Source organism: Callorhinchus milii, unplaced genomic scaffold (assembly GCF_018977255.1).
Source record: "Callorhinchus milii isolate IMCB2004 unplaced genomic scaffold, IMCB_Cmil_1.0 Scaffold1, whole genome shotgun sequence".
NCBI lineage: Eukaryota > Metazoa > Chordata > Chondrichthyes > Chimaeriformes > Callorhinchidae > Callorhinchus > Callorhinchus milii.
Window position 1 is genome coordinate 13,056,348 of NW_024704742.1, and position 144,179 is coordinate 13,200,526.

General features: G+C 42.1%; 1 protein-coding gene and 1 non-coding gene across 3 annotated transcripts; both read right to left on the reverse strand.

Annotated features, from left to right (window-relative positions):
* Positions 1–20,517: 20,517 nt before the first annotated feature.
* LOC103185614 (5-hydroxytryptamine receptor 4-like) lies at positions 20,518–112,042 on the reverse strand. Of its 2 annotated transcripts, none has more exons than XM_007904214.2 (8): positions 111,951–112,042; positions 106,617–106,677; positions 105,707–105,791; positions 103,916–104,062; positions 101,374–101,574; positions 99,149–99,302; positions 95,175–95,728; positions 20,518–21,616 (listed from the first exon to the last, which is right to left on the reverse strand). In XM_007904214.2, exons 3-8 carry the CDS (start codon positions 105,742–105,744, stop codon positions 21,514–21,516), a joined length of 1,197 nt encoding a protein of 398 aa, XP_007902405.1. In that variant the 5' UTR covers positions 105,745–105,791; positions 106,617–106,677; positions 111,951–112,042; the 3' UTR covers positions 20,518–21,513. The 2 variants fall into 2 exon arrangements, with proteins under 2 accessions (XP_007902405.1, XP_007902406.1); XM_007904215.2 differs by lacking the exon at positions 20,518–21,616 and adding an exon at positions 90,297–90,354.
* Positions 112,043–121,481: 9,439 nt separating this feature from the next.
* trnat-ugu lies at positions 121,482–121,553 on the reverse strand. The gene has a single exon. It is a non-coding gene; the product is annotated as a tRNA-Thr (tRNA).
* Between the last annotated feature and the right edge of the window lie 22,626 nt (positions 121,554–144,179).

Below are 144,179 nucleotides of genomic sequence, written 5' to 3' on the forward strand. Positions count from 1 at the left end.
GATTGAGCTACCAAGTCTATATTGCCTCCTATCATTTTTCCTACCTAAGTGTATCACCTCACACTTATTCACATTGAAATCCATCTGCCACATGTCAGCCCACTCCATCTTCTGTGTGGTTACAGTCCTCCTCACTATTCACTGCCCTACCTAACTTTGTATCATCTGCAAACTTGGAAATAGTGCTCTCTATGCCCAAGTCCAGATCATTAATATAGATTAGAAAGAGCAGTGGCCCCAATACCGATCCCTGGGGGACACCGCTGCACATCTCCTTCCATTTTGGGCAACTCCCAATAACCACCACCCTCTGCTTTCTGTCACTCAGCCAGTTCTTAATCTGCCACTGTCCCCTTAATACCGTGGGCCTCTAATTTTTGTATTAATCGAATTCAAGATCCTCATCTTCACCTACAAGGCCATTCACGGCTTTGCTCCCTCCTACCTCTCTGACCTACTATCCCCCTACCTACCTGTACCCTCCGTTCCTCTGGCTCCGGTCTGCTCCACATCCCCTGCACCAACAACCCTACCATCGGTGGCCGGGCCTTCAGCCTCTCAGCCCCGAGGCTCTGGAACTCTATCCCCCAGTGCCTTCGCCGCCTCCTCCCTTTCCTCCTTCAAGGCCGGTCTCAAGACCTTTTGCCTTCAGCTCCCCTCTCGACTCTCTACCCCCTCCTCGCTCCCTCCCTTCCCTCACCCTGACCATTTCCCCCCAATGCTCAGGTCCTGACCCAACTGTACAGCGCCTTGGGACGTCCTCCCGACGTGAAAGGTGCTCTATAAATGGAATTTTGTTGTTGTAATAATCTCTTATGCAGTACTGTGTCAAAAGCCTTTTTGAAATCCATGTAAATAACATCCACCGCATTTCCCTCATCAACCCTTGCAGTCACCTCTTCAAAAAATTTATCAGATTTGCTAAAGGCAAGATTTGCCTTTAACAAATCCATGTTGGCTGTCTCTAATTACCTCATGTTCCTCTAAGTAGAGATTTATTCTGTCCCGGATTATGGTCTCCAGTAGTTTTCCTATTACCGAAGTTAGGCTGACTGGCCTGTAATTTCCGTGTTTGTCTTTCTGCCCCTTTTTGTAGAGGGGGTAACATTAGCCACTCTCCAGTCTCTTGGCACCACTCCTGTGTCCAATGAAGATTGAAATATAATGGCCAAAGCCTCCGCTATTTGAACCCATATCTCCCATAGCAACCTTGGGTGAAACCCATCTGGTCCTGGTGACTTATCAATTTTGAGCCCAGTCAATCTTTTCAGAACTTCCTTTCTGTCTATAGTAATTTGATCTATTTCCTCTACCCTCTCATCCAATACTGCGGCATTTGGTGCATCCATTTCCGTTGTGAAGACAGATGCAAAGTACTCGTTCAGCCATGCCCTCTGCCTGCACAACAAGATTGCCGTCATTGTCTTTGATTGGCCCCACCCTACCTTTAACTAACCTTTTTTCCTTTATGTGCTTGTAAAATATTTTAGGATTCCCCTTTATGTTACCCGCTAACCTCTTCTTATGCGATCTTTTAGCCTGTCTTATCACTTAAGATCACTCCTGCATTCTCTATAATGCGTTTTGCTATCCTCAGTATCTTGCGTCTTCCAATTTTCGTACGCCGTCTCTTCTTTTTCATCCTAGACAGAATATCCCTGGTCACCCAGGCTGGCTTGGTTGCCGTACATTTCCCTTTTGTGGGAATATATCTATTTTGACCTTGAGCTATCATATCTTTGAAGATCTCCCATTGCTCATGAGTCGTTTTACCTGCTAGTCTCACTTGCCAGTCCACCAACTCTAGGTCCCTTTTTAGCCCATCAAAATTAGTCCTTTTCCAGTCAAGCATTTTCATCCTTGACTGTACTTTGTCCCTGTTCATGAGTAATCTAAATCTAATAATATTATGATCACTGTTATCTAGATGCTCCCCTACCGAAACCTGTTCAACCTGACCTATTTCATTCCCCAGCAATGCTTCCTTCCTCGTAGGACTGGAGACATACTGCTCAAGAAAATTTTCCTGTACACAGTCTATGAATCTTTCTCCTGCCTTGACCTTAGCGCTGCTATCTTGCCAGTCTATATTGGGATAATTGAAATCCCCCATTATCACAACTCTGTTCGTCTTACATCTATCTACGATCTGGTTGCAGATCTGCTCCTCTATCTCCTTCCCATTGTCTGGTGGTCTATATTAAACCCCTATCAGTGTAACCACTCCTTTCTTATCTCTAACCAGATGGATTCTGTTGTCGGGCCCTCCAGAGCCTCGTTCCTTTCTACAGCTATAATTATATCCTTAACTAATATTGCCACCCCTTCTCCTTTTCTTCCTTCTCTATCCTTCCTGAACACATTATATCCTGAAATATTTAACTCCCATTCCTGTCCTGGCTTGAGCCATGTCTCAGTTACTGCCACCACATTGTATCTCCCTTTGGCCAATTGAACCTGCAGCTCATCAACCTTATTCCCTAAGCTACGTGCATTTAGGTACATGCATTTGAGGAAATTGTCCGCTTGTACCTGCTCTACACTTCCCTCTTGTCTTTTTCCTCTAATCTCTAATCCATTGTTTATCCTTGGATACCCATCCCCCTCGACACTTTTTTAAATCCGCCCCTACAGCATTTGATAAATCTTGGCAAGGAAGCTCAACCCTGCCTTGCTTAAGTGCCGCCCATCCTCAAGGTAAAGATCCCACCTCCCCCAGTAGTGTAGTGGTCCCAATTGTCCAGAAAACGGAAACCTTCTTTTCTGGACTATTTCTCCAGCCAATCGTTCATGCGCCTGATCCTTTCATTATGGTGCCTTGTTGCCCGAGGTACCGGGAGTAACCCAGAGATCACCACCTTGGATGTTCTGAACTTGAGTTTTCTCCCAAGCTTTTGATACTCGCCCTGGAGCATCATAGCCCTCTTCTTACCAATATCATAGGTCCCCACATGGACCACGACTTCTGGACATTCTCCTTCCCCCCGAAGAATCTTGTCCATGAAGTCTACTACCCTTGTACCAGGAAGGCAGCAAACCATCTTAGCTTACGATTCTGATTACAGAAGATCCTGTTACTGCCTCTTGCTGCTGAATCCCCTATCACAACTGTATTAGCCTTGTGAACCATGCCCTTGTTCTGTTGGACAGAATGTCCACTGCTATCCTCACGACAGGCTTCCATGCTCTTGATAGCTAATGTTGAGTATTGATTAGAGACTGGTACTCTGTTGGGGGTGCTCTACCTTGAACAAGCCCTCTTCTTGCCCCGTCGCACTGTCACCCAATCACTTTTAGCATGAATGAAGGGTGGCTGTGTGTTGGGCTCCTCTGGGAGTGGTCCTTTTCTTGAATTCTGACCTCTTGATAGTTCCAGTACCCCTCTCTCATGACTCCTCTACAGTGATGGGCTGCTATAACTGAGTCCTAGGGGAATGAGGGTCCTCTTCACCATGCTGTCCAGGAACCTCTCACTGTCCCTGATGGAGCATAGTGATTGCACCTGAGACTCTAGCTCAGCTATTCTAAGTCAGAGCTTGTTCAGTTGCAGACATTTGCTGCAGATGAAGTCACCTGGGTTCAGGTTGCCCTCCATCAACTCCCACATACCACATTCCTCGCACATCACCTGCCAGGCCATTATCTATCGCCTCTTACTTCCCCTTAGATATATAACCTGCACCTACTTCACCTAATTCCCACTCTCACCAAATTCCCTCACACTCTGGCCTCACTTCACTCCCAACATAGCTCACTCTGGGCTCTCTGCTCGAGTGAGGCTCTCGCAGCTATCTCCTATTTATACTCTTTGGGTACAACCAGTTTCTGATTGCTCAGCAGTAATTTGGAATTAACACCTAATCAAGTGATTAATCAATAAGTTACTTGTTATTGGCTAGGCCTAGTTAGCTACAGCTACTCCCTGTAGAGTTACCCCACAAGACCAATCTACCAACGGTATCAACAATTTTAACTGCCACAAGATTTAAACAACAATAACAACTACCACAAGACTTGAATAACAACACCTTGGTGTTGTCGCTACTCACGATAGCGGTTCTCACGATACTCACAGCAGCAATTTCCACTCTCACCAAATTCCTTCACACTCTGGCCTCGCCTCACTCTGGACGTAGCTCACTCTGGGCTCTCTGCTGTTCCTTGAACTTGCGCTGTGGCTCATTGGAACAGTGTAGGAGACCGTGGATGGAGAGGTCAGAGTGCGAGTGGGAGGGAGAATTGAATTGGCAAGAAACCGGAAGCTCAGGGTTGTGCTTGAGATCAGAACGGAGAATGGAATGGAGAACGGCAAATCAGTCACCCAATTGGCGGTCGTACACATACATCACTGTCTCATTTGAAATCTGTGTTTGGGGCCCTGGACAGTGGTATGGGAGGAGGTGAAAGGGCAGGTATTACATCTCCTGTGCTGGCATAGGAAAGTGCCACTGGGAGGAGAGCAACTGCTATAATAATAATAATTGTTGGTGGTGATGGGGGAACTAGGGAATCATGGAGGGAATGGTCCCTTCGGAATGCTGAGAGGGGAAGGGAAAGATACGTTTAGTGGTTGGATCATGGTGGAGGTGACGGAAATGGCGGAGAATTATTTGCTGGATGTTGAAGCTGGTGGTGTGGAAGGTGAGGACGAAGGGGACCCTATCAAGGTTCTGGGAAGAGGGGGAAGGGGTGAAGCCAGAGGTGCGGGAAATAGGGCAGACATGGTCAGGGACCCTGCCTACCACAGTGGATGGGAATCCTCGGTCGAGGAAAAAGGAAGACGTTTCAGCTGCTCTGGTGCGAAGGGTGGCATCATCAGAGCAGATGCGGCAGAGGAACTGGGAAAAGGGAATAGAGTCTTTACAGGAGGTGGGGTGGGAGGAGGTCTGGTCCAGGTAATTGTGGAAGTTGGTGGGCTTGTAAAAGATATCTATTGACAATCTATGCCCTGATATGGAAACGGTGAAGTCGACGAAGGGATGAGTCAGAGATGGACCATGTGAATGTTATGGAGGGGTGGAAGCGAAATGGGTGAATTTTTCCAGCTCGCATAATGATAGCGTTTGGTATAGCATATTATCACATCACCCAAACATGTGAACATACATGGAACTGCCACATATATATATTTAACCATGCGAGTGATGAGAAAGCAAATAGCCAGAATAAAACTGCAGGAATTGTAAGTAAATGAACTGACTTTTTTTTACAGATGTTTAATTAAGAGATAGACATACTGTATTAAGGAGCTTGGTAAAAAGACACAGCACTGAATCATTGTAAATAATCATAATAAAAAAGGACATAACACAAACCCTAACCCTTTCATTGTTTAGAAATATTTAAATACATAATAGAAATACATTTCAATGCGGAAAATTCCATTTGAGAGCAATTTCAAAAGTGAGTAACTTCCAATAGAGGGAGCTGTCAAACCAGCTTGACTGTAAGGAGACATCCCGCCTCCCAAAACAAACCATTATAACTGGTAATTATTCAAAGATCCATCCAACAGACTATATGAGTAACTGATTTCATAATGTAATTATATACAGTTGTAATGGGAAGCTTTTAAATCAATCAATGGATTCCTAATTTTAATGAAACTAATCACTTTATTTCCAGACTCAAAAACCTCTCTTCTGCTCCCAAATGTTTTTGGGTCTCCCATTAATACTTCAAAAAGCTTCCACTGGTTCATTAAGTTTTCACATCATCATTGTCCAATTGTTTTTTGTTTGTTCTTGCAATTCTTTACTGAGAGACTCTTTCCTTCCTGCAGTAAATTTGTGTCCTGCCTGCAGCTGCTCGTTTCAAGCTTTGTGTAGCAGATCTTTCAGTCAATAAGTGTACGTTGTTGGTACTGAAATTTCAGCCAGTATTTCAGTGAGTTTCATGGATATCCCAAAACACAGGAGAATTTGAGGTTTAAAAATTGGATTCAGGTGAAAATAGTTTCAATGGGAAAAAATCTATTCAGTGATCAATTGCTTTTTGAAAACAAACAATTCCACCTAGAGATTGGGAAGCTTTTCCTGATTTGTCAGACATTGGCTCAAAAAATAGATAGCCAGATACAAAAGCTGTTCCAGAGACAATTCTACATCCCTACATGTACATCCACAATATGGCTTGCTCCCCTTACAGAATGTACCGGGTGCCCTCTGTGTTCAATCCTCACTAATGAATGCAAATCCCTATAACTTGGTGTAACTTGACTAATGAGTTCTTCCATGATGAGAGGTACTACCAATTGGTATTTAAATTAAAGCAAATTGGGAAACTTCCATCATCAGCTTTTTATTCTAAATAGTTTGTATATTCCCTCCTTTGACTTATACAGATAGCTCGAAAAAGCACGGTCAAGTAAACTCAATGGAATTTTATTGTAGTTTCGATGAAACCCTCAGCATTAAATCTTAAACAACACAATAAATATCACTAAACACAACTATGAGATAACAAACATAAATCACATTTTAACTAAACACACTAGCAGGCATTTGTAATGTAAAGTGCACAAAAAAACCAATCCCTGACTAATCCTCATCAATAGTCAGGATACATACCTTTTGATATTATCAAGTAAAAAATTAGCACATGCAGCTTGTTCTTTTATAGGCATTGAGCCCCTCCCCAAATTAGGATACCCAATGGTAATTGTATTGCACCAATTCGGGGCGAGCATTCAGGACAGAGCGGAAGCGGAGGCTGTGCCTAGCGATCAGCATAAAAGGAACGGCTGAGGTAAACACTTGGTCATTTGGGGTGAGCAATCAGGACAGAGTGGAGGCTGAGGTAAAGCTAAAGTCAGAGCTACGAAAAAAGAAAAAGTGATGTTGGTGTGATGTCATTTTCAACAGCAGAACCATTGACAAACAAGGAACTTTCAGAAACTAAAACACTGATGGCAAATTAAAACAAAAAAACAAAAACTTTATATATTGAAAACACTGTATGAGAAGATGATGTGGCAAGTGAAATGCGAGGACTGTGACTTGTGGGAGTTAATGGAGGGCGCCTTGAGCCCGGGCAACTTCATCTGCAGCAAGTGTCTGCAACTCAGGAAGCTCCAGCTGAGAGTAGCTGAGCTGGAAGCCGAGGTGCAGACACTGCGCTCCATCAGGGACAGTGAGAGGTTCCTGGACAGTAGGATGGAGGAAACCATCACTCCCCTGAGGCTCAGGGAATGCTTGCATCTGATTAATGCTCAGGGACAGGATGGTTTTATAGTCCTGCAGATAATGGGACCCCTGTAAAAGAGGTGATGGAGCCTTGGGCTTCAAACTCTCTCTGGATTACTCTGTGTGCCTCGGGCAAATAAGTACCATAATGGCAGGATCAAGTATATGAATGCTTGGATGGAGAAATGGTCCAGAAAAGAAGGCTTCAGGTTTCTGGATCATTAGGACCAGTTCTGGAGCAGGTGGGACTTGTACCAGATGGATGGGTTGCACCTAAACAGGGCTGGGGCGAATGTGCTTGCAGGCAGGCTACCTAATGCTGTTGGGGAGGGGAGGGTTTAAACTGGTTTTGAGGTGGGAAGGGAATGAAAAAAACGAAGAGCTAGAAAATGGAGAAATAAAACAGGGGGGAAGTGCAGAACAGGTCAAATCAGTCTTGGAGTGCATGTGCCTAAATGCACAGAGTTTAGCAAACAAGATTGGTGAGCTGCAGGCTCAAGTGGTCATAGGGGGATACGATGTAATAGCAGTAACAGAGACTTGGCTCAAACAACGACAGAAATGGGAGCTGAATATTCCTGGCTATAATGTATTCAGGAGGGATAGGGAAGGAAAAAAAGAAGGGGGGGGGGGGCGTGGCAATATTAAGGATACGGTTATTGCCGTGGAAAAGGTCGAGGTGCTGGAGGTCCCCAAAACGGAATCTATCTGGTTAGAGTTAAGGAACAAAAAAGGAGCTGTTACGCTGGTAGGGGTATACTATAGACCACCAAATAGTGGGAAGCAAATAGATGAGCAGATCTGCAAGCAGATCTCAGACAGATGCAAGGCCAATAGAGTCGGGATAATGGGGCACTTTAATTATCCCAACATAGACTGGCAAAACAACAGCGCAACGGGCAAGGAGGGGGAAAGATTCCTAAAATGCGTACAGGAGACAGAATAAATACATTCCCACAAAATGGAAAAGTAGGGGATCCAAACCTCCCTGGATAATGAAGGTAATTGTATCTAGAATGAAGCAGAAAAAGGAGGCGTATGACAAATGTCAAACCCAAGACACAAAAGACAACCAAATAGAATATAAGAAGTGCAGAAAAGGTTTGAAAAAGGAAATAAGAGGGACAAAAAGATTATATGAAAAAAGGTTAGTGGGTAACATTAAAGGGAATTCTAAAATATTTTACAAACATATCAAGAAAAAAAGATTAGTCAAAGGTAGGGTGGGGCCAATTAAGAACCAAGGTGGAAATCTTATTGTGGAGGCAGAGGGCATGGCTGATGTACTGAATGAGTACTTTGCATCTGTCTTCACAAAATAAGTGGATGCACCAAATGCTGCAGTATCGGAGGAGAGGGTAGAGGAAATGGATAGGATAAGTATAAACATAAAGGAAGCACTGAAAAGGTTGACTGGCTGAAGGTAGATAAGTCACCCGGATGGGATGCAACCAAGGTTACTATGGGAGGCACGGGTACAAATAGCGGAGGCTTTAGCTACAATTTTTCAATCTTCATTGGACACAAGGGTGGTGCCAGAGGATTGGAAAGTGGCCAATGTGACTCCCCTATACAAAAAGGAACAGAAGGACAAACCTGAGAACTACAGGCCAGTCAGCCTAACATCCTGGAGACTATAATGCTAGACAGAATAAATCTTCACTTAGAAGAATATGGGTTAATTAGGGACAGCCAACACAGATTTGTTCAAGGCAGATCTTGTCTAACAAATCTAATAGAATTTTTCGATGAGGTAGCGGAGAGGGTGGACAAAGGTAGTGCAGTTGATGTAGTTTATATGGATTTTCAAAAGGCATTTGACAAAGTGCCACATGAAAGACTTGTAAGAAAGATAGAAGCCCATGGTATAAAAGAAACAGTGGCATCATGGATTCAGAACTGGATGGGAGACAGAAAGCAGAGAGTTGTGGTGAACGGCTGCTTTCCTGACTGAAGCGAAGTGTACAGTGGTGTCCCCCAGGGATCGGTATTAGGACCACTGCTCTTCTTAATATACATAAATGATCTGGACTTGGGTATAGCAAGTACCATTTCCAAGTTTGAGGATGGCACAAAGTTAGGTAGGATGGAAAACAGTGAAAAGGATAGGAGTCAACTGCAGGAAGACATAGACAGAATGGTAAAATGGGCAGACACATGGCAGATGAATTTCAATGTAGAGAAATGCAAAGTAATGCATTTTGGTAGAAAGAATGAGGGGAGGCAATATAGGCTGGTAATACAATCTTAAGGGGGGTAAAAGAACAGAGACCTGGGGGTGCAGATAAATGAATCCTTGAAGGCGGCAGGACAGGTAGATACAGTTGTAAAAACGGCATATGGGATACTAGGCTTTATAAATAGGGGCATAGAGTACAAGAGTCAGGAGGTTATGATTAACCTATATAAAATACTGGTTAGGCCTCAGTTAGAATACTGAATACTGCGCCCAGTTCTGGGCACCACACTATAGGAAGGATGTTAAGGCATTGGAAAGAGTGCAGAGGAGATTTACGAGGATGGTACCAGGAATGAGGGACCTTGATTATGAGGAAAGGCTGGAGAGGCTGGGATTGTTCTCACTGAAGCAGAGAAAGTTACGAGGAGACCTAATAGAGGTCTTCAAAATCATGAGGGGATTTGATAGGTTAGAAAGGGAAAACCTGTTTCCACTGGTGGGTGTGTCGGTGACTCGAGGTCACAGATTCAAAATGGTCTCTAAAAGAAGCAGAGGGGAGGTGAGAAGAAATTTCTTCACCCAGCGAGTTGTTCGAATCTGGAATGCATTGCCTTAAAGGGTGGTCGAGGCCGATTCGATAAGTACTTAAAAACGAGGTGGACGGGTATTTGAGGAGGACGGGTTTGCAGAGTTATGGGGAGTGGGATTGACATGACATTGCTCTTTTCAAAGAGCCGGCACAGACTCGATGGGCCGAATGGCCTCTTTTTGTGCTGTACGATTCTATGATTCAATGAATTACTAGATTTAATTGTTGCAATCAATGCTAGTCAGACTTCATGGCACCATAAGGATCAAAAACAATGTTAAATTTTAAAAAATGCTGTTCAATATATTTACAAAGCGAACGTTGTCACTTTCTAAGTTTCCCTGAGCGCAATCGGTAATTACTAACCAAACTCAGACTGGCTAATGCCTTTAGTGAACAAATAAATGTTACAGAACAACAGAGAGTCAGAGAAAATAAAGCGGTGACCATATCAAGTATAAACAAAAAATCCTACATTTTGTTAAGTGGAAAGCAAAGATGGATGAGTTTCCATTTCTCAAAATGGGTGAAGGAGAAGCCACTCTCATAGGTTGGGGTGGAGGGGCAGTCAGTCCAAAATGTGCCATTGAGAACTGGGGTTGAGAACGCACTTAACTGCAGTGTTAGTAACAAATTGTAGTAATAATAATCCTTGCATTTGATACAGCACCTTATTACATTGTTGAGATGTCTCAAAAGTGCTTCACAGAATATGCAGTAAAGTGAATTGACTGTTGTGGGCAAAACATGACAGCCAATTGCGCATAGCAGTGTCCCACAAACAGTTATGGATTGAGTGACCAATGTATTATCATTTTTTATTATTTTTTCATTTCTCCCACACAATATATACTTTATAGTATATTCTGTGAAGTGCTTTGAAATGTCTTGAAGACGTGATAAGGCGCTATATCAAATACAATTATTATTATTATTTGTAAGTTCATCAAGGTTCAGGAAAAGAAGAATTTCTGCCCAGACATCACAAAGTTAAAACTCATTCCTCTTAAACAAAGATTTCTGGATTCAATGCATTGAAAGTTCATGATTTCAAATTTATAAATTCACAAAATCCCATCACTGATACTTTTCACAGGATTTACTGCAAAGTGTACTGACTATATTTTTAGGCAAATGTGACAAACAATTTCCACACAGGAGTAGCCCTTTGATCTAGGAGTGAATGAACAGTTTCATCTGAAGCATTTTTGGCCAGGATACCAGAGATAAAATAATCAATTTTCTTTTCAGGGATCTTTAACATCATAATAATAACAATAATAATAACAACAATAAGAAGAATCCACCTGAACAGGCAGTTGAAGTCTTGTTTTTTTTAATGGCTCATCCAAAGGACCTCTGACAACTGGAGTATTAGCCTAGACTATGAATGTAAAGTCTTAACATTGGACTTGAACCCATAACCTTCTGACTTGTCGGCAAGAGTGCTACTACCTGAGCCACACTGATACCTGCATTTACCATGTAACAATATCAACTTGCATTTATTTAGCTCCCTTCATTGGGATAGCGCCCCAGAGAACCTAACATGTTCTCCCCTCACACTAACCGGATTAAGAGGCCGCCACCTTACCTTTAGGATCCTCATCCTCACCTACAAGGCCATTCACGGCCTTGCTCCCTCCTACCTCTCCGACCTACTATCCCCTTACTTACCTGCCCGTACACTCCGTTCCTCCGGCTCCGGTCTGCTCCACATCCCCCGCCCCAACCGCCCTACCATCAGTGGCCGGGCCTTCAGCCTCTCAGCCCCTAGGCTCTGGAACTCTATCCCCCAGTGCCTTCGCCGCCTCCTCCCTCTCCTCCTTCAAGGCCGGTCTCAAGACCTTTCTCTTTGACCGAGCCTTCAGCTCCCCTCTCGACCCTCTACCCCCTCCTCGCTCCCTCCCTTCCCTCCCCTCACCCTGACCATTTCCCCCCTCCTCGGGTCCCGACCCATCTGTCCAGCGCCTTGTGACATCCTCCCGACATGAAAGGCGCTCTATAATTGGAATCTTGTTGTTGTTGTTTAGAGATGGATAATAAAGTACTTTTCACTGAGCTATTTACGTATATAATTTAGAGTGACATGCAGTTTTACTAGCTATCAGGTACACTAAGGGTAAAAATGCTATTTGGGTCTAGATTTACTTTTCAAGGCTTTCCAAATTTGAGCATCCCAACTTCTTAAAGCAAGAATTTGATTCCCAGGCAGGTTGAAACCTGAGGCAAGTTTCCTTACTTCACACTCCTCTGTTTATCTAGCAATGAGTAGGAACCTGCTTGTTAGTTGATTGGCGGATCGCTTTCCAGGGCTAATAATCCCTCCCAAAAAATACTAATAATTTGGTCACTCAATCCACCACTGTTTGCGGGTCATAGCTTTACACAATTTGCTGCCACGTTTTGCTAACAAAACACACAATCACTCCCATTTTACAGTGTACCCTGTGAAGCACTTTGAGATGTCACAAAGACATGATCAGGCGCCATATCAAATGCAAGGATTATTATTTTTATTAAATACAGCCTTAATTTGAAAAACATTTTCTGTCAGGTATTTTTAAGTGCCACAGAAAAATTGTGACTGAGCTCAACGAACCTAGACATTAAAATATTACATGAGTAGAGTAAATCTAGCTGCAGGTGGAATGTCTCCCCATTAAACAGGAATAAAGGGTGCTCTTAAAGGGGTCCTGCATGAAGTCACATACATACCTGAATTTTTTATGTCTCATTTGTCTTTTGTTTTCGACCTATGTTAATCAAAATGGATACTAGTATTTAAATGATGCTAAATGAGAAGGCTTTTATGACCTTTCAGCTACTCCTGATTTTTTTTCTTCATTTGTAAAGATTGGGTATAAATTCACCGTGTTTTCAGTAGCTGCACAGTTCGATGTTAAGAATCTGTGACACGTGAAATTAAAATGAAGTGACTTGAAAAGCATATCAAGGTCAGAACTGACTAGTATATTTTTTTAACTTTGTAGTGCATTCAGCTGTAATTGATAGATCTGGAATGGTTCAAACTTGTCATTGTCTACATCCTGACCAATTCACGTCCCAGGGATAAAGTAATAGGATGAACCAAAGTCATGCCTGCCTGTAAGGTGGATGTTAAAGATCCCATGACACTATTTGAAAAGAGAAGGGAGCTTCTTCCAAATTGGTCACTCACTTCATGGGAAGTTTGTGGGACAAAGTGGCTCCTGCATTCACCTACAAAATACAGTGAGTCATCATACTTTACAGTACACAACACAGTGCACGGGTGTGTATTGGAGTGTCAGAATAGACCTGTGAGTTCCAAGTCCCAATGTGAGTTTGAACCAACTGTATATCCCGTGAAACACTTTGTGATGTTCTCTCAACGTGGAAGTTGCTGTATCAAATACAAGTATGAATTTTACTATTATTGTTATGGAAACATGTTGTAATATACTTCAGAACTCTTCCCAGATCAAGGGGAGCCCAGCCAACCATCCACATCACCTGAAGAGCCCTACTTGAAGCAAAGGCATTTCAGATGCACACACTGGGGAGACTTTACAGTGTATTCTGTGAAGCGCTTGGGACGTCCTCCCGACGTGAAAAGCACTATATCAAATGCAAGGATTATTATTATTATCTTAGTAATAATGAAGAAACACAGAATGAGCTACTGAATGTTGGTAAGAAAGTGGCAACAACGGAAAGGTTTGGAAAAGTCAGAGACCCAGCATGCTGCATGTCCACACTGATTTGTATGAGATAAAAACTTTAGTGACTCAATCAAATGGAGGTCACTGCAGATCAATGGCCATATTGAGAAGTTTCTAGTATCTTGGAATGTGATGATATTGTTTTTTACCAACCTATCATCATGCTGAAGTATCCAAACCAACTATTAAGTCTTAGAAATTATTGTTGCAGGTTGCCAAGCGCCAGGACTTGGAGAGTGCTGGAGTACTGCTGGAATAAAACAATCAGGTTCCTACTTACTGCTAGGTGAACAGAGGCGTGTGCAGTAAGGAAACTTGCCCAACGTTTTGGCCTGCCTGGGAATCAAACCAAGATTGCAAGGCGAGTGCTCTAGCCACTGAGCTACAGGACTCCACACTGACTGGTAAGCTTTCTGTTGTTTACTCAGCTAGGACCGCTTTACACATTAGGATTAACAACGGGAAGAGTCCTTGTCCCCATTGACTGGTTTGACCCTTGAGGACTTCAGATAATGGAAATGATGAAGGAATTATATATGTACCTGCAGGAGGAAAGTCACACTGCTGGGTTATGACATTTGCCTCATATATGCAGAATGTGAGCTGATCCTTTCACATAAGTGGCCTATAATATTCCACTGCAGTGAAAGGACGGTTTTGAGCAAAGAGATAGCACTGATATATTAAAATATCTTCTTCCCAAGAGGATCATTCATCTTCCACGATTTAAATCTTGACAGGCAGCATCATCAGCTCACTGAAGACAGAGAGGAATCTGTGTATACTGTATACCGTATTCAGGATCTACATTTAAACTCCTCTCAGCCAGAATAATGCTCCTGCATATTTCCCATATATGTTGCCACCAGTGGAATTCCAACAATTTACATGATTTAAGGCTGCTCCTCAAATAGAGTAATTACTCCTACAATTCATGTCCCAAGGAAAAATTATACTACTGATAACATCAATACCATTATACTACTGATAACATTATATTATACCACTGATAACATCAATACCAGTTGGGGAATGTATGCTGTTGAATTGACAGGGCAATGATACACATTATAAAACAAATTATCTGTGCCTTGTTGCAGTGATTTATATTTTAAAGCTACCAGAATTTATATCTATTTCTGTAATTTTGATAGCTATTTAAACATTGTATGCTTCTTATATAAGGTCTTTACCAATTTGATTGTACAGTAAAACTCGCATAAGGCTGATCTGCATAAATCGTATAATTGCCCAAGTCATACATCTGCCCAAATCCCATTCAAGAGTTTATATTCTATTCAAGTTTGTTGGTGAGCATTCTTGCCTCTGAGTCAGAAGCTTGTGGGTTCAAAACCCCACGTTGAGACTTGGAGATCATAGTTCAAGCTGACACAACCAGAGATCGTTGATGGTTGCGTGTTTTAAAAAAAGCAAATTACGTATTTAATTAAAGATAATAAAGTATGCGCATCAGACTAACGAACATCACATTCATTCTCTCATCAACATACAACAAAGTATGTAGGACCAGATGCAGAAGTATATTTATTCACTTTCCAAAGTGTCATGTAAAAGAGAAAACAACCCAATGACGCGGAAGAATCACGTTCAAGTTTATCTACTCCATTAACATTGTCGTAAGATGTTGTTTGAGTCGGCAGTAGTGACGCCAATTTTTCCTGTTCAAAAACAGGCGAGGAATAAACTGATCAATCAGAATGGGAATTGGAATATAAATGTCTACGTGCAGATAATGTGTGATCTCTAAGTGATTGTGGTAATGTTTTGTCAGATTTGTGAAAGAGGAAGAAAGAAGAATGCATTTACGAAAGTCTGCCAAGTTCTGCAGAAAACAACATTTAGGAAGTACCCATTTTTTGGATACCCATGCGTACACAGTATGCATTTTAAAACCCTAACGCGATCTCTGACTACAGTGCAATTGTTTTGAATAATTTGCTTAAGGTACAATGATTAACTAGGTATAAAACCAAGAACTGGATTCAAGACTGGTAGTAGCATGTGATTTCTTCACTATATACTGAGTCAGGTATTTATCAATAGTGCACTACATTCCAAGCCTCTAGATACCATGCATGTGAAAAACCATTATTTATAACACATCAAGTCGGATGGTACTGCAGTTTATCTCCCTAGTGCTGCAGTTGAACATTGACTGTGAAAAGAAAAGGCAAACACAGTCATGTTTGTGCTGGACCATCATGGTTGATGTACTGAAATTTTATGGCACCACAGAGAATAAAAATACATCCAGATTTTTAACTTTAGGAAGGAAAAATACCTGAAAATGAAGGGTGGATACTGGCTGCACTGACGATTCCTGAAAAGATAATATCATCTTTCTCCTACAAGCCATGTAGCTTCATAAACTACAAAGCTGGTATTCAACTTAAAGCGGCACTAACTTTAAGGGAAGATGCTTAGGGAATTTTTTTTATTTATAATAATCCTTGCATTTTATATCGCGCCAAAAAATGTCAAAGCATCTGAATTCACTTTATAGCGTCTTATCACATTGTCGAGACGTCTCAAACTGCTTTACAGAATATACTGTAAAGTGAATTGACTATATTTTGTGGGAGAAACTCAGCAACCATTTGACACAGCAGGTCCCACAAACAGTCATAGATTGAGTGACCCTATTATTACTTTTTTTTAAGAGAATATTACACCTGGAAAGCGATATGCCAATTGACCAGCAAATGGGTTAGGAACATAGGAACAGGAGTAGGCCATTCAGCCTTTCGAGCCTGTTCCGCCATTTAATTAGATCATGAATGATCTGTACTTCAAATAATCCTTTCAATTCCAATTTCCCGCTTTCTCCCCGTATCCCATAATACCCTGAAATACGAAAAATTTTCAATCAAGGGTTCCTACTTACTGCTAGGTAAACCGAGGCCTGTGCAGTAAGGAAATTTCCTTACTCCTCGGGGAGAGGGAGGGGGGAGAGGAGGGAGTCCCCCAAAATAAAACTCCCTTCTCTTTTCAAATTGTGTCACAGGATCTTTAACGACCAACTGAACAGAAGGGTAAGACCTTGATTAACATCTCATCAGAAGACGACATCTTCCACATTGCACAAAGAGCAAAGCTTCCGCAGCACTGAGTGTCAGCATGGGGTTTGAACCCACAATATTTTGGTCTGGAAGACTGTTCAGAGCAAATGTACTTTGGAAATTGGTTCTATCAGTTGGTGGCAATGAAATGTCCTCCCAATATGGAAAGTTATGCATTAATTGCAAAGAATATTACAATAAAATTTAAAAATTCAGTCTCAATTTGGAAACTGTTTTTCCACAGTCCTTAAAGAGAGCTGGATTTCAAATAATTGGAAAATTGATTTTGCACAGTTCTGTAAGTATGAAATTGTACGGCAAAAAGGTCTTGCAGGCTAAGACTAGGGGAACTTTGGGGCTTTCAGTTTGCTGCCAACCATTTCATTGTTTCAAGAGCGTATGATTGTGCTTATGTGTGATTGTTATGAGAACAGCATATGGTCATATTCTTCTACCTACTTAGTGACGGACAGTTCCGTTTAACGTGAGAAGTATGTTGGTCTTTATCTTGTGCTATTGGCCTACAGGCTGTAGCATTGTCAGCAAGTATGCAAATGCCTTTCGTACATGGATTTGAAATTGACATGACAGCGTATCTGGAAATCTGTTTGAACACTGGGACTAAGTCAATGGAGGCTATAATAAGATTGTATCTAGCCTCCCATGTTCCATGAGTCATGGACTTTGTGTATAATTATTTGTACAAATTCTATCCATTAAAATGACATTTGTAAATTATATAAATGGCATTTAGCCAAAATAGTGAGATGCAAATAGTCAGGTATAAATGCGTAATTGTAATGGGTGACTGGCTTGTATATAGTGAAAGGCCATCCTTTCATTATTGCCACTGTCAATGCAAAATGATGATATAATCTGTTTGAGAGAAACAATTAACTCTGGCTGGCTGGTGGTGGGGGTGTTTGTTAGTTTGTCAGGAGTACCCTGCAAGGTCTATTTCTGAGTAATAATGGTGTGAATCTATTGGTCTACTAATGCGTTTACTCTGAAGTAGTCATTATTTCAGAATAATAACAAAGTCAATTGTGGGACCAAATTTATCATGCAAGTGCTAGAGTAAAGGAGATTTTCAACCTACCTAGCAACCATGCTAATTTGCATTGCATTGCGGACGACAACAATAATTATATCAATCTTTACATTTGATATATCGCTTCTGTCTCCACACTATAGGAAGGATATAATAGTACAGCATAGGTTTACAATGATGATATCAGGGCTGGCAGGTACTGCTATCAGGTTTGACTGGATAGATTAGGTCTTTTTTCTTTGGAGAAGAGACACTTTAAAGGGGTCTAAGTGTTTAAAATTATAAAAAGATTTGATAAGGTTAACATAAACAGGCTGTTTCCACCGATTGGAGAGTCCGTAACCAGGGGACACAAATATGATAGTGACCAGAGGATCTAAAAATGAATTTAGGAGGAACTATTTCACACAGAGGGAAGTGACATTGTGGAACTGGCTGCCTGAAGTGTGGTTGAATCAGATAGAGTTAATGCATTTAAGAGGAAGCTAGACCTGCACATGAGGGTGAGGGGAATAGAAGGGTACAGGAGAGAGTAAGGAATGGGTGAAGACTTGTGTGGAGTATAAACACCGGCATGGACTGGTTGGATTGAATGGCCTGTGCTGTACATTCTTTGTAATATTTCATATCAGGAGGACATCTCAATAAGTTTGACCGGATTTATTGTGTATTTTCACAAATATACAGTCAATTCACTTTACAGTATATTCTGTGAAGCGCTTGAGATGTCTAGAAGACGTGAAAAGTGTTATATCAAATGCAAGGATTATTATTATTATTTTATAGGTGGTGGTAGGGGTTGGGAAATGATTGCAGAATAATAATCAATAGTAACTGTATTTGTAGGCATACTCGGCACTCAATTTGCATATAACAATGTTCATCCTACAAACAGCTATGAAGTGAATGACCATTTTTATGTAGCTGAAGGATTGTTCACCGGGGCAATCTCTCTTCTCTTTTCAAAGAGTACTGTGGGAGCTTTCACATCCAACTAAAGAAGGAGACAGGACCTCAGCTTACTACCATATCTGAAGGACATCACATCTGTCAAAATAGTGCTTCTCCAGCACTAAAGTGTCAGTGTAGATTGTAAGCTCAAAGTCCCAATGTGCGACTTGAACTCACAACCTGCCCCAGTTGTGATGGGGATTTTGTATTTCACAAAGCATTAACTGCTGCAATTTTTATCCAGTACTTTTAGTTTTGATTTCCAGCATCTGAAGGGTGTAAGTCAATTAGAACAGGTCTGAATTTGAGTGTTCATTCTAATATTTGCTTCCTGTGCTTGTAGGGGTAAATTGCAGGGGACAATATTTGCTTCCTTCACTCTGGGATGTTAAAGGCACTAAGTAATTACCGTTCCCACATGAAGGGTGCTATATAAATGCAAGTTGTTGTTTTTATAATGTGGAGGTGGGATGTATGGAATTCTCAGTTTGGTTTGGATACTTTTAAGCATGGTGATGGGTTTCTGCATGTGTCGGACACCTCTGACCAAAAAAAGTTGTGGTTATTTGTCTTAGTGTTTTATTGATGTTTTGCTCAACTTCCAGTCAGATGAAACTAGTGTTACACTGATGCTTCAACACTGACTGATAATCTTGTATGTGTCGTCCTCATGTGCTATAATGGAGTCATCATCCACAGCACAAAATCCATTGCTGCAGCAGAGTTGCTTGCAAGTCATGTCAAGTTATAAACTATTGTTAATTCCCTAACACAACCCAAGCAATGAGGTTTCCTTAATATGGAATGGAATCTTGCAGCTTTATCAGTTTAACAAGAATATTGATCTTTAAATGAAAATGAAATCTTAATGCTCTGATGTAGAGACTGTACATCGAAGGTCCTTCATCCAAACATATTTGTGATCTCGTGAGGAGAACTTACTATTTTTCAGGCTCTATTGAATAGACTGAATCATAAAGGAGAATAAAGGTCATGCCTGGGTGTCATTTACTTTTCATCTGTTGCTAATTCTAATACCCCCAAACATTTAGAACACAGTTCCAACCAAGACAGATAATTTTTTTTCTCAACATGAGGAATCCTGTAGCATATTGATTAGAGCATTCGCCTCTCAAGCGAGAGGACCTGGGTTTGATTGTTGGGCAGGGCAAAACATTGGGCAAGTTTGCTTACTCCACAGGTCTCTGTTTACCTGGGAGTCAATAGGAACAAGATTGTTAGTCGATTGGCGGATCGCTTTTCTGAAGCCAATGATCCCTTCAAAATAAATAAATAGATAATAATAATTTGGTCACTTCAATCCACGACTGTTTGTGGGACACTGCTGTGTGCAATTGGCTGCTGCATTTCGCCCACGAAATATACAGTCAATTCACTTCACAGTATATTCAGTGAAGCGCTTTGAGATGTCTCGAAGACATAAGACACTGTATCAAATGCAAGGATTATTATTTTTTCTTTATACAGATTACCAGGAAGGATGGTTGACTTTAGGACCTTGGACTCATTTGAGGAATGGCTTGCTGCTATAATTTGAAGATGGACAAATTGTTATTAAGGTTAAGATCAAGTGGGATGATTTCAGTGTTGAGATTTGTGCATGAGGTGAGAGTACAAAGCATTGCATTGTTTTCCGATTTTCTTCATGGTAAGTAACTTTTTTTTATTGAAGAGATTAAAAAATATTAAGATCTAAAAACAGCAAATTACAAAAAAAAGACACAATAAGAGAGTGCTTCCACTGCATTAAACTGGGGAAGCAAATAACACATGAGGGCGCAACGGGTCATTAAACCTCACCAACAATGTGAAAGAAAACTATTGAACCAGAAAGCAATAATTCATACAGATAAACATTATCAACCGTCATCAAGCTAATATTATCTGATACTCCATGGCACATAGTGACTGCTAACTGCGGTTGTATATTTTCAAGACAACATGTAAGCAGAGGTGCTCTCTCTGTGTGACCTTACATTTATACTGATACATTACTGTTTTGCACAGAACCACACAGAAGACCAAACCCAAAAAACAACATAGAATTGCCCCAAACGTAATTGTGTTCAATTCAAATATCATACAAGCTTTAGTGAGACATTTACTGCTTGGGTGCCATACACACTGTTCGGGTTCTAATATCTTTCCATGGATTCTCGCTGGGGTTATTCCAGACAGGAATGTAATGGTGCTGTGGGCAAAGGGGGTATTGGTGTTTGAGTTGTGATACAGTAGTGATGAGGTGAAAGTCTCAGGCAATATAAAAGTCTGGAATTGTGTTGGATGAAATTCACGATCTCTCTGGATATGTGATTTGTTTCTTCAGCACCAAATGGAATCTGAGTTATCACTATACTCGAGATATTGACAGTACTTGGCCATAAGGTACATTTATTCCATCTGCTTCACTATGATACCAGAGTCTCTCTACTTGCTTTTTGGCTCTAGTCTTGATGGCTGGACACTGTCATTCTTTGTCCATTTAACAGACAAGAGTCGCATTCTGAATTTAGACCTTCAATCTGCTACTCTCTCAAAGTGTGGCTCTAATTCTCTGAAACGTACACTATCACATTGCTTTAGCGTATGTGTTTAAACCAGTTACTAAAAACAAACAGCTGTCACATATCAACAGGAAGATTCTTATAAATGCTCCTTGCTTTAGAAGCTGAAAAGTGTGCACTTTAATAAATAAAATTCTACAAAACTCCAGCTGTCTCTTCATGTTCAGGATAGTTTGAAGCAGTTCTGAGCTTAATGGTCTATGTACTCAGTAGCAGATTCTTGCGATCCAGGGTCAATAGGTAGAAACTTTCTTCCATTCTCGTGCTGGTGTCCATTCCGAAGAAGAGCCAGGCTACAAAAGAGAGTTTTAAATTGTTAAACAAATAAATACACAACATCCTTTAAAATCATTTCCCTTGGTAAACCCAACACTTATTAACAAGTACTTACAGTTTTAGAATAAAGAAATGCATAATTTTAGGAAATGCATGTAGTCAGTCTATTCTACAACAACAACAAATTGTATTTATATAGCGTCTTTTACATCAAGAGGACATCTCAAGGTGTTGGACAGTGAAGGGTTTGCACACGAGTTGGGGGTTTGAATCAAGAGAGGTGGAGGTCAAAGGCGTGTGGGGTTGGGAAGGTGATTGAAAGCAAAGTTAAAGATGAAGTTCTTGAGGCGGGCCTTGAAGGAAGAAGAGCACTGAAGAGAGCCTGCGAGGTGGAGGGGCTCCAGGATGGAGTTCCAAAGGATGGGGCAGATTGGCTGAAAGCTGACCATTGATGGTGGAGTGGGCAGGGCAAGAGACGTGGAGCAGAGAGAACGGATAGGTTGGTAAAGGTTTAATGGGTCACAAACGTAGGGAGGGGCAAGAATGCAGAGGGCTTTAAAGAGGAGGATCGTGAACTTGATCCTCTGGTGGATGGGGAACCAGTGAAGCCGGGCCAGGGTCGGGATGATCGGGTCGCGGAGCCTAGTGTGGGAGAGGAGACGCCATTATTTTATTCACTCGGTTGTTTAGATCATAACTCAGGATTTTCACAGTGAAATAGAATAATGGCTTATCTGAACTGGCTCACTGTGAAACAGCACTCAAACGCCTGCTCTGGGTTAAAAAAGAATTGTATGGTGAAAAAATAGTTTGGAAAGAGTCTATGGACGAAATCACTGTGTCAAGGGAGGGGGGAGAATGAGAGTGAAGTGTTCACCCCAGACTTATCGTTACTTAAAGGCAGATTTAGATTGCACTTTGCAGCCTGCTGATAATCCAATAAGAAACTAGGGATTAGAAATTCCATTCCACCTGGATCTAGATTTATTTTATGTAGCATTTCAGATTGTCCAGAATTTGAAAATTCTCAAATCAACCTAAATTCCGAAACCGTTTACCTTAAATTTATTTTAAAAAACACAGAAAACCAGCCTCAGAGATATCACTGAATTTACTATTTTAGCAAATTCTGCACGCTCTATGTGCTAAGAAAAGAAATGGGGCTAGCTGGAATTTCTTTCCAGACATTTGTCAAGGAACAGAATGTGAATAGGAATATGACAATTTTCTCCTCTTTATTCCACCTTCTGTATATACCTATTATTTCCAAATCGTTTGGTTTACTTGCACTGAAGAAAAACACAATTAATGGGCAGATGGGTGAAAGAGATAGCCCACTTCTATAGGAAACAACAACAGAAGCAGATGATGTGCCATGTTTGTTCAGCTATTATGTTTGCATTCAACGCATTTCCCCAGGCCGAAACAGCAGAACGTTAAGTAAACTGATCGCTAAGTCCCAAACACTGCACAAGATCATTCATTAACACATATTAACTAGATAGCATTGGGGCTTTTGAATTATGATGACTACTGAATTATGTCCAAGAAGGAATTGGGAACTGCCACACTTTAAAAAGCTCACGGGAGATCAATAAAATATTGTAGTAATAAAAAGAGCAAACGAATGTACCATAAAACATTGAAAACATGGCATATGTTATCAAGTGGTCCATATTATTGATTTGTTCATGGACATTATCTATCACACTCCAAACAGGCTAGGCAGGTGGATGAATTGTATGTACAGGGCTCATTTGGCCGGCAGATTGTAATTAATTCTATTTGCTCTGAAGCTACGAGCTAACATTACTACAACAATTTTGTTGTAATTGTAACAAGAACCCAAGCCCATCATCATCATGATCATTTAAGGAGCAAAGAGCAAACTTGTAACACTATATGCCTCCCGTCACTGAGTTCCTGAAGGGGAAGGAACTTGGTTGTTTAAGGTGAAAAGACATGCTGGAGGGGGAGGGAGGAAGGAATTATGCTGATGTCATGTAGCAGGACTTGGACAGAGCAGTGTCAGAACTCACCTTTCACCTCTGGAACCATAGGGTGGCAATTTGGATCAGTGAAACATCTCTCTCTTTGACCCTGCTTCAAGCCAAATAAAATTGTCTGTTTGTAGGACATTGCTGTATATTTTGTGGGCTGCCGGGTTTCGCCCACAAAATACACAGTCAATCCACTTTACAGTATATCCTTTGAGATATCTCCACAACATGATAAGGTGCTACTATATACCAAATGAAAGGATCATTTAAATACAAGGATTAAATAGCACCTTTCACATTGGGTGAATATCTTAAAGTGCTTCCCAAAGAGTGGTTGGGAGATCAAACTGAGAGGGAACTGGAGGAGGGAAGATGGCTGAATCAAAGAGGTAGGTCTTTAGCTGGGATTTGAACAACAACAACTTGCACTTATAATAGCACCCACCATGCAGGACAGTGTCTCTGAGGGCTTAAATTTGAAAGCAGAGAGTTAAGCGATGAGGCAGTGGGATTTTGGGAGACAGTGGCAGAGGGAGGTGACAAAATAATTTAAGGCTATCCCACAAGGGGGGGTGGAGCATATAGAGGGCATAAAGCAGACTTACCAGGGCTGGATGAAAGGATTTGGGGATGCCAAGCCAGATCATGTTTGGGGTCCTTTTGTACTATGCATGCAACCGGACGGGGGGCTGGGTTGGGGGGTGGGTGCCATGGGCCATTAGTGGTGGCACCTTCCCACGCTCTCTACGCTGTCTTTCACGAGATTGTACAAGGTACAAGTGGCACAGAGAATTATGGGTTGTTGTTGAAGAGAGGTGGAGCGGGAGGTAAAGGCACCAACCATATCTGGGGACCCCTCAGACCTCGGAGCCCTTACCTGTTTTATTGGTTAATCTGGCCCTGAGGCCGGCATTATCTAAAATGCTTGATGAGTTGATTCCCAGGTTTTTTTTGGTCTTTATAGTGTCATTTTGTATTTCCAGAGAGAGGTACTTAAACTAGTGCATGCACTGGAATCTCTTCCCACCCTCAAATGTTACAGTTACACAATGACTTACTGATATGAGATAACTACAGGTGGAGAGCTCCCCTGCAGTTGGCAGCATGGAGCAGTAATAATAATAATAATAATAATAATCCTTGCATTTGATATAGCACTTTTCACATCTTCTCGACATCTGAAAGCACTTCACAGAATAGACTGTAAAGTGAATTGACCGTATATTTGTGGGCAAAATGCAGCAGCCAATTGCACACAGCAGTGTCCCATAAATTCGTGAATTGAGTGACCACATTATTATTATTATTTTTTTCTTAAGGGATTATTATCAGGCGTGTGGAGTAGGGATTTCAAGACTTTACCAGGAATTGAACCCAGGTCTCTCGCTTGCAAAGCGAGTACTCTAACCACTGAGCTACAGGACTTCACAGTACTGCCTCCAGCATTTGGTGCACCTTATAGCTCAACTGGGTCAGGTTCGGGACTGGGATCAGGGCTGGCATTGGGGTCAGGGCTGGGGTCAGGGTTGGGTTCAGGCGAGGCTGAGAACTGGGGGTGGGGTCAGGGCTGGGGCCGGCGCTGAAGCAGGGGAAGCATGAGATTGATGGGAGAAAACTCTTCTCTTTTCTAATATTGTCATGGGATCTTTAACATCTACCTGAAAAACAAGCAGACCTCTTTTAGTATTTCAAAATAAATGAGATGAAGATTCTACTTTGATGTAAATTATGCATTAAAAAATCACCAATTTTACTTGGGGCATTGTTGGCTAGAACACAAGGAGAGAGAAACTCCCTCCACTTTTTGAACAGTGCCATGCGATCTTTAACGTCCACCTGAATGGGCAGACAGGACCTCAGTTTAACATCTCAACTGAACGATGCAACAAATTCCCTTTTTAAATACTCCAATTCATTCTACGCCAACATTCACGCCTGCAAACCTATTGCATATTCCAATAGCTCTCTGAATTCCCTCTGAATCACTCACACATGCACATTGCATGGCTGAGTTACTGAAGGTTGACCCTTCTGCATACCTAGAGATAAGGCAAGGACTTTGAAGGAAAAAGTGACATCTTACCAGAGTTACTTCGTGGGACAGTCTTTCTTTAAGTATATAGCTTTTGGTTTAAGGGCAAATGTTCTAATAATAAATCCAGCTGGAGATGAACGAGGCTCATGAAAAGATCATCAGTAATGGAAAGGGTCAAAGCAGAGAGATCCATCAGAGCAGCATAATGAATTAATAATAACCATATTTCAAAATAACCTTGCCCTCGTTAACTTGAGAGTAACCCTGCATTTTGTTAACCCTGCCTTGTGTTCATTTTTTTTACTTTAACAGGAATCTTACAGCCTTGTTCCGTAATTGCTATAAAGAGATTGATAGCACTGAAGTGGAGTGTCAGTCTAGACCAGGGGGCTCCAAACGGTCAATCACCACTAGGTGGCTTAATAAAAACAAAAAGGAGCAATATTTACTGCAGTTTAAACACTAAAGTTCATATTTTTATTTTGAGATACATGTGTATCTGACTTCATTTTCAGTTGGACTCAATAACATCACAGTTTTATCCCTCCTCCTTCCTTTGATCATGAGTGAGAACTCTATTTATCGGTAATCGAACGATTGGAGACCCCTGAGCAAGATTATGAGCTCAAAGTTCCAACATGAATCCGCAACCTTCAGACCCTGAGGTGAGAATGCTACTGACTGTGTTAAACTGACACCTATGCAGGTGAAATGTGGAGTCTTGTAGCTCAGTGGTTAGAGCACTCACCTCGCAATTGAGAGAACTGGGTTCGATTCCCAGCAGGGCGAAATGTTGGGCAAGTTTCCTTACTCCACAATTCTCTGTTTACCTAGCAGTAAGTAGGAACCTGGTTGTTAGTCAATTGGCAGGTTGCTCTTCAGGGGATAATAATCCCTTCAAAATAAATAAATAATTTGTCACTCAATCCACCACTGTTTTTGGAACACTGCTGTGAGCAATTGGCTGCCACGTTTCGCCCACAAAATACAGTCAATCCACTTTACAGTGTATTCTGTGAAGCGCTTTGAGACGTCTCAAAGACGTGATGAGATGCATTATCAAATGCAAGGATTATTATTATTATCATTTTAGTTAGTGGGCTAACACGGCAGCCAATTACGCACAGCGGTGACCCACAAACAGTTGTGGATTGAGTGACCAAATTATTATATTTTTTGAAGGGATTATTACCCCTGGAAACATGAACCGCCAATCAACCAACAACCAGGTTCTTCCTTAATGTTGGTAAACAGAGGTGTGTGGAGCATCGAGCAATGTAGCCCAGCATCCTATTTGCTTTGTACATAGTGCGTAATGAGTCAACTAACACCCCTTGATCTCTTACACTTTCTCCTTCAGGTGCCTAGAAGTTATATAGTGCTCTGGTCATGCCACAGCTAGAGTATTGCAAAAACTGTAGTTCTAGTTGATGCAACATAAGGGGCTGCCCAGACCCTGGAGGCAGTGCAGGAGGAGGGCAATAGGACAATAATAATAATACTCCTTACATTTGATATAGCTCATTATCACATCTTCAAGATGTCTCAAAGCACGTCACAGAATATACTGTAAAGTGAATTGACTGTGTATTTTGCGCACAGCAGTGTCCCACAAACAGTCGTGGATCCATTGTAATAATAATATTATTCTTTTTTTTGAAAGAATTATTACCTCTGGAAAAGCAATCTTTTCCGATAGCCATACCCCGCTGTGATGTCTTACTCCAAGACTGAAGAACCCGAGCTTGTCTAAGTGTTGGTCACTGCTCATTCCTCTAACGCTGGGGATTGTTAGAGAGGGGAATCCTGAAGCTCAGTGGTTAGAGCACTCGCCTTGCAAGCGAGTGTTGAATCAGGCTGACGTCAGAAATGTACAGATCGGCAAATTTTCAAACACGCATGTGCGGCAACCACAGCAATACTGACGAGGACGTTAATTATAAATGAGTTTATCAAAGAAGCGGAAAGTGGACGCTGAAGGCAGAATATTCAACAAAGAATCGACGTCTAAATATTTTTTTACCAGTGTGGGTGGAAAATAAAACACATAAAATAAATAAAATAAAAATAAATTAAAAAATAAAATAAAGAAAATAAAAGCATATATCTGCTTACCCTTCTCAATGAAATGAACCTTGCTCCACAGTGTGTGGAGGAAGACTGCAGGATTGTTTAATAACCTGTCACCATCCTTAAATAAACAGCTTTACTAAACCAAGTTCTTCCAAAGCTTTCTAAGCAGGGATTCTGGGTATGTGTTGAAGGCGCTGGGAGTGAGAATGTGACCTAGTTACATGCATTTTGTATATTCTGCTCTTCGCCTATCAGTGTGTTTGAAATACCACAGAACATAATTAAACAATTATTGGCAAAGAAATATAATCAGGAAACAGATATGAAACAGATGTACAGTTGCACTGAATGCTGAATTAACACAGCACAAACTATATAGAGAAGGTAACTCTAGTTGTATATAATGTAGAACTGAGATAGAAATAGTGAGATAAAGAGAAAATAACAAACACAAAAGAAGGGACCGAGCATGCAAGTTACCAACAGAGAAAGAGAACAAGAAGTGCAAAAACATGTAAATGATATATAGGTGGTAAAATTGTGATATTCTTAATGCATTCCTGAAATTAGTCTTGGTGTTAAATTAACTTCATGGTAGGTGTCAGCCTGGCTCTTAACTTTGAATTGTTGGTTCAAACTCACATCAGGACTTTGAATTCACAGTCTAGTCTGACAGTCCAGTACAGAGCTAAGAGTGTCATCCTTCAGATGAGACATTAAACTGAGGTCTCGTCTGCCTTTCAGTTGGGTTAATTACCCATGCTACTACTCGAAAAGAGAAAGCAGTTTCTCCTGCTGTTTGAGTCAGCAATAAAAACTAATCTGTCGCTTCAAAATTATTGAGGCAACAGATTAGCTGGACTAGGAAAAGTCCAAGATGGCGATGGATCAATTTGAAAATTGGAGCCAGGATTTGGGAGAGGGGGAACATTGCATCCAGTGGACAATTTGGGTATTACAGCAGGCCACATGCTCATTTAAGGAAAAGGCAAAATACTGCAGATGCTGAAAATACTGCAGATGTCTGACGAAAGGTCATCAACCTGAAATGTTAACTCATTTTCCTCTTTCCATAGATGCTGCCTGATTTAATGTTTGTTCCCAGTGACTTCTGTTTTTAGCTCATTGAAGGAATGCATGAAGGACAATCTCAAATTTACCCCATATATGATGACAGATTTAATGAGAAACCGTGGAGTAATGAGACAGGGAAAAAAATACTGCAAGTGAGTGTGTGAGAGAGAGTGTGCATGTGTGCTTGTCTGTGTCTGTGCAAAGTCTCCCTTATTTGTGTTTGTTTTTATGTTGGAACCTTTGAGGCTGTGTTGAAGTTATTTCTAGCTTCCTTTGCAATCTTTAGTCAGACTACAGAGCGACTTCAGTTTGCTACTTGCTTCTCAAACTCCCTCTAGTCCACCATTACAATTCTGAGCCTTCAGCTACAAAACCTCTGACTTCTGGCAATTTGTTCCCAAAGCATTCTGACTCTTCTACCTTCTTTCAAATGTGTTTCAAAGATCTAACCCTTTGATTGTGCCTTCAGTCAACTCTAAATTCCCCCTGCTTATTGCCAAGTGTTCATCTCCCCTGTTGTTAAATAATTGAAAGGGTCTTTCACATGATAAAGACACAATATAAATGCTGGCTGCTGCACTAATCGAGTCCTCTGGGTTTACTTTTACATGAATGCTTTCAGCTAAAAATAGATTTTGATTTGTCTGCAGCCACATTGTGAAAACATGTAAAAGGATATCATACGCTTGAAATAACTCAATGGAAATTCTGCAATCTCAACTCTGAAGCAATAAGATTAACTCAGACCAATTCACTCCTCTTCCTGGAACAATGATCAGAGATTATTGTTATCTTTAAGCAAAGGTTTATTATTTCTTTTCCTGATCAGTAATGTGTTGCCTGACAGAACAAAGGACTCTTAACATCGGTGGAGCATAAAACCACTCAGAACATGTCAGGATAGTTCTTAATCTTAGACAGATGAGTGCATATTCCCTGCAAAGCACCCATAAATTGTAACAATTGATGACTTGTATTTTTACTGCACCTCTAGTTGATAACGAGGAGTAGAGATTGCCAAAGAGTGTGGGGTGTAAAGTGCAAAGGGGGAAACAGTTCAATGAAAGAGAGGTTCAGAAAGTGTGACTGGGGAAAAGGAAAGCTAAAAAAGGAGGTGAATCTGCCTCCGCGAGCAACATTGGCTCTGACTCCTTCTGAGCCTTTTTTTAATTGAGGTGACAATTGAGGGTCTGCCTGGGTCAGTTGTTAGCCCTCTTGCCTCCGAGTCAGAAGGTTGTATGTTCAAGACCCACTTTGGGACTTCAGACTCATATAATCTATGCTGATATGCCAATGCAGTGCTGGGGTTGTGTCGCGTTGTCCTCTGAACTTCTCTCCCTCTGGCCCTCATCCCTCACTGCCCCCTCTTCTGCTCTCACCCTCCTCCACAACACCCTCTCCTCCACTCGACAATCTCGCCCCCATCACCTCCCGTACTGTCTCTTACGCTCGCTCCTCCCCCTGGTTTACCACCCACCTCCGCTTACTGAAGAGCCAGGTGCGGGCCACTGAACGCACTTGCCTCAAATCTGGCCTAACGGTCCACCGACAAATCTGGCTGGACCTCCTCAAAACCTACTGCTCCACTCTAGCCTCGGCCAAGTCGTCCTTCTACTCCAGGATAATCCACTTTTAAAAGTCATACCACTTTTCAGCATATCCAGTAAAGCATATTATTATTATTATTATTATCTCTAGGAGTGGAGTCAGTCTGCAAATCTGCTCATGGTCATGACCCAACTGTGCAGCGCCTTGGGACATCCTCCTGACGTGAAAGGCGCTCTATAAATGGAATCTTGTTGTTGTTGTTGTTGTTGCTCAATGAGAGTGTTTGATACTACTGTTGCGCAAAAAAGTGTTCGATCTCAGCAATGATTTCAATAGACTTTTAATGGAAGCAATTTCACTCAGTTGGTAGGAGCTTGAGTTCAGACCATAAATATTGTGGATTCAAGTTCCATGTTGGATTTTGAAATCAGTGCTGGGAACAGAGCAGTTTTTTTTAACCGAATATTACCATTAAACACTCCCATATCAGGTACAACATGCCCAGCCTCAAACTTTCTTCTGTACTGATGATACTCTTTAACCCCTGCAGTGCCAGTGTAAGTTTCTCCATTTCCCTCATTTCGGCCAAATATCTTTGCTCCTGTGAATCTGATTATAATAATAATAATCGTTGTATGTGATATAGCACCTGATCACATCGTTGAGACATCACAAAGTGCTTCACAGAATATACTATAAAGTGAATTGACTGTATTATGTTTTCTGAAATTCCGCACGGCAGTGTCCCACAAACAGTCATGGATTGAGTGACCACATTTTTTGGGGGGAAGGGATTATTACACCTGGAAAGCGATCCGCCAATTGACTAACAACTGGTTCCTACTTACCTTTGGTAAACAGAGATGTGTGGAATAAGGAAACATGCCAAAAGTTTCATTGCATCCTATCGCTTGCCAGGCACACATGCTAACCACAATGCAACAGGACTCCACAAGTGAAGGATTAGTAAAGGATTCTGTCCGCCCTCTGTGAGATTTTATGCCCTTATTAGACCTTATTTTGTGCTGTAATAAAAATAATAATTATTATTATCCTTGCGTTTGATATTGTGCCTATAACGTTGAGAATGGCTCAAAGCCAAAGGCTCACAAGTGTTTCTGTCAAGTCTAGTGACTGTCTAGTGACTGGTCATGACTATGTAGGCAAACACAGCAGACAACAATCTGCACACAGCAACATCCCTGCATCCACTACTAACTAATTGAGTAGACTGACTTGGCCTAAATCATGTCATAAAGGACTCTTAGAAACAACAAGGAAGGATATTTTTAATCATAGAATCACAGAGTCATACAGCACAGAAAGAGGCCATTCGGCCCTTCATGTCTGTGCCAGCTCCGAAAAGAGCAATCCAACTCAATCCCACTGGCCCACTTACTCTCCATAGCCCTGCAATCCTGTCCTCCCCAAATACCCATCTACTTCTCTCTGTTATTGAATCAGCATCCACCTTCAGGTAATGTATTCCAGATCCGAACAACTCGTTCGGTGAATTTTTTTTTCCTAACCTCCCCTCTGTTTCTTTTAACAACTAACTTAATTCGGTTTCTCAGGTTTCTGACCCACATGTCAGTGGAAACAGTTTTTCCTGGTTCAACCTATCAAATCCTCTCATGATCTTGAAAATCTCTATTAAATCCCCTCTTAATCTTCTCTGTTCCAGGGAGAATAATCCTAGTTTCGCTAATCTCTCCTCATAACTAAGGTCCTTCATTCCCGGTACCATCCTGGTAAACCTCCTTTGCACTCTCCAATGCCCTAACATCTTTCCTAAAGTGCGATGCCCAGAACTGAATGCAGTACTCCAACTGAGGCCATACCAGCATTTTATAAATATTCAACATAACCTCCTGACATTTGAATTCTATGCCCCTATTTATAAAACCTAGTATCCCGTAGGCTTTTTTAACAGCTTTATCTACCTGTCTTGCCACCTTCAGAGATTTGCTTATGTGGACCCCCCGGTCACTCTGTTCATTTGCCCCCTTTAAGATTGTACCATCTAACTTATAACTGCCTCTCCTCATTCTTCCTACCAAAATGCAACACTTAGTATTTCTCCACATTAAATCTCATCTGCCACATTTTTGCCCATTTTACCAATCTGTCTAAGTCCTCTTGGAGTCTGGTGCTACCTTCCTCAACATTAACTACTTTTCCAAGCTTAGTATTGTTGGAAATTGTGCTCCCTATATCCAGGTCCAGATGCTTAATATAGATCAGAAAGAGCAGTGGCCCCAATACAGACCCCTGAGGGATACCACTACACACCTCCCTCCAGTCAGAAAAACAACCGTTTACTACCACTCTCTGCTTTCTGTCTCCTAGCCAGTTCTGCATCCATGTTGCCACAGTCCCTTTAATACCGTGGACTTCTACTTGTGGCTTGTGGCACTTTGTCAAATGCCTTTTGAAAATCTAGATAAACTACCTTCATCCACCCTCTCAGTCACTTCATCAATAAATTCTATAGGTTTGTCAGACACGATCTGCCTTTAACAAATCTGTGTTGACTGTCCTTTATTAAGCCATATTTTTCTAAGTGAGAATTTATATTGTCCCGGATTATAGTCTCCAGAAGTTTCCCTACTAATGATGTTAGGCTGATTGGCCTGTAGTTCTCAGGTTTGTCCTTCTGCCCCTTTTTGTACAGGGGAGTAACATTTGCAACCTTCCAGTCCTCTGGCACCACTCCAGTGTCCAAAGAGGATTGAAAGATTGTGGCCAGAGCTTCCGCTATTTCCACCTTTGCTTCCCTCAGTAGCCTAGGATGCATCCCGTCCAGACCAGGTGACTTATCTATGTTGAGCACCGACAGCCTTTTTAGTACCTCCTCTCTCTTGATTTTTATCATATCCAATTTCTGTTCACACGCCTGCGATATTGTGGCATTGGTTGCATCGTCTTCTTTTGTGAAGACAGTTGCAAAGTACTTATTTAGTACATCAGCCATACCCTCTGCCTCAACAAGACGATTTCCACTTGGGTCTCTAATTGGACCCACCCTACCTTTGACTAACCTTTTACTCTTGATGCATCTGTTTTGCTTGGATTTATGCCCAGGTCACTCACAGAAATTCAGGATAGTATAGAAACTCACTGAGGAGCTTCCCTTTACCCAAATTACCCTGTGTACGATTGGTTGCCAGCTGGTATGGAATCATCTTTATTTTTGATTGCAACTCTGTTTTGTATTTTCTTCATTTCCATCTCCTATTGCTTTGAGAATTAACTGTTAAGAAATCAAATTAGTGCAGAGTGTTGAGATGTCTGAGCATTTGTGTAGGGCATGGCAAGAATGTTTTTGGACTCCCACAGAAAAAGTTAGATTGAATCCTGTTTGTTATTTTTATTCTCTGTAGAATCTCAAAGTTTTTTTGATCTCGGGAAGAGACTTATTATTAAAATTGTATCCACTCTATTCACATAGGTCATTGTGCAGAGGCGCTGGCGTGAGCCAATCAGGAGGGCCTCAGTCTTGTTCACATTCAACTGTAGGAAATTTTCCCTCATCCAGGACTTGATGTCCGACAGGCAGTCTGTCAGCACAGCAGTGGTCCTGGAGTTGAGGGCGGAGGCAGAAAGATAGAGTTGGGTGTCATCCGCATACATGTGTAAGTTGACCCCATGTCTGCGGATGATGTCACCAAGGGGGAGCATGTAGACATTAAAGAGGAGAGGGCCAAGGACAGAACCCTGGGGGACGCCAGATGTGACAGTGCAGGGACTGGAGGAGAAACTGTTAGAGGCAACAAAGTGGAGACGGTGAGGAGATAGGAATTGAACCAGGCAAGGGCAGGTCCGCGAAGATTGAGTAAAGTGGAGAGGCGGTGTATGAGGATGGAGTGGTCAACAGTGTCGAAGGTGACAGAGAGGTCGAGGAGGACAAGGAGGCAGAGGGAGTCCTGATCACAGATGTTCAGAATGTCATTAGTGACTTCGACCAGGGCTGTTTCCGTGCTGTGGGCAGCGCGGAAACCGGATTGGAGGGGTTCAAAGAGGGAATGGCGAGAAAGAAAGGAGCGGAGCTGTGACACGATGACTCGTTCCAGGACCTTGGAGAGGAATGGGAGGTTAGAGATGGGGCAGTAGCTGGAGTGAAGGGATAGATCCAGGGAAGTTTTTTTCAAGATGGGTGTGATGATGGCTGTTTTTAGGGGGTTAGGAACTGAACTGGTGGACAACGAGAGGTTGATGATGTCAGACAGGACAGGGGCCAGAAGGTGGAGCTGGGTGATGAGTAGAGAGGTGGGGATGGGATCGAGGGAGCAGGTGGTGGATTTGAGTTTGCGGATAGTCGTGGTGAGGGAGGAGGGAGAGATAGGGTCAAAGGAGTATAGGGAGGGATGGATGGGGGGGTGAGTCATGATGGAGAGGTGACGTGGCTGTGGACGTGGCTGAGGTGGCTGAACGTATCCCCTTTATTTTGGATTCGAGGAAGTCCAGCATCTCCTCGCAGTTGGAGTTTGAGGAGAGGATGGGCGAGGCATGGGAAGGTGGATGGAGAAGACGGCTTGTGGTGGAAAAGAGAAGCCTGGGGAAAAGGAAGAGTTGGGGAGAGTTGGGAAGGCCATGAGGAGGGAGTTTCCGTAATCGAACCTTGATGTGACGAATGTGTGGGTGAGGGTTTTGGCAGCCTGAGGGGTGAGGCAGTGGCGGGGTCTGGCAATGTTGCGGAGGTGGTGGTAGGCAGTGCCGGTCATGGCGTGGATGTGGAGGAGAAAGGACAGTTCAGGGTCAAACAAGACACACAGGTTCCTGACTGGCTTAGTGAGGTTGAGTGTGCAGCTGTGGAGGCTGATGCTGCCAGCGCCTGAGGTGCGGAGGCGCTGGCGTGAGCCAATCAGGAGGGCCTCAGTCTTGCTGACGTTGAGTTGGAGAAAGTTGTCACTCGTCCAGGACTTGATGTCGGACAGGCAGTCGGTCAGGACGCCAGTAGTCCTGGAGTTGAGGGTGGAGGCAGAGAGGTAGAGTTGGGTGTCATCCCCATATATGTAGAAATTTACCCCATGTCTGCGGATGATGTCACCAAGGGGGAGCATGTAGAGGATAAAATGGGGGGACCGAGGACAGAGCCGAGGAACACCATGAAATGGTGCGTGGGCTGGAGGAGAAGCCGTTTGCTGCGACGAAGTGGAGGCAGTGCTAAAAAAAGATAAGAGTAAATCTAGATCCAGGTGGAATTTTTTCCCTTTGTCAGGAGGACGTGAACGATGTCATGGCATTATTTGAAAAGGGGAGTTTCTCCTGGTGTCCTGGTCAACCATTGCCAGATAATAATTGGTCATTCACTTAATGGCTTTTTGTGGAACATTGCCATGCGCGTTTGCCTACAAAATACATAGTTACTGCAGCTCACAACAACAATGTATTACATTTGTATAGCGCCTTTCACGTCAGGAGAACATCACAAGATGCTATAAGACACTACCACGTGTGAAGGGCCCTGAATAAATACAAGTTGGTGTGGATGTTGTAAAATTTTGTGAAGTGCTTTGCAATGTCTCAACGCCACTATACCAAATGCAAGGAATACAATATTGTTACAGCCAGTGGAATCAAATCTCAGTAAGATTTCGCTTACACTATCAAAGGGAAACAATTCAATAGAAATATTGCATGGTGTGGGGAAAAAGAAGATTAATGAGCTGGAAGCTTTGTTGGGGTTGTATGAGAGTGTGTAAGAGAGTGTATAGATGTGTAAGAGAATGCTCCTTGACCTCTCCTCCACCACCTCTCCTGTCACCTCAACCTTCATAGCTCTTTCCTTGAATGGTTCAGATCCTACCTCTCACATCGTCTCCACTTCATCTTCACAAACTCTAGCCCCCGCATCGTCCCGTGCGGCATTCATAAGAACATAAGAACATAAGAATTAGGAGCAGGAGTAGGCCATTCGGCCCCTCGAGCCTGCCCCACCATTCGATAAGATCATGGCTGATCTTCTGACCTAACTAATTACCTGCCCTATCCCGTCTATATTTTTAAAATAATAATAATAATCCTTGCATTTGGTATAGCTCTTTTCACGTCGGAAGGACATCCCAAAGTGCTTCACAGAACACACTGTAAAGTGAATTGACTGTATATTTGTGGGCGAACGCGGCAGCCAATTGCGCACAGCAATGTCCCACAAATAGTCATGGATTGAAAATGACCAATTTATTATTGTTTTTTTTGGAGGGATTGTTATTAGGCGTGTGGAGTAAGGAAACTTGCCCAAGGTTTCGCCCTGCCTGGAATCTATCAGTCTCAGCCTTGAAAGTGTTCAAGGACTGAACATCTACAACCTTCTGGGAATTCACTACCTCAGGGCTCTGTCCTTGGTCCCCTCCTCGTCAATGCAGTGACATCATCTGTAGACATGGGATCAACTTCCACATGTATACGGATGACACCCACCTCTACCTCTCTGCCTCCAACCTTGACTCCAGAACCACTGCAGTCCTGACAGAAGATCTGTTAGACGTCAAGACTTGGATGAGAGCCAACTTTCTACAATTAAACTCCAACAAGACCAAGGCCCTCCTGATTGAATCCCGTCAGCATCTCCACACCTCAGGCACTGACAGCATCACCATCCAAGGACGAACACCTCACGGAGCCAGTCCGGAACCTTGGCATCTTGTTTGACCCTCAACCGTCCTTTCTACCCCACATCCGTGCCATGACCAGCTTTGCATTCCCCCACCTCCGCAACATTGCTCAGCTCCACCACTATCTCACACCGCAGCCTGACGAGTCCCTCATACACGCATTCATAACATCGAGGTTCGACTATGCAAACCCCCTGCTTGTCAGCCTCCCCAACTCCTCCCTCCATAGATTGCAGATCATCCAGAACTCTGCAGCCCATGTTCTCTCTCGCACCAGGCTCCACGACCCTATCACCCCCATCCTCGCCCAACTCCATTGGCTTCCCATCACACAAAGGATACAGTTCAAGATTCTGGTCCTCACTTTCAAAGCCCTCCATAGCCTTGCTCCTCCCTACCTCAGCGACATCCTAACCCACCACCAACCTGCCCACTCAGCTTAGCGGGCTCCGGCCTGCTTCCGTTCCCCTGCCTCGCCTGCCCCACTATTGGCCATTAGCCACTCTGCCCTCTGGAACTCCATCCCGCAGTCTCTTTGCCTCCTTCAGGACATGTCTCAAGACCCTCCTCTTTGACTGTGCCTTCGGTCACCCTCCTTCCCCCCCTGCCCGCCACCCTCCTCGATTCCGACCCTCAGCTCAGGTCCGAAACACTGATTGTCCAGCACCTTGGCATGTCCTCCCGATGTGAAAGGCGCTAAACAAATGTCACTTTATTGTTGTTGTTGTATAGATGTGTAAGAGAGCGGACAACTTTTTGAATGTGTATGTTTGTACAGCGGGGAGCAAAGTTGTCCATCAATAGAGCAATGTGGAGCAAGGAACCTGGTTTATACTTCACCCTCTTTATCATGTTGCATTGGAGAAATATAAAAAACACACTTGGTTCTGCACTTAAGTGTTCACAGTGAGGATCACTCTGCTCTTGACTCCACCTCCTCTGGGTGATGTCAGACGCAGGGCTCCAATGCAATTCCTGCACGTTGAACCTCCATTTACACTGCAGGATTGACAGCTCTCGCCACAAAGCAAATCGTTTTGCTGAAAAAAACTTGCAGTGTAATCACAGAATTACTCTTTCAAGTCTTAACAATTTCTTACAGAGTTTATTGTGTCCTGTATAGTTCCACTTATAATGACATGTGCGTTTGCTACTCTTGGCATTCTAAGGTAAATACACTGGTGTTTCTTAGACCATAAAATGGTCTTAAAAAAAACTGCCTCTCTACATCCACCACTGGCTAGCCTTACTGCTACTTTTACCTGTTGTTGAGAGAGTTTATTTAAGTATAGTTGCCGCTAACAGCAGAATGTCATCTTGTGAACAAACTACATTGCAGCATGAGTGTGATCAATGATCTCCAATCCATTAATGAATGGTCAGCATGCGACTGAGAAAACTATTCTGAAATGTTGCAACAAAACCAAACACAGACCCAGAAATTTTTGGAAGTACCTTGCATCATTCCTCAGGAGCTCACAAATAATTGTTAGTTTCCTGTCTTGTTCCCTAATCCTTACATGCATGTTTAATCCTTATTGATTTCCCTTTTGTCACAACAAGTTCATTTGACAACAACAACTTGCATTTATATAGCTCCCCTCATGCAGGGCACCGTTACAGAACGTTGACAGTGGCAGAGAATGACACCAAGCTGGGGGGGAGGTGACCGTAGGCACAGTCGAAGAGGAAAGTAGGTCTTTAGGTGCAATCTGAAGATGGGGAAGGAAGCAGCAAGGCAGAGGAATAGAGGAAAAGTGTTCCAGACTTTCGGGGCATAGTGGCTGAATGCGAGGTCACCAATGGTGGAACGCAGTGCATGAGGGACATGCAGAAGGCCGGAGCCAGTCGAGTGGAGGTAGTTAGTTGTGGGTTGGAGAATAAGCAAGTTGGAGAGGTAAGGAGGTGCTAGGGCATGAAGGGATTTGGAAACATTTGTGAAGAACTTTAATCGATCTGTTCGGTGATAGGGAGCCATTGGAGCCTGTTTAGAACTGGTATGATGGGGGAACGGAGTTTAGTACGTGAGTATGCGGGCGGCGGAGCTTTGGATCAACTCGATTTTGGTGGATGGTGGAGCTGGGGAGACGGATGAGGAAGGCATCTGAATCACCATTTGACTTCGCTTTCAGTCACTTCCCTGCAAATCCACCCTACTCAGCTCCCCCGCCCCCCACCGAACCAGGCTGAGGTGCTTAGCGAACTGTGTAAAGTGCTTTGAGAGGCCTCCTGATATAAAAGATACTATGTAAACATAAATTATATCTGTGACAGGCTTCAGAGTTGTAATTTCTCTCTTCTGACCAATGTTAATAATCCTTGCATTAGATGTAGCACCTTATCATGTCTTTGAGACATCTCAAAGCGCTTCACAGAATATACTGTAAAGTGAACTGACTGTATATTTTGTGGGTGTTAATGATAAAGGTTACAAATAAAAGTTACAAATTAAAACTTTTTCCCATTGCTTTTCAATCAGCCATATCAGAAATGAAAGTTATCTCCCCATTATCACCAGGCTCCTTGCATTCCCAATGAATTAACTTTGAGATCCTTGCCCTCACTTTCAAATCCATTCACAATCTTATCCCTCCTTATCCCTTCCTCCCTCGATCAGCAACCAAGCTTATCGCCACTATGACTTGCTTTGTGGAACTCTCTCCCAAAATGCCTTCATCTTGCCCCTTCCCTTCCCTTTCAAGTAAGATATCAAAGCCAAGCAGCCACATCTCCTTACTTGCATTTGGATGAAAATCGTAAACCTTTTTTACAAATGGACTATATACAGTGGATCCATCTGGCCTTACATTGATTTAATGAACTCACATGTCGCTCGCCAGATCAGCTCTTGGGTGATGGCTAGTTAGTGCCCTTAAAAAAATGGCTGACTTCCAGGTCATAAGGTCACTTCACTTCCTGTTCATGAGCAGGAAGTGGCATCGGTGGTAACCTCATGGTGACCATCGATGGAAGTTGGCCAATGTTAGTGTATGGGGATTGTATGCACAGTGAATGGGGATCGGTGCACATTTTGTGTCACTTCACTTGTAGTGTCATAGCGTCAGGCTCTACCACTGTTAAGCACTCTGAGACCCTACCCTGAGTGGAAGGTGCTATATAAGTGCACGTTGATGTTGTTCTTGTTTTAGTACTTTGAGACATCTATTTGATATGCTAGGCTCCATATCAAATATAAGGAGTATTATTACTGTATCACCAGCTGCAATTTTGGGCCATATAAAAATAGCGTCCTGGCAAACAATCCCTTGGATAAAATTGGTCATGCACTTCATTGCTGTTTGTGGGGCAACGTTATGTGCAAATTGGCTGCTGTGTTCACCAACAAAATAGTCCGTACACTTTACAGTAAATCCTGTGAAGTGCTGTGAGATGTTTTGATGATGTGATAAGGTGCTATATCAAATGCAAGAATTTATTATTATTATCTGACTCTCTGGGTGTAATTCTTTGCTCCTGGCTTTCATTTCACTTTTTGTTAGTTTAATATCTGCTCTGTCCTGTGTTTGTTAATGTGAAACAAATTCCAACCCAATCTGCACTCGCATTGTCTCTGGATAGAAACTGCAGCCAGCAGCCAGAGTTCAAACTGAAAGAGATTAAAGGAGTCCGATATGAGATTTTCCTGCTGCACAGACCACTAGTAGCTGCGCAATCTCCTGATGGGATTCTGCAAGCTCAGCACTGAGCATGACACAAGAGACTCCCGGACTAGACTAAGAATTTGTCTGCTGGCGATAGCATTCCAAAAACAATGGAAAATCTATTAGGCTCAGAAAACCGAATCTGATACACTTAACGGCAAGAGGAAATGTCATCCCATTGTATCAAAGTCACTCGGTAGGAAACTCAGTTAAGAGAGAGAAAAAGAAAGTTGAATTACTCAGGAGCAATCTAAATCGGTTCCAATTGGTATGTCTGTATGTTGATGGGATTTAATCACAAGATCACGAGATTGGTTTGGAATGAGGAAGGCCCTTTGAGTCATTTGATCTCAACCTTTCAGAATACCCACCCTACCATCTTCCCATCACAGCATTGTGCTGTTTTTATGAATCAGCATATTGATTGCTTAAAACAGCAATCCTTTCTGCTAGCTCTACGTAATGAGACATCCCAGGATAAAGATTTAACAGAAAAGACTGCAAATTATTGAGACCAGTGCATGTTAAATCCCTGTGAATAGTATACCATAACAACAGCATAAACAACTTGCACTTGCTCTTTTCACGTAGCCTTGAAGACCTTGCAAAAAATAATCCTTCCAGGTAATTGCCTTTGTGTAATAACTGATTCTGTATGGAAATGGGGCAACTATTTAGGAATCGAATACCATATATAACAAACACTTGAATAGGCAAACGGAATGTTAGTTTAATGTCCCTAAAGGACTGTTTCCTTTTCTTTGAAGAATGAAACTGACAATCTCACTCAGAGATGCCACAAAGATGACAAGTGTGGATAAGGAGATGTCAGACTGTCTTCCAACTCAGAGACAAGAATGCAGAAGAAATGTGCTGAGCCTGGCGGTGAAGGGAGGTGGAGAGGTGAGGGAGGGTGTCAGGACAATGGACTATGAAAGCCATTTTATAGCAACACATTTGCTGTTGCTTGTTTTTTTAATTCCCTGTGTTGTTTTGGAACGGGAGTTGTAAGATTGCACTATGCATTGGCAAAGAGCGGTGTATTTACTATTGAGTGATCCATACTCTCCGTTTGTCAACATAGTTTGTGAAATAGTCCATAAACCAGTCATTAGGATTAAACTGTAAACTGACTGATTGTTTGCATTTCTTTGATGTGGACAAATTGTGGAAATTGGTGAGTAAATGTTGCTGTAAAATATTAGTCATTACATTTCAAACCTGAGTATTGCTTCAAGATTTGGCTACTAATGTTGACAAGATCATTGCCAACTCACTGTACACCTGTATTTGGCTCCATGGAAACTAATTGCAATGATGTGATTTGCCACACCTTATTGAATAGATTATACCAATTAACAAATAAAGGTTATGGCCTTCATGTATGTTAGCCGTCTGGCAGGTGTATCATTATGGAACACCTCCTCCCCCCCCACCCCACACACACACACAAAGACACACACCCAGAGCACAGTTACCAATCAGATTGCTGAAAAACCACAGGCCTTACCAACCCATCCTACCATCAGCACGTGGACTTTCTGCCATTCTCCTATTCTAATTCTCTCTGGAATTCCATCCTGGTGCCAGCCACGCTCTGTGAGATCAAAGTCCCGATGTGGAGCTTGAACCTACTGTCTTCCAACTCAGAGACAAGAATGCAAGCAACTGAGCCAAAGTGACATGCCATTATTGAGATCTGTAGTTTTCCATTGGGGCAGTACTGCATTGATCTTGCCGTCCTTCAGATGAGAAATTATACCAAAGTCTGTTCAGATCGACGTTAAAGATCCCATGGTACTTTTCTCCTGGTGTCTCCTGCAAACAATCCCTCAAATAAAATGAACTTCCTGGCTGAATGTGGGAACCAAGCTGAGAAATCCATGCAGTCCACCTCTGCATAGAAATTCCAGAGGTAGATTGTTGGAATGGAATGCGCACTCTCTCCCTGGAGGGACACATCCTGCTTACCTAATTCCAGAAACTATTAGGCTCAGGTTGGCAAGAGGCAAGGCTTGGGCGTCTGACACACTTGGGAAGAGGAGTGGAGAGGTCAGTGCTTCAGAGTAGTCCCACGCAACACTATTCCTGATCTCATTCCATTTATTTCATTATCTGTGTCTTTGCATCTAGTGCAGACATATTTGGAATAAAAGTGTGATTACTTCAGTAAGCCCAGGAATGACTGGAACTCGTCTATATTTTCCAGTTCAGTAACTTCTATGACAGCTTCTATCTTCTTCAGTGATTGATGTAAACCTTCTTTGACTAATACAAGTGCAAAATATTCTACTGGCAGCGCAATTAATTAGTTTAGCCTTATTCCACAACCCTCCAGACATTTCAGAACAGCAACAAGGTAATATAACTACTACTAATAATAATCCTTGTATTGGATAGAGCCTTATCCAATGTCATAAAGCAATTCACAGAATCTGTTGAAGGGAGTGGTTAACGCGCTTGTTTTGCAAGCGAGGTGACCCATTTCCAGGAAGGACGAAATCTGGGGCAAGTTTCCTTACTCCACATGCCTCTGTTTACTTAGCAGGAAGCAGGAACCCAGTTGTTAGTCATTTGGCGGATTGTTTTCTGTAGATAATAAACCGTTTTTTAAAAAAAAAATTTAGGTCACTCGATCCATGAGTATTTGTAGGACACTGCTGTGCGCAATTGGCTGCCTTGTTTCGCCCACAAAATAAACAGTCAATTCATTTTACAGTATATTCTGAAGTGCTTTAAGACATCTCAATGACATGATGAGGCAACTATATCAAATGCAAGGATTATCATTATTGGAATCTTACTGTAAAATATAGTGACTGAATTTGCAGGCAAAACAACAGCCAATTTGTACATAGCAATTTCCCACAAACAGCAGTGAAGTGAGTGATCAGTTTTATCTGGGCATGACCTCCGACAATGCAGCGCTCCCCCATCATTGCATTAGACTGTCACTGATGTGAGGCTTTATCCCACAACTGTCTGACTCAAGAGTGATAACAATTGAGACTGTCTGACACCTGAGGTTTAAAGAGCCAATGCAGTACCCTTTCCTTTTAAATTCAGGTTAGCTTTCAGCAGCGTTCCTTGGCTTGGTGCTGTGCATTCCTGACTGGCTTTGCCTGTCGGGCTAGCAGCGAGGGTGGGAATTCCTCAGGTGACACCCACTACATTGGGGCCAAGAACGCTGTGCAAAGCGCCGTTCGTCTTTTCTCTCCGAGGCCTGCTATGGCCGGTGAGACACAGCTGAAAGTTTACTTTCCCAATATAGGTTACTGGTAAGTGTTCTCGCACTGTATTAATAATTGCCCCACGTTTCATAAAGATAGTCTGCTCCCCAACAAACACAAGGCAATCTCAATATATTGGGCTAAAACTTCAGGGGAGCTGTCCTCAATTGATCAACCTTGGTAACCTGTCCAAATTCCCTGCTGCCAAACTTAACACTGCCACAATGTCATCTTAAACCTGTCACATAGCTTTTTTCCAGCTACCACTGTCCCAATTTAATGGTTTTCATTGCCTCAAAACCAACCTGACAAACTAAGAGATCAACAACAACAACAACAAAATTACACTTGTAAAGCGCCTTTCACGTCAAGAGGACGTCCCAAGACACTGGACAGACAGAGTTTTGGACCCGAGCTGGGGGTCGGGATTGGTGAGGGTGGAGGGCAGGGGGAGAAGCAGGGAAATAGAAAGCACAGTCGAAGAGGAGGGTCTTGAGATGGGTCTTAATAATAATAATCCTTGTATTTGATATAGCGCTTTTCACGTCTTCTAGACATCTCAAAGTGCTGAACAGAATATACTGTAAAGTGAATTGAAGTATATTTGTGGGCGAACGTGGCAGCCAATTGCGCACAGCAGTGTCCCACAAACAGTCATGGATTGAAAATGACCAATTTATTATTGCTTTTTTTTTGAGGGATTATTATCAGCCGTGTGGAGTAAGGAAGCTTGTCCAAGGTTTCGCCCTGCCAAGAATCGAACCCAGGTCTCTCGCTTGTGAGGCGAGTGCTCTAACCACTGAGCTACAGGACTCCACAATTTTGAAGGTGGCAAGGGAGGGGGCAAGGTGGAGGTACTGCTGGATGGAATTCCAGAGGGTGGGGGCAGAGTGGCGGAAGGCCCCACCCGCCAATAGTGGGGCGAGCGAGGAGGGAGACATGAAGTAGGCTGGAGCCCGCTGAGCAGAGGGAGCGAGTAGGATGGTAGGGAGTTAGGAGGTCGCAGAGGTAGATGGGTAGGTATGTAGGTACCTGGGTAGGTGGGTGGGTGGGTGGGTAGGTAGAGATCAATGCTTGACAGGATTCTTTAGAGAGGAAGAAAAGAGACAATGAGTGGATAAACCCATTTTTGGCTCCTGAGGCCCAGCATCATTCTAGACAAGCAAAACTCTCTTCAGTGCTAAATATTAGGGTGAGTTTGTGTGTAAACACATAAAATCTCTCATCAGGCGAGTTATACAATGTCTTCACAAAGTCCTGTTACCCCCCTTTTTTAGTTTCATGAGATACTGGTTTAGCTCAATCCCAGGTTTGGGAACAAGCTTCTTGGGCACTCCTAAAAAAAACAAGATGGTGCAAGAAATCATAGAACCCACCTCGGACCTAACTACTGGAGGGAAGGGGCCAGTTTTATAGTCTCCATCAGTCTTTATTAATAAATGGGAGAAAGTGATGTTTCTTTAACAGATTTGATAATGTTCAACAATCATTGAATTTGTTCTGAAATATTGTATTCCTTACAATGAGATAATAATCTTTGCATTTGATATAGAGCCTTATCACGTCTTTGAGATGCCCCAAAGCGCTTCACAGATTATACTGTAAAATGAATTGACTGTGTATTTTGTGGGCGAAACTCTGCTGACCTCAGACAGACTATCCAAGGAAGGAAGAGAGAGGAGCTTGGGCAGGTTCCCATAGTGCCCACATTTATTTTTCACAGAGAAATTATTTCCTTTGTTTTTAAATAAATGCTTTTTTTACCCCACTCTGTGGCAACCATACAACTGAGAAGGCAAGGTGAGCTGTTTGCCAGCCTGGCACTCTGCATCCATGCACTCAGAGATGTGTGGAGGCAGCTCAGGGTGCATCCTCTGTCTTTGTCTCCTCTTCTCACTGCACCTTAAACCATAGAATCATAGAAATTCACAGAAGAAGGCTATTCAGCCTATCGTGTCTGTGCAGACTCTTTTAAAGAGGGATCCTTTCAGTCGCACTTACCTGCCCTTTCTCCACAGAGCCCCAGGCTAGCAGGGTCCAGCCTCTCACCCCAGGCATTCTGCAGAAGATTTTAAATAGCAGCGATATATAAAGCCTGTTACATACACTAGCTTGTTTTAAAACAGTAAGTTTCATTTGTTTCAAAAACAGAAGTCGCGGGGAACGCTCAGCAGGTCAGGCAGCATCTATGGAGAAAGGAAAGTGAGTCAACGTTTTGGGTCCACGACCCTTCGTCAGAACCTTCGTCAAAACTCAGTTCTGACGAAGGATCGTGGACCCGAAATATTGACTCACTTTGCTTTCTCCATCGATGCTGCCTGACCTGCTGAGCGTCCCCAGCGACTTCTGTATTTGTTTCAGATTTCCAGCATCTGCAGTATTTTGCGGTTTAGTTACGTTTGTTTGTTTGTCTTAACGGCATGTATGCGATGGCTGCATCTCAGCAAAGGATAACAATGGGTTAAGGCAGAGACGATGAAGCACTAGGCAATGAAGTAACATTGCCTAGTGCTCCAAAGTGCAAAGGCCGTTAGACATTTCAGATTAGTGTTAAACTGAACAACAGTCTATGAACATGCAGGTGTGAGCAAGCAGAGAGCGAGAACTAAACTTACAGCCAAAGGGATGCTGAGCCTTTACAGGGCTGGGACGAGAGCTGAAATGCACCAGCAGCTTGGAGAAGCCTGCACAGCTGATCGAGTGTCTTCCAGATAGAGAGGGCAAGACAGGTCATGCACACACACACACACACAAAGAGAAATAACACAAGTAATTAAAGTCAGTACAGTTATACACAACAATTCATCAGAGTTCAACACAGAGATTAACAGATGTTAATTACTCAGTGATACACTTCACCTCACATTTGAAATAACACCCTGGGAAATACACATTAAAAGGCCAGAGGCCTGAAATTTCTCCCAGTCTTACCCTTAAGCTCATTGTTTTTAAACAATAACGATTTATATTTGTGAAGTGGCTTTCACATTGGGTGGACATCTCCGAGTACTTCACACAGCTGGACAACCATCCAAGCTGGGGAGGGGGTAGAAGGAGGTGACACAAAGCAGAATTCCAAACATAGGTCTTAAGGTAGGTTTTAAAGATGGAGAGAGAGGGACAAAGCAGAGGGACTCCGGGATGGAATTCAGAGAGCAAGCAGGGATAAAATGGTTGAAAGCCGTCAATGGTGGGGTGGATCTTGGGGAACAGAGGGGGGTTGATGTCTACCATGAAGTAGTCCGCTGTTGGCTGAATGGAAGGAGTGGCCAGATCAGTAGGGCTTGAGGAGGTCCAAAAATAGGGTGGGGTGAGACCTTGGAGGGAATGGAACATGAGGAGAGCTGGAATAATCAAGCCTGGATGAGTTGAACACATGATAATATTGTGGAGCAATGTTGTGGTCGTGAGGGAAAGCTGAGCGAGTGAGAGTCTCGAATCTGGAAGGACAATAGATAGCGAGCCTCCATGAGTTGAAGTGAGGATCCAATGTGGTCACTGCCTGCGGTCAGAAGGCACCGACTGGAGCTAAGCAGGAGAGCCTCAGCCTTTTGTTAACATTGAGCTGTAGAAAGTAGACCTCAAACAGGCATTGGGTACCTAGCAACACACCCAGTGTTGACATTGCTATGCTACATCCTTCACTGCAGTGACACAAAATGCTGCTCGATTTGTTTATTCAATTGAAAGGATAATAGAAAATTGGTCAATATTTCCCAGGCAAATGTTTCCCAGTGGTAAATTAATCTTTAAACATTTGTCTGTAACTTACAGTATTTCTGTATCATTTTGTAGAAAGGTTAAAATCTATTGGCATAATCTTGACAGTTTATCCTGTGAAGCGTTTTGAGACGTCCTCCCAATGTGAAAGAGGCTATATCAAATGTAAGTTTTTTTTATTATTATAAATTAGTGTTTGTGAAAATTTGGCAATGAATTTATCAACTATCTGATAATTCTAAGATCTGTCAGGAATACTAATAATCAATACCAATAAGCATTTGATACTTCCACATTCGATTGACATTTTTTTGGAAAACGTATGTTGATTTGCTTGAGGGTTGACCAAATTTAAACCAGATTAACTAACCTAACCAAATAAAATTGGTTATTCACTTCATGGCTGTTTGTGGGACATTGATGTGCTGTGCTCAAACTGACTAAAGTATTCTGCCCACAAAATACTCAGTCAAACCAATTTACAGTATATCCTGTGAAGCGATTTAGGAGGCCTCAATGATGTGATAAGGAGCTATATCAAATGCAAAGATTATTATCATAAATCAAACCCAAGCGCTCGACTGATGGCCCACTTAAGTGAATTTATTCAGTGAGTTGCTGAGCAATACAGACTGATGAGCAAACTGATCCAGCTAAGGGAATACTATAAGGGTGTTACAGTGGCCACAACACCCTGGATACGAGGGAGGGAAAACTGGTCAAAGATCACACTCCTGATTACTCCAACAGACTCTATAAGAATAGTTGGGTGCATACATGAACTTGTGGGTGTGGGACAGGTTTTGTCTGCGATACTCTTCCAAAAACAGACATGGATTCACATCTTGAAATGGGTTTGCAATCTGTGCCTAAAACCTAATTTAGAACCTAAACTTGCTCTGAGTAAAATAAAACCAAAGTTGGGCCATTAAAATCTCTCTGATCCACTGTAGGAGTTTAAATCTTGTGCAGATTAAGTTGAAATATCCAGATCACATGGTGTAAAAGAACGCAAAAATGCACAGTTGCAAGGCTGGGAATTTCTTTCTCCTTGGGATTAACTGGATTGCAAGTCAGAAATTCCTGAGGGCACATTTACCTTCTAAATTCTGCATTACCCAACAGACTGGCTGAAGCAATCTTCTTCTGATGTCTGCCTGAGGAATTGCTCTGCTTATTTCTGATTAAGAAGATTCCATCAAAAGTGCGGTCACAGTATTTTAAAGTGGAATCACTAGTTTTCATAAACTACAGTTGTTTGGACCAGCCCTGAGAGACCACCTGATACAAAACCATTGTAAGACTCAGCTCTGAGTTAGCTGATCTCTGCTCAGGTTGTTACTCTGCAACAAGTGTAAGGTGTGTGTGTATGTGTATGTGGCGGGGGTGGCAGGGGGGATCCCAAAGAGAGGGCAGGGCTAGGGAACAAGGTGAAGGGCCATCTTTATTTTACATTTCCTGCCTTCTTCCCTAGTTACGCTCACTGAACCCAATTTGATTGTTGTCCATCCCACACCCTTTACCTAGCCATTTGTTGTGCTTCAGTGAATTTTACCTCATTCTCATTATTCCCATTCTGGTCCAAACCAATGGTATTGCCCTCAGTTTCTCTTGTACTGATCCCTTCTTCGGCTTCCCTCAAGCCCACTCTCCCACAGGCCTCTCTGCCTTCCTAGCCCTACTTGTCTGAGGTTTGTCTCTCCCTGGTTCCTTCTCTAATTCTGCATTACTGTCCAGCGCTCCAAGACACTACACTGCGTGAAGGACGCTATGTAAATGCTATAGATGTTGTCCTATAGTTATCCAACAGTTGCCATGACTCAGTAATTTTCTTTGGTGCCTTAGCCCTGGCCAGTACTGGTTGTGTGGATGAAAATCCAACTGGTGTCAATTTTCAGCTCAGTGGGGAGTGTGGGTGTGTGTGGAGAAAGTTACAATTTGCCAAAGTAATCCTAGGCCAGGAAAAGGAAAATTAATCAGATGTGTGCCCAATCTGCCCAGGGACCCCTAATGGAAAGCGTGGTGATTAAGAGGGATGGGCTTGGCTGGAAGTTCTTTAAAATGCTGAGGAGAGGATGATTTTGAATGCTACACATCAGCCCCATCTGTTAGGAAATTCCTCAAACAAACAACATGCCGCTCAGGGAAGCAGGTCTTACAAATTATTGATGATGATTTCCCAGTGCTTCAGGGGATGTGAAGTGGAATGTGCAAATGAAGTATGAGCGTTGGCTAGTGTAAAGGTCCAGACACTGCCAATAGCATTCTGCTTATTAAAAGGAGTCATCCCATTGGGAGAACTGTCACTCTGCAGCCAACATTATACATACAAATATGACATGCTCAAAATCAAAAATCAAAATGCATCATTAAACTGCTATGAAACAGCAGTGAGTTGGTACCAAGGGAGAAAAAATGACTCCTAATTCACTAAACTCAGTGACCTTAGTAAAGATATCACCGAATTACAAAACAAACAAATTAGGGGGTCTTATGTTTGCACGTTTAATTACTTTTCTGTTGCCCCACATTATTGAATTCCACATCAACAGGACTCTTGGGCGATATTATAAAACCATTTCTCAAAACAATTTTACTTATTATAGTATTATAAATGCAACACAACAAGAATTGTATGCCATATCTCGCCTCTGCTCAGTCTGACTTTCTCAAGCGGCTCTTTAACTCCCTATATATAATCTCCCCATTGTAAATGTAATTGCACTCGTATCTTATCCCACCATCAAATCCAGTGGAAAATAAATGTGGCTTTATCGACTATCTGATCGTGCCTGGAGTGGTTTTGCTGAGCAATGTTCTTTGGTTCACTATAATTTTCGATTGAGAAGAGTCCTCCATCCCGCTCATTTCTGCTACTTTGTGTCAGGCATAGTCTTGGAGCACATGCTGCTGAATCCTTTCAATGCCATGAACAATAGTTTGCACAGAACATTTTGTTCTGTCCTATATTTGTGTTACTCATATCAGTTATTAATGCTATAAATTCATAAGATCAATTTAAAATCTTGAAAATACTGTATGTATCACAACTCTATTATGGCCACTTCATGCCCAGAGTTCTCAGCACTGAATATACGAGAGGATCAGAGTTTATAGGCAAAATAAATACATTTCCTGTGAGATGGTTTTCATTGTTTCTGTGTTTCAAGGGATTAGAACATTCTCCATTTCTTACTGATCCCACTTTATGCAGCGGATGCTATATCTAAGATGTCAACCTAGTTCAGTTCTCTTGCCTCTGAGTCGGAAGAGTGGATTCAAGCCCTCATAGTACAAACTGACACTCCAGTGTAATGTAATGCTGTCTTTTACGTGAAATATCTTTTGCATGAGACTTTAAACCAAGGTCCTATCAGTCTGTTCAGATAGATATTAAAGATCCCACGACACTAATCCAAGAGAGAAGAATGTTTCTCCCAGTCTCTGAACAACAATCCCCCATATACAATTGATGGTTGCCTTCATGGTTGTTTGTGTAACATTGCTGGGTGCAAATTGGCAGCCACATTTTCAACAAAATACACAGTCACTCCATTTTACAGTAAATCCTGTGAAACATTTTGAGACCTCTCGATGATATGATAGGCGCTGTATCAAACGTAAGGATTATCATAATTTTTTTTACTGATTTTCCCAGATAAATACTTTTTTTGGATGAAAGGCAATCAGCAAAACTAATTTGCACCTGAATTTAATTTTTAGAAGCTGAACAATTTTTTGGTTTCACAATGGCATGTGTGTGTGTATCCCGAGACCCATCTCTCTGTAGTATTGTGAAGGATGTTTAAAAATAATTTTCAAAATCAGTAAAATTACACTATTATTACTGCATTAAACCGACCACCCTCAATGTTCGTAAAAGTAACTTCCAGAAGGTTTTCGGACTTGGTGTATTCTGTAAAGTTCTCATTAAATTCAGAAAATTGTTGTTCAGAAATTAATATCAATAACAACTTGTATCTATATAATACTAAATAATAATAATCCTTGCATTTGATATAGCACCTTATCACATCCTTGAAACTTCTCAAAGCGCTTCACAGAATAAACTATAAAGTGAATTACTATATTTTGTGGGCGCCCATCATACGGGGTGGGGGGGGGGGGGTACAGCCAACGTCTCAGACGTCGAACTGGGAAAAAAGGGGGAGATGGGCGTAGGCAGGATTGAAAGTCTTTAGGTGTGATCTGAAGATGGGCAAAAAGGGGTCAGGGCGGTGGGCTTGAAAACATCAATCTCTGTAAAGGAAGTATTCTTGTCTTTGGCAATTCTATTGTCTATTCTGATTTCTTTGGCTCATCTTTATGTTTTTTCCATTTCTGTCACTGATATCAATCATTAGAGCATTCAGTAACATGGACTCACTGAGGTGTGTAGGTGAGGTACCTCCTCTCAAAGTCACCATCAGCTCAACCCATTCATAGCACCTGTCCTCGTGTCACCTGTCTTGTGTCAGAAACACACCGCCATGGAAAGGACAACCCATGTTGTGAATGCTTGGATCAAGCTGAAAGACATAGTTAGCTCTGACTTTAGTTTGTCTCCAGAAACAACTTGTCAAATACAAATGAAAGGAGGCATCTCAGAGCAGACCTCAACAACAACAAACAACAACAACAACCACCTCATAGAGATAAAGATTTTAAATGGGATTGAGAAATTCAACTTTTAGGCAAAGTTTTGGATGCACTGAGGCACACACAAGCGAATGTAGGAAGGAGGTACGGAGACACTCATGTGGACAATGAATAAACACTAGCTGGATTCCATGGCCTGGTACAGTCTATTTAATTCTAGGTATTTCTTTGAAATGGTAGAAACAAGAGTTAGGGTTGCAAAAAGCAAATTCACAACAAACATTAGGAAGTGTTTCTTCACCCAGAAGGAAACAGGAGACCACAAAGGGTGGTTGGGCCAGCATACTCAACTCATTTAATAAACAGCTTAATGCTGTGATGAATGAATAGTACTGTGGTTGTTCTGGAAGGTTGACATAAAATGGGCCAAAGGACCTTTTTTATCCAAACCTCTTTGTTTTCACAGCACTTCATGCCATAAAAATGCCTTATTTACAGATAAGAAGACATGATATGGCACTATAACAAATGCAAGAATTATTATTATTATAGGCAGAATTATGCTTAATGTAGGGTAGCCGATTTAAGAGCGATAAATGATATAAATTTCCCAGGGAAGCAAAGCTTACACATAAAGTAATTGTTACACAAATATAATTGTAGAGCAATTGAAAATAAACTGAGATTGTTTACCGAAACATAAATGAGGGAGGCAAGTTCGATAGTACAAATATCAGAGAACATCAACAATTCAGCATCCTTGCCAGGTTTATTCAGATTTCAAAACTCCAGATTTATTCCGGGTTAAGGCGGATTTAGCTGCGTGAGTGAAGTCTTATCTATTGGCCAAAAAAAGGTCATAACAAAACAGAATTTAGTTTTCTAATAATAATAAATCTTGCATTTGATTCAGCACCTTTCACGCTAGGAAGACGTCTCAAAGCACATCACAAGTTTTACTGTAAAGTGAGGTGACTGTGTCTTTTATAGATGAACGCAGCAGACAATTTCAGCACAGCATTGTCCCACAAATAGCCATGAAGCGAGTGACCAATTATATCTGGAGGATTGCTGGCCATGACACTGGGAGAAACTCCTTTCTCTTTTTGAACAGGCACTTACTTGCCTGAACAGCAAGACGAGACCTCAATATGTTTTATCTGAAGCACGGCACCTCCAACAATGCAGTACACCCTCAGCTATTCAAGCAGTATAAGTAATCGTACAGGATAATAACTAATGTTTAACCAAGCTTTCATTACCTCCTGTCTCGATGTCTCCAATGCCCTCCTCACTGGTCTCCTCAGCTCTACCATTCTCAAAGTTATCTGATTAAGAACTCCCCTATCTCATATCCTCACTCATGCCAAACTCTAATTCCCCCATTACCCAAATACTTGCCAGTGTCCTTTGGCTCTTTGTTGCCGAATTGATCGATTTCAAGATCATCCTCTCATCTACAAATCACTTCATGCCCTAGTACCTCTCTTTCTCTACCTGGTCTATCTGGTCACACATAACCCCCCACCCCAGCCCCCAGATGCCTCCTTTGCTTTGCTCGGCTGGCTTGACCTTCTGCTTGTGCCCCAACCCCTTCACTTTACTCATGACTTCAGCCACCATTCTCTGAACTACTGGAATGCCCTGCCTCAGTCCTTGCTTGCCCTTCTTTCTTTCTTTCTTTCTTTGGAGGGAAGATGACCAAAAGTACGATTGAAAAGAAAGATCTTGAGACAGGCCTTGAAGGAGACAAGGAAGGGGGCAAGGTGGCGGGGCTCCGGGATGAAGTTCCAGAAGGTGGGAGCAGAAAGGCTGAAGGCCCAACCACTGATAGCGGAGCAGGCAGGGCCGGGTGACTTGGAGCAGGCTAGTGCCTGCAGAGTGGAGGGAGCAGACAGGTTGGTCATTTTTAATAGATCACAGAGATAGGGAGGAGCAAGATGCGGGGGGCATTAAAGGTGAAAAGTGCTACATTTGCTGATTGAATGCACATCAATCTATCTGCCCAACACATCAATGACTTTGTTTAAGGCCACAGCTGCTTGGCTCTCTCAGTAGTCCCATCATTGACCTTGAAACTCTAGGTACACAAGCTGTGTTTTGTGCTTCACATTATGGTAAAAGGTCTTTCTGAGATACTAATATCAATTTTATTTTCCAAGGGTTGGATATGTCACAGGTACAGGAAAATAGAACAGTCCTTTATTTCTGAAATATGCCTATACATCTAGTCTGGACGGACAGATAAGTAGAAAGTTGTTTCTCTTATACGATGTGTATGGATCATGGGATTCCCCATTTTAAGCTCACATCATGAGCAAAGATTAGACAAGTTCAGACTTGAAAAGAGACATCAAAGTAGGAACATTATGAAGGTATTTAAGATTTTAAATGGAATTGCCAAACTAAACTCAGAATAATATGTTTGGATGCACTGAGGCAGCGGAATAAGCAGATATAGATTTAGGGTTGTAAATGACAATTTCAGAACACTTTCAGAGTATTTCTTTACTCAGAGAGTAAATAACAAGTGGGCCTCCCCCCTCACATTGGACCCTTTCTCCTGCCTTCAGAAGTCCCATTCCACTTGGACCCCACCACCAGGCCCCCTACCCACCCTGGGCCTGTTCATTGAGAACTGCCAGCATGACATTGGCTGTGTCCGTTTCGCCACTCCCCTTTCCCACTCAAATCTTTCTACTTCAGAACGCGCTGCACTCCACTCACTCAGGATCAATCCTGCCATCATTGTCAAACCCGCTGACAAGGGAGGCGCTGTCGTCGTCTGGCAAAAGGACCTCTAACTGGCAGAGGCTGACTGCCAACTCTCTGACGAATCCTCCTACCTCCTCCTGGATCATGACCCCACAACTGAACATCAAGCCATCATCACCGACAGTAAATTACCTCATCTTCAATGGGGAGCTTCCTTCCATAGCCTCCAATGTCATAGCCTCCCAACCACGCACAACCCGTCTCTACCTCCTCCTCAAGATCCACAACAGGATGGATATTCTTTCAGCCTGTTTCTGCCCCATCGAATTGATCTCCTCATATCGGACTCCACTTTTGCTCCTCTTGTCCAGGCCCTACCAACCTACATCCGTGACTGACACTCTCCGCCACTTCAACAATTTTCAGTTCACTGGCCCTGGCCGTCTCCTATTCACAATGGATGTTCAGTCCCTCTACACCTCTGTTCCCCACAAGGATGGCCTGTAGGCCCTTCGCTTCCACCTGGAATAGTAGCCAAACTAGTCTCCATCCACCTCCACCCTCCTCCGTCTGGCTGAACTTGTTCTGACATTGAACAACTTCACCTTCAACGCCAACCACTTCCTCCAAGTAAAAGGTGTCACTATGGGAACCCTCATGGATCCCAGCTATGCCTGCCTGTTTGTGGGCCACCTGTAACACTCTTTATTCTGGGCCTACTCAGGTCTGCTCCCTGACCTGTTTCTCAGATATATTGATGACTGTGTTGGGGTTGCTTCCTGCTCTTGCAGTGAGCTGAAAAAATTCACCAATTTCGCTTCCACCTTCCACCCCACCATAACATTCACATGGTCCATCCCTGACTCTTCCCTTCCTCGACTTCACCATTTCCATCTCGGGGCATAGATTGTCAATAGATATCTTTTACAAGCCCACCAACTCCCACAGTTACCTGGACCAGACCTGCTCCCACTCCACTTCCTGTGAAGACTCTATTCCCTTTTCTCAGTTCCTCTGCCTCTGCTGCATCTGCTCTGACGATGCCACCCTTCACATCAGAGCAGCTGAAACGTCTTCCTTTTTCATCGACCGAGGATTCCCATCCACTGTGGCCCCTGAACCTGTCCGCCCTATTTCCCACACCTCTGGCCTCACCCCTTACCCCTCTTCCCTCACCTTCCACACCACCAGCCTCAACATCCAGCAAGTAATTCTCTGCCATTTCCGGCACCTCCACCGTGATCCAACTAAACATATCTTTCCCTTCCCCTCTCAGCATTCTGAAGGGACCATTCCCTCCGTGATTCTCTGGTTCATTCCTCCATCACCACCAACAGTTGCTCTCCTCCCCCGAGTAGCTTCCCATGCAATACATGTCCTTTCACCTCCTCCCATACAGGGCCCCAAACACAGATTTCAAATGAGACAGTGATTTACGAGTACGACCGCCAATGTAATTTACCGCATTCGCTGATCACGATGTGGTCTCTTCTACATTGGGAAGACGAAACCCAGATTGGGTCACCTCTGTTCTGTCCACAAGCACAACCCTGAGCTTCCGGTTTCTTGCCACTTCAACTCTCCCTCCCACTCAATATCTGACCTCTCCATCCACGGTCTCCTACACTGTTCCGATGAGCCACAGTGCAAGCTTGAGGAACAGCACCTCATTTCCTAATAAGAACACAATGATTACCAGTGTTAATGTGTTAACATGATAAGAAAAATCACAATGGACACTATGGTGTCCCCAAGTCTTGCCACTTGCCAAACTGCACCTAATACTCTCCAAATACGGGAATTTCCACATATAAGCAGCATACATATGTGGAGCTCTCAGCCTGGTTTGGATATTATTAAGCATGGTGATTAATTGAGCTTCTGCATTGCTTCAGACACCCTGCAGAGAAAAAACTGAAGTGTTGATTTCTTCTTTAGCTTGATCTATTCCAACAAAATCTCATTCATTCTTGTGTGATGCCGCATTGGCTTGTGCAGTAATAAAGGTAAAGTGTATTACTGGTATGCACGTGGCTGGGTCAGTGAGTTGGCTGTGCTAAAACAGTTCAGTCAGGAACTCAATTTTAGAGTAAATCCAGATGGCATGTAGATCCTACAACTGCTTCCAACAATGTTTCAGATGAGAGGTACTGATATAGGTTGATTAATGATTTTAAACCTATCCCCCTTTTCATCTTATTGAAAGTGGAGTCCATCTCAGCACTATTCACGTTAAATGTCATCACTCTTGGTTCAAGGTTTAACTCAGGCAAAATTCCACGTTTATGGCAAATTGTTTTCAAACCAGTTTGGAATTTTATGGTATTGCTTCCAAAGAACGGGAGAATAATTTTTTTGTTTGTTTTTTACACCATAATCTGTAAAAATATACAGCTTTCTCTTCTCTATTTATAGATTTCTGAAATGAATGGACTATGCAAATTCTGTGCTGTGCAAATTCCTAATCCCTTGGCTTTCTAGCCCCTTAATAACAACCAATGATGAGAGATTACAGTTCCGCCAAATAGCACAAAGTTGGAACAAAGCTAAATTGCTCAAACATCTCAAGACCTTGTATAGTGCTGTGTGATATACATTTTTGAAAAGCAAATCAAGTTGGATTGAGTCACGGGTTAAGCATGATATGCTTCTAGAAATAAAACTTATAAACGCAAGGTACTTTGGTTACCAGGACATCACCTAAAAAACATGAAACCCTCACTTACAGATAGTTATAATCCTTGCATTTGATATAGCACTTTTCACGTCTTCTCGACATCTCAAAACGCTTCACAGAATAGACTGTAAGGTGAATTGACCGTATATTTGTGGGCGAAACAAACAGTTGCTCAAAACAAACAGGTATATTGTTTGGGTCACAACATGTCAAGCGACTGTCAGGATGGTGTAAAGCGACCTAGATGGACCTTGGTCCTCTTTCACCTAGCAAATTCTTATGTTCTTAAATCAGAATCTTAAATCTATTAACTGAGAGGAATACAAATGCATGGAATAATAATCCTTGCATTTGATATAGGGAGTTTGATATTGGCCATGCATCGAAACCTCAGCGCTGTATTAATGTCAGCCAAGACTACGTGAGTTCAAAGTCCCAAATTGAGGTTTAAACTCACAACTTTCTGATTCAGAGTTGAGAGTGCTACCAACTTAGCAAGATCATACTCCCATATAATGCAGCAAACCCAGGTCCTTCCACAGACCACACATACTTACCCTGTTGTATGGGGTCCTCCAGTCTATTCAACCTGCTAGAGAAACGTTCCATACGCACACTTCACTGAGTGCCTTCTGAAGCAAATCAGATTCCTGGGATAAGCCTCAATCAATAGTTTAGTTACTGCCTCAAAAGAACGCTTCTCATTCCATACTGACTAACCACACAGAGTTTGTGTCTCAATTATCTTAGTCAACTCAGCAAAAACTGGGATCTTAACCTGCAAAACCTTCTCATCTGAATAACGTGCTGCTGCATCTCATCCACTATGCCAATTGCACAGCTCACACCTCAAAACTTAAAAAAAAGTACAGTACATATTTAAATCCTACAGAATAATGATAATCTTTACATTTGACATAGCAATTTTCATGTCAGGAGTACATCTCAAAGTGCTTCACGGGATAAACTGCAAAGTGCAGTGACTGTGTATTTTGTAGGCAAATGTCTATCCCTTCCATTGTTGAGCCCTTTGAAATGCTCTTTTATACGAATGGTACATTATATGCAGTCAGACAGAGAGTACATTATAGGTGGCAGGATAGAATGTATAGGAGACAAGAATTTAACTTTTTTTTCAATAACAGGAGACAGGAAGCAGAGGAGGAAGAGAGCAAAATGATAGGAGATGGGCGACTGCCTGCAGAATTTGTTTAGTGATCCTCACAGATACTAGAAAATGTACAAAACGTATATAGTACAGCAGGGAGCGCTTGGGTTCTGGATTCCTGAGGCTCAGTGGTTTGAGCACTCGCCTCTCAAGCGAGAGACCTGGGTTCGATTCTCGGGCAGGGTGAAATGTTGGGCAAGTTTCCTTACTGCACACACTTCTGTTTATCTACCAGAAAGTAGGAACCCGGTTGTTAGTCGATTGGCAGATCTTTTTTCCAGGAGTAATAATCGCTCAAGAAAATAATAATAATAATAATTTGGTCACTCAATCCACGACTGTTTGTGGGACACTGCTATGTGCAATTGGCTGCTGCATTTGCCCACAAATATACAGTCAATTCACTTTACAGTATATTCTGTGAAGCGTTTTGAGACGTCTCGAAGACGTAATAAGGGGCAAGGATTATTATGGGTTGAGGCATGTAACTCGGACAACCTGGAAAAGAGCTGTGAACTGTATTTAACCTGTGAATGCTTGAAATGGAACAGCTTGTTACTGACTTTTGATACAACCCAATGAAAAGGTCCATTGCTCAGAATTATCATTCCTCATATTAGTATTAGTGAACCAAAAACTGGATGGAGATGGAATGCTACGGGAGATCAGGTCATACTCGGTTCGGTGCTCTGTACCATTGAAACACTTTCAGCATTGGCATGGGCTAGTATAGGCTGAATCATATCAGCATGGAAGGTGCAGTCTTATAATGTTACTTAATACAATACAAAATTAAATTTACAAAATTACATTTGTATAGCGCCTTTCACATCGGGAGGCGTGATTATTATCATTATGATATATAATCATAATAATATAATTATCATTGCAATAATAATGGTAATCCTTGCATTTGATATAGTGCCTTATCACATCATTGAGACGTTTCAAAGTGCTTCACAGGATATACTGGCAAGTGAATTGACTGTATTTTGTGGGTGAAATACAATTTATTACTTTAATAAACGAACAATAATTTAATAAATTAGTTCCAACTATTTTCCTGTTAATAACATACAATAGAATGAAGTGAGAGAAGGCTATTCGGCTCATCAAGATGCTCCTTCCATAATCATCCAGGACCTAACCTCTCATAACTGACTTCAGTTACTCTATTTCCTGGGGAAGGTTTTGTCTTATAATCAGAACCAAGAGAGTTAGAACTGATGTCAAGAACCATTACTTCACATAGAAGGGTATCAAGATGTGGAATGCTCTGCCCCCGGAAAGCTATAGAGGCAAAATCAATAATGATGTTTAAAAGTAAGCTAGACAGAGACTTGGGTAATAGAGATAAGGTTGAGGCATTGGGATTAAAAGATTGACAAGATCTAATAAATTTGTGGAATAGGCTTGATAGGCTCAATGGCCTCCTCCTAATCCTATTTTCCTATGTTCCTAAATTTAATTGTAAGTACTTTTCCTGAATACCAGCAAAAACTTTGGAATATTAATTAATTCCTACAATCAGCATTATTCAGGGTTTGAAAACATTTAACAGAGAAGGAATTAGCACTCAGTTCAGTACTCTGTACCATTGTTATGCTTTCAGCATTGACACATGCTATTCTTTCTCAAAAAACAACTCCACAACACCAAATTCAAAGAAAGCTATGCTAATTGTCATGATGTATCTATTGAAGTAGCCATTAGGGGTTGTCCTGACTCCCTTCTTTCCACTGACACCATTCCCTTTGCCCCACACCAATCTCATAATAATCCTTGCATTTGATATAGCACCTTATCATGTCATTGAGACGTTTAAAAGCTCACAGAATATACTATAAAATGAATTATCTGTATATTTTGTAAATGAAACGCAGTAGCCAATTGCACACAGCGTTGTCCCACAGACAGCAATGGATTCAGTGACCAAGTTCTTTTTGAAGTGATTATTACCCTGGAAAAGGATCTGCCAATTGACTAACAACCAGGTTCCTATTCACTGCAATGTAAACAAAGACGTGTGGGAAAAGGAAACTTGCCTAAGGTTTCACCCCGCCCGGGAATCAAATCTAGGTCCTCTTGCTTGCGGGACGAGTGCTCTAACCAATATGCTACAGGACTCCACTCTTCAATCTCAGGTTCATAAGAACAAAAATCTCTATGTTATTATTATATATATTATTATTTTTTGTCTGCTTCACTGATGCTACAGATCTACCTGTGCCAAATGCCCTCCATCAATTCGCTAAGTGGCCACCTGCAGGAGTGCCCCTTGACAGGGAGTGTTTGCAGGCTGTTCAGTCTTGGGAGCATCATAGTCCCTGTTTTCAACTGAGATATGATAAACAGGTATTTTGCCCCGTTTATTTTACCTCTTTTAATATCATTCACACCCACTGTCTGGATTCATAGCTCTAACAGGGCAAGTACCCTCATTTATGTTATTGTTTTTCGGAAAAAATCTTTTAAAAAGCTTACAGAAGTGGACACAAACAAAAGTTCACATCTGTGTAGGGGTTTTATTCATGAAGGCAGAGCTCACACGGGACATCCACTTTAAGGAGCCTGGTTTGTTCAAGGCACTTTAACTTTGGGAATGATTCACATGCTGCATCTAAAATATCTCTTAGTTCCAGTTGGTGGTACACAACAATTTATAAGTAAAGGAAATTCATTCCTCCACTGGGACTTCAATCATATTGCTCCATTGAGTAGAAGCACTTAACTCTCTCTCTTGCACAGTACTGTTTGCATGCTACAAAGAAATAGACCGACAGTTGCTATCACACATTGATCAGGAGGAATGAGATTCACAAATAGCAAATATGAAAACTCTGTATGGCTACTTTCGACTGATATCTCATGGCAGTGTGCGTTGTTATAGCAGAGACCTATTTCAGAGTCTCCATTTGGCACATTTGGACTAAAAATTAGTCTGCTATGAAACGCTGGAGGAAAAATACCAGAAATGGGTAATTGTGAGATGATGGTGATAGCTCAATAAACAATGCTCCAAGGTTCTTGTTATAACCAATGTGTTTCAGACTCCAGTCATCTCTAATGGGTAAAAAAATTTGGCAGAAAACATATTTAGATTTTTNCCAAGTGTGGAGTACAACAACAACAAGATTACATTTGTATAGCGCCTTTCATGTCGGGAGGACGTCCCAAGGCGCTGGGTAGATGGATTAGAGAAGATAGCCCAATATCTTGATTGATGGGGATTGAACCCTACTGATAATGGACACAAGGTTATCAGATCATCTCACAAATACATTGTAATGTAATACATATGTAGTACATACACACTGAGGTTTGTCTAAAAACGCAAATATTCTTACTGTCACATTACCTTTGGACCGTTATCTTCTTTCAGATCTGCTCATCTTATCCTGCACATAATGTTCATTGTATCGGTAACCCTCAAGTTTGGGTTCTCACACATTCCTTTGCCCCTCATGACTCTTCCTCTGACTCCAAATCTCCTTGTCCCAGTTTCCCTGTCCTGGCCTTGAAATTGTTTTCTGACTTGTTTCTTTGTTTTGGAAAATGTAACTTTGTCTAACTTCTTTGATAGGCCTAAACCAGTTTGTACCAGCCTGCTGACCGCTAGGTTCCATTTTACTGCTTACTTAAGGGTTTCATAGGTCATTCAATTGCCCATTCTCCTTATTAAACAGCGAGTACATTACACATAATCATACAAATCAAAAACTCATGGAGTCCTGTAGCTCAGTAGTTAGAGCACTCGCCTTGCAAGCGAGACACCTGGGTTCAATTCCAGGCAGGGCGAAACCTTGGGCAAGTTTCCTTACTCCACACACCTAATAATAATCCCTCCAAAACAAAACAATAATACATTGGTCATTTTCAATCCACGACTGTTTGTGGGACACTGCTGTGCACAATTGGCTGCTGCATTTCGCCCACAAATATACAGCCAATTCACTTTACAGTCTATCCTGTGAAGCGCTTTGAGACGTCTAGAGGATGAAAAGTGCTATATCAAATGCAAAGAAGAAAGATGATCATGATGAAATATGCTTAAACCCCAGGAAGTATATCTTTTCACAGAGCACAATTGACAGCTAGAACAGGTTATCAGGAAGAACATTAAGATTACTCTTTACTCATTTACTAAACAGCTTGATGTTAAAGTCGGAAGGTGATAAGATTGGTATGGAAGGATGTGGTGGATCGAGGGGCCTTTTTCATCCGTATCACTTGTGATTTTTTTTCATTATTTAATTCTTATTCCTTATTCGTACTGTTTAATTCAGATGTTAAAGGTTTCTTCAGCAGCTTGTTTATTCTTTTAGAGCCCTACATAGAAGCAGCTCAGAGGGAGGACTTGTGACACTGGTAAGTACAGTAGTAAAAGCAATTCACTCAGACAAGGATAAAATAATGCATGACACTCCCATTCAGTTTTTTGATATTCTAACATTTATACCAGTGGCTGTGGGAACATTTGTCGCAGGAAAGTACATTTAATTGGTGATGATAAAGAAGATTAAACCAGTTTTTATTTCATTGACTTTGGGGTTCACAAAGCCTCTATACAGAACTTGAATCATGTAGCCTAAGCTGACACTCCAATGCGGCTCGGGGGACATTGGTGGAGATGCCATCCTTTGAATGAGTTGTTAAATTGAGTTCCTGTCTGCCTGTTCAGATGGACGTTAAAGATCCCATAATAGCTATTCGAAAAGTGGAGTTTCTCCTGGGGCCCATTGCCAACAATCCCCCAAATAAAATTGGTCATAGCTGTTTGTGGAACATTGTTGTGCACAAACAGGTTGCTGCATTTCGCTCACAAAATACAGTCAAAAAACACTTTACAGTAAATCCTGTGAAGCGCTTTGAAATGTCTCGACAACGTGAAAGGATTATTATTAATATTAATTATCATTCTTTAGCTTTAAGAATTTGCAGAATTGTGGAGATCTCTGTGATCTCCCATGGTCCTCCTCCTCCACCCATCAACTCAGGCCTGCTTCATGTTATCCCCAACACTGCCTCCTCCACCCCACTATCCCTTGGGGAGCTTTCAGCCATTTTACTCCCAATCTTTGAAACTTTCACCATAAATCCATCTGCTTCTACTTCTCCCTTTCTCTCTCTCTGCTTTCAAAACCCATCCGAAAATCCATCTCTTTGACTGCAAGTTTGACCACTTCCTGCCTATACCACTTTCCCCCACATCCATCTTCTTCCCAACTCGGCCTCAAATCTATCTCTATAATGTGCTTTTGAGACATTCACCTACGTGAAAGGCAAATTATTGCTAATTTGCTTGATGGTTTTCCATAGTTCTTAAAAAGGAACAGCTTCCAAATTAAGATGAATTATCGAATCATAGGATGTTTCACATAGGAGGAGACCATTTGGCCTGTCGCGCCTGCACTGGCTCTCAGACTAAACAACAACAGCAACAACAAATTCCACTTATATAGCTCCCCTCACATCGGAAAGACATCCCAGGGCGCTGGACAATTAGGGGTTTTGGACCCGAGCTGGGAGTTGGGGTCAGAAGGGGTCCCCAGAAGGAGTTGGGGTCCCCTTCTGACCCCAACTCCCAGCTCAGGTCCAAAACCCCTGACTGTCCAGGGCATGGGACGTCCTTCCAACATGAAAGGCACTATACAAATGTAATTTTGTTGTTGTTCATTCAACCTCATTGCCCCATTTAATTCCCATACCACTTCAAACCTCTATCATTCAGACACCAATCAATTTCTCTCTTGAAATCACAGTGGACTCTACAATTTAAGAATTATCCTCATGACTTAAAATTTTAAGACATAATGGACTTGCAGATGAAGATAGGTGGATTTTCAGGCCATAAGAGACGAAACAAATGAAGTAAACTCCTTGGGGAAATGCGAGCAATCTAAAAGGGTGCAGAAGGGCACCAATATGTTTTTCACAGGGCGACTGAGCCAAAGGATTTATGAATACCGCTAAGACATTATGTAGAAAATTGTATTTTGATGGAATGCTCATGGCAGGAAATTACATTGGCCTCATTTAAGACTTCTATTTGTGTTGTGAAAGCAAAAATTTTAAAAAGAATTAAGATCAAAGTCTCGGGTCTGGATATTGCTTCAATGGGAATGCTGCTTCTATAAATAAATTCAGCTTTTGATCAATGCCAACACTAAGAAAGTAGTATCTAGAGAAATAGACAGGGGAGAACTGAATTCTCTATACCGCTGAGATAATCTCCAGCCAAACAGCAATTACAGAGATGGGGTGAGGAGAGAGGCAGATAGGGAGTTTCAAAATAAACAGCAATGAGTGAAGAACAGGTCAATTTCCAGATGGACTCTTCTCCACCATCACTAAAAATGGAAAAATGGCTAACAGACCTCAGCTTCAGCAACCTTTACAGTTATAGTGCAGATGGCTCCAGCTGGAGATTGACCCATTCTCCACTTAGTTACTCATTGGCAGGAGAAATTACCATTTCTCTTCCTTCTCAATCCTTTCAGGTTCAGCAGTAGTGTTGCGCCACCAGTACAGAGTGCATTTTAGGGTTTCATTGATCAGCCGGGTGTCTGACACATGTGGAAAGCCATCACCATACTCAAGCGTCTCCAAAGCAGGCTGCAAGTTCCACATATGTAAGCCACAGGAGATTATTAAGCAAAGGTTGGTAGGTCTTGGAGACCCCAAAGTGAGGATCGGAATAACACTAGCACTTGCATACAAATGTATAGAGGTTATTTAGGGAGAGTGGGGGGGTGGGAGAGGACAGAGGTAGATATGCTTCAGTGCTTGGCTGAAAGTTATTCAGAACTCAATGTAAGCACAGACTCTTAATTTCACACAAGAGTCACTAAAACTAACAACAACAATTTGCATTTACACAGTGCTTTTCACACAGGACAGTGTCTCAGAGCACTGCACAGTGGTGACTCGGCACTGAGCAAGGTAGAAGGGATGGGGGGGGGAACATGGCTATAGGTGTGGTCAAAGAGGTAGGTCTTCAGATGGGATATAAAGACAAAGAAAGGATGAGGCAGAGGGATTGAACCAGGGAGTTCCAGAGATTAGAGATGTAGTGGCTGAAGACATAAAGTGTCACATTCCGTGACATTACTTTAAATGTTTTCAGATGAGACGTTAAATCAAGGTCCCATCTCATCTGTCTGTTCAGGTGTATGTTAAAGATACCAAGGTACTATTCAAAAAGAGAAGGGAGTTTCTCCCGGTGTCCTGGCTAACAATCACCCAAAAAATTTGGTCACTCTCTCCATGGTTGTCTATGCAACATTGCTGTGCGCAACTGGCTACCATGTTTCGCCCACAAAATACATAATCCAAATCACTTCACAGTAAATCCTGTGAAGTGCTTTGAGGTGTCTCTAAGACCTAATAAGGTGCTACGCCAAATGCAAGGATTATTAGCATTTATTCCTGCAATGGCCCAAACCTTGAACTTTTGGAATGTTCTCAAAGCAATGGCAGTTCCATTATAATGGACGATTTAATGATGTCATTATTTGTAATAAGTGGGTCTGAGTTCCGAGCCGAGCCGCCTTCTGTTAATCAGAGGTATTTCACGCTGATCGGTGGGAACTCTGCTCTGACGCTATCTACTTCTAGAGTGAAGTGTTCACAAGGTCAACAGGAATTCTAAAGGGATTTTTTTTAAAGAAATCTCATTACGAATAATCCCTCCCGACGTGAAAAGCGCTATATCAAATGCAAGGATTATTATTATTATAATTGGCTGCCACCTTTCGCCCACAAAATATACAGTCAATTCACTTTACAGTTTATTCAGTAAAGGACTTTAAGACGTCTAGAAGACGTGATAAGACGCAATATCAATTGCAAGCTTTATTATTAAATTATATAAGCTTGGAAGCAGAGAAACCAAGTGTAGCTGAAATCAATAGTGACCAAGAAAGAAAGCTACTGAGGATGTTACAGAGAGATAAATAAGCCAGAATCAAAATAAACTCTCAGCAATAATAAAAATAAATAACAATAATTCTTCCATTTGATATAGCACTTTTTACGTCTTCAAGATGTCTCAAAGCGCTTCACAGAACACACTGTAAAGTGAATTGACTGTATATTTGTGGGCGAACGCAGCAGCCAATTGCGCACAGCAGTGTCCCACACACAGTCGTGGATTGAGTAACCAATTATTTATTTATTTTCTTGAAGGAATTATTCCCCCCAGAAAAGCGATCCACCAATCGACTAACAACCGGGTTCCTAATTAATGATAGGTAAGCAGAGGCATGTGAGTAAGGAAACTTGTCCAATGTTTCACCCTGCCGGGAATCAAACCCAAGTCTCTCCCTATTGCTCTAACCACTGAGCTACAGGACTCAACAGAGCATATTCTGTAACATGCACTCAAACCACACAAGCCCAGACTAACCCGAGCTGTCAACAAAGCACTGGGAAATCGCTCTTTTTTGAGGTGCAAGAAATAAACAAACAGATAGTCAGATATCCTCTCTCTCTATTGACCTATCTGACCTCCTTGTTCTGGATCAAAATCTACCCAGATAAGTTTTTCGCATACCTTTGATCGTAACAAACTATTTGTTGAGTATCAGTTTGGGGCTTCAAAGGACTTACAATATAATACAATATTACATTTGTATAGCGCCTTTCACGTCGGGTGGACTTATTCAATTTCAGGAGTGAAAGAACTCAGCCATTTTCTTTTGTTAACACAAATTGTCCTAGTTACATTGTGGAAACGTCTGTCCCATCAATAAATTAAGATACTGACTGACTCACAAATATTTAGCCCCCTCTGCCCTCACACACAATACCATAATAATAATAATCATCCTTGCATTTGATATAGCGCTTTTCACGTCTTCTAGACGTCTCAAAGTGCTTCACAGAATATACTGTAAAGTGAATTGACTGTATATTTGTGGGCGAACGCGGCAGCCAATTGCGCACAGCAGTGCCCCACAAACAGCTGTAGTTTGAAAATGACCAATTTTATCTGGGAGATTATTGGATTTCTTCATGTGGAGACAATGGTTCTGACTCAGAGTCAGATCCAAAGCTGGAGGAAAAACAATGATTTGACCATACAGTAGTGATAATAATAATCCTTGCATTTGATATAGCGCGTTATCACATCTTCGAGACATCTCAAAGCTGGTTATTTTGTCTGCGAAACACGGCAGCCAATTGCACACAGCAGCGTTCCACAAACAGTTGTGTATTGAGTGACCAAATTCTTATTTTTTTGAAAGATTATCCCGGAAACGTGATCCACCAATCAACTAACAACCTACTTACTAGGTAAACAGAAACATCTGGAGTAAGGAAACTTGACCAACATTTTGCCCTGCCAGGAATCAAATCCAGATCCTCTCGCTTGTGAGACGAGTGCTCTAACCACTGAGCTACAGGACTCCAGTTGGACGTTAGCCTCTTCAATAATAGTAGTGTAGTTGGCTGTTGGTTGCCTCTTGGGACAAACTAGAGATGTAAAAGCAGTCCAAATAGTCAGCTGGATATTAGCCATAGAGCTCAAAATAATAATAATAATCCTTGCATTTGATATAGCGCTTTTCACGTCTTCTAGACGTCCCAAAGCGCTTCACAGAATATACTGTAAAGTGAATTGACTGTATATTTGTGGACGAATGCGGCAGCCAATTGCACACAGCAATGTCCCACAAACAGTCGTGGATTGAAAATGACCAATTTATTATTGTTTTTGTTTTTGGAGGGATTATTATTAGGTGTGTGGAGTAAGGAAACTTGGCCAAGGTTTCGCCCTCTGCCTGGAATTGAACTCAGGTCTCTCACTTGCAAAGCGAGTGCTCTAACCACTGAGCTACAGGACTCCAAAGTGTCTCAGTAAAGCATTCTCATTATCAACATTGTAGCATTGTTTTTGTTTAGATGGTTCCAGAAACGTCTGCTTCCTGTCTTCTGGTCTCTGGGGCGCTGCTCCTTTCCACTGTGCATCCCAGCATCTTTAATTCTCATTTGTTATCTGATGGAACAACGTCAGAGCAGCTGCCGAAAGCTGCTTGATATCATGTACACTATATTACATACCGAATAAAAGCTGGGGTTTCCTCTATGCATTACCACATGTTCCTGGTTTGGATTTGTACAGGAAACAGACACACTGGATAGTGAAATGGACTGCAATATCACTCAGCTGCTAACCTACCTGAGACTCAGGATAAGTGGGTCAACTAATCAAATAGCAAGTCCCATCTAACCACATAGCTCCAGTGATGTGAAGTGAAGGGTGGGAATCAGATAAGCCTGTTGATTGTGCAAACATGTTATGAGTTCTGCGCTCCACCACGGTTCAGCGTATTACAATATTGTATCATTATTCACTTGTAATGTGGCTACAGAATCAATTCATAAAGATCAAAAGGTGCAATAATGCTGCATGAGATGCATTTTGTATACCTAAATATATTCAGTGCCTTGTAAATAGGTGCTGAAATGGCACACAAACTGCAATATTTATTAAGGGGGGTCTTTTCAACTGTTCGAGGGCTGCTGCTCTTCGCCAAATGCATTGAAATATGTCAATTCACAACATGGGTAGTGATAATTGGCTTGGTGTCGCCGGGTTAGCAAGGGGAAAATCAATTGCTGGAGATCATAGTGCCCCCTGCTGGAAGTCCATAGTTGTGTTTAGCAGGTGATATTGGTGTGAACCTTTCAAAGTTATCAATACAGTGTTGTGCTGCCGATTTGACAAACTCGTGCTGGAGGACTCACTTATTCTGAGTGTTAGCAGCTGGTTGATATCGCAGCCAATTTCACTATCCATTGTGGAGGTCTCCTCTACAAATCCCAAACCAAGAGCATTTGGTAATATTAATAATCCTTGCATTTGATATAGCGCTTTATCACATCTTCAAGACATCTCAAAGTGCTTCACAGAATATACTGTAAAGTGAATTGACTGTATATTTTGTGGGCGAAACATTGCAAACAGAAAACCTCAATTTTTATTCAGTATGCAATACAGAATAACATGATCAAATCAGCCTGCCTACTTCAATGATATCAGCTAGTTACACAATGTGTACACAAACCTTATGATCTCCTGCACTTTAAGACTTGCCCAAATTCCCAAAACAGGTCAGAAAAAAATGACAGCTTGCATTTATATAGTGCTCTTCACACAGGATAACGTCTCGTAGCACTGAAAGGATGAAAGCAGTCACAAGGAGTCCAAAGCTTCCTGTTTATTGTTCAGCAAATAAAATGGATACTATTATACTATATCATTCATATGATGTTTTACAAACAATACAAGGAACATTTGCAGCATTGGAAGTAAATGCCACTGGATCAGTGTCAATCTGGGCTGACACTCCAGTCCAGTGCTGGGGAGGCATTGCATTGTTGGAGGTGAGACATTAATCCAAGGTCCATCTGCATGTTCAGCTGGACATTAGTAACAATACTTACATTTGGTATAACGCCTTTCACATCAGGAGGACATCCCAAAGCATTTCACAAAATATACTGTTGAGGTGTTTTGCAAATATGGCAGCTAATTTGCACACAACAATGGTCCAGAAACAGCTGTGAAGGTAATGACCAATTTTACTTGGGAAATTGGCAAAGAACCAGGAGAAACTCGCTTCTGGATGTCAATGGGCCAAATGGTTCCATTTCTCACTGGACAATGGTTTCACTAACTGAGACCATAGAATCATAGAATTGTACAGCATAAAAAAGAGGCCATTCGGCCCATCGAGTCTGTGCCGGCTCTTTGAAAAGAGCAATGTAATGTCAATCCCACTCCCCAGCCCTTTCCCCATAACCCTGCAAACCCATGCTCCTCAAATACCCGTCCACCGTTTTTAAAAGTAGTTATCGAATTGGCCTCCACCACCCTCTCAGGCAATGCGTTCCAGATTCGAGTAACTCGCTGCGTGAAAAAATTTCTTCTCACCTCCCCTCTGCTTCTTTTAGAAACTATTTTGAATCTGTGACCTCGAGTCACCGACACACCCACCAGTGGAAACAGGTTTTCCCTTTCTAACCTATCAAATCCCCTCATGATTTTGAAGACCTCTATTAGGTCTCCTCGTAACCTTCTCCGCTCCAATGAGAACAATCCCAGCCTCTCCAGCCTTTCCTCATAATCAAGGTCCCTCATTCCTGGTACATCCTCGTAAATCTCCTCTGCACTCTTTCCAATGCCTTAACATCCTTCCTATAGTGTGGTGCCCAGAACTGGGCGCAGTGTTCTAACTGAGGCCTAACCAGTGTTTTATATAGGTTAATCATAACCTCCTGACTCTTGTACTCTATGCCCCTATTTATAAAGCCTGGTATCCCATATGCTCTTTTTACAGCTTTATCTACCTGTCCTGCCAACTTCAAGGATTCATTTATCTGCACCCCCAGGTCTCTCTGTTCTTTTACCCCCCTTAAGATTGTATTACCAGCCTATATTGCCTCCCCTCATTCTTTCTACCAAAATGCATTACCTCGCATTTCTCCACATTGAAATTCATCTGCCATTGTCTGCCCATTTTACCATTCTGTCTATGTCTTCCTGCAGTTGGCTCCTATCCTTCTCACTGTTTACCACCCTACCTAAGTTGAGTCCTGTAGCTCAGTGGTTAGAGTGCTCGCTTTGCAAGCGAGAGACCTGAGTTCAATTCTAGGCAGGGCGAAACCTTGGGCAAGTTTCTTTACTCCACACGCCTAATAATAATCCATCCAAAAAAAAAAAACAATAATAAATTGGTCATTTTTAAACTACGACTGTTTGTGGGACACTGATGTGCGCAATTGGCTGCCGCGTTCGCCCACAAATATACAGTCAATTCACTTTACAGTATATTCTGTGAAGCGCTTTGGGACGTCTAGAAGACGTGAAAAGCGCTATATCAAATGCAAGGATTATTATTATTATTACCTAACTTTGTGCCGTCCGCAAACTTGGAAATGGTACTTGCTATACCCAAGTCCAGATCATTTATGTATATTAAGAAGAGCAGTGGTCCTAATACCGATCCCTGGGGGATGCCAATGTACACTTCGCTTCAGTCAGAAAAGCAGCCGTTCACCACAATTCCCTGCTTTCTGTCTCCCATCCAGTTCTGGATCCATGATGCCACTGTTTCTTTTATACCATGGGCTTCTATCTTTCTTACAAGTCTTTCATGTGGCACTTTGTCAAATGCCTTTTGGAAGTCCATATAAACTACATCAACTGCACTATCTTTGTCCACCCTCTCTGCTACCTCATCGAAAAATTCTATTAGATTTGTTAGACAAGATCTGCCTTGAACAAATCTGTGTTGGCTGTCCCTAATTAACCCATATTATTCTAAGTGAAGATTTATTCTGTCCCGGATTATAGTCTCCAGGAGTTTCCCCACTACTGATGTTAGGCTGACTGGCCTGTAGTTCCCAGGTTTGTCCTTCTGTCCCTTTTTGTATAGGGAGTCACATTGGCCATTCTCCAGTCCTTTGGCACCACCCCTGTGTCCAACGAAGATTGAAAAATTGTAGCCAAAGCCTCCGCTATTTGTACCCGTGCCTCCTATTGTAATCTTGGTTGCATCCCAGTAACCTTGGTTGCATCAAAGTCTTACTGTTTTCCATAGCCGTGAAGAACGGGCATTTGGGAAGGTATCAGAGGGCTGTCGTCTCCTGTGCAAGCATATGAGTACCTCAGGGTTAGAGGCAGGGGAAAAGATATTTTTGGTGATAAGATTTACTGCCATCAATGAGTTTGCTTCCCTCAACCTCTATCAAAAGTTCTCAGAACTCTCTGGGGACCTCAAAACAGGGTCAATAAGAAGCATTTTCCCTGGGAACTCAGCAATATGGACTGTCACCACAGGCTGGAAGCTACGCAGATCCCTTTTGTTTATTTCATTTATTAATATCCTACTTGGGGATGATTTTACAAAGTTTGGAAACCGCACTCTTTGCATTAACTGGGGCTTCTGTTTTTGAAGATTTGACAATCAAAATGTCAGGTTGTGAATCCCGATTGCTGGTAATGTCTGGCTTCTGTTTTGGATTTTGATGGCTGTCAAATTAAATGTTATTTGCAAAACTGAGGTTGCGATTAACCCGAATATCGCAAAATTAACCCACTAGTGAGAACAATTTCAACTCTCTAAGTGTTCGGACTATAACGACAACAACAACAAGATTCTATTTGTAGAGCGCCTTTCACGTCAGGAGGATGTCCCAAAGCGCTGGACAGTTGGGTCAGGACCCGAGCAGGGGGGAAATGGTCAGGGTGAGGGGAGGGGAGGGAGGGAGTGAGGAGGGGGGGAATGTTCAGGGTGAGGGGAGAGAAGGGAGGGAGCGAGGAGGGGGTAGAGAGTTCAGAGGGGAGCTGAAGGCACAGTCAAAGAGAAAGGTCTTGAGACCGGCCTTGAAGGAGGAAAGGGAGGAATCAAGGCGAAGACATCCAGCTGACCAAATAACCTCAGTTCCAATGTGCATTAAATATTAAATGATCAAACTTGTATGTTTTGTGCACTATTCCCAGGTTCTAAAGCTTTGATTCACATTTTGTGTGAAAGAAAAGTGCAGATAATGGAACAATCTCACTGCTGCAGAAAAAGAAAACACTTCTCTCTGCTCAAGGCTAAGGTTCTTTGGGGAAGAAATTCTGCCTGGTGCATACTTACTCTATTTTCTTAGCATTTTAGAGGATCCAGAATTTGGCAAGATTTTTAAATACAATCTTACATTTGAAGTTGTTTTTCTGTAATTCCTTGTAAAAATGACAGAAAACTGGCTTCAAAGTATTACTGAATGTAATGTTTTTTGTTTGGTCAGCTGGATGTCTGATACATGTGGAAACCCATCACTGTGCTCAAGAGTATCCAAACCAAGCTGAGATTTCCATGCATCCCACCTACACATGGAAATCCCAGAGGTAGATTGTTGGAATGGAATTCCCTTTTCAAATAGTACCACGGGATCTGGGATCTTTAATGTTCACCTGAGAAACGTCATACTTAATTTCTGGGTGAACATTTTGTCATCAAATATTCATTCAGCAGACTTCAGGGTTATCTGATCACTAACAACAATTGATCATATTTGTTCCTGATTACATTATATATATTACCTTATTGTGAGTACCTGCTTTTAGCTGAAAAACACTCACACAAAGCAACAGCTGCTTCCCACCACACAAAGCAAAGTGGACAAAGGTTATTTGTCTGAGAGAGCAAATGGAAGGGTCGTCATGTTTTGCAGTGGTGTCAATGAGTTTAATACAACCATCTGTGGTGTGCATTTGCTTTGATTTGGGGCTGGATAAAGTATCACTTTTATGGCCCTTTGTTTCAAGTTATTAAAAGAGTGCAGGTTATATGGAGAAAAACAAGAAGTCCTCGGCTAACTTCAAGATTCATGGAAGGGGGCGGGAGAATGCAACTTATGATGACATAATTATCACAAGGACAGAAAGTGTGGTTAAAACCTATCCTTAAAACTTGTCTTAAACAAGAGTTTCGAGACAGGATTGAGACTTAACAACGCCTCAAATTTGGGAAAAATAGCTTCCTCCAGATGATTGACTAGAAAGGTGATTTTGCTAATCAGTAGCAGGCAACCATTAACCAGCAGGTACTGACTGTGTTTTATTTTGAATAATAATACTTACATTTGGTATAGTGCCTTTCACGTTAGGATGGCTTCCGAAAGTGCTCCCCATGGTATACTGTAAAGTGTTGTGACTATATGTATTTTGTGTCTGTGTGTTAGTCTGAGTCAAAAAGTAAATAATAATAATAATAAATTGGTCACTGAATCCACTACTATTTGTGGGACACTGCAGTGCGCAATTGGCTGCCGCGTTTTGCCTACAAATACAGTCAATTCACTTTACATCACATTTTATGAAGCGCTTTGAGACGTCTCGAAGCTGTGATAAGGCGTTATATAATAATAATAATCCTTGCATTTGATATAGTGCTTTTTACATCTTCTAGACGTCTCAAAGCACTTCACAGAATATACTGTGAAGTGAATTGACTGCATATTTTGTGGGCGAAATGCGTTTCGTAGAGTATTCATAATACTGTGTATTTATAACTCATAAGGATAGTAGGTCGCTATTAGAATATGTAAAATTCAGAAATGCATTTGTAATATAACTGATATTATATTTAAGAAATGCACATTCATAATCCACAATTAAATTAGTAATGTACAGTAATTACAAGTCACAAATGATTATCAATGTATTTGTAGTTCATATGTATTGGTAAACAATAGTGGAACCTTGCTATAATTTGCTTTGTTCTAACAATGGTTTACATAGATTATGGTTGCTCTATGGACCCGTGGATAGCTTCCTGTGCCCCAACATCACTTCCTGCATGCTACACATGCGCAGGAAGTCAATGCACAACCTAACCTAACTTACTCAGAGTCAGAAAGTTAAGGGGTCAAGCCCTACACTGAGACATTTACTTTACAGTCGAGGCTTGTGCTCCAGTGCAGTGCTGGAGGAGCGCTATATTTACAGAGATATCCTCAACAACAACAGTAACTTGCATGTATATAGCGTCCCTCACACATGATAACTTCCCTGAGTGTCCCAGAGCCCTCCATTGGATGAGACATGAAACAAAGATCCTATCTGGCTGTTCAGGTGGACTTTAAAGGGACCATGGCACGATTTGAAGAGAAGCGAGTTTCTCCCTGTGTTGTGGCCAACAATCTTCCAAAACGCCTGTTTGAAGGATATTGCTATGCAAATATTGGCTGCTGCATTCACTTACAAAATACACAGTCGCTACATTTTACTCTGAATCCTGTGAAGCGTTTTGAGCTGCATCTTAAGGTAGGCTGCTAAATATTAGTAACTTGGAAAGGAATTCAAATCTTTTCAAAGTTCTCAGTTGATTTTTCAGGGAGCATGCACTGTCATCTCACATTAAGTGCTGTGGCAGTGAAGCAACAAGTTTGTGCAATACAATAATCTTCCTGTTTGATTCAGATGGTTAAATCTGAACAACATGCATTGCACCAATCAGAGAGAAAAAAAAGCTTCCCAAAAATAACAAAATCAGAGATTGAACCTGTTTCGGGTTTAACCGGTTTAGCATTTTTATTGAGCTGGTGGCAAAGTCAGTCATAATTGTAGAGGCATTTTGATCCGACGTGGAAAGGTCAATCAGAATGATGTGCGGCCAAGAGTTGGTGAATAAGACCATAAATCTACCATCAGGTTTACAGCAAACGTGCTTCAGCAGCATTCCCCCAAGTTTGAGAATTCCATCAAAGGTCGCTCTGTTATTTATGACTAATATTCCAAATTGAGACATGTACGAGGGAGGAGGGAAGGGTGGAGGGGGTGGGGGTGGGGGGAGAAGAATTTGTTATATAGCGGGATTTCTATGCAACTCTGTAAAACTCCATCCATAAAAAGATTTCCAAAAAATAACAAAGTCAGATATTAATTTTGCTCTTGACAATGTACAGAGAAAGGAATTGGATGAATGTGGTCCAATGTTCCTACAATGTGTTTCATCTTCAAATTCTGAGCATCATAAACCAAGAAACATATGTGCTTGTGTCAGTGCCTCTCAGTCATGCCACGTTACCCAGTTTTATGCTTCAAAATGACTGAGTAGAGACATTTTGTGCACTATTTATCCACCTCTGACATCATGAGCATAGAATATGGCCTTTTGTCCCCAACTGTGATGTCACTATATAATGATGTCACAGGAAGAGGGATACTATCCAAAACAGCTTTACAACAATAATAACAACCCTTGCATTTGATATAGAGCCTATCACGTCAAAACATGCCTCACATGTAATTGCTAATATACAATGATTAGATAACACAATACAATTTACATTTATACAGTGCCTTTCACGTCGGGGGAGTGTCTCAAAGTACTTTAGGAGGGGAGGAGGACGGACTAGTTGCTCAGGTGTGTAGGGGAAGATAAAGATTACTGAAAGCGTGGTCAAAGAGGTACGTATTGAGGCAGGCTTTGAAAGTGGTGTGGGACAGGCAAGTTAGATGGAGTTCCAGAGAGGGGAGTGCTCTCTGATGGACTAATTATACATTTATAGGCAAATGTAAGAGCAAATTTGCACCCTAATAATGTCTTATGAAGAGTCATGAAGTGAACGATCAATTTATCAGATGCTTGACCAGGACACTGAGAAAAACTTATTTTCAAATAGTATCACAGTCCATTCTGCCTGTTTAATCTGAACAGCCAGACTGAACCTCATTTTAACATCTCATCCAAAGGGCTTCTGAGAATGCACCAGTCCCTTAGTATTCAGGGTTCCAATGTGGGGCTTGAACCCAAATCTTCTGACCTAGAGGTGAGAGTGTAAGGCGGAAGCAGAATAGTTGAAAGCTTGCCCACTGATGGTGGAGTCGATTGGGTGAAAACATGAAGCAGGCCAGTGTTCGTTAAGGGTCTGGGTTCCAGGAGGTCGCAGAGGTAAAGGCAAGGTTGTGAAGGGATTTCAAAGTGAGGATGGAGTATCCTGAATTCAATCCACTGGGGGATGAGGTGAGCTAAGCGAGAATAGGGGTGATAGGCTCACAAAGTCTGGTGTGGGAGAGGACACAGGTTGTACAGTTGCGGGTGGTCTGCAGCTTGTAGGGAGGAGCTGGGGAGTCCGGCGAGAGAGGAGTTGAAATAATCAAGCCTGAACGTGATGGAGGGGTGAGAGTCTCCGAGCATATGAAGAGTTAGCAAACGCTGCATTTTCAACCTTTATTTTTTCATACATTTGATTTGTAGAAAGAATGCAGAAAGTTGACTGAATGCGTAGTGACACCTAATAAAGAGCTGTGCTATAATCAAAGCTAGGCCAACAGGACCTCTGTTACAGCCTCAGCAAATGTTTTATTAATAGGAGTGTTTCCTTGCTGAGACTTCCTCGCCTCTAAAGCCTTCTAAAAGTTTTAGCAACACTTTCACAAGCCTGAGCTCAGCCAAAAGTTTGGACTGGAGATGACCAGGTTTAACAAGCAGTTTCAGAATGGACTCTGATCCCCCCTCCCCCCATACGCTTGTCTTTTCCAATTATATTTTATCAAACTTCGTTCCCAGAGAACACTATGAGTTCAGCACTTGTTTTCCTACAGCTGATGTATCAGAAACAATTCCTGCCGCAAAACAATGAAAGAGTCAAGGCCAATGGGTTTTGACTTTGGAACTGCAGGAAAATCAGAATCTTAAAGGGACACCTTGCTGGGAAATTCTAATCTCCTGGAATAGCCCAAAACAGACTGCTCCAAAAATGTTAACTTCCCTCCCATTTTGATTTAAAGAAGGAGAATTTTTTTTAACAGAATGTTGATAAACATGTTCTTCATTCCTACAGCTTTTTGGGAGAACCATGATTTTGTTAGTATTATCCAGTAACCAAAGTAACCAGCAGTGTCCCACAAACAGTCATGGATTTAGTGACTGATTTTTTTTTAAGGAATTATTACCCCTGGAAAAGCAATCTGCCAATCGACTAAGAAACCAGGTTCCTATTTACTGCTATGCAATCACAAGCATGATTCCTGATAGCTGAGTGCCTTTAAATAGGATTAGTAAAAAAAATCAATGATGTGATAAGGCACACAGTATTAAAAAAATCAATTATTAATACATGTGTTGTAAATGGTGGGGTGGTGTCAATGATGGCGGGAGAAGTGACCTTGAAGTGCCAAATGTTTTGTTTATATTTTTAAGCTAAAGTGGTTTCCCACTATCTGACTGTGGAACACCAAATTCTACATATTTATGGGTAGAATAGCAGGAAATACTTCCTGGTTTTCTAATTCCTTTAGGGACAAGATTTGGTGTTTGCCCACAAAATATACAGACAATTCACTTTGCAGTATATTCTGTGATGCGCCTTGAGATGTCTCAACAATGTGGAAAGGCGCTATATCAAATGCAAGAATTATTATTACTATTCAACCATTAACCTGCAGTAGTGGCACTTTGTACAGTGAATTGGCCAAGAAAGGAAAGAGGAATATAATAAATAATATTAATAACTTTTGCAATTTCAGCTGATCAAATCTTCGAGACTCCTGAAAGATTTAATGTAGAGTGAGCGTAGTAACTATGTATTTTGTAGGCAAGTATTGCAACAGGACAAATCAGAATCGCAACTGTCAGGTCCTAAACCGTCATGAAAGATGGAGATTATAATCAAATCACATCACGGGCACCATCCCTACAAACCATTATCTTGAAGATACCATTGGCTTGTTATGAGCTGTGAATAATAATAATATTAATCTTTACATTTGATACAGCACCTTATCATGCCTTCCAGTACCATTACAATAAATTACATTTGTATAGCGTCTTTCATGTCAGGAGTGATTTTCCCTAGGCGTTGGCGTCTCAAAGCGCTTCACAGAATATATTGTAAAGTGAATTAGCTGTATGTTTTGTGGGCAAAACGTAGCAGCCAATTGTGCACAGCAGTCCTACAGTCGTGGATTAAGTGACCAAATTTTTCAATATATTTGAAAGAGGACCCAAGCAAGAGACCTGGGTTTGATTCCCGCCAGGGCGAAACCTTGGGCAAGTTTCCTTACTTCACATGCCTGATAATAATTCCTCACAAAAAAATAATAATAATTTGGTCACTCAATCCACAAATGTTTGTGAGACACTGCTGTGCTCAATTGGCTGCCGCGTTTCCCCCATAAATATACAGTCAATTCACTTTACATGTGAAGCTCAAGGCGGCAGGGACTGCAGCTAGCACAGGGCTGTGGGGTGTGGGGGCGGAGCGGGGGAACCCCTGATGTCATAGTTTAGTTTTCAGGAGTGTGCGCGCGCAACAAAAAAAAACAATAAAAAAAATAAAAAAAACCTCTGCGCCCCCCACACCCGGGGCTCACATCAGGGCCCACCATGGTCCTGTTGGGTTGGCTGCCCCAGCCCCAACCTATGGGCTAATGCCATCCACCTGACCGCTCGCTCCCGGTCCCCGCGTGCGCACTATGGCTGCCGCTTTGACCCGAGCCCCCTCAGCCCCTCCCTCCCTCCCCCCTCCTCTCTCCCCCCAAACCCCCCCCCCTCTGCATCTCTCGCTCTGTCCTCTCTCTCCGTCCCTCTCGCCTTCTATCCCCACTTGACCCTCCCACAACCTCCCTCTGCTCCAGCCTGGGAATCCTCCGCCGGGCTCACCGTGGCACTCAGCGTTGGCTGTTCAGCAGCAGCCACACCGACTGCCCCATTCCCCACTACACTCGCCAGCCACCCCGGACACAGACCCGGGGAGTCAACCTCTCCTCCCTCATCCCCATTCCCCCCACCCCTGCCTCACAACCTGGACCTCCAGCCCCTCCCCCAGACCCACCACCATCTTCTACCGCCCCTGGAAGAAGTTACCCCCACAATCCCTAACCGCTGCCTTGGAGTCCTCTGAATTCCTCTCCCTCTGGTCATCAACCCTCACTGACCCCTCTTCACCTCTCACCCTCCTCCACAACACCCTCTCCTCCACACTCGACACTTTTGCCCCCATCACCTCCCGTACTGCCTCCTCCTCTCGCTCCTCCCTCTGGTTCACCACCCACCTCCGCTCACTGAAGAGCCAGGTGCGGGCCGCTGAACGCACCTGCCTGAAATCTGGCCTAACGGTCCACTGACAAATCTGTCTGGACCTCCTCAAAATCTACTGCTCCACTTTAGCCTCGGCCAAGTCGTTCTTCTACTCCAGGATAATCCTGGAGGCAAAGAACAACTCCAGGTTTCTGTTTTCTACCACATCCCGACTCCTCCGTCCCCCCCGCCACCCCGCGCAGGTCATCTCCTCCAACCTTCACTGTGAGGAGATGCTGGATTTCCTTGAGTCCAAAATCAAGGGAATCCGCTCCGCGGTCACTTCCCCTCCAACCTTCACCCACCCCCTCTCTCCCACACTCCGACTCCTACCCATCCTCCTTTGCACACCTTCAAACCCGTTTCCCCACCCTCTGTCATCAAACTCATCCTATCCCTGAAACCCACCACCTGCTCCCATGACCCCATCCCCACTCCACTCCTTATCTCCCAGCTCCACCTCCTTGCCCCACATATCACAGACATCGTCAACCTGTCCCTCTCCTCTGGCTCTGTTCCCATTCCTTAAAAACTGCCACCATCACTCCCACCTTGAAAAAACCCTCCCTTGATGCGTCGCAGCTATCAAGCTACCGGCCCATCTCCAACCTCCCCTTCCTGTCCAAGGTCCTGGAACGAGTTGTCGCCTCCCAGCTGCGCTCTTTCCTCTCCACCCATTCATTATTCGAACCCCTTCAGTCGGGTTTCCGTGCTGCCCATAGCACAGAAACTGCCCTGGTCAAGGTCACCAATGACATCCTGACCATCTGCGACCAGGGCTCCCTCTGCCTCCTCGTCCTCCTCGACCTATCGGCAGCATTCGATACGGTCGACCACACTATCCTCCTCCACCGCTTGTCCTCCCACCTCAACCTTCAAGGCCCTGTCCTTGAGTGGTTTAGGTCGTACCTCTCCCACCGTCTTCACTTTGTTTCCACGAACGGCTTTTCCTCCACCCCCCGCACTGTCTCGTGCGGTGTCCCTCAGGGCTCTGTCCTCGGTCCCCTCCTCTTCACCCTCTATATGCTCCCCCTTGGTGACATCATCCGCAGACATGGGGTTAACTTCCACATGTATGCGGATGACACCCAACTCTACCTTTCCTCCTCTACCCTCAGCTCCACGACCACCGATGTCCTGACATCCTGCCTGTCCGACATCGAGTCCTGGACGAGAGACAACTTTCTTCAGCTCAACGTGCGTAAAACTGAGGCCCTCCTGATTGGCTCACGTCAGCGCCTCCGCACCTCAGGCGCTGACACCATCAGCATCCAAGGCTGCACTCTCCACCTCTCAAAGCCAGTCAGGAACCTCGGGTTCTGTTCGACCCTGAGCTGTCCTTTCTCCCTCATATCCGCACCACAACTGGCACCGCCTTCCATCACCTCCGGAACATCGCCAGACTACGGCACTACCTCACCCCTCACGCTGCTGAAACTCTGGTCCACGCCTTTGTCACCTCAAGGCTGGACTATGGGAACTCTCTCCTCGCCGGCCTTCCTGGCACCTCCCTCCACAAGCTGCAGGTCATTCAGAACTCTGCAGCTCGTGTACTGTCCCGCGCTTCGGGACCACATCACTCCCACCCTCGATCGCCTCCACTGGCTTCCCATCCCCCAGAGGATCGATTTCAAGATCCTCACCTACAAGGCCATTCACGGCCTTCCTCCCTCCTACCTCTCCGACCTACTATCCCCCTACTTACCTGCCCGTACCCTCCATTCCTCTGACTCCGGTCTGCTCCACATCCCCCGCCCCAACTGCCCTACCATCGGTGGCCGGGCCTTCAGCCTCTCAGCCCCTAGGCTCTGGAACTCTATCCACCAGTGCCTTCGCCTTGCTTCCTCCCTTTCCTCCTTCAAGGCCGGTCTCAAGACCTTTCTCTTTGACAGTGCCTTCAGCTCCTCTCTCGACTCTCTACCCCCTCCTCACTCCCTCCCTTTCCTCCCCTCACCCTGACCATTTCCCTCCGATGCTCGGGTCCTGACCCAACTGTACAGCGCCTTGGGACGTCCTCCCGATGTGAAAGGTGCTCTATAAATGGAATCTTGTTGTTGTTGTTGTTGAAGCGATTTGAGATGTCTCGAAGATGTGGAAAGCACTATATCAAATACAAGAATTATTATTATTATTTCTTCGGTGTATAATTAAACCAAAATGACTTTCACTAATTAGTTTGATGACGAATATTTCTGGTGATAAAGTAGACAATATGATGTGCACTGATGGGAAATAATTTTTCTCCTAATTTCACCTAATTCAGCACTTGCATTTTTACATTATAAACCAAGCGCTAAATGAGCAGATCTCTGCTTGTCCGCAGCTGCTCCTGAGATGTGAATTATGTGTGGATAGCAGACAAAAGCGCTGACACTTATATTTCCCCTCTTAAAGATATGGAAAAATGTACATTCACATCATGGCCTAAAAATAGTGTGGAGCTATCTGTTTAATAATGAATTGGACTTGCTGAAGGGAGGCACAGGACATGAGAAGGAGGCAATGTATGGAGTAGATAATACTTTCAGACTTGCTGAACCTTTCTTGTTGGTTTATCACTGCCTTATGTACTCTCAGAAGGTGTGATTAAGACGGGCCTCTGTTTATGATGTGTCTGCAACCTCAGTATGTGGTTTATACTGATCAACATGTTTCTGTTCTTTTAAAAGCAATAATTTAAGTTGTCATTCCACAAGAATGTGCATCTTGCCCGACAATGGGAAAATCTGACTCTGGCCGCTGGGACTGATCAATCGTTCTGAGTATCTTACTCAATCACTTGACAGTTTTCAAGTCTAACAAATTTCATTGTGAAGGAGCCTGAGTATTTTAATGTGACTTTACTGACTGGTTGCTGACATATCCTTTCTACAAGCACATATTACGGGCAACTTTCTCCACTTACAGTTACTGCAGACTCACAGAAGCAACATGTCTATTTGAGTGCTCTCGGTTCTATCATTTCTCTGATCCCCTGGGGCATACCCACCACCTTTCCACCTCCAGCCTTTGCCCTTTCTGAAGTCCCTGAATCCCCGCTTCCCCATGCCTACTGCTGCCTCGATCCCCTCCCCACCCAGCAGCTAGTCGCTCAACTCCGACTCCTTTGCCCACTGCTGGCAGACACCATAAACCAGTCCCTTTCCTCAGGCGCAGTCCCACTCGGCCTCAAAACAACTGTCATCACTCCCTTACTTAAAAAAACTAGTCTCAATCCCTCCAACCTCACGCACTACCGTCCCATTTCAACCTGCCCTTCCTGGCCAAAGTCCTGCAACACGTTGTTGCCAACCAATTTTGCTGACACCTTGCCCTCCACTCCCTACACAAAGCCCTCCACTCCAGTTTATGCCCAGCCCATAGCACAGAGCCAGCGCTCGTCAAAGGAACAAATGACGTCCTCTCTCTATGATGAAGGCTCCCTCTGCCTCCTCATCCTCCTGGACCTCTCCGCTGTGTTTGACACAGTCGACCACACCATCCTCTGACACAGTTGACCACGCCATCCGCCTCCACCGCCTCTCCTCCCTCATCCACCTCCTCTACTCCCTCATCCACCTTAGTAGGACCGCACTTGTATGGTTCAAGTCCTACTTAACCAACCACCAGCACTTCATTTCGGCCAATGGTTTTTCCTCTTGCCCCCACCAAGTCACCTACGGGGTACCCCAAGACTCCAGCCTTGGCCCCCTTCTTTTCCTCATCTACATGCTCCCTCTTGGCAATGTCATCTGCAGACATGGGGTCAACTTCCACATGTAAGTGGATGACACCCAAATCTACTTCTCCTACTCCAACTGCAACTCCCAGTCTGTTGATGTCCTATCAGACATCAAGGCCTGGATAAGCGCAAATTTTTGCAGCTGAATGTCAGCAAGACGGAAGCCATACTCTTTGGCTCCTGTCAACATCTTCTCTCCTGCATATCTGAACTCCTCAACGTCCCTGGGCTCTCCCTCAAACTCACCGAACTCGTGCCAACTTAGACATCAGGTTCGATCCCCGGCTTTCCTGTCTAGCACACATCCGTTCCCTGACCAGCAATGCTTTTTCCCACCTCCGCCACATTGCCCACCTCCATCTTACCTCAAAACAGATGCAGCTGGAACCCTTGTCCATGCCTTGGTCATTTCCTGGCTGGAATATTCTAAAGCCCTCCTCGATGGTCTACCCAGCTCCACCATGCACAAAATCCAATTAATTCAAAACTCCGCTGCCCGAATAATCACCTGCACAAAACTCCTTGCCCCCATCACACCAGTCCTTGCCAGACTCCACTGGCTCCCAATTGGAGAACAGATTGATTTCAAGATCCTCTCACTCATTTCCAAATCCCTTTATGCCCTTGGATCTCCCTACCTATTTGACCTGCTTACCCCCCACTCCACCACCCGCTGCCTCTGCTCAGCTGGCTCCGGCCTCCTGTTTGTCCCTCGTGCCCTCTGCTCCACCATCAGTGGCCATGCCTTCAGCCACTGTGCCCTGAAACTCTGGAACGCTCTCCCTCAATCTCTCCACCTTGCCCCCTCCCTCCCACCTTCAAATTCCGCCTAAAGACCTTTTTGATTGTGCTTACGGCCACCTCCCCCACTCCCTCTCCCCCTGGCTAGTTGTCAGACTCCGCCACTGTGAAGAGCTCCGGGATGCTACTCAGCATGAAGGGTGCTATATAAATGCAAGTTGTTCTTGATGTTGTTGAGAACGCAAGGGTGCGTTAGCAGAAGCCAACCTATAAGAGATCAAAGTGTAAATTGGGGTATTGCTGGAAGCTTTTCACTGCTTCTCCAGTTTAGACCAACCTACTCTTCAGGGCACTGCGGAGGAGCAGGAGCCAAGTGGCAACAATGCTGCCTGGAGTGTTAAGTCTATTCCTCCAACAACAACAAAAATTACATTTGTATAGCACCTTTCACATTGGGAGGACGTCCTAAGGCGCTCCAAATCTGACTGATAAGACAGGCGGACTGATCGAACACCAGCTACGCCCTGGAGTACCGTCCATCTGATGCAGGTGTTGAAATACTGAGACTAACATAAAGAGTTGGCTGAGCTCTGCTCTCCTTCTGCCAAATGTGTCACCATGGAGTCTGCTTTGACTCCCGTAGAGATACATGGAGACATCAGTAATGCAAATGTCAGCAGGTGACTTGTCTTATAAGACTGTGTGGAGAAACAAAATGCTGATGGGTGTTGGTTAAACATTAGCAAGCCCCAAGTAAGATTAGAGATCTGCACAAGTTTTCTCTCAGCAGAGTACTGTACATCAAGGACAGACTCCCAAAAAAACAGTTGATAGATTAACCGTTTAATGCTGCACTTAAGTGCTGATCTCGGGCTCCAGAGTGAGGAGTCAGTTGTGGGAAGCACTAGGAGACTTTCTCAACAACAACAGCAACAACATGCATTTATACAGCACCATTCATACGGGTAGTGTCTCAGATGCTGACGTGATGCTGAGCCAGAAAGGGGGATGAGCTGACCGATGGCACGGTGGAAGAGGAAAGTCTTCAAGTGTGATTTGAAGACAGAAAAGAGGAAGCAAGACTGAGTGATTGAGGCGAGGACTTCCAGAGATGAACGGAATAGTGGCTGCCATTTGTGGAGCAGAGGGGACAAGGGATATGCAGAAAACCCGAGTCAGCTGAGCGAAGCGGTGGGTCGATGAGTAGGGTGTGAGCAGACTGGAGAGGTGGGGAGGTGCCAAAGTGAGAAGACATTTGAAAATGAGAATGAGGATCTTGAAATTGTTCTATTCCGCAACATGGAGCCTGGCAAGAACTTGGGTGATGGGGGTGCAGAGCCTGGTACAGATGAAGAAACCGGGGCAGCGTTTTGAAACATTTCAACTTTGTTAATAGTGGAGCTGGGGAGACCAGGAGGGTAACATTGGAAATGTCAAGGTGAGAGGTAGCGAAAGCATGAATGAAAATTTTAGCAGCATTTAAAGCAATCTTAGGGATTGATACATTTACAACTCCTACTTCTAATTTTGTGACTGAAAGACTGGAGATTGCCAAGGACACACTTATGATGTATGTCTGACTTTCTGGAGTCATCTATACTTTTATTGGATCTACCTGTGAAGGCCAGTTTGAAGCCAATGGAAATCAATAAAATAATATACAGTATAATAATCCTTGCATTTGATAAAATGCCTTTTATGTCATGTCAGGAAGATGTCTCAAAGCATTTCATAGGATTTTTACTGTAAACTGCAGTAACGTGTATTTTGTGGATTAGCGCAGCAATCAATTTGCACAATGTCCCACAAACAGCAACAACAACAAATTACATTAGTATAGTGCCTTTCACATCAGGAGGCACTAACAGCCAATCAGTAAATGACCAGTTTTATCTGGAGAATTGTTGGCCAGGACACCAGGTAAAACGTCCTTCTCTTTTCAAATAGTGTCATGGGATCATCCATTTGAACACTTGAACAGGCAGGAACTCGGTTTAATGTCTCACCCAAAGGATGGCACCTCCAACAATGAAGTGCTCCGCCACCACTGCATTGAATTGTCAGCTTAGACTGTGAGTTCAAAGTCCCAACATGAGGCTTGAACCCAAGACCTTCTGACTCAGAGGAAAAAGTGCAAACAACTGAGCCAGGTTGACTGCTAATATTTTAATAATATTAATCCCACCTTCCAAAGATACTGAAGAAAGAGAGAACTTGTAAAGTAGAAAATTGCTTAAGAATACAATTTAGGAGCTGAAAATGGGGCTTAATTTACATAATTTATTAAAAGATTTCTGAATGCATTCTTCAACGTGGTTAAAGTTATAAATATAAAGAAGTAAAGAACTCGCATTTTTAAAGCACTTTACACATCAAAATGTCTGTTTAAAGATATTACTTTTGTGTGCGCCGACTATTTTGGCTGTCAAAATTCAAATTTGTTGAATTTTTTAAAAATGTGTTTAAATTTTTCTACTAAATGTGTTTAGATACACCACAACACCTAATTACCACAAATTATGTAGTGCCACCTAATTTGTGGTAATTAGGTGCTGTGAATTGGCACCCAATTACCACAGATTAGGTGCTGATACACAGGACCAGTTTGCCCTCAGAGATAGAAATCTCCGCCAACCTGAATGCAGGTTATCCCCATCAAAACAGTTTGGGGACCATTTTGGAGGTTATACAGATATAGATTGAGATCACAAGATTAGTTCAGATGTAGACACTTCAGCCCATTTGATCTCATCTTTCCAGACTACCCACTTTACCATTTCCCCCGTTCCCTATCACAGCACCCTATAGGCTAAAGCCCTGATGGCTAGGATGGTCCTAATTGGACAAGCAGCGGGAAAGCTTGCCAGACAGTGTTTTCACTGGCAAACAATTCATTTTTAAGCTGGTTAGGCTCCAGCAGATACTCTGGGGTTCCAGAATTAGGTAAACAGGATGCGTCCCTCCACATGCGTCTATGCATTCCATTTCAATAAATATCTTGGAAATTTCCATGTGTAGGAGGGTTGCAAGGAACTCTCGGTTTGGTTTGAATACTCAAGAATGTTGATGGGTTTCAGACACCCAACTGAAAAGAAAAAAGGTGTTGCTTAACCAGTGAGTAGGGAACTAACTGAGGTGGTGTCTCTGGAGAGTATTGAGACAGGGTTGAACAGCAGAAAACTATAACTAAATACCTCCATAGTCTTGCCTCACCTTACCTTTGCGACCTCCTCAAACCCTAATGACCCACCCACTCCCTTCACTCAGTATTGATTGGCCTGCTTCATTTTTGCACCCTACCCGTTCCACCTTTCAGCCTATCTGCCCCCCTTATTCTAAAACTCCATCTCGTAGCCCCTTCTTATGCCTCCCTCCCATTGCTCAAGGTCTATCTCAAAATCTATCTCTTTGATTTTTTTTGCACTTTTGGTCATTTTGAGCAGCGCCTTGGGAAGTTCTCCTGACGTGAAAGGTGCTTTATAAATGTAATTTTGTTCTTGTTTGTTGTTTCCCACTCCTCTCCCCTCTCAGCTCCCTCCTCCAGCTCAGATGCCAAGCCAGGATTGTACAGTGCCTCCGAACATGAAAGGTCTCACATGAAGGTAATTTTGTAAGGTGTATTGTAAACTAGGTCAGGGATACATGTTTCGGTGTTAAGATCTAAGATCTAATGCACAGGAAATTAAAATGGAGGTGAATCTTAAGAACTAAAATCATGAAACAAGATGTAAAATGATTTCCTGCAGCTTTTCTCAAGGATTCGGATGGTAGAGTCCCACTCGGCTCTTTTAGCTAAAAGCATGAGCTGCTATACATCAATACCAATAAAATATCTACTGCCGCAGACAATGTGATTTACAGAGTACTCCAGATAAATTAGTCACACTGTTTCTGTGACCTTGTTACATGAAACGTGGCTGTCATATCTGCTTTCACAAACAGTCCCTAAACAGTCACTATTACCTCAGAAACAGCATTCTGAAGTTGCCATTCCCTTGTAATAAGTTGTTATGGGTTTCTGCATGAGTATGCTGACCAAAAATAAATGAGCAGCACACAATAATAATAATTCTTCCATTTGATATAGTATCTTATCACATCATTGAGACATCTCAAAGCGCTTCAAAGAATATATTTTAAATATATTTATTTATATATTTACACATATATTATACTCAATAGTATTTAGCCACAAGACCAAAGAAAGTACTCTTGGTTACTCCTCTCTATTCAATCAAATCTATCTATAAATATATATATTAATACATTCACAGAATAGATTACAAAATATATACGATGGTCCCGTCAGAAGGGGATGTCATTCTAAAATGTCTCAGGCCAAAATATGTCTGTCTATCTTTGATGCGCTTTGCCATGTGTCTACACATGACTACTATAACAATGCAAGCTCTTTCTTTCTGCAACAGGAGGCAGACACTGAACAGAATAGGAAGCTGGTCATTTCTGGGAGATGCAAGAAGTATTGGGGGTGTCTGGGGCTTCATTTTGTGCTCCTGCAATGTAAAAACAAACTTAACGGCATTTATCCACAATGTACTCTTGGTTATGCCTCTCCCATTCAATCCAATCCATCTCCTTTTTAATATAGAAACAGCAGCCCAGGAGAGGAAACAGCTGCAGCACTTGATGTCTCTCCAGAATTTATACACATTAAGGTGAGAGCACTCCAGGAGGAGCAGGCTTGACAGGTTGAATGGTTTAGCTTTAAGTCACAGGTTCCTATCAATGTAAATTGGTGAAGAAACATCAGGGTCGCTTCACCCAAGTTAAATGGTACCTTTATGTACCGTGTGGAATAAATAGTGAATGCCTTTAAGCAATATGTGGTATAATGCAATGGCATGGTACTTTAAACAAGAAGAGGATTCTGTCCATATTGTACATTTTTATTCGAAACCTTTAGTTGGCAATTTGCTCCGCTCAGCATAACATATAACTACTGTATTTATTTTGACCCATATTTAAATAGAAATAAAGAATACTTTATGTAACAGTTAAGGTCCTGATTCTTCAACCTGCTTTTAATCAATTCCCCATCACAGGGCACAGTATTCATCGTTACATTTGATATTGCAACTTTTATCGATGGGAGAATGTTTCAAAGAGCTTCACAGGATTTTTACTGCAAAGTGGACTGACTGTATTTGTAGACGAACGTGGCAGCCCAATTGCACGCAGCAATATCACACAAACAGCCGTGAAATGAATGACAAATTTCACCTGGCAGGACACCGAGAGAAACTCTCTTCTATTCCGGACAGTGCCATGGCATTCTTAACGTCCACCTGAACACCTGGACGGAACCTCGGTTTAAATGTCTCATCAGAAGGACAGCACCTCCGACAATGCAACACACCCCGAGGACTGCTTTGAAGTGTCAGTTTAGATGAGACACAGCCATTCTGTTCTGCTTAAAACAGTCAGGTCATTTCCAATAATTGCCTATTAAGTAGGATCGATCACTATTAAAAAAAGATTTTGTAATCTACAAAACAAATTGCAAGGCTGCTTGTGTTCGTCAGTTTGTTCTGCCTTCTGAAATGATAAACACGAGCCGGTAGTTGGCAGATCTGCAATGAAAAATGGGGAATGGAAAGACCCAGACACAATGATATGAAAACTGTCAAATATACGCAGAGCATGGTTGTATTTATACTCAAACCCTAAGACCCAGGTCTCTGATATATCTGCAATCCTGTCTGCACTTCCAAGCTTAAATGTACATTAGTCCCAGGAGGGGTTCCCTTCCTTGGCAGAGAATTAGCTCCAGATCCCATAGCTTGCCATTACTATGTCTGCAGCACAGCACATTTATGATTAAAAATTACCTTGCAAAATAGAGTTTAAATCTCAGGACAACTCATCCCCTTATAGCGTGTTTCATCAAAAAGACTGAAAGGGAATCACAAAATCAGACAGGCAGTAGTTATGGCCCACAATCTCAGCTCAACATCCCGCAATGATAGAAGGAATGAGAGAATGGAAATAATCTCCGCTGCTTTTGGACTGTAACCTAACTGACAGAGCAATATTTTCTTATCGACTCTGGTCCTGTGTGGAACTGAGGGTGAAGAAAGACTGTGTTGATGTGCACAATGCAGAGGACAGAGTTTGTGATGTTGCTGATTGTATACCATAAATAAGTATTAGAGGAGAGAGCACAAGAGGTAGGATTCCTCTGTCTCCTAACACAAGTCCTGAGGAAACAGGTCCAACACACTTGCTAAATGTAAGAAATCCTCACAACAACTGTATAATATAATAATAACTTGCATTTATATAATAATAACCCTTGAATTTGCTATTGTGTCTTTTCACGTCGAGAAGACGTTTCAAAGAGCTTCACAAGATATACTGCAAAGTGTAGTGACTGTGTATTTTTAGGCAATTGTATTAGCCAATTTTCACACAGAAATATCCGACAAACAGCCATGAAGTGAATGACCAATTTTTATTTGAGGGGTTGTTGGCCCTTCTCTTTTCAAATCATGTTCATCTGAACAGGCTTGGTTTAACGTCTCATCTGAAGAATGGCACCTGCAATAATGCAGCACACACCCAGAAGTGTATTTGAGTAACAGCCTAGATTATGAGTTCAAAGTCCCAACATGGGGCTTGAACCCACAACCTTTTAACTCAGGGACAAGAGTGCTACCAACCGAGCCAGAGTGACACATCCACATAAATTGTAACAGATGGAACTTGTAAATTAATATCATAAGCAAAGAAAGGGTTGGTTATTGGAAATAGGTAATAACATTCCAGATAATATAATATATATATAAAACTTTTTTTAAAAATTACTCCCTTACAATTTTTCCCAGTTTATTTGCACATTTCGTTAAAGAAAAGCTCCTTACAAAGTTATGTTTGTGGTACATTGTGTTTGGAAGCTCCAATACATAGAAGCTTTATTGCTACAAAGTCAATTGTCAGATCTTAGGTAGCAGCCTAATATGATGGCTTCAAATAACTTATTACTTTTTTGAGAGTCATCAAGATGACTTTCCATTTTGCTTATAGTTATGTGGCGTGCCCTTGCACTACCTAACCTCTGCTCTTTGCCTCCTGAGGCACATTTAGTTACAGGGAAGGTCCCAGAGGCAAACAGTGAAACTGAAACCTGGTGTTCACTTGTTTTTTTTGGGTGATTTACTAAGTGAAACTTCTGTATTTTATGTACCTATTAAAGATATAGTACATAATGTACTTATTGGCAGTACTTCCAAGAACACAATATCATTGAGGAATTCTGGGCTTTCAAGATGTGTTCTTTTAAGGTGGTTCTTTTAGTGATTCTCAGTGTCTGACACATGCAGTCACCAAAGACTATGCTGAAGACTATCCAAACAGACTGGGAGTTCCACATATGTACTGCACTGTGTTCGGAACACATCCAGCTTGCCTAATTCTAGAGAGCATTAAACACAAGTTGCCAAGAGCCAAGGCTTGGGAAGCCCACTGTGTGTGTTGGGGTACTCCTGGAGTCTAACCAGCTAAACCACATAGTTAATCATTGAGAATACCTTCCAGCTGTTTGTCAAGCTTGAACCACCCTACCCATCAGGGATTTGGTTTAATTTCAGACTGAAAAACTTCCAGATATTAATTACCCTCTGTGTTACAAAATTGTTCCAGGGTCTGTTCTGAAATTGCCCTTTCGGAACCCTAAATCTTGATCTCTGTGCTACCTTTGACACTGTTGACTACTCTATTCTTCTCTCAGCTCTACCTTTGTGGCTCTGTCCTTGCCTGGTTACGTTCTTATCTTTCCCATCATCTCCACTTTGTTTCCACCAATAGACTCTCCTCTAGTCCTCCCACCATCACGTGTAGTGTTCCACAAGACTCGGTACTTGGTGCTTTCCTTTTTAATATTTACCTGCTCCTGTTCAGGGATATCATCCGCAGACATACGGTTAACATCCACATGTATGCAGATGATACCCAAATATCTCTCTACCTCCACCCTCGACTCCAGGACCACTGCTGTCCTAATGAATTGTCTGTCAGACTCAAATCCGACAGTTGAATGTCGTCAAGACTCTCTCCTGCTTGGCTCCCGTCAGCACCTCCACACTTCAAGCACTGACAGCATTGCCTCCTTCAAGGTCTGCTTCTTTCTTCCTTCTCGACCGTGACTTCGGTCATCTTCCCTCCACCAATCCCCTTGTCCTCCACTCCTCTCTGATCCCAACCTGCAGCTCGGGTGCAAACACCTCATTGTCTAGCTCCTTCGGTCATCCTCCCGACGTGAAAGGCATAAAATAAATACAATTTGTTGTTGTTGCTAAATCTTTGGCCTCTTGTTCTGTTTCAGTACTTCTGAAAGTAGTGTTCTGGGTTTATTATTAATAATAATAATCCTTATTACTATATTTGATATTTCATGCAGGGAGACAAACAAATGTGTTTCATAGTATATTTTGTAAAGTGTAGTGACTGTATTTTTTCTGTGGTAAATGTTTACTTTCAGCCCAAAATACACAGTCAAAACCACTTTACAGTATATCTTGTGGAGCGTTTCGACAACAACAACAAAATTACATTTGTGTAGCGCCTTTTACGTTGGGAGGATGTTCCAAGGCACTGGACAATCAGTGTTTCAGTCCCGAGCTCCCCACACACCGCCCCGCACAACATACATACAGCCTCCCACCAGCCGCACCCCCCCCTCAGCCCCGTTGACATATCTCAACGATGTGATGAGGTGCGATATCAAATGAAAGGCTTATTATTATTTGCAAACCCAAAATAAAATCTTATATAGTTGCATAAAATTCCCTCTAAGGCATCTCCTTTCAAAGCTAAAGCTAAGAAGCTTGTCCGCTCTCTCCTTATTGCTTATTATTCGAACACTGGGGAATGAACAATTCCAAACCGAGCAGTAAAACAGATTGTGGGTGGCATTAGATAATAGGCAGAATGCTAACATTTCTTGAAGTAAGTACCTCCAGTAGGTACCTACAGATAGCAGAGAAAGGTAAGCACCACTTTCAGGTGCTAAAATACTTTTCTCTACAGATTGCCTGTGTCCTTCGATTCTCAAGAAGTAAGTTTACTTGTACTTTTTATTGCAATTAAACTATTATTGGTGTTATTGATGCGGGAGTTTAATTCTAAACTTGTTCCTCTCACCTTAAGCAAATATCCATCAAACAACATACACATGAAATGTTAAAAATTCCCTGTACCTTTGAGCTCCATCTGATCTCCAGCTACTGGAAACATTGGACAGATTTATTTGCTAAAACTACAATTGCTGTTCATATAAAATCTTACAAATCACAGTGGGGCCAGCTGTACCAAGCAAGTGTTTCAAGTTCATATCCACCGACCCACCTCTGTGAAAAATGCAGCAGATTGTAACTAAAAAGATGGGTTTATTGTGCAATGGCTGGATCTGTCATCACAGAACCACAATTTTACATTCAACCCATCCTGACAAGTGGATCTTTAGTCTTTAGATCTTTAGTCTGACTCCAGTATTCTCTCCAACAGTGCTCTTGCCTCATCACTTGTGCTGAGATAGGGTTTCACAGTGACCAAGTGTAACCCATTGAGTATCACAGCTACACCCTATCCTCACAGACATCATTCCAGCCGGGATTGTGATCAGAAGGAACTTAAACTGACAATTCACTTTTCCTTTGCCTTTGGGGGGATGGTTGTTGAGGAAGGAAATGGGACTGAAGCTACGATCACATCTCCAATGTCACCCTGGTTGAGATCAGCTAGTACAGCACAGATGTGGGACTTTCACTGTATGTGTGGCTCAGTTACACACGGGCAAACTCTTCACCAACTTAACCTGATTATTTGATGGAATGGTTTAAGTTTGAATATCTTTTCCGGGCAGAGAGATTTGGGCCAGTCTTGTCCAGTGCAATTGTACAACCACAATGTGCTGGAGCAATCATACCGGTTTCTTGTTTAGCAAATGTCAATGAAGGGAGCAGCGCGCTGTAATTAAAATCATTAACACTTCAGCAATCAGGTGTCCAGAACTCCCCTTGAACAAGCCATGGTGAAAATATTTTTTTAGCTGAGAGTTTTGGTTTGCAGTATTGATTTTAATAACGCCCCATTTAGTGGGGTTAAGACCAGCATTTCAGAATTGGAACTCTTTGAGGTGAGACCGGGTTAGCCAGCAATGCATTTGGATCAGCAAGGATCCTGGATTTGTTATTAAGAACTAATAAACAATGACTGTGAGAAAGGAACGAATGCCATTCTTGGGAAAATGAGAAACAGTCCTATTGTACAGCACCTTGCTTAAGCGACTGAAGCTCCCTAGATAAACAATTCACAGTACATCAAACAAGCTGAAATGGCCAATCCTTAGCGCCAAGGGAAGGCACGGGGCCGCTTATAAATTAATAGGCCTTACCTCAGTATTACTGTTGTCCTGTTCACGGATGTTGTGTAAGTTGCTCCGTAGCCTGCTCCTCGTCCATACCTGTGGTCCCCACAGCACAGAATGATCAGAAAGGCACGTCTGAACGACTTGTTCAAGAAAGCATATAGAAAGGGGTTCAACCCTGAGTTAATGTATCCCAGCCAGAGGCAAGCGTTCCACAGCTGCATTGGTGTACTGTATTCGATGAAGGGGTCAACGATGTTGGTGATAAAAAAAGGTGCCCAGCAGAGACAAAAACATCCCATGATAATGCCCAGTGTCTTTGCTGCTTTGGTTTCCCTTTTCATCACACTGGAGCCCTGGTGTTCAGTGCTGTCGGTATCTGTGGCAGCTCCTGCCCGCTGCAGATTCCCTATACGTCGGGCGTGCTCCATCGCGGTGACGTATATCCTCTGGTAAGCCAGCACCATGAGGATTAGGGGAATGTAGAATGCCACGGCTGAGCATGTGATGGCGTATGTTTTGTTCACCATAAATACACAGTACGTTTCATTTATGGCTCGGTTGAATTTCCTTTCCTCTATCTGCGAAACAGGAAATACAACAGTAGAAAAGAAAAGCCGTTCAAAGTAACCAGAGTACGCAGCCTCTGCACTGAAAGAGAACCCTTGGATTGTGTCAAAAAGATTGTTTGTGAATAGAAGTGGGGAGCAGTCTTAATAATAATAATCTTTACATTTGATATAGTGCTTTTTACGTCTTCTAGACGTCTCAAAGTGCTTCACAGAATATACTGCAAGGTGAATTGACTGTGTATTTGTTGTGGGAGAAATGCGGAGGCCAATTGCGCACAGCAGTATCCCACAAACACTCGTGGATTTAGTTAATTATTTAACACAGTAGATTACATCCCGATACTGTTCTATTCCATCTACTGCTTTTCACTCTCTAAACACAATATGACGGATTCGTCAACAACAACAAAGTTTTCACATTTTACACTTTTCACATTGGAAGGACAGAATCGATATCAACCAAATCAGTCTGCAGGAAATTTTAGCCAATTAAACAAAAAAATTGTTTCAAAGCTGAATTGACTTCAGGTAATGCAGCCCTGCGTTGCATAAGTTTATCTGTAACTTATATAGTCTTCTAGAGTTATTCAGTCAAGAACTGTTGCCTTAAAACCAATTTGACTTTTGCTTAAACGACTTCATGATTCAGGAGTGTTGGCAAGCCAGTTGAATAGGTGATTTGAAACATGTGCGAAGATGTCTGAACTGTGGAGGATAAATCTTTAATGTCAGCAAACAGCATTGGCAAAATTAGTTTTGTTCCCAATCTGTCAGTGGATGGAGTGGAATAAAATATGACTGCAGCTGCAGGGAGGAAGGAAGAGAGGAGAGTGGAGGATGAGAAATTCCACCTGGGCCTATATTCACTCTTTTTTCTTAGCATTTCAGAACATGCAGAATTGAGTAAATTGTTCAATACAGTCTGATCTTTAAAGCTGGTTTCTGTAGTTCTTTAAAACAAATTATAGAAACCCAGCACAAACATTTTGTCAGAATAATATTTTCTCTATAACATACAAATGAACAAGATTGAACTAATGCTCACTGTCTTATGTTTCCCACCTTACTCTCATTTCAAATGCAAGGATTATTATTATTATTATTGAGCGGACATCTTTCTGGCTACATTTTGACTCTCTGCTTGCAACCATCCTAATTCTTGGACTAGGTTTCAATATGCTGCCTGGCTTTGACTGCCTCCTATCGTTTATTAGCCTTGATGAGCAATACCTTTCTTTCCAATGCATACCTCTGCCATCTGGTTTCAAAATGGATGGGGACAGAATACCTGATCCAGTCAATCCCTACTCACATTTGCTATGAGACCAGACATTAAAGATAAGCTACTGAAAGTGACTCAGGAGAGTTGGGTAATTTCAAGCTGGTGATTTAAAACAGATGGTTTAGGAAGTGGGTTCCCCCCACCAGTAGGGAATGGATAGGTGCCTGATCACATAGCGTCACTCTGAGGGGAACTGTTGATGCCAAACCCAAACCCAAGCTTTCCGTGATGGAATTACCTTCCATTCACTTTTCTCTGAATAAATGAAACAGAATGTCCAGATAGATGCTTAATATCACAAGCTACTGACTCCTAGCTGTTCTGTGTCTAGAGTATTCACAGTATAATTAAAGGGAAATTGGCTTCTTCCAAATGATTGAATTGTAAAATCTTGTAAAAGGAAATATTTGCATTTGCCATGTGGCTCAGTAGCTTCTATCACTATGGTTTATACTGTAAGTTTCTGCTCTGAGACAGTCTGGAAGTAGATCTGCTAGATCTCGCTCCTGTTCTTATATACCAGGAACATCAAAATTTAAAGTTACAAAGGGCAGTTTCAGGACAGTCACCAGGAGTTATTCTTTACCCAGTAAATAATTAACAATTGGAACAGTTTGCCCAGGATGGTGACTGAGACTAGGATACTGAATATATTGAAAAGATATTGAAAAATATGTTTGATACTATGAAAGGATGGTAGGATGAGTGTTTTGCAAGGATGAGATCAAATGGGTCAAAAGGACTAATCTTGTGATCCTGTGATCATGTTCTCTCAGTAATTCAAGGTTGTCTACTCTACAAATTCCTGGTCTTGATGTCACCAGATTCAAAATGTTCTAATGGGATGTGGATTTCTTTAAGGAATAAGTAGATTGGTTGTGATTTGTGGTAACTTTATTGACTTGTAACTTTATTAGCTGATATTAGTCTTTGCTCTCATCAGTTATGTTCTTACTAAATGCATTAGTAAGGAATCGATTCACTGCCTTTCTCCGGCCCGTAAATGTGACTCATGATCAATTTAGCAATCGATTGAGATGGTCAGTTGCAAACCATGAAGTTTCAGATGTGCAATTTCATTTCAGACCCTGCAGAAAATATAGGGTGCACAATAATAAAGCAATTACAGTAATTTCAATATGGAATTATTGCCAATACAGGCAACTCCGTTATAAGGCGTCCCAGTTTAGAGCCTGTGTCTGTAGTGGACACATACTATACCAGAAGGGCAGGATTGTTTGACTTCCTGCATGAAAAACTGTTTGCCTTCCAGGTGTTCAAGTCATCAATTACATCATTTCCTGCACTTTATTCATGCTCACTATGCTTAAGAAAGGTTTCATCAGTAAAGTTTCCTGCTCAAAGGACACATGTAAAGCTGCAGGAAGTGACGTCAGCAATGCTGCCTGCACGTAGCATCCATGCCCACAACATGCAGGTGATCCAACAACCTTGAAGGCAGCATTTTTTATTTGCTTTGTTTTAACAAGGAGCTCTAAGTTTATGAACCCAAACCACTGTAATTTAATAGCCATCCCGAATTGCTGAAAAGTTGCTCCAACCGATTATCTTTTTGAAACCAGTGATCGAAACATATTGCAATAAATAAAATTTAACTTTCACTTTATCATCCTACAATGATAATGATCTGTGGATCCTCACAAGACCACAGAAAAATCAGAAATGAGCACAGGGCTTCTCAGCTCAATGAGGCTCATCCCCTCAATGCAGTTACAGTCCAGTTATCCCCATCACATCTACCCCTTAGTCTTTGGTCAATCACAGTGTCACAGGCCTGGGAGCAACAAAATGTCTGCTCTCGGTTGCTGAAGTCTGGTAAAGCCTTTTGTGTTCCAGCACCTCCATATCTCCACACGCATTGTAGGTGATTCAACTGTGACAGGGTAAGGTCATTCCATACTTTGTAACTCCATCCACAGTCCCTTTGCCTCACTCCCTCCCTTGCATCCTTCAAGGCACATCTCAAGACCCTCCTCTTTGACCATATGTTCGGCCACCTTCCTACCTCCCCACCCTTGCTTGGGACACATCCTTGACTGTCCAGCACCTTGGGACGTCCTCCCGACATGAAAGACACTATACAAATGTAATGTTGTGCTGTATTCCACAATTCCAGAAATACTCACAGTCTCCGTAATTCCAATGGTGTTCCAGCCTTGCAGGATAGGAAGAAAAGATATAAAGCATGGAATTACCCAGCATCCACCCAGCATAAGAGCCACTCGCCAGGGAGTCATCTTGTTCCTGTAGACCAAGGGTTTGCAACAAATTGCATAATATCTGAAAATAAATGAACAAAGAAGCTATCGCAGGTTGTTGAGGATCAAGTGCCGAAGACAACTTCCCAAGATATTACTGGGTGGTTTTGGTAAATGCTTCTCTGTGGGCTACAATAAGTGACAGGAAACAAACCAGGAAATTGGGGTTGAAGGACTGAGCATGTTACAGGAATTCTGTAGTGTTATTTGAGACCATAATTTACAACATCATTATAAAATTATTCACTTTTTAAAAAAATTATTTTGCAGCAAAACACTCAGACTGGACTCAAAGTTAGCAGAGAAGGAAACAGGTTTGTTAGCGACAAGTCCTTACCCATAGTTTATCTTGATACGCATTTCCCTCTCCTCAAATATCCCTCCTCCTTGCCCAAGACAGACATTCAGGATAGAGTACAGTGTCATACTTCTCAGCAGTGTCTTGCCCAAGTCATCATCCTTCATGTATGAGCCCAAGCAGTAAATGCCAGTGGGTGATTCAACTGTGACAGGGCAAGGTCATTCCAGCAGACCCCAATCCTATCCTCACCAGGAACTGACATTGCTCATGGGCTTCGCCTTGAGGCCATTGTCTTAAAATTGAAGGTGGTGCCAGACGAATTTTGAAATATTCCTTAATTCAGTCTTGGTTTGGAAGCCGCAGTCCACAAAACACTTCCAAATTAAGCATGACTTTAAGAATTTTCCAAAATTCTGCATCACAATCAATTTAAAGACAATTGGCTAAAACCATGAGAAATATTGAGCCTCTGAGGTCCACACACACTGTCCACAAGATAATGATAAAGAGCAGTAAAGGTGTTGATTTATTTCTCTCTAGCCAAGGCACTGTGGTGTCAATTATAGTGCATCACCTTCCTCCTCCCCCCTGAGAATGACCACTTCAGCAACAGACCAAAGATACAACTTGTGATCTGGTTTGTAAGGTTCAGTAATATACCAAACAATACATTTATACACTGGGCCTTCGGAGAGACACGTGTGTTCCTTTCATTCTTTTCTTAATAACTTCCTATTTAGAGTTTTTTTCTGAGCCTTCCTGACCCTCATTTTATTTAATGATTACTACTAGTTACTAGTTAAGACTAACCTTAACCTTAGGGTCACTGATAGATTGAGGGGAGAAAGAGCATGAGAATGGAATAAAAATAGGTAGTTCCAGTTAACACTAGCGAGGATGATTTCCTGCTGTGCTGTCACCTTTCCATGATTCAATGTTAATAGCAGTCCTGGAAAAGGTGACTGTATAAGATGTTCTTTGAAGGTATAATCTGAAAAAGGAAAGTAAATACTTAAGAGTAGCGGCTGAAATTATTTTTATCTAAAAAGAACTGGACAGAAATGCTTTGAGATTTTCATTTTTTAATCATTATATAGAACCATTGACAGAGATTTGCTCAAGGAGGTGAAGCTGCGTGATGAGATAACTGGTTCACAGCCTTCCCTTTGGATCCCCTTTCCTGTGACCTTTCTGATCATGTGAATGAAGCTGGAACTATAACTGAAATGAGAGTGACAAGACGTTGTGCAATATATGGTATTCTAGCTGAGAAGAAACTGAACAAGTCTTTAGTATCAGTAACTATCTAATACAACCTCTGTTTTTTCTACCATGTCTGCTTTTAAAATGAGAGTTCTTTAACTCTTTCATATTTCATCCTTGCCCACATACGTCTACTCACCCACACACTATTTGCTCGCTCCCTCCCTTCCCTCCCCTCACCCTGACCATTTCCCCCTGCTCGGGTCATGACCCAACTATGCAGCGCCTTGGGACGTCCTCCTGACGTGAAAGGCGCTTTATAAATGGAATCTTGTTGTTGTTGTTGTTGTTGCTGGATGAGAGAATAGGCAGAAAGTTTGCTTTGTATCAATGAGGAATAAATTAACATCACGGTTAATAGTTAGTAATGAGCAGACATGCCAACAAGTTCCAAGACTTATGTAAAATGCTGTTATTTTTGGTGGTAAGCTTTCACCCTGCAAAAGTCACTCAGTGAGAATTTGTTGAGTCTCCAAAGACAGATCTCATTGTATATTATGTGGAGTGTAATGTAATGCACATTACTTACCTGTCTAATGCAATGCAACACAAATGAAGAATGGATGCTGTTGTGAGTAGAACATCCAAGGATGTTCGAACAAGACAGAAGGTTTCTCCATAGGTCCAATGCTCTTGTACTGTCTCAATTGTACCAAAGGGCATCACCAAAATGGCTACAAGCAGATCGGTAAAAGCCAGAGAAACTATGAAGTAGTTGGTCTTTATTTTTCTGCAAGAAAAACATAAAATGTATAATTTATAGCACTAGAAATTTCCGATTTTGACACAGAAGACTGAGATATACCTTGAAGATCAATTGAGATTTGTAAATCAAACCAATGCCATGCAGGCATTGGGGGCTAGGCAGAAGTGGAACTCGTTGCCAGAAGCTGTGATTGAAGCAGAATCTATCAGTGGATTTAAGAGGAAACTTGATGCAAACAATTCAACAATAAAATACAAATTTATATTTATACAACGCCTTGCATGTCGGGAGGATGTCCCAAGGCACCTGATAGTCATGGTTTGGCACCTGAGGTAGGGATGGGAACCAATGGGGCTGGGGCTAGGGGAAAGATTGAAGGTGCGGTCAAAGAGGAAGGTCTTGAGACAGACTGAGGAAGGGGCGAGTTAGAGGGATGAAGCTCCAGAGGATGGGGACAGATAAGCTGAAAGCCCACTTAACAGTGGAGGAGTGGGCAGGGAAGGAGACATAAAACTGTCTGAGTACCGGCTGAGTGAAGGGAGGAGCTGGGTTGATAAGATAAATGAGGAATAAAGGCATAGAGGGGTATAGGAATGGCACAAGCTAATTGGTCTGAATGCCCCGTTTCTGGACTGTATCATTCTGTGCAATTCTAAGTCCTCGTAAAGTGGTTTGGAGATCAGAAGACTCTTTGACATACCTCTTAAGAACAGATTGCAGAATAACTCTGGGAGAGAGACTTGGGAGCAAGTCACCTGCCTCTCTTCTTGGCTGGGGATCAATGTCCAAAAGAAGAAAAAGGGAAAACAATATTTTGCAAACAAGGAAAGAGAATGAATCAGACCTTCAAGGATTATGTAGGGTAAATAGTAATGCATTATTTCCGTTGCTCAACACATCAATAATGAGACTGCATATATTTAAGGTAATTGCAAAAAAACCAATTAAAGAGAGGACAGAAATTCTTTACAAAAAGAAGGTTTACAATGTGGAATTCACTGCTTGATACTGCAATGAATGCAGTTTTTTTTAAATGGAATGACAATCCTGTAGCTTGGAGTCCTTGGAGCTTGGTTAGAACACTCGACTCACAAGCGAGAGACTTGGGTTTGATTCCCGGCAGAGCGAAATGTTGGGCAAGATTCCTTACTACACGCACCTCTGTTTACCTAACAATAAGTAGGAACCCATTTGTTAGAACCCAGGTGGATCGCTTTTCCAGGGATAATAATCCGTCAAGAAAAAAAATTGTTACTCAATCCACAACTGTTTGTGGGACACTGCTGTGTGCAACTGGCTGCTGTGTTTCGCCCACAAATATACAGTCAATTAACTTTACAGTATATTTTGTGAAGAGCTTTGAAGCGTCTAGAAGACGTAAAAAGCACCATATCAAATGTAAAGATTATTATTATTAATGAAGCAGATGTTTGACATAGAGGAATATTATACGGAGTAAAAGAAATTAAGCAGAGGAGTGGGTTAGATTAGACAGCTCGTGTGGGGTAAATCACCTGTATAGACTTAATGTTTATGCTCTGCAAAATGCAGTGTGAAAATGCAACATCTGGTGTGTTAACCATCAGCAGTACTAATTATCATATCACTGAAGCTTTCTACTTTAGTAATTGGCTTCGCTCCCAGTGAAGAGATGGTGAGTGGGAAGCACTTTGAAATGTCCTCTGATCTCCACCCAATTTTACAGGGACATAGAATTCAGCCCAACTCGTCTGTGACAGTGTGTTATACTTGAAATGAACCTAAAAACCCACACAAGGTTTTGCAGCTTTGTGCTCAGTGAGAATACTGATACTCATTTGTTATTATAATCTCAATAGAGTTAAAAAAAAAGGTTTGAATGTAATACAATAGAGTTCAATTTGCACCAACCACATTTATATTGTGAGTTCCTCAAACCACTTCCCCAGATTCGGTAAGGCCTACAGAACTGCCTGTACCTCACAGTAATGTCTGGGTCCTTGCTTAAACTATATACGTGACGGCGAATCACTACTAAAATCAAATCACTGCCAAAAGTGCAGTGTGAACCTGGCATGAATGTCTGATACTGTATTACAGTATAAATCCTTTTTTTTTATCCTTTCCAGATAGTGGTTACAACAGTAGCAATCAAGAGTAGCAGAACAGAACTCAAACGTCACCTGTAATCATCAATGAAAAAAAAGCTTCTCAAATATATAGGTAATCCAGTCATACAAGCACATGAATCAACAATGACAAAAAAAGTAACACTATAGAATGAGGCTTAATCTGGAAAGTTGTCTCTCTGTAGAAAGATTACCAAGGCAAAACATCTTTGTGAGAAAGAGTGAGAGAGCAAGAGAAAGAACAAATGACTTCTCACCTCAGTTGTTTATCCATGCAGAGGGCCACCATAACCAGGAGATTGCCCAGAATAGTCATCATTATTATAATGGTGAAAAATAGGGTGAGGATAGTTCCTTCCACTATCGTCAGCCTGTAGCCTGACTCTGGCTGGCCAGCACTGGAACTGCCGGAAACAGAACATTTAATCAGTTGGGATCAGAATTTGCAACCAATTCGGTGTTTGGAGTTACAGAAAAGATTCTGTCATTTTCCTGCTATTGTCTATCCTTTGAAGAACAGAATCTAAGACAGTGATGATGTGTTGTAAATTTTAAATTAAAAATTTTAATTAAAAATTGGAAATTTGTAAAATAAATCTGGTTATTCAATCCACCGTTTGTAAAAACTGCTGTGTGCAATTGACTGCTGTGTTTCGGCCACAAAATTCAGTCATCCACTTCACAATATATTCTTGAAGGGCTTTGAGACGTCTCAACTGTGTGATAAGTCGTGATATCAAAATGCAAGGATTATTATTATTGTTATTATTATTAATATCAAAACCAAAGTAAACAGACACGCTTTGGGGATCTTTTGACAATTTATAATTAGGATTCATGCAGCTTTCAGGTTTACAGGTTTATGGGTTCTGTCCCTCAAACAGCTGTTTGACGAATCTTAACATTGATTTTAGAACAAGATATTCACTTGTTTGGCAACAGCTCTTTTCTGTGTAGCACTGCAATGGGTCAATATCTCACAAATCATGGAGCAAAGTATTAGCCTGGCTTGGTTGGAAGCACTCTCGTCTGTGAGTCAAAGGATTGTGGGTTCAAGCCCTGCTTTGGGACTCTGAACTCACAGCCTAGATTGACCCTCCCATGCAGTGCTGGGTGTATGCTACATTGTTGAAGGTGTTGTCCCTTTGGATTAGACGAAAACCCAAGGTGCCGTCGGCCCGGTCAGGAGGGCGTTAAAGATCCCTTGGCACTGCTCGAAAAGGGAAGGGAACTTCTCCCAGTGTCCCCAACCAGCCAATCGATCAATGAGTGGGTCGTTGAGCAATCCCCAGCTTTGATTGGCAGTCAGATGTCAATCAGGGTCAGGCGGTGGGATGAGGGGTGTGATTGGCGGACTGGGCTGCCAGTCAGTCAGTGGGCAGGCGATAGACGGTTCATGAAATAGTGTGGGTAAGTGAATCAGTTGTGACTGACTTCTTGCCAACTTTGGCTGACCTCAAAGTGATTGAACCCCACTCACCACCCCACCACTGAAGCTCAAAGTGCCAATGTGGGACTTGAACCCTTCTAAATTACAGGTAGGAGTGCTCCCCACTGAAGCAGGCTGATGCATGTTGATGATAATGGAAAGTGACAAGGAGCAGTAAAATACCATAAGTTCATTAAATTTGGCGCCCACATTTTTCATGGAACAGGCCTTCAAAAGGTTGACCATTTCATTAAAGCAAAGGTAAGGTTTAATTAATTTATTTATTACAACACATTTAAATTCCCTCAAAAACTTCCAAGCAGGAAATATAATAAATTTAAGCGCACCACAAAAAATACTGGTGTAGAGTACACATAACCCCAATAGCTTTGAAAAGAGGTAGGCACATGCGACAAAAGGGAAAAATAAGCATTTAATGGCCTGATTCTGATTTTCAGTTTCAAGGACATGTCACCCATGCCCTTGTGATGTTGCACAGAAGCAATATGTGAGCGGTACAGCAATAACATTACCCAATATTGGAATTTTCATTGATAATATTACTGATTTATTGTGTGTCTGCTTACCACATAGCTCTCGTGAGATCCAATATACCTACTAGTTTTTCGTTGTGTCAGTTTCTCCGGTCATCTGCATGGGTGTTGCTGGGTTTAAGCCCCTTCTTGTGAGAAATCCATGACACTCTGAAAAAGAGAACGAGACATAGGACACCAGCCCATAGAGGCACGATGGTCGATCTTCAGATCAAAGCCTAAAAAATAAACTTTACAATAAATTGTGCGAAGGGCTTTGAGACATCCATCTGCTGTGAAAGGAGATACATCAAATGCAAGGATTATAAAGCACCTTTTAATTAATTTAGCTAAAATGTGATGCGCTTTGAGACCTCCTCCAGACGTAAAAAGCCCCTTATAAATTCTCAGCAAAAACGGTCTTTTACGTTTTGGCTGTTGCAAAAGCTGGTCGTCAACCAAGCTCTGAATAAGTACAAAATCTTAAACTATTTGGGAACTGGGAGACATAAGAAAGGTGATAGTTTTGAAAAGGAAACAAAAGGTAGAATCGGTGACACCTAATCACTTCTTTGTAATTTATCTTTATCTTTGATGCAATTTTCAATTTTGGCAGTTTTGTTTTGGTCAGCCGGATGCCTAACACTTGCAAGTGTTAGCAAGTGAAACCCATCACCATGCTTAAGAGTATCCAAACCAGACTGAGAGTTCCAAACATATATATGTCATCTGGAAATTTCTCTATGTCTTGAATGGAATTCTTGAGTTCTCTTGCTCACTCACTCTCTGGAGGAAATATGCTCTTTCGCACACTCTCCAAAGGGAAGCACTCTGTTCACCTACTGCTGGAGTCTAACCAGCTAAAGCTGTGAAGCTTGTGGTAATGGTGGTGTGCCTTTCTATGGGCCTTAAAGATTCAGTTTTAAAAAAATGCTGGCCCTCCCAACAGTTAACCAATAATCGGGATGATAATATAGAACTTGAAACATCACTTACCAGAATCAGAGGACTGACTGAGTGAGTGCGGTCTCCCTCTTCATAATGTGAGCTTTTCTTTCTGTGATACAATAGAAAACAATGTTCTCAGTCATCCTTTTGCACTTTGCTTTTGCTTTGCAGCACTTTCTTACATCCATCTATACTCTTTAAATGTAGTGCTATACTTACAGTAACAATATGCCGAACAATTAAAATATGAGATGGTAAATGTTTGCTGTAGGAAGAGATCAAAGACTTTACACAAGTGGTATATCAAGTTCCATGGCAAATTACCAAGTTAGTAAACAGAAGTACAAAGTGCAGTGAAACTGAAATGTGATGCCAGCACACCACTTACTCATCTGGGGAACAATTTCATTGATTATAATTTTATCGTTTTAATTCCTCATCCATTTCTAAAACAGTTTGTTGCTGTATTCTACATGTCTCTCCACCTGGTACTTTGAAAAAGAGTAATGAAATTTCACAAATCTTTTCTTTTTCAAATACAGGGTGACTAAAAAGTGGTGATACCATTACAATATCTTAAAGAAATTATGATTTTTTTTAGATAATAGGGCAGTTATCATGAGGTTTTGTTCACCCTGTAGTACCACAGGATCATCCACCTGAGAAGTGCACAACTGCAGTATATAAAATAAAAACTGGCATCACTATTCTAAAACTCAGAGATCCAGCTATTCAATTTATTCTAAGCTATTTCCTTACTTTTCAAGAATGCCATTCTCAATTTCCTTCAGTGGGTTTGTGGGTAAAGGCAGCATAGGCATAGCAGAGGATAAGTTCCACCTGGGTCCAGCTTATTATAAAACACATTATTTAAAACCAGGAAAATAAGTGAAAAGACAAAGCTATTCTAACTTGTTGTAGCTATTATAACTACTGTACTGTACATGATATTTGCATGGAGACTGAATACAATAATAATCCTCGCATTTGATATAGCACCTTATCATGTCTTCAAGACGTCCTAAAGCGCTTCACAGAAAATAATGTAAAGAATTGACTGTATATTTTGTGAGCAAAAAGCAGCAGCCAATTGCACACAACAATGTCCCATAAACAGTCGTGGATTGAGTGACTAAATTATTTTTATTTATTTTGAAGGAATTATTACTCCCGGAAAGCTAGGTAAACAGAGGCGTGTGGAGTAAGTTAAGTTGCCTCACATTTTGCCCTGCCATGAATTGAACCCAGGTCATCTCATTTGCGAGGCAAGTGGTCTAACCACTAAGCTATAGGACTCCTGTACTGTGTACTGTGTACAATGTACTGAATCCTTAATTGTAACTCTATTAAAGGTTTGCTCAACTACATGTTTCATTATTAGGACTTCTGGGTTTATTTTGTTTAGCAATTTTTAGCAATATGTAGATGTCCAAATATTGGGGGGTTTATACTGTAAGATTACAATCACATCTGCGCGTACGGAAGGGAGCGATTCTCTTCTCTGTGCGCTCAGGCAAGTCTGGTGAAGAATTTGTATGTGAAAGAAGGAGGTACTGCATGTGCGTGAGGGCACCTCTCTCCCCTCCATGTGCCCAGGCAGGTCTGGTGAAGGCTCTGTATGTGAGACAAGCATCTCATGCAGCGTCACACTCTTCTCACATACCCTTCACCAGACAAGCCCGCGCACACAGAAGGAGAAGCTGAGAACAAATGTATTGCACAGAGCCAAGAGCGAGAGAGAGACAGAGAGAGAACCTCACCACAAAGTTAAGTCAGGGCAGGTCACCATTTCTGGTGTATCATTTTTTTTTGTCAGTTGGGTGGCTGGCACATGGGGAAGCCCATCATACTGTGTCTTGGGGTTAACGCTAACCATCTAAAGCCGCATAGCTTGTGATTATGAGCACTGCTTAGCAACTCCCTGATGCTTGTCCAGCTAGGACCACCATACCTGTTAGAGCTTTGGTTTTCAGGGTTAACAGAGCAGAGTAGATGATCAGTCTGCCCCTCCACTGAATGGGTTGGCTGATCTGTCATCAGCAATGCCCTGGAACTGCTGTGCTCAGGAGCCAGACTAGCGAGGCAACCAGAGAGGGTTTACTCCATTCCAATCTTCCATTGCCAGACACATCACATTGTAGCAAGCTCAACCTCAGGAAGACCCCACTAAACTTCCCCCAAGGAGGATGGTCATTAATCGGTTATTAGACATCTAGACATTGTGGAGTCTTGTAGCTCAATGGTTAGAGCACTCGCCTCGCAAGCGATTCTCGGGCAGGGAGAAACGTTGGGCAAGTTTCCTTACTCCACACGCCTCTGTTTACCAGCAATAAATAGAAACCCAATTGTTAGTTGATTGGCGGATCGCTTTCTGGGTGTAATAATCTCTCCAAAAAAAAATTGGGGCACCCAATTCACGATTGTATGTGGGACACTGCTGTATGCACCTGGCTGCCATGTTTCACCTATAAAATATTCAGTCAATTCACTTTACAGTTATTCTGTAAAGCGCTTTGAGACGTCTCGAAATGTGCAAGGATTATTAATAATATTATTATCTGACAAGCGCAGGTTTAAGTGCTTGCTAGATCTGACTGTAGTATAATTAACTGATACCGTAACAAAACTAATAAAAGTGTAATCTCACACCCTCCGCTTTCAAATTGTATTTTCTGTATTATCATTCCCGTGTTTCATGATGTTATATAAAAGTTATAAAACAATGTTTTTCAAACTTTGAGCAAATGGGGGAAGGTGCAGATATGTCAGACTGGTGGAATATAAACACAGAAACAGACTGGTTGGGCCAAGTGGCCTGTACATTCTTTATAACTACAATGTTTAACTGCACAGGGAGTACAGCCAACGGAAGCAATATATCACTGTTAACCAGCAATGGGAGCCTTTGATCCAACACTTTGATACTTTGATTATTTCACTGCCAGTTGGAAGGTTTGAAGAGCCCTGGTCAATGAGATGGAAAAGCGTGAGTGGCGCCTTTTACTTCTTAAAATAATAATAATAATTCTTGCATTTGTCACATCATCGAGACATCTCAAAGCACTTCTCAATAAAGTGCAGTGACTATTTATTTTGTGGGCGAAATTCAGCAGCAAGTTGCACACAGCAATGTCCCACAAACAGCAATGGAGTGAATGACCAATTTTATTTGGGGGATTGTTGGCCACAAATTGTTAATGTAACACAACCATGTGCAGTGGTTGCCCAGATATGTGAAGTGGAACCAATTTCCAGTTAGCTCCTTAGGAATCAGACAAAGCAGCAAACCAACCCTTCCTTCGTTATGGTCAGTAATGCCCACAGAACATTATCCGTGTATACCCTGCACCCTCCCACTCTCCATCAATTGTTGCTTGCAAATTGCTTGCTTGACCACTGTCCAGCACCTCGGGACATCCTTCTGATGTAAAAGGCGCTATGCAAATGTAATTTTGTATTGTATTGTGTATCTGTTCAGAAAAAGAGCTGCAATGCTGCTGGAGTCTCTGAATACAGTCAGGCGATCCTAGTTTCACTTGAAACCCCAGCGATGACCATTTAGAGTTCCCTCTTGGATCCTGATAAATTGCAGATCTGAGTCTCCCCAAGGGTTTTATAATAATAATCCTTGCATTTGATATAGTGCTTTTCACGTCTTCTCGATGTCTCAAAGAGCTTCACAAAATATGCTGTAAAGTGAATTGATTGTATATTTGTGGGCGAAATGCGGCAGCCAATTACGCATAGCAGTGTCCCACAAACAGTCGTGGATTGAAAATGACCAATTTATTATTGTTTTGTTTTGGAGGGATTATTATTACTTTTTATAGATGTGGAGCTATATTAGTGAACACATACAGCATGCAGCACCAGATACGGCCATGGCTGGGGATAAATAAGCTGGTGGGAGCGATCCATCACTTTGATTCACCTTGAGGCTGTGAGAACCTGACTATTTATTCAACCCGTTTTTTTTCCCCCCGTAAATCCATAAATGAAAATAATTCACAAATAATAAATAAAAATAATAAATAAAATAATTGGTTTACTCCCCATCTTCCACCCCGGCAGAGAAATGATCCCGCCAAAAATAAAAAATACATCACTTACCTCTGCCTCTTAAATGGGGGTATAAATGGTTCAACTAAATGAGTAGCAGATCTCTAACCCCAGGCAACAACAACAAATTACATTTGTATAGCACTTTTCATATCGGGAGGACGTCCCAAGGCGCTGGTGACAGAGAGGTAGCAAATCAGTACTCGCTCCCCATTACCTAGAGAGCAATCAAATGCTGTGATCCCTGGATAATAATAATAAAGTAATAATAATCCTTGCATTTCATATAAAGCCTTATCACATCTTTGAGACATCTCAAAACGCTTCACAGAATATACTGTAAAGTGAATTGACTGTATATTTTGTGAGCGAAACATGGCAGCCAATTGTGCACAGCAGCGTCCCACAAACAGTCGTGGATGGAGTGACCAAATTATTATTATTTTGGAAGAGATTATTACTCCTGGAAAAGCGATCCACCAATTGACTAACATCCAGGTTCCTAGTTACTGCTCGGTGAACAGAGGCGAGAGGAGTAAGGAAACTTGCCCAACGTTTACTGAGCTCCAGAATCACACCCAGGTCCTCTCCCTTGCGAGGTGAGTGCTCTAACCACTAAAGCACAGGACTCCATGGTTGCCTGAATAACCTGCTAAAATGTGGTAAAGTGTGACATGTCGACTTACTCCTTTAAGCTTGTGAAAAGGTGCAAGATTTGATGCCGCGTCGCCAGTGTGGCTGCGGACCTCTCCACTGGTGCTGTTGTTACTGTCACAAAGAGGTTTAAGGCAAAATTTGCGACATCTATTCTGCGCTTTCACTGAACCCAGTCAGAGCTGTGTGAACAGAGAAACAATAACATGAAAGGAAAGTCTAACTGGGAGGTGGTAATCTCGTCTCTAGGATTAGATTCCTGGGTTACCCCCTAACCATACTGTTTTTTGGTGAGTTATTTACCTGTATATTGGGGTGGAACCCACCTTCACCAAAGAGCAATGGCAACATACATTATGAAATCTGTCTCTCCCAAAACGAAATTGACTTCATTGCACTCTCTCCACAACCATCATAAAAAACGAATGCCGGGCACTGTGCTCTTAAAGAGCAAAGTTATCCACTTGAAACATTAAAACCAAGAAAGACTGCGGTGTAACAGCTGCTGCTGACCTGACTGACACCTCTCACTCTGTGCCATTGCGCGGTGTACCTGACAGTCCGCGGGTTTGCTGTCACCTCCCACTCCGCTTTATGCCACATTCCCGGGATCGCTGAATCATCTCAAACTATTGAAAGCAACATTTCCTTACTCAGGTCCTACCTTACCGGGATCAGCAAAGCTTCTCCTGGGATCAGGGGAGATGAGAGGTGGCAAACTATCATCCCACGGCTTCTCATAGTCCGGCAAAGCACCAGCGCCCAACAGGTCTGCCCGAGGCTGCGGGACAGCGGCAGCGGGTCAGACCGCACACACACACACACACACACACAGTGGGTAACGTAGAGAATAAACTCTGCTGTAGAGACATAGCCAACTCTTTAGCTCAATGAGCGCCCTCTTGTGCAAGTACTATACATCCTCCAGATACACACACACTTAAATCACTCACATAGACACACTCTACAAAGGCAGTGCTGGACCGTTAAGAGAGAGAACCGCCGACCACACCGTCCTCTACAATTCTAAACTGGTATTCACAGGCACTGTGTAAGTTTCAAATAGTTGTTTTTAAATAAGGAGAAAAATACTCATCACATAATTTAACAGTGAAGTTGAGGTTTTGTTTTACCTTTTCTTTTACTATTCCTTTTCTTGTTTAGATTCTAAAGTTTAGAACCAGTGACAATCTGGAAATGTAAATGGCTAAGATACTGTATATATACATACAGTATATGAATTCAAGGTCAGCCCTGCTGCTGACATGCAGCCAACCTACTATCAAATATAGACCGCACAAATAGCTGGTGAGAGGGTGGGTAAGAGATATTTGTGAAAAAAAATTAATCCACAAAATATGTAGTCAATTAATTCACTTTACAGTTTCTGTGAAACACTTTGGGATGTCTCAACGATTTGATAAGGCTTTACATCAAATGCAAGGATTATTATTAATAAGTGGTATTGGATGACTGCTAGAATATTTCTAAACATTTATCAGGAGTTTCCAAAGTGTCTTTATACCCAAGAAACAACTTTGTACCCAAGAACCAAGAAGGAAAAAAAGCAGAATAATGTGATACCTTTAAGGCTTGCAACCAATTGGTCCTACCAGAGATTTAATGGTGTTTATATATACAGTACATATACTGTATTTCATCGCTTTTATTAACTTTTTATACTGCCATCAAGCATGTGAGTAGGCTTGGAAAGGCTAGAGCTTTATGAAGCCTCCACATTGGTTTTAGTGTTTAATCATGCGTGATCACATCAAGTGTGTCTGTAAACAATGCCTGACCAGAACATTATTCAATAACAACAGCAATTTGCATTTATATAGCTCCCTTCCTGCAGAATATTTTCTCAGAGCACTTTATAGTGGCGGGGATGGATGCCAAGTCACGGGTTGTGGGGGAGGTGACCACAGATGTGGTCAAAAAGGTAGATGAGACTTGATGATTGATGGAGAGGAAGCAAGATGGAAGGGTCGAGGAAGGGATTCCAGAGATTGAGGGGAACATAATCAGAGAGATTGGACACCAAAAATGGCGGGGAACTTTGAGTAAACCCCAGTTAATATTTGTACTCACTGGTAGAGAATACATATTCTCATTTTTTTTAAAAAACTGCACATTTCAGTTTACAGTTGACTTACTCTAGCATATTTATAAATACAGATATTGAATAAATATAATTTTAACATTTGTCTGGGAATGAATTGCAAAGATGCATGGTGCATCTCCCTGACTTCAGGAACTGATTCATGGCCGGGAATATCATTTTCACTTGTGATAATATTTGAAACTGTTATTTACTGATATTTGAAACCCTGTAAATGCATTGCAGCTGTCCATGGATTGCACAGCTCCACAAGCTACTCATTTCCCTCATATAAAGATCACCGCAGAATTTCACCTCCAAATTAAATATATACGCTACCTTTCAGGTCAGGAGATTATCTCAAGCCACTTCAAACAACAGACTGGGGGGGTGGGAGGAGATAAAGTAGCTGAGAAGGGTAGGAGAAAGGTAGCTAAAAGCACAGTTAAAAAAATATGTCTTCAAATTGGTTTATAAGGCAGGGAGGGAGGGAGGAGGGGTAAAATGGAGAGACACCACGATGGAGTAGCAGAAAGCCCGGCAGTGGAATTGAAGGTTTATCTTTCAATATTGTGGCAGTTCAAGGGGTGACATGAAGTAGGCCAGTATTTGTTGAGCGGAGGGAGCATGACGGTAGGATTGAAGAGGTAGTGTGGTGGGAGGTCATGAGACCTATTCAAAGTGAGAACAAAGACCTTGAATTTGATCCATTGGGGGATGGGGAGTCAATGGAACCAAGGAAGGATTGGATGGTGATGGACACAGGCTAGAGAGGTTAACCAAACATTGGGCAAGTTTCCTTACTCCACATGCTTTATCCTTGCCAGTTGCACATTGCCTGATATATCAGATTCCTCAGTGAGGCTACAGCTTTGTGAAATGATCTGTAAATGATTTGTAAACCAGATTTAATATTTACTTTGCATGAAGCTATTTAGTTGATGACATTATTTGAGATTGCACCTTTAAGTGAGTATGAAGCAAAGTTGAAGCTGTAGCATGTGTAACAGGTGGGATTGGGATATGACTGTGAAAATCAATTGGATTCTGTGGGCCATTGTCGGTATTTTCACAGTTGCTGGTGAAATTTCACACCAGCAAAAGTAAAAACAATATTACAAATGTGTGAAATATCATTAAACGGCCCGATGGTTTGCTGATGCTTTTCCAAATCTAAATGGGGCTGGTTTGCTCAAGGTCCTGGAAACAGCATGATTGTTACCCAGTAATGGGTGGGTGAAAGAGGGATCATTATATGTTCCTGTAGGAAGGGACAAACGCAACATTTGGAAATCCTTCCTTCAGATATTGCTTGGTTAAATGTAAAGTGTTAACTCCATCAGATGCATATAATAATAATAATAATAATAATAATAATAATAATCCTTGCTTTTGGTATAGCGCTTTTCACGTCTGGAGGACGTCCCAAAGCACTTCACAGATTTTTGTCTGTGAAGTAGAGTGACTATGTATTTGTGGTGAAACGAATATGACAAGAATCAAATAAAAACTATAACTATAAAAACTATGAATCTTTGCATTTGATGTAGCACCTTTTACATCCTCCTTTGCTTATGTCAATGTCTTCTCACCTGTGGCTCAGACTTCCTGAACCTCCTCGGCCTATCCCACAGTGTGCGCAACCTCGGTGTCAGATTCAACCACCAGCTGTCCTACATCCAGTCCTTGACCAAGATTGCTTTCCTCCACTCCGCCAGTCTCCGTCCATACTTCACACCCAATGCAGCCCAAACAATAACAACAATAAATTACATTTGTAGAGCGTCTTTCATGTCAGGAGGACATCCCACTGTGCTGGTCAGTCAGGAATCTGCACCAGGCTGGTGGTTGGGACAGGAGGGTGGGGAGGATAGGTGTAAGAGGGTGATCGAAGACAAGGTCGAAGAGAAGGGTTTTAAGATGGGTCCTGAAGGAGGCAAGGGAGGAGACTAGGCAGAGGGCCTGTGGGATGGAGTTCTAGAGGGTGAAGGCCTGCCCGCCAATGGTGGGTGAGGCAAAGCGGGGGACATGAAGCAGGCCGGAGCCCCTTGAGCGGAGAGAGCGGACAGGTTGGTAGGGGCTTAGGGGGTCACAGAGGTAGGGAGGAGGAAGGCTGTGGAGGGCTTTGAAGGTGAGGAACAGGATCTTGAACTGTATCTTCTGTGTGATGGGAAACCAGTGGAACTGGGTGAGGGTGGGGGCAATAGGGTCTCGGAGCCATTCACATATTTGTCACCTCACGCTTCCTTTTTTTCAATGCCCTCCTTGCTCTTGCAAAATCTATTGCTTGGATTTTCACCTATGCCAAACTCCGCACTCCCATCACCCAGTCCTTGCCAGGCTCCACTGACTCCCTATTGCAAGATCCTCACACTTATTTACAAATCAATTCATGTCCCAGCTCCTCTCTACTGCTACAACCTGCTTACACTCCACTCCTCCACCTGCCCTCTTCCAGCTGGCTCTGACTTTCTACACATTGCTCGTCCCCTCCGCTCCATCATCGGTGGTCGTGTTTTCAGCCACTACTCTCACAAACTCTAGAACTCTCTGCCTCAATCCCTCCACCTTGCGCCATCCTTACCCATCTTCAGATCGCATCTGAAGATCTTCTTCTTCGACCATATCTATAGTCAACCTCCACCACCTCCCCCACCCCCACTTCCGTCAAACTCCGCCATTGTTAAGCATTCTGTGACACTAACTGTATAAATGGTACTTTATAAATGCAAACTGTTGTTATTGTTACATCAAAATGTCTCAAACACTTTCTGTAAAGTATAGTGGCGGTGTATTTGAAGACGTACACAAAAGCCAATTTATGCACAGCAATGTCCCACTTATTGTTGACCAAACCCCCAGGAGAAACTTCCTTTTCTTTTCGAATGGTGTCATGTCATGTGATCTTTAACATCCATCTAAAAGGCAGTCTAATTTAATTTAATTAAATTAAATCAGTTTAATTCTCATCCGAAAGAAAGCACCTCTGCCAATACAGAACTGTCCACCAGTATAAGCCTTGACTAACAGCTCAAGTAGAAAGCTTATAAGAAGTAAAATATTTCAGATCCATGTTTGAAATCAGACAGTGACAAAATCAAGAGGGAATCATCATCTTAAAGCCAGTAAGCGATTTTGGGGTCGCTGTGACTATCTGTGGCTACCTATGGGGAAAGGCAACAGTTTAATTAACATCCTATAGCTTGTGATGAAGTATTAATGGAATCTCTAATTCCATCTTAATAGTGGGTTGGAGATGACCAGATTACTTTTTGTGAGCTGGCTTTGGTCCTGAGGAGAAAGTCAGTTTGCACATGCAATGCGCTGATATTTTACACAAGATCGTTACAACATTAAAACCAAATATTTAAAAAATGTTTTAAAAACAAAGCCTTTAAAACATTAAAGGTGCAGCTCATTGGAATGGGATCAGCCCTGATTCTTCATATTTGTGTAAATAAATATGGTGATATTGGCATTCATACGAGAGTGTCAATTGATTGCGTCTGTTAAATGAAGCAATAGGGAAGTTTTTAAAACTGTAGTACCCTGTAATAGTTGTGAGGATGGAAACTCACATCTCTTTGGTTTTAGACTTTGCAGAGGTTTGTGCCCAAGTAAAGTAAAAGTAGTTTATTAAAAAACGTTTGGTTGCCGTCACCAAGTCACGCAGCTTTCTGAGATCATACTTGACAAAGCGCAAAGATAGACCTGCTTTAGGGAGCTAAATATGAGCAAGGCTTACATCAAATAAAGCAACTAAAACCTAACCTTTTGCACACAGTAACATTAGGATCTTTTCTGTGTGTCAATGCATCTGGTAGCAATACACAGAAACAGGGTCACCTATGGAATAGGACTGGGAAAACTTGAAAAAATGGGAATGGGATACAGAGGTGGCATTCGGTGACTAATATAATGTGATAATTGTCACACTGAATCTGTGTGAAATGTTAGAGATCTCACCTCACGCTGGGGATTAGGATAATGTTCAGGAGATAGGGTAGTTTGGGAAATAAGTGGGCTTTACTCTTAAGACACAAATATAAAAAGGCAACATTAAATGCATGCTGATAATAATATAATGCAATTTACACTTATATAGTGCCTTTCACGTCAGGAGAATGTCCCGAAGCACTTGACAATGCGGGCTGGGTACTGGAGCTGAGGGTGCACAAATAGTGTAACTTTAGACAGAGATATATCAATGCTCAATTGATATTATTGCCTCTGTCAGAAAGGCAATTACTGTAGCATCTTTGTACTGTGCACTGTGCCAGGCAGAGAGAGTGAGACTGAAAGCAAGGAGAGAAACAGGTGGCATTTATTGCCAATTGTTTGCTGGTTTACAAATTTTTTATGCTGAGTTATGTTATATCTGTTCCAGTTTAAGCAAGCATTATTCCCTCAGAGCTATGGTCAACATTTGAAAGTAAGTAGTTCCACTTTTTCGTAAAGCAAATGTTGGTCTGCTTTCTAACTAAGATTTGTGTGAAAATGTCCAGTCACCCAGAAGATACAGTGAGATGTATTGTAAGTCATGTGTAAACTATGTCCACACCATGTTGAAGTACAGAAGAGAATTAAGGTGCCCTTAATTATGTAACAACAATCAATGAAAAGATTGGTCACTAATTTCATAATGAATACATGTTTCCATTGGTTGATTAGGTGAAGGCACCTCTGTTTCACTCTGTGCACCTGTTTGCACATGGTTTACACAAGATGGATGCATGGTGCACAATGTATAGCTCACTACCAGGAGAATAATTCTTCAAAGCTCTTTCATTAAAAATTATAGCCACAAATTATTTCATGTGGGAATGCTCAGAATTTATATGTAGGAGCTCTCTCATATGTCTACCAGACTGAGCTCCAATAATAATAATCCTTGCATTTGAAGTCTTCGAGACGTCTCAAAGCGCTTCACAGAATATACTGTAAAGTGACTATTATTATTTATTTATTAAATATTACATTTTGTGGGCGAAACGTGGCAACCAATTGTGCATAGCAGTATCCCACAAACAGTCATGGTTTGAAGTGGCCAATTTATTTATTTTTTAAAAGAATTATTACCCTCGGAAACGCAATCTGCCAATCGACTAACAACTGGGTTCCTATAGATAAACAGAAGCATGTGGAGTAAGGAAACTTGGCCAGCATTTTGCGCTGCCGGAAAATGAACCCAGGTCTCTTGCTTGCAAGGCGAGTGCTCTGACCAGGATAGGTTAGAATCGCAAGCTCAAGCAGTTTGTAGAAGTCACCTGAACTGCAAGGTTTGTAAGTGTTTGTTAGTTACTCAGCAGTTATTGGAATAGTAACAAAGGAAAATGTGTGACTTCTACAAAATGTAGATGGGAGACCACCAAGAACCTGTGTCATGAGGCAAAGCTAAGTGTTGAAGTGTTCACAAGCCATGACAGTTGTACATATTTTTTTTCATTCTTAGATTATATGGATTTTGTCTTTTTTTAAATAAAATAATTTTGATTCCAGTTGTTGGGTTTGGCTCTCTGGGCCTCACGGCTCTGAGGAAAGTTGCTCAGACGTTTTCTGCTTCTCTCAGGGAGATACAAGGTTATTTATTGTGTTGCGTGCATTGTAGTAATGAGACTGTTATATCCTGTGCTGGGTAATGTCCTCAAATGATAACTGATTATAATAGTAGGGTTCTTTTGTCAACTGAACTATTCTGAACATAATTACTGCTAGTCTGCATTGAATTAAGATTAACCACATAGTATTAACGCATGCAGACCACATAGCAGTTACATTAATTATTGGGAAGTGGACTTGACTACAATAAGTCAAACCACATTTTCCTCACACTGTGATTTGTGCTTTAAACATTTATTGCTGGAGAGACTGTGCTTAAAAAGCATGGTAAAGACAGAATCTATAGTTTTGATATATTTTTCTGCCCAATATAAGCCTACTGCGATTTGTACATTAATTTGTTATCAAGCATTATAATGCAACCACAAAAGAACATTAGCCACCACCACCAATAACAACAACAAATTACATTTGTGTAGCGCCTTTCACATCAGGAGGACGTCCCAAGGTGCTGGGAACAGAGAACTTTGTAACTTCGGAAGTTCACTTTATTAATATTGATTGCTGCTGGGTTAACGTGTGTTTGTGTGTGTGTGTGGAAAGGGAGACTGTACATGAACCAATAGAAGACATATTTAAAAAAAAAGATATAGATACTTATAGTAAGGGTATCAAGTGATATGGAGAAAAGGCAGGGAATGGGATCAAAAGATCTGTCGTGATCAAATAAAATAGTGCAATGGTCTCAACTGGTTGAATAGCCTCCTCCTCTTCCTATGTTCCATCTGCAAAGCTTTGATAGTGGGTTGGTGTTGGACGCTGCTATGAGTTTAATATTACTAAAGAGCCAGGAATGACACCAGCTTTTTCAATGATACTACAAATGGTCGATTAAATCTCCTTGAGTTGTCTGTTGAATTGTTGACAAAATGCCTGTGTCATACTGTAAATGTGGCCTCACCAGGGGATTCCAGTGAAAATTACTGTGCAATTAGTGGGGAAGAAATTTGAACTGAATCCACAGAAATTTGACCTGAATCCACATTGATTACTTATTTAGCTTTTTTAGAGCATCCAAAATGTAGGCAATTCTTTAATACACCTTTAATTTTGAAGCCTGTTTCCCACAAGTTTCTTTTTAAGAACTATAGAATACTGACTTCAAAGTTAAGACTAAATTCAACAATTTGCTAAAATCTGGACACACTGAAATGTGCATACTTCTCAAATGTTTGCAGTTTATTTTGGCAGTGAATGAGCTGAATTAGCTCAAAACAAATGCCAGTAGATTAGGAAATCTGTTGAATTTGCATTGCTGTGGTCATTTTTCAATAGGAACCATGGAGCACAGACGTCTTGTGTAAACCAGAGGATATGAGAAAGTGGGCTGCTGGGGATTTCCAAGTATTACAAAGACTGATGTTAACCCCTTTCTTCTCTGCTGTGGTTAACTTAAAACTCCTGTTAGACTGATAGAGAGAAAAAATAACTGAAAAATTTCAGGCAATCTAAACTTCAGTAATTGAAAAAGAAAACAGAAAAGTCAAAAACGTCTGTCAAATGCCTTTTTCTGTGCAGGATTGCATCATCCTAACACAAGTGTGGGAGCCATATCAGCCCACCAAGCCGTTTACTTAAAGTAATAATAATATTTTTTGCATTTGATATAACACCTTATCATGTTGTTGAGACGTCTCAAAGTGCTTCACAGAATATACTGTAAAGTGGATTAACTATGTATTTTGTGGGTGAAACATGGCAGCCAATTGCACACAGGAGGGTCCCACAAACAGTCGTAGATTGAATGACCCAAAATTTTTTTGAGGGATTCTTACCCCCAGAAAGCCAATCGACTAACAACCAGGTTCCTACTCAGTGCTAGGTAAACGGAGGCGTGTGCAGTAAGGAAACTTACCTACGTTTTTTCCCCATCTCGGAATCAATTCCAGGTCCCCTCACTTGCAAGGTGAGCGTGCTGACCACTACGCTGCGGTACTTAGTTCATGGCTGATATGTAACTCAGTATCATTTGCCTGCCTCTTCTCCTTACTCCCTGATACCCTTACCAGCCAAAGATTTATCTGCTTCCCTCTTAAACACTCCCACTGAAACTACAGTCCTTTGAAGAAGTGAACTCCTTTACCCCTAAACTCCCTGAGAAAAGAAATATCTTTTTATTTTATGACTAACAGGTCTAGCTCTAATGTTTAGATTACGTCCTCCTGTTCTGGATTCTGCAATCACAGGAAGCAGTCTTTCCTTATCTACTCTGTCAATTTACTATCTTAACTAGTAATAATAATAATAATAATCCTTGCATTTGATATAGCGCTTTTCACGTCGGGAGGACATCCCAAAGCGCTTCACAGAACACACTGTAAAGTGAATTGACTGTATATTTATGGGCGAACGCGGCAGCCAATTGCGCACAGCAATGTCCCACAAACAGTCGTAGATTGAAAATGGCCAATTTATTATTGTTTTTTGTTTTTGGAGGGATTATTATTAGGCGCGTGGAGTAAGGAAACTTGCCCAAGGTTTCGCCCTGCCTGGAATTGAACTCAGGTCTCTCGCTTACAAAGCGAGTGCTCTAACCACTGAGCTACAGGACTCCACGCTCCATAGGTATACTACATAGGTATACTCCACGGTATACTACTCCATAGTATACCGTCTATGGGTGTGTGTGTACCGTGTGTTCGTGTATACTGTGTCTGTATAGTAAAACTTGCATAACTAAAATAATAATAATTTGATCGCTCAATCCACGACGGCTTGTGGGGTACTGCTGTGCACAATTAGCTGCTGCGTTTCGCCCACAAAACATACAATCAATTCACTTTACAATATATTCTGTGAAGTGCTTTGAGATATCTAGAAGATGTGATAAGGTGCTATATCAAATGCAAGAATTATTATTATTGCTAAATACCTCGATCAGATCACACCTCAACCTCCTCTGTTCAAGCCCCAGTTTGTCTATTCTGTGTTTATAACTAAGCTCCCTCATTCCAAGTATCATTCTGGTGAATCTACGCTGCCCGTCTGACAAGACCAGTACACCATTTCTAAGGTGTGGTGTTTTAAAGTGTAACCGTTCCTCCAAATGAAGTGTGACCAATGCAACATCACTAAAAAGAAGAATCTCTGCTACAATCATATTTGGAACGCAAAGATGCTCATCTTTCAAACATTTTGGGTAAAAAATCCGCACATGCCACAAACATTTGTACTTTGAAGAAATACTTCATAAACACAGCTCACGTGTTTTGTTTGATCAGGCAGGTGTTTGTCACATGCGGAAACCCATCACCATGTTTAAGAGTATCCAAACCAGGCAGCTTTGCTCCTGATGAGGATAAACAACATCAGTCATTAAACATTGAACAGAACTCAGGAGCTGTGGTCTTCTGGTAAATATATTTTCACCCACAAAATACAGTCACTCCTTTACAGTAAAACATGTTTTGAGACAGCTCAACAATATGATGAAACGCTGTATCAAATGCTGTATTATTATCATTTATATTTTATCAAATGAATAAATACATGTATTTATTTGTTTCATTTGTTTATTTATCACAAACAAGCAATTGTTTGTGGGACACTGCTGTGCGCAATTGGCTGCCGCGCCAATTATTATTATTATTATTATCAGTATGGCTTAGTGCTGCATCAGGTGCTGCCTTTACTCACTTGGCCCATCGGGGAGCTCTCTAGATTTACAAAGGTTTGGGAAATTACGCAGTGTAATGTGACTAGCACCTGAAATCTTTAGTGAATCTGGCCCAGACATGTTAAAGAAAAAGGACAGATACTTACTGGCTTTGTCCAGTGCTTCCAGTCTCGTCAATTTTAGCACATTCTTAACAACTGGAACCCAGGAAAAACAAGGAAAAACAGACAGTAATTTTTCAGAACCTTATTTTGGCTGATGTGAAGTTACATTTGAGGTCCACTTTATATTTTGACTGACTGTGTGAAATGAGGATGTCTACCGAGCTGCTCTTTTAAAGATACATTTTTCTTTCATTCATTCAAAGAAGGCAATACTGCAAATTTGTACTAAACGGAAAGGAAAGACATTGTGGATTTATAGCTGTGCTGGATCTATGGCTTTAGTAATGGTTGTATCCTATGTTTCCTCTAATTTTGGGAGGAATGAATTTGGGTTTGCGCATCAATATAAAGGCTGTTTGCGCCACCGTAAAAAAAATCTAAACTTTGAATAGAACACCTTTTTAGAAAGCATTATTATATAAGAAACAGAACACACGTACAAAATAATGGATAATTGTAACAAGGCTAGCTGTCAAGGATTTTTACTTAAACAAATCTGGTTATAGAAATTTAAAAAGTAAACACTGCCACCAGAGGAATGGGGACATCCTGATTGAGACCCAGAGTCTGTAAGATGACAGGCCAGATGATGCAGAAGAGGGTGACTGTTTCTGGTTTGGATGTTTTTCTCTTCTGTCTCTCCCTCCCAGTGTTTATATATTTTGTCCAGGTTTACTTCCCTACCACTTGACAGATGAGATTTGATCTGCATAAGCATATCAAGGTGATTGTGTTTTACCTGGAGTCTTATTTGATTTAATTTATCAGGCTGTATTATTTTTTATAACAACGAAACTCTGCATTTGAATATTAAACAACAGAACACACTACAGTTAACATAAGTATGTATTTATTCAACTGAACTTTTTACTATGTGCGTGGACGAAATAATTAAGTTCACAGCAGACTGCTGGGCGGCCATGTACGCGTGCAGCTTAGAGAGAACAACAACAACAAAATTACATTTATAGAGCACCTTTCACGTCGGAAGGACGTCCCAAAGCGCTGAACAGTCAGGGGTCAGGACCTGAGCATGGGGTAGGGGTGGTGTAGGCGGGAAGGAAGCAGAGAGGTGGGAGAGCAACCAAAAGCACGATCGAAGAGAAGGGTCTTGAGACCGGCCTTGAAGAAGGCAAGGGAGGAAGCGAGGCGAAGGGATCGTGGGATGGAGTTCCAGAGTGTGGGGGCAGAGAGGCTGAAAGCCCGGCCACCGATGGTAGGGCGAGTCGGGCAGGAGACATGGAGCAGGCCGGAGGGAGCGGGCAGGTTGGTAGGGAGTCAGCAGGTCAGAGAGGTAGGAGGGGATAAGGCCATGGATGGCCTTAAAGGTGAGGACGAGGATCTTGAACTCGATCCTCTGGGGGATGGGGAGGCAGTGGAGTTGGGTGAGGGTGGGAGTGATGGGGTCACAGAGCCTGGTGCGTTGTACCATGGGTTATATCGTATCCAAAGATGAAACTTCATACAATGGGAACCCCCGGGTGTGTGAATTTGTTTACCATGTAAAAGGCACAGTGTGGACAGCGACCACACTCTTAGGTAACAAGCAGTGTAACCTGGTGTCAAGGAATAGCCAAGAGGACCAGACCATTTGCTCTCCATACTGGCAGAAACCATTACCCCCAGAAAACAATCCGCCACTAAATTAACAACCAGGTTCCTACTTACTGCTTGGTAAACGAGGGATTTGGAGTGAGGAAACTTGCCCAAGGTGTTGACCCATTCAGAAATTGAACCTGGGTCCTCTCACTTGCGAGATGAGTGTGCTAGCCAGTATGCGAAGGAACTCCTTCCAGACCCTACGTGGCCTTAAATCTAGAGATGTTAAACTTATATTCAGCAAAATACAACGGTTTACATCTGACCATTGGTGTAATGGGTAAAGCTTATATGTATTAGAATTATTATATGTGTCTGTCAATCTATATTGTAGTGTGTATTTGGCTCTGTGAGCCCATCAACCCCATCCTTGACTGGTTCTGTTGGCTCTCTATCCCCCATCAGATCAATATTAAGATCCTCATCCTTACTTTTAAATGTCTTCATATTGCCTTGCATCACTCTATTTCTGCCATTTCAATGGTATTCTTTATTCCCCCATTGAGATCTCCCAACAAAGTGCTAAGGTGCTATATCAAATGCAAGGATTATTTTTGTTATTATTATCCCCTACCCCTCATCTGTCCTGCGGATGAGCCTTCAGCCTTTTGCCACCCCCATCTGGAGCTCTCTCCCATAATCCCTTCACTTTATCCATTTGCTCTCTGTTTTGAAATTCTGCCCAAAGATCTACTGCTTTGACTGTGCTTTCAGCCAATTTCCAATTAACTCAATCTTGGCTGACACTCATTTGCTGTCCTTCAGATGAGACGTTAAACCAAGTACCAAGGTCTGCCTGTTCTGGTGGATGATAAAGAATCCATGGCATTATTTGAAAAAAGAAGGGAGTTTCTGCTCGTGTCCTGTGCAACAATCAATAAAATTGGCCATTCACTTCATGGCCATTTGTGGGACTTTGCTTTGTGCAAATTGGCTGCTTTATTTGTCTACAAAATACACAGTCACTACGCTTTACATTAAATCTTGTGAAGCACTTCGATATGTGTTTCTAACATGAAGGCACTGTATCAAATGTAAGGATTATTATTGTTATTATTTATATTCCCTCTTCATCCAAATTCAAATGAATTGGCCACACATCTCAATGTTCCTATGATGACATGGCTGGCCAAAAAAGCTGCTGCATTCATTAGCTTCATTTCTAAGTAAATTGATGTTGTAAAAAAGTGTTTTGTATTTGAAACACGCAGAATTTATTGAGGGTTTAAAATGGATGGAACAGGAAGAGCAGCAAATGAGCTACATAGGATTCTAAGTGGTTTGTATTCAGCAACAAGCAAGTCACTTAAAGCAACTTAAAGCAACAAGTTTCACTTCAAAACCAGTAACCTTGTGAAAAGTCTTGATGGATCTTCTTACGGTACATTATTTCATTTCTTACTCAAGGTTACATTTCAGAGCTGTGCCTTGAGTGGTAATAATACTTCATTATTAATAATACTTCCTTACTGCTTACAGGAGCAGTGAGTTGATGTACAATCTCATCCCCCACCTCAGTTCATGCCCCCACCGCAGATGCCTTTTACATTGGGAGGTCATCCCAAAGTGCTTTAATAATACTGCGCACAGCAGTAATGTCCCAAATTATTATTATTATTATTGCTTTTTTGTTGAAGGGATTATTACCCACAGAAACGCAATCTACCAATCGACTAGCATCCGGGTTCCTAATTACTGCTGGGTAAACAAAGGCGTGTGGAGTAAGGAAACTTGATTAACCTTTTGCCACACTCGGGAATTGAACCTGGGTCCTCTCGCTTGCGAGCTGAGTGCTCTAGCCAATGCGGTTTGTAGGATATTCTGTAAAGTGTAATGACTGTGTATGCTGACAGCATCACCATCCATGGTTGCACACTGCACCTTGCTAAGCCAGTCCGGAACATTAGGGTCTTGTTTGACCCTCAACTATGCTTTCTACCCCACAACTGCGCCATGACCCGCTCTGCCTTCCTACACCTCCGCAACGTCACCCGCTCCGACACTGTCTCACACCGCAGGCCACCGAAACCCTCATACACACTTTCATTACACTGAGGCTCGACTATGCAAACTCACTGCTTGTCGGCCTCCCCAACTCCTCCCTCCACAGGCTGCAGATTATCCAGAACACTGAACCCCGTGTCCTCTCCCGCACTAGGCTCCACGACCCTATCACCCCCATCCTTGCCCAACTCCACTGGCTTCCCATCACACAGGGGATACAGTTCAAGATCCTGGTCCTCACCTTCAAAGCCCTCCATGGTCTTGCTTCCCTCTACGTCTCCAACCTCCTCACCCCCTACCATCCTGTTTGCTCCCTCCGCTCAACGGGCTCCGGCCTGCTTCACATCCCCCACCTTGCTCGCTCCACTATCGGCGGGCAGGGCTTCCGCCACTCTGCTCCCACCCGCTGGAACTCCATCCCGCAGTCCCTCCATCTCGCCCCCTCCCTCGCCACCTTCAAGACCCACCTCAAGACCCTTCTCTTTGACTGTGCTTTCGATTTCGCTGTTTCCCCCCGCTGCCCTCCCCCCTCCCTCACCCTGACCCTCAGCTCGGGTCTGAATGTCCAGCGCCTTGGGATGTCCTCCTTATGTGAAAGCTGCTTTACAAATGTAATTTTGTTGTTGTTGTTTTGTTGTAGTTGAATGTAACAGCCTGATTCCGCACAATAATGCCCTACAAGCAGCCATGAAACATTTTATCTGGGAGATTGATGGCCACGACACCAGAAGAAACTCCCTTCTCTTTTAGACTAGTGCTTGCTTACAAGATACTCAACCATTACACTTTACTGTGATATTCTGTAAAGTGCTTGGAGAAGCCCTCCTGCGGTGAAAGGCACTGCATCAAATGGAAGGATTATTATTATCATCATTATTATGAGGACTTTAAAATATGAACAGCAATAAGAGATCCTTGTTGTTCAATGAAATCCGATTAATGAAAATAATCTTTTGAAAAACGAGCATTATTCTGAGGAGAACATGTAGTGTGCTCTGTACTAAACTGCAGGATATCACGTTTTTCTAAATGAATGAGCAGCAAGCTCCTCTGAAACATTCTTCAGCAACTATATGCTTGGCCACCGACTTGCAGATTTGAGTTTTGGCAGAAGCTGAGATAATAATAACAAACCTTGCATTTGCTATAGCATCTCATTACGTCTTTTGAGATGTCTCAAAAGTATTTCATAGAATATACTGTTAAGGTGAATTGACTGTATATGTTATGGGCGAAACCTGCCACCATTCCAAAATGTGATGCCTTTAGTCAGTTCTGAAACAGTCCTGGGCATCACATTTCAGGAACAGAGATTTCTGCTCTAGTAGCTCCCATTTTATTAACATTTTACAGTCCATTAAACAAAGCCAGACTTGACAGTAAGTGCAATGTTATGCAGTGCACAACTTAGCCTTCAGTTGGCTGGACTGCCAGTAGTCACAGAACGTCACACTCGTAAGATCAGCCTTGACCAAAAATATATAACAGGTAAAGCTTCATGAACGTTGGAGTGATAGTTCATGTGGAGAAACTGTACAATCACAGGAAAACCCCTCATTAAATATCTCGGTCAGTTTTTTTTAGCATCCACAGATTTATGTTAAATTCAAACAAAGTGGTCATGAGATATGCAGAAAAATGTAGTGGGAACGAGATGTGTGAATCTATAGTGCTTAGCTGAAGATATGAGCAAGCAAAGGATGATAATGTAGCCCAAAACAATGATTTATCTGGAGCAAAACAGGTTCAAATTTAAAATGGCAGGGTTCTTTCAAGCAAGCTTAAAGTTGCTTAAACTGGCCTAGCTGCAAATACAATACAATACAACATTACATTTGTAAAGCACCTTTCACATCGGGAGGACGTGCCAAGGTGCTGAACAGTAAGGGATTAGGACAAGAGTGGGGGGTGGGTTGGGATCAGAGAGGGTGGAGGGCAGATAAGGTTGGAGGATAGCTGAAGGAATGCTTTTATTGTGGAGTCCTGTAGCTCAGTGGTTAGAGCACTCGCTTTGCAAGCGAGAGACCTGAGTTCAATTCCAGGCAGAGGGCGAAACCTTGGGCAAGTTTCCTTACTCCACACGCCTAATAATAATCCCTCCAAAACCAAAAACAATAATAAATTGGTCATTTCAATCCATGACTGTTTGTGGGACATTGCTGTGCGCAATTGGCTGCCGCGTTCGACAACAAATATACAGTCAATTCACTTTACAGTATATTCTATGAAGCGCATTGGGACGTCTAGAAGACGTGAAAAGCGTTATATCAAATGCAAGGATTATTATTATTATTATCTTGAGGCATGCCTAGAAGGAGGCAAGGGAGGGAGCGAGGCAAAGAGATTGTGGGTTGGAGTTCCAAAGGGTGGCGGCAGAGAGGGACCTGGGTTTGATTCCCGGGAGGGATGAAACTTTAGGCAAGTTTCCTTACTCCACACCTCTGTTCACCTAGCAGCAAGTAGGAATCCAGTTGTTAGTTGATTGGTGGATCATTTTCCGGGGTTAATAATCCCTCCAAAATAAATTTGGTCATTCAATCCACGACTGTTTGTGGGACGCTGCTTTGTACAATTGGCTGCTGCGTTTTGCCGACAAAATACACAGTCAGTCCACTTTACAATATTGAGTATGTGGAACCCTGTGATAAATCAAGGCAGACACCGATATTCAGGTTGATGTTTCTTTATCAAGCTAAAACAGCATAGTATAACAGTCACAACATACCTACAACTGTGGTGTGTAGTTCGAAACTATCAGGCCTGTGTTTGGGAAGAGACAGAGTGTCAGTTTGCTTGCAGTAATCCTTTAATCGACATTATTAACCAACACTTGGCTCTTATAAAGTCATAGAATATTACAGTACAGAAGGAGGCCATTCAGCCCATCGAGCCTGTGCCAGCTCTTTAGCAGAGCTACCAAGTAGTCCCAATCCCCCACTCTTATCCCATATCCTTGAAAATTTTTCCTCTTCAAGTACCTGTACAATTCCCTTTTGAAAGTCGTTATTGAATCTGTTTCTAGCCAGTGCATTCCAGATCATAACAACTCTTTGTGTAAAAAAAATTCACCTCATCTTGCCTTTGGTTCTTTTGCAAGTTATCTGTGACCTCTGATTACCGAACTACCTGCCAGTGGAAACAGTTTCTCCCTATCTACTCTATCAAACCCCCATAATTCTGAACACCTCTATTAAATCTCTACTCATCCTCCTCTGCTCTAAGGAGAGCAATTCCAGCTTCTTTAATCTCTCCAAATAACTAAAGTCCCTCATCCCTGGTACCATTCTAGTAAATCTCCTCTGGACACTCTCCAATGCCTTGAGTGCCCAGAATTGGATATAATACTCCAGGTGAGGCCTAACCAGTACCTTACAAAGGTTTAGCAGAACTTCCCTGCTTTTGTACTCTATGCCTCTATTTATAAAGCCATGGGTCTCATATGTCTTTTTTAACAGCTCCATCAACCTGGCTTGCCACCTTCAAGGACCTGTGTATGTGAAATCCTAGGTATCTCTGCTCCTGTGCACCCTTTAAAACTGTACCATTTATTGTACATTGCCTCTCCTCATTCTTCCTCCCAAAATGTATCACCTCACACTTTTCTGTATTAAACTTTATCTGTCCATTTCATCACTCTGACTATGTCCTTCTGTAGTCTGCTACCATCCTCCTCACTGTTTACTATGTTCCAGTTTTCCAGTCAATTTTAGAGATAATAGCATGGAAAACAGTTTGCTCTTTGAAGTGGTTACACTGGGTTTCTGGTATTGGCAACCTTTTATGAGGGCCTTTACGTTGAATTCATTACATAACGTTAATTACAGCAATGATCATTCATTGATGGGGTCACATGAAATAACCACTGGGTGAATTCCTGATCTTACAGATATCCATTGGTGAATTCCTAATCGTACAGATAACCACCCAGTGAATTCCCGATCCAGTAGGATTGTCAAGCAGAAGTGCTGAACAGAAGCTGGAGGCTTATCTGATTGAAAATGGATGATATGGAATTTTAAATAATCTTACTTAATAATAATAGTCCTTGTATTTGATATAGCTCCTTATCGCATCTTTGAGACGTCTCAAAACGCTTCCCAGAATTTACTGTGAAGTGAATTGACTGTATATTTTGTGGCCAAAACATGGCAGCCAATTGTGCACAGCAGTGCCCCACAAATAGTTGTGGATTGAGTGACCAATTTATTCTTTTTTGAAGGAATACAGAATGTTCTAAAACAACTCTGGTGTATCCTGACTATTTGAGCTCTCACTGACCACCCTCCATGCATTGCATTCTTCTCCTACAAGAACAACCGTGCCCTTTGTGTTATTTGATCATTTCAGACCAACCCAATGTCTTTCAATAATCTTCCTGACTAGATAGTTATCTACCTGTAATTCTTTTTTGAAGTATTTCTAATGGACACGTCATCAGCTGGATATAAAGAAATACGCCAACTTGTTCATTGGATTTAAGGACTAAATATAGATTGTGAATGAATCAAAACAGCACGGTTTTTTTATAATCAGTAAAGAAAAGCCAGTCAAAGGTGTAAATTTCTGATAGTCAAGTTTTAATCTGCCTCTGGTGATATTTAATGAATTTGGTAAACTGTTGACAATGAGAGTTTCAAGAGAGACACTGTGACTCTAAAAGGTAACAGGATTATAAGATTAACGTTACCCCAATAAACTTTTATCCTGAAGCTTGAGAAAAATACATTTCTCTTTATCCTCTGTGTTCTCCTGACTTTGAGCAAACAGTGGTCATGAAAATTAATTCAGTGTGTTTCCTCTGCACTCAATGAGTGTCATTCTTTGGTAGAGCATTTTACTTGAAAGTCAAAGCTATATTTTTTTTAGAATCATAGAATCTTACAGCACAGAGGGAGGCCATTCAGTCCACAGTACCTATGCTGGCTCTTTGAAAGTCCCACTGCCCCGCTCTTACCCCATAACAAATGTTTCCTTTTCAATTAGACAATTATTTGGGGAGGACAAGTTTGCAGGGCTAGCGGGGGAATGGGATTGATTTAGATAGCTCTTTTCAAAGAGCCAGCACAGACACGATGGGTTGAATGGCTTCCTTCTGTTCTGTATAACTCTATGATTCTATGAATGATATATCCGATTCCCTTTTGAAAATTATCAAATCCACTTCCACCACCCTTTCAGGCAGTGCATTTCAGATCGTTATAACTCACTGAGTAAAAAAAATCTTTGTACACTTTACCTCCCTCCTACCATCATCACACCACCACACCTCAATTCCATCACCTCATTAGATAACTACTGCCCCAAGTTTAGTGGGTGCATACTAAAATAAATCCTTGTTGTGACATGAATGGTATATTGTTCTTATTATTATGTAACTAGTGAGAAAACGATCATTGAGTATTTAACTGTATTCTGATAAATTTCCTACTGAACAGTTCTGATAAACAGTGCTAAATATTTGTTAGTTTTACCTTTATTCCGCTGAACAGCCTAATTGATTGGCAGGAGTGCATCGTTCCCCATACACAATGATATTTGTCAGTCAGATGAATAAAACATATGCAATATGCCTATTATGACTTTGGAGCAGCTGAGCATTTTTCTCCAAATATACAGACACTACACTTGCTAGCAATTCCCTGTGAAGTGCTTTGAGATGTTCAAAACATCAATAATAATCCTTGCATTTGAAATAGCGCTTATGACGTTAAAATGTCTCAAAAGTGTTTCACAGGGAATTGCTGTATGGTGTAGTGACTGTGTATTTGTAGATGAATATGGCAATAAATTTGTACACCTCAATGTTTCGCATGAAATGAATCTTCAATTTTACCCAGGGGATTTCTTGATGTTTCAATGTTGCAGATAATATGCTAATGGTTCCTATTACAATATGAGGTTACGCTGTCACAGTCTAAACCAAGTCGTGCTCATCTAGAATTATCATTTTAAAGACCAGAATCTATTTTATTTTTCCAATGAGAAAACCTTTAGCTCTGTGAGCCTCTCCTTTTAACGTCCAGATTTTAACTCCTAAACCCCAGATTTATCCTTGTGGCTCTTCTTTGAATCTTATTACATTAAATATGCTTTTGAACGTTCACTTCCCCAAATTGTAGCCAATCTATGAAATGGGCTCTCAATGGTGATCAATCCTCTGTCAAAATATCTTCTTTCGACTTAAGTTCAAATGCCCTCTAAGTGCAACCTAGATTTAATCATAATAATAATAATTTGGTCACTTATTCCACGACTGTTTGTGGGACACTGCTGCGCGCAATTGGCTGCCACATTTTGCCCACAATACATAGTCAATTCACTTTACAGTATATTCTGTGAAGCCCTCTGAGATGTCTAAAAGACGTGATAAGACGCTATATCAAATGAAAGGATTATTATTATTATTAACCAGCTTCTCCATACATAGGAAGCCTTCAGTGACTGATCAATAGTGGCTCCCATTCCTTTTCCATCTCCACCTCTGCTGAAGGACAGTAGCAATCAGAGGCCCAAAATGTCATATGGAATTAAGTGTCTTAAAATTTCAAACCATGAAGGATTTTCATAAATTCAGTATAATTTGGAACCTAGTTTTATGTTTTATAAAATTCTGCTCAGCATTACATTTTACAATAATAATTATCCCTAGCCATTTGATATAGCACTTTATTCTATTTAATTGATGTAAGGTTCTCCACAGGATTTTACTGTACAGGGCAGTCCTTATTCCTCAGGATCTGAGGAGACCCAGAAGTGGACAGTTGAATCCTGTAGCTCAGTGGTTAGAGCACTCGCCTGCAAGTGGGAGGACCTGAGTTTGATTCCCGGCAGGGCGAAACGCTGAGCAAGTTTCCTTACTCCAACACACCTCTGTTCACCTAGCAGTAAATAGGAACTCGGTTGTTAGTCGATTGGCGGATCACTTTTCCGGGGTTAATAATTCCTTCAAAAAAAATAATAAATTGGTCACTCAATCCATGACTGTTTTTGGGGCACTGCTGTGTGCAAATGGCTGCCGTGTTTTGCCCACAAAATATACAGTCAATTCACTTTACAGTATATTCTGTGAAGTGCTTTGAGACCCCTCGAAAACGTGCTAAGGCGCTATATCAAATGCAAGGATTATTATTATTATTGTTATTATTGAAGAGTTCTACTAACCCTGGTGGGCAACCACTGTTGCTCCAGTGAGTGAGTCAGAAATTCACGCATTTCAAACAGGGCTAATCAGCTGTCCATGAAACTTGACAAGTGGGAACAACTTTTGCCATCACTTCAGATAAGAGATGGTGACCCATGAATTGCAAGGTGATAATTCAACTGAACAGCTGGTATCACATCATAAGCCATGGGAGCCAGGCTCAACTGACTGATGAATATCAGCAGAACTGTAAAGTTGGATTATTGCTTGGTGGCTGACTACCAAATGCATCTAATGAAAAATAATACCATTCAGTCTTTAGGTTTCTTGTTTTAAAAAAAGAAATTCCTGTTTGGCAAATGCATTAAACACAGTGGAAGCATATGTGATACGGTACAGGTGTTGATGTAGAGATAGAAACGAGAGATGTATAGACCACACAGGAAGGCGTTGGTGATTTATCGCAAATAAACCACTAACTGAAGCAGGTACATAATTCATGAATTTAGTGTTATATGTTTACACATTTCCATGTTTCAGACAGCTGATGGCGCTGTTACAATTTGTACAATTGTTTAATGCAGCTTGAATCATGCACAGGAAAAATGAAAATTGTGCAAGCAAAAAATGAAAATTTCCACAATTATATTTTTTTACAATTTCAATACAGATAATACTATTGTTGACACTAGAAAGATATGGAGGCCAATTTTTATTAATTGTGTATTTATTTAGCACAATGATTTATATAGCACATTCATTTATATATAGCACATTTTTGTACTTATTTATAAGTCATACCTCCCCACTCCAGCTCTTTCCCATCGCCCTACGTGCTGCCTCATGCCTGGTATCATTGGCGGTTGGGCCTTCAGCCTCTCTACCCCCACCCTTTGGAACTCCATCTCACAGTCCCTTTCCCTCACCACCTCCCTTGCCTCCTTCAAGGTCCGTCTCAAGTCCCTCCTATTCGACCGGTCTTCAGTCACTCTCCAACCCCTACCCTCCCTGCCCTCCAACCCTCCTGATCCCAACCCCCAGCTCGGGTTGAAATCCTTGACTGTCCAGAGCTTTGGGACATCCTCATGATGTGAAAGGCACTATACAAATGTAATTTATTTTTGTTGTTTTACAGCCTCTTGAGAGGCAATGCAGAGAGTCATGACTTATTATTATTGAAGACTTATTGAAAAAAATAATAAATTGGTCACTCAATCCACGACTGTTTGTGGGACACTGCTGTGTGCAATTGGCTGCCACGTTTCACCCACAAAATATACAGTCAATTCACTTTACAGTATATTCTGTAAAGTGCTTTGAGACGTCTAGAAGATGTGATAAGACGCTATATCAAATGCAAGGATTATTATTATTATTATTGAAGACTTCTACCATCTCTGGTGGGCAACCACTGTTGCTCCAGTGAGTGAGTCAGAAATTCACGCATTTCAAACAGGGCTAATCAGCAGTTCGTGAAACTTGACAAGTGGGAACAACTTGTGTCATCACTTCAGATAAGAGATGGTGAAATGACCTGGGCGAGTAATTGCGCAATTCCCTGGAGTGTAATAAAATGTATACCTGTGGAGTAATCAAATTCTCCCTATGGAACCAAGGAATAAAACTCAAATGCGATCAAGGGATTAAAACATTAGTAAGGTTAAATCTGATCACTGTAACACTTCATAATATTTTATTATGGTGAATATTTAAATTCATGAAGCTGAGGACGCCAGGGAACAGGAATTCCCACCTGGGAACATGGAGCTCTCCCTTAAAGGGGGTCTTACACTGTGGATTATATCGACATTCGCTTACTAATACGTGTGTTTGTTGGACAACAACAGATAACTCAAAAGTGCTAGATGTGACACTGCTCAAATAAAACTAACAACATGTATCATTCCAACTTTATTCTAGGTTCAGTCTGTCTGTCTCTCTCTCATCCCCTACAATGTGTCTTGCATTATCTAAAACTTGCATGTCTACATCCTTCTCCCATTTATCTTCTTACTCTTTTTCATCCTTCAATGGTTAACATGTCTATGTGCAGCTCTTTTGGTGGAGCATATCTGAACCTGGTATATTTTTGGAGCCTCATCTTCATGAATATAAATATTACCTCTAAAAGGCTTGGGCTCATATTCTATCTGAATCTGCTTCCCAAATATGTAATGGTGGATCTTCTTGCAAACTACCCCTATCTTTCCTGTCCTAATGTGACCAACCTTGTTATTCCTAACTCCTGCCCATTATAACTGTTGTGCTTCATACTATAACTTTTGCTTGCCTGGTTATTGGGAACCTCATTAATCCTGTTTATTAAATCCACCTCCATCTCCTCAGTTTTTGGGTTGATCGTCACATTTGCATTTTTAAATTTATATTTTTACATTTATATTGTGGCTGCTTTTATTTACAAGGCATTATTCAATGTTACATGTTGTTCCCTGAACAATTTTCCCCTGTGCTCAATATGTCTAATCCCCAAGACCAATTTGTCCCCAATAATTTCATCTCTCACATCACCATATACACAAGTTCTTATTGATTGTCTTTATTTACAGGGAGCAGTTACACCTTTGCTTTAGTCTGTGGGATCCTCCTTTTCCTTCACTATTCTTCTCCCTGTTTCTATTAGCTTACTTCTGACACCATATTATGTGACACCTCTCAAATAAAATAAATAACACTTTCCACTCTGAACTTGAACAGGTTTCAATTCATTCTAGTTCCAACTCGTTATTCACAGCCTCCTCTCTCTCACTCTTTTCAATCCTTTCTGGGCTTTTAACTCTCCAGCTGTTTTCTATTGGATCTTCCAGATCATATGATTCACCTCCAACAACAATCACCTTTTTTTACATCATAATTCATAAAACAGGCAGATGGACTATTAATCCCTGTAAAATCCATAGAAAATTGCCTGTCTACAAGGCTCGCTTATTCCTCCCCCTCCCGCCCCAAGTATCAGACCATTTGACACAGCTAATTTAATCAAAGAGGCGTGTTGAGAATCTAGGCTGAAAGAACTACAATATGTTGTCATTGGACCTGTAGAAATCTAGGTGGCTGACTTGTCGCAAGCTGTTAGACTTCTCAATTCTCCCTCCACAAGCTGCAGATCATTCAGAACTCTGCAGCTTGTGTCCTCTCCTGCACCAGGCACCCTGAACCTCTCACCCCCACCCTCGCCCCACTCCACTCATCCCCATTCCTTGCCTCCTTCAAGGCCTGTCCCGAGATCCTCCTCTTCGACCATGCCCAGTGGCTTGGGATGTCCTCCCATCATGAAAGGCACCATACAAATGTAATTTGTAGGTGTTGTTGTTGATGTCCTACAAAGGTCCTTGGTATGACCTTAATAATAATAATGATAATAATATTCTTTGCATTTGATATAGTGCCATATCACGTCTTCGAGACATCTCAAAGCGCTTCACAGAATATACTGTAAAGAGTAGTGACTGTATATTTTGTGGGCAAAACGCGGCAGCTAATTGTGCACAAACACTCGTGGGTTGAAGTGACCAAATTATTATTATTGTTATTTATTTGTTTTTGCAGGGATTATTACACCCGGAAAAGCGATCCGCTAATCGACTAACAATCGGGTTCCTACTTACTGCTAGGTAAACAGAGGCGTGAGACACGAGGAAACTTGCCCGATGTTTCGCCCTGCCTGGGAATTGAACCCAGGTCCTCTCGTTTGTGAGGCTGGTGCTCTAACCACTGAGCTACAGGACTCCACATAAAGTTGTTGTCCTATAAAAGCTGCTGTAAGGCTTTACCTGGAGTCTGGGTTTGTGGACATATGTTTTTATATCTGGGGCTTTGAATTCACCTTGATTTGTACGTAGAGAAATAAGCAGTTGTTGTTTAAGCTCCGAAACTTTCTCCTTACTCCTCCGGAACCTTCCCCTCCTTTGAACACTTACCCTCTACCAACTCTCCAGGCTTTCCCTCAAAATCCTCCTTTTTTACCGTCCCCCCAAGCTTTCCCCCACCTTCCTCTCGGACATCTCCACCCTCCTGTCTTCCCTCTCCCTCTGCTCTGAACACCTCCTAATCTTAGGCGACTTCAATCTCCACTTCACCCCTTCTGCTCTACCTCTGCCGACTTCTCCACCCTCCTCTCTTCCCTCAACCTTTCCCTCCTCATCTACTTCCCCACCCATGCCCATGGCCACCCCCTTGACTTGGTGATCACTCGGGGCCTCACTGTCTCGGACATCACCATTGTCGATAAAGCCATCTCGGATCACCACTTCATCGCCCTCAACACTTCAGTACCCCTTCCCTTTTCTCAACCCTCCACCATCACATACCATCCATGGAAAAAAAATTCCTCCCTCTCCCTCTCCACTGCCCTGGAATCATCTGAACTCCTACACTTCTGGCCCTCACTGACCGATCTCCCCTCCTCACTCTCCTTTCTCCACAACTCCCTCTCTTCCATTCTGGACTTCCTTGCCCCTCACCTCCCTAACTGCCTCATACTCCCGTAAATCCCTGTGGTACACCAGCCATATCCGTTCCCTCAAGGCACAAGTGTGAGCTGCCGAACTCGCCTGGAACAAATTCAAACTAATGGTCCATCGGCAGATTTGGCTTCATCATACCAAGACCTACCGCTGCGCTCTTGCCTCCCCCAAATCCTCCTTCTACTCCAAGGTTATCTTGGAGGCAAAGGACAACCCCAGGCTTCTCTTTTCCACCATAAACTATCTCCTCCATCCACCTTCCCACACCTCGCCCATCTTCTCCTCCAACTCCAACTGTGAGGAGATGCTGGACTTCCTCAAATCTAAAATCGAGGGGAAACATTCAGCCACCTCAGCTCCGTCCACAGCCACCCCCACATCACCTCTCCCTCATGACCCACCCCCCACCCCTATACTCCTTCGACCTTATCCCTCCCTCCTCCCTCACCACGACTGTCAAACCCACCACCTGTTCCCTCGATCCCATCTCCACCTCTCTCCTCATCTCCCAGCTCCACCTTCTGCCCCCTCTCCTGTCCAATGTCATCAACCTCTCCTTGTTCACCGATTCAGTTCCCACCCCCCTAAAAACAGCCATCATCACCCCCATCTTGAGAAAACTTCCTTGGACCCATCCCTTCTCTCCAGTTACTGCCCCATCTCTAACCTCCCATTCCTCTCCAAGGTCCTGGAACAAGTCATCGTGTCCCAGCTCCGCTCCTTTCTTTCTCGCCATTCCCTCTTTGAACCCCTCCAATCCGGCTTCCGCTCTGCCCACAGCACGGAAACAGCCCTGGTCAAAGTCACTAATGACATTCTGAACATCTGTGATCAGGGCTCCCTCTGACTCCTTGTCCTCCTCGACCTCTCTGTCGCCTTCGACACTGTCGACCACTCCATCCTCATACACTGCCTCTCCTCCTTATTCAATCTTCACGGACCTGCCCTTGCCTGGTTCGATTCCTATCTCTCTCACCGTCTCCACTTTGTTGCCTCTTACGGTTTCTCCTCCAGCCCCCGCACTGTCACGTCTGGCGTCCCCCAGGGCTCTGTCCTTGGTCCTCTCCTCTTTAATATCTACATGCTCCCCCTTGGTGACATCATCCGCAGACATGGGGTCAACTTCCACATGTATACGGATGACACCCAACTCTATCTTTCTGTCTCTACCCTCAACTCCAGGACCACTGCTATCCTGACAGACTGTCTGTCGGACATCAAGTCCTGGATGAGGGTAAATTTCCTACAGTTGAATATGAACAAGACTGAGGCCCTCCTGATTGGCTCACGCCAGCGCCTCTGCACCTCAGGCTCTGGCAGCATCAACCTCCATGGTGGCACACTTCAACTCACCAAGCCAGTCAGGAACCTCGGTGTCAACCGTCTTTTCTTCCCCACATCCAAGCCATGACCCGCTCTGCCTTCCCTCACCTCCGTAACATCGCCCGACTCCGCCACTACCTCATCCCTCAGGCCACTGAAATTCTTGTTCATGCCTTCATCACCTCCAGGCTCGACTATGCAAATGCCCTGCTTGTCGGCCTTCCCAACTCCTCCCTCCACAGGTTGCAGATAATCCAGAACTCTGCAGCCCGTGTCCTCTCCCACACCAAACTTCGTGACCCCATCTCCCCCATTCTCGCCCGACTCCATTGGCTCCCTATCCTTCAGAGGATCCAGTTCAAGATCCTGGTCCTCACATACAAAGCCCTCCATGGCCTCGCCCCACCCTACCTCTGCGACTTCATAACCCCCTACCAACTCGCCGCTCAGCCGGCTCCGGCCTGCTCTACGTCGCCCGAACCACCCGCCCCACCATTGGTGGGAGAGCCTTCAAGCACTCTGCCCCAACCTCTGGAATTCCATCCCCCAGTCACTCCGCCTCACCCCCTCCTTAGCCTCCTTCAAGTCCCGCCTCAAGACCCTCCTTTCGACCATGCCTTTGGTCACCCCCCTTCCCCTCCCCTGACCCCAGCTCGGGTCTGAAATGCTGTACTCTGTCCAGCGCCTTGGGACGTCCTCCCGACATGAAAGTGGAGTCCTGTAGCTCAGTGGTTAGAGCACTCGCGTTGCAAGTGGGAAACCTGGGTTCAATTCCAGGCAGGGCGAAACCTTGGGCAAGTTTCCTTACTCCACACGCTTAATAATAATCCCTCCAAGACAAAACAATAATACATTGGTCATTTTCAATCCACGACTGTTTGTGTGACACTGCTGTGCGCAATTGGCTGCCGCGTTTCGCCCACAAATATACAGTCAATTCACTTTTCACAGTCTATTCTGTGAAGTACTTTAAGACGTCTAGAAGACATGAAAAACCTATATCAAATGCAAGGATTATTATTATTGTGTGGTTTTATAATTGCTAATAAAACGTTTTAATAATATCCTTGGTATGGTTTCTGACAAATGCTTGATGGTCCACTCCGGCAAGGGCTGAACTTGTCCTCTTTGCAGTTCACTCCAGCGAGAGCTTGACTTAACCTCTTTCCCTCAAAGGCACTCTTCTTCCTCTCCGTAGAGGTTTGTCCCCTTCCTCTCCTCAGAGGCTCCCCGTAGAAGTTTGTCCCCTTTCTCTCCTTAGAGGCTCCAAAAAAACTAGTTTTGGCTATCAGTTTTTATACCCTTTTGCGCCAGCCATCTATGTTCTAACTCTTTTTTTCATGACTTCTTTCTCACACTCTGCACTTTTCCCAGGCATTCTTTCCCTTTTCAATTCCAGGCAGGGCGAAACCTTGGGCAAGTTTCCTTACTTCACATGCCTAATAATAATCCCTCCAAATCCCAAAACAATAATAAATTGGTCATTTTCAATCTACGACTGTTTGTGGGACATTGCTGTGTGCAATTGGCTGCCGCGTTCGCCCACAAATATACAGTCAATTCACTTTACAGCATGTTCTGTGAAGCGCTTTGGGACATCCTCCTGACGTGAAAAGCGCTATATCAAATGCAAGGATTATTATTATTATTATTTATTACCTTCAAGGTGTTTCTCCTTGTACCAGCTAGGGTAGCTTTTACAAAAGAACAATGCTCCTCCTATTCCATCTTATCCAGCCTGACCAAACCACCTGACTCCATGTCCCTGAAGTTTCAGTCCTTCTTTCTAACTCTGTTCATGTGACCTGCTCACTTTAAGCTTTCTCTCAGTTTTAATTACTAGTTTGTATCCCATCCATTCTCCTGGTCCAATTATTCCAGGTTCCTATCTCTCCTGCCCATAGGTCACATGCCCTTGTAAGCGTAGACTGCCTACCATCCATCCTTTAGATCCAGCTATCCTTATGTTCCCTGACCATGGGTCACATTCCAGTGTACTCCTCCTAGCTCGGTGCCTCTTTACTAGGACTGTGTGTGTGTGTCACATGGCAGTTTTTATTTCTTTAATTCATTCTATTTAATTCATCTCTTCACAACCTGATCAATACTAATGATTCTTAAACTATAATCCCAACTATTTACAGTAACAGGACCTCCCAAGATGCTGGACAGCCAGGGATTTGGGCCTGAGCATGGGGTTGGGATCAGGAGGGGTGGAGGGCAGGGAGGATAGAGCCACTGAAGGCGCAGTCGAATCTTGAGACAGGCCTTGAAGGAGGCAAGAGAGGGCAAGGTGAGGGAGACTGTGGTAGGGTTGACAATAACAAATAAATATATTGGAGCAATGAAGTAAGCATGAGAGAGGTGCATTAGACAAGGAAGAATAGAGTTCAAAAGCAGTAGCAACAGCTGGTAATTCTGCGAGCCTTCTTGCAGCTTAAAAATTACTTAACCTTGACATTTTCAGAGTCGAATATGGGGTGCAGCAATGCAAAACAGAAAGTGGCCCCAAATTAGGGAAGGGGATATACAAACTTAAATTCCCAAATCCTGTCTTTTCTCTTGTATTACTAACATCCCCTTTTACAATCATTAGCTCACTGTTCTGCCTGCAACGTATCCTGTCTTAACCTTTCAAGCTCCTGTCTATCCTTATTCCATCTCTCTCTCCCTACCTCCTCTCTAAATTTTCCACCATTGCTTTATCCTGTTTATTCTTATCCCTCACCTTGCTGTAAACCACAAATCAGATATAATATTACCCCTCCCCTTTCCAATCAATCTCTTTGCCATTGTTGGCAAACATGTAAACTATTTTATCCCAAAATATTCCTCTCTGGTTGACCACATGAGGAAAAACAAGAAGTTGAGATAAGGGAGCTCAAGATAAAGCAAAGACAAATTTCATCTCAAAGTTCAAGTGAGAGACATGTGTTCGATTCCCGGTAGGGCGAAACCTTGGGCAAGTTTCCTTACTCCACACGCCTGATAATAATCCCTCAAGAAAAAAAACAATAATAAATTGGTCACTCAATCCATGACTGTTTGTGGGACACTGCTGTGCACAATTGGCTGCCATGTTTCGCTCACAAAATATACAGTATATTCTGTGAAGCGCTTTGAGGTATCTCGAAGACGTAATAAGGCCCTATATCAAATGCAAGGATTAATATTAGTATTTACACAAAAATTTTATTGAAGAAAGCAGCTCTACAGGTTAGCGAGTACTAACAGTCCATGGCTTTCCTTTTAAAAATGTATAGCAGCTGTAGAAATATTGTATGACTTGACAATAATGAAAGCTGTCTATACACATGACAGAACAGTACAGAATTAGTACAAAAAATTCTTTCTTCTTTGAAACTTATGTTCAGTGTTCTGTGACTAGTATGTGAGCTAAAAGATGTCTTAATTCTCAAACGCACGTTACACACTTTGGAGTGAGTCCAATGTATTTGATCGATTACATTTTCTCTTTTGTAACTCTCACTTATGGCTAGATCTACCTCACAAGCTTTCAATAATGGCAAAGTCATAGGGGAAGGAAGGATTGCAGACAGGTAGCAGGGCAAGGCAGGAAGTTAAACATACCGCAGAAATTTAATCTCATTAACAGCTACTAAACGGTGAGAATTAAGAAAGCAATGTCAGCATTAACTAGGGCAATAAATCAATAATATAGGTTACGATATAATAAGGTTACGATAATATCAATGATAAAATTGTAATTGTACATTGTATCGTTGATATATTTTTCCTATTCAATTTTCTCAGGCATTGAAATCCTGTAATGTTTCTGTCCATGCAGGTCTGACCAGGCCATGCACCTCCTGTGACCAAGACCAAAATAGGGAACGTCTCCACCAGAGCTATTGCTGAACAAGCCACTGTGGCTCTCCCTCTCTTTTCTTTCTCTGCCCCTAACCCCAATGGGGTAACTCAATAAGGAATGTGAGTCTGGTGGAGAATGTGGAGACTCCTGCTTTAATGGGAAGTACGTCATCCCGACTTTCTTTTTTATTACTAAACTTTCCCTTTTAGTTCTTACCAATTCAAGCACTTTGAGATGTCCTTCTGTGATGTCCTCCTGACATGAAAGATGCTACATAAATGTCAATTGTATTATATTTGTAAAGAATTTAAATTATTTATTTGCATGGGAAGTGCAATTTTAGAATTAAAACTTAACGCCTCATCATCGTAATAAAATGTGCAATAACCTGGATTATCAATAGGGAGATTCATAGTTATTTTAGTATTATTTTGCAACAGTGAGTTTAATATATTTCACATTATCTAGCTTAGTTTGCATGTCCACTGCATGGCATCGGAACTCCATTTTTATCCCATTTACTTCCAGTCCACAGTGATCAACAGAATTCCCAAATGGATTCCTGATCAGAAATATCTGAAAGATCTGGCAGAGATTCAATTCATATTCTATCATTATATTGATGTTATTCACTAAGTCCCCCTCTGATGAAAAAAAAGCTTCACTGAAGTTTTTTAATGGGTTACTTTCATAGATTCACTCAAGCACATTTGTTGAAATAATTTTTTTTGTACCACCTCATCACATCATCAAAGCGCCCCAAAGCACTTCACAGGGTTTGTGATAGTCAGTGACTGTATTGTATGAAAATGCAGAGGCCAATTTGTACACAGCAATATCCTATAAAGAATCATAAAATAAATTACCTTTTTGTTCTGAGGATTGCTGTCCAGGACGCCAAGTTAACTACCTTCCCATTTCCAATACTACTATGACTTCTTCAATGTACATCAGAGCAAGTGGACAAGACCTCAATTTAATGTTTTCCAAAAGATGGCATCTCCTACAGTGCAGT

Bases quoted from the DNA above. Each gene is read 5' to 3' on its own strand.
- LOC103185614 (XM_007904214.2), bottom strand. From the start codon at position 105,744: ATGCAGATGACCGGAGAAACTGACACAACGAAAAACTA. The intron at 104,063-105,706 runs GTAGGTATATTG...TGTTTCCGGCAG, and splicing joins ACTGACACAACGAAAAACTA to TTCCAGTGCTGGCCAGCCAG. The intron at 101,575-103,915 runs GTGAGAAGTCAT...TTTTTCTTGCAG, and splicing joins TGCATGGATAAACAACTGAG to AAAAATAAAGACCAACTACT.